Source organism: Pleurodeles waltl, chromosome 9, assembly GCF_031143425.1.
Source record: "Pleurodeles waltl isolate 20211129_DDA chromosome 9, aPleWal1.hap1.20221129, whole genome shotgun sequence".
Lineage (NCBI taxonomy): Eukaryota > Metazoa > Chordata > Amphibia > Caudata > Salamandridae > Pleurodeles > Pleurodeles waltl.
Window position 1 is genome coordinate 362,840,253 of NC_090448.1, and position 144,179 is coordinate 362,984,431.

Below are 144,179 nucleotides of genomic sequence, written 5' to 3' on the forward strand. Positions count from 1 at the left end.
CTAAGGGGCTTTTGTGCATATACATTTACAATATTGCGCCTACCTTGGCTGGTACTCGGTGTGCCGGAGGTGTCGATGTCTGTGACCCCAGTCACAGCTTCAGGGAGGAGTGTGGACTCCATTAGGTCCTCCAATGGTGTTGATGGTGCTTCTGTTGGTGGTCCGCCACCTGTACCCCTGGCCTCCGCAAGTCTCCTTGCCACCCTCTCCTTTGCACGGGAGCGCAGGTCGTACCACCTTTTTTTGATCTCTTCGATGGAGCGCTGTGCCTCTCCAATGGTGCAGATTTTGGACTGTATGTCCAGCCATAATCTCCTCTTTTCACTCTTAGGCACCTGGAGTGAGCTTTTTCCGAACAGGCGGTCATGGCTCCTCACCACCTCCTCAGTTAGAACCTTAAGCTCCTGTTCGCTAAATTTCAGCTTGCACTTCCTTTCAGCCTTCTCCTGTGCTTGGCCTGGGGTGCCCATCCTGGCTCAGGTGTTCTTGCTCCTTCTGAGTGCTGCTCTGTGTGGCTAGGCTGCTGTCTCTCAGGATGCTGGTTTGGGTGTGGCACCTGAAACTGCCTGGGATGACTCATTTCCTGCTGGTGATGTCATCAGGCTCCTCCACGTGTGCATTCTCGAACTTTCTCGCATTTTGCGATTTTTTACCGAATTGCAAAAAAATCGCAATTTGGGATAATGCAAATTGCGATTCGGTAAATGGGCCTCGCAAACCACAAATAGCGATTTTTAAGAAATCGCTATTTCCGATTCGCAATTTTGTTACATGGCCAATTGCGACTCGGAAAAAGCGATTTCTTAAAAATCGCTATTTGCGATTCGCAAGCTCAAGTTTTCATACATATGGCCCTATATTTCACTGTGATGCATAGCAAACCTGTTTCTGTAGTTGCTACAGTTGATATGTTTTTTAAACTAATAAAACAGATGTAAAAATAAAATATGTATATATATATATGTATATTTATATATATATATATATACATACATATACATATATGTGTGTATATATATATATATATATATATATATTTTTTTTTATTAGATGCGGAAAAAGCATTCGATCTAGTGCCCTGGGGCAGTCTCTTTGCCATCCTGTGGGAGTTTGCATTCCCTGAGCGGCTGATTCCGAGCATATCACGTTTGTACTAAGGCGCCACAGCTCGAATTTTTATTAATTCAGTTAATGTTGGGTCCTGTACGTTTTTAAGGGGTACACGACAGAGATGCCCTCTGTCACTAATCCTCTTTGCATTATTCATAGAGCCCTTAGCTATAGCAATACACACTAACAAAGTAATTAAATCCCCAATAAGTGGAATGACCCCAATTAAATTGTACGCAGATGACATAGCACTATTTTTAAAGCCAGAAAAGACAAATTTAGACCAGGTTTTTAAAATATTTCAGGACTTTCAAGAGTGGGTGAGTATAAAATAATTAAGGTGAAAACAGACATTTTGCTACGTAATTGTGCACAAGACTCTTTGCGGACAGAACTCCACCCATTATTAAATAATTGCCCTAAAAGATATTTAGGAATACATGCGTCTGAAAATTGTAATGATTTATTCGCCTTGAACTATGGTTGTCTGATTCTCAAGATAAGAGCTCCGTTTTCCCTAAGGACCAATTTGCCATTCATAATAATGGGTCTGGTAGCATTGATTAAAATGTCAGTTCTTCCATTATGTATTTTTATTTTATTTTCTGCATTTCCATGTGCCCTTCAGATGAAGTCTTTAAAGGAATTCGAAGGTTTACTTTCAACTTTTATATGGGTAAATAAAACACCAAGGCTCGCTATTGAGGTGCTCTACAAAGCCCCAAAATAAAGAGGTGCTGGCTTTGCCAGACCTCAAATTATATTACTTTGCCAATTGTGCACATTGTTCTAGCAGGTATTTTGAGAAAAAAGCTTGCTGTAAGACAAGCGTTGACAACTTTTTTATTAATCAGATCTTTTCAGAGTACAAGATTGTTGATTTTCTGTGTATCACAAAATCTCCCACAAAAGGCAGGTATAAGACCCTAGTATGGCTTCTCAAGTGTAAGGATCAAATGTTCAAGCATTACAACTTTCTGGTCATTAATGGTACAACCCGCCTGGCTGACATCTGGATTAGAAATTGTCCTCTTTTAGATAAGAACATCTTGGCCAGGTTATCCAACTGATATTAGATCTCAGAGTTCTTAAGAGATGGATGTTGGAAAAACTGGCCAGAAATAGACCATTCAATTACACATTTTAGAGTGTTTATGCACAGGATTTCTTTTTTGCTTAAGGCAATTCCCAAGTAAGTCATACATCAGTAAAATATGGGATAGCCTAGAACTAGTTGAATATTGGATAGAGACCACTATTCGAAGATCTATTAGCTCCTGGGTCACCCTTCTGAGGGGCCAGAAGGCTAATATAATGTATTTAAAAGTATGAGATAGATGGCAGTCAATGGAAGGCCTTGTAGTTTCAGATGATACGTGGAATAGGGTAAACATGCTTAATTGTTCTGTGTTAAAAGGTACTAATTTTCGCAGAATGCAGTTTTATGTAAAGTGTTTACTCTCTCTGGCATTCCTGCCTAAAATGAACCCTCAAATTCCTGACAGATGCTATAGATGTCCGGCTGAGTACGGAGCTAATTGGACTCACATTGTATAGGGGTGACCACGTATCATCTCCTTCTGGACAGAAATCCAGCTGCACTGTTCTCGCATTTTAAGCTTCGCTAATGATATAGATAGCTACACTGCTGTCTTGGATATTCTCCAAGTATGAATGTTTCCTTTAGGTTGAAAAAAAGATTGTTTATATATGCTTTGGCAGCCAGATCTTTAACGTTGCAAAACCTGCAATCCGACCTAGTTCCTACATATGCGCAATGGTTGCTTAAAATGCAGAAAATCAAATAATCTGACTACCGATATGCACTTAGATCTGGGCCTTTATGAGGATATGATCACAGGACTGACAGAGGTCGACAATATATATGTGATGATTTGGATACTAGATTGTGCAAATATTTGCTTTGTGATAATTGTTCATGTGTCGTTGTCTACTGAATTGTTTGTACGATGTTATGTGAAGAGGGTGTTAATTTCGCTTTTTTATATTATTGTTTCTTGTACATTATATGAAGTCTCCCAACAAAAAAAGAACAAGAGTAATTAACAGTCAGGTGACATTGAATGCTGAAAGAAAGGCATATTTGGCTTAGACAGGAACATTTCTAATTTTTAAAAGTGGTAATTTAAAAATAGTAATTCCAAATGTGAATTGCCCTTTAGATTGGAATTTAAATTACTATTATTTTGAGTCCTTGAATCATTGTTCTAGCAATTCAACTGGGGTTAGGCATTATAAGGTGTTGTAATGTAACCCAGTCCTACCCTAGGGAAGAGTTAGCCTGGCTAAGGTGAAAAATCTTTTAAGGATTTTCACTTCCACAGCATGAAAAGCTTTCAATACATGTCCCACTTTTTAAAAACCATGCATCCTGCCCAAGTGCCATTTAGCAAAAACAACAGATGATGGACTGAATGAAGAAAAATCAAACATTCACCCCAGTCACCGATCTGGGATTAATCCATCAGTTTTTTTGCTCACCACGCCACCCCAGTTTGGACCCAGTCATATGCAAATCTGTCTTGATACTGCTCCCAATGGGAACAGTCAAGCCCGAACTGCCAGGCCAGATCCTCCCTGGCCTGAAACCAAGCATCCTGGGTCTAGTTTCGGGTTATCACCCCTCATCATCCAGGCCAGGCTAGCTTGAAACCAGCGGCACAGTGAGCACGGGGTCCATGGCTGGGCATACCCTTTCCACATGGGGTGACAAAAGCAAAAACAACAGATGGTGGATAGAATGCAGAACAAATCAAACATTCTCCCCCAGTCACAGATCCAGGTTTAATCCATCAGTTTTTTGCTCACTGCACCGCCCTAGTTTGGACCCAGCCATATCCAAATCAGTCTTGACCATGCTCAAAACTGGTCCCAGGATGCTTGTTTCTGGTCTAGGGAGGACCTGCTCTGGCAGTTCAGGTTGGACTGTTCCCATGAGGAGCACGGTCAAGACTGATTTCCATATGGCTGGGTCCAAACTGGCATGGCAGAACGAGCAAAAAAACTGATGGATTAAACCCAGATCTGTGACTAGAGGTGAATGTTTGATTTGTCCCTTATTCCATCCATCATCTGTTTTTTGCATTAATGACATCTGGGGCCTATTTTAGGGATGACTTATGAGTATTAAAAAACAAGGTTTGGACATGGCAAAAGGTTCACTTTACCACGTCAAAATGGCAGCCTAATTCTGCCCAGTCAAGGTTCAATGGCAGACCCGCAGATGTGTTTTACAGTACTACTTTAGAGGTGGAACAATGAGTGCAGTCCACTAGTTTGCACTTCATTTACAGGCCCTCAGTATGTGATGTACCATATACTAGGGACATACAAGTAAATGAAATGTGCTAATCAGGGATATGCCAATTGTATCATGTTTAAAAGGGAGAACACAAGCATTTTCCCACTGGTTAGCAGGGGTGAAAGCACAGTCATAAGGCAGCCAAAAATGGATTCAGCTACAGAAGGCAAAATTCTGGGGTAGTATTATGCAAACTACGGTCCTCTCCAAACAAAATCATTAAAAGCAAGCCTACAGATCCAGAAGCACAGATCTGCCTGTGTTTTATTAGCTATAACACTGCCGCGAAAGAATCCTCTTCAAATTTGTGGGTGATGGCATTTATCATTGTCAGGATCAGAAAGTCATACATATAACACTATGTAAACTTTACATTGCCCTATATTGATGATATAAACTGTACATGTTTTTATTTTCTTATTTATTTTCTTATTTATGTATTTATTTATTTAACTTGTTCTCCTTCCCACCCCCTTTACAACCAATAACATTGACATTAGGAGCAGTTCAGACATTACCATTGTCTTCATTACATAAAACACAGCACATTTAACATGGCATCCTCTTGTCACTGGTTAGATATCAGTCTTTTCTAGACCGAGGCATGAGGACTTCGTTTTCATGTCTTTTGGTGCGTGTAGCCAGGTCTAATCCAACTGTCTCCAAAGGGCATGAGCAAACAGGCTACATTGGAGAATTCTATAAACTCAGATGCAGGTCCTGCATCTTCCATTCATATCTCAATCCACACATTACTAGTGCCTCGTAGAAAACACCATGGCCTTGTTTTCTGCATCATTGTCACAGGAAGTTGCCACCTAGAAAGAATGTACTTGCTGGTATCCTATTTAAGCTGTTTCATCTTTCTCGTTTTTTCTGTTTTGCACAACACATAATTTACATGAACACTAGGGGTTTCATATACGAGGCGCTAGCTGCACACTGCACCATCAGAGCATCATTTTTTTGATGCTCCGGTGGCCCAGTGTGCCAGCCCATATTTACAAGGCCATGCTTATCCACCTTGTGTGGCTTTGCATGGCCTTGTAAATATGGACCCCTTTCATGTGTGAAAGTGGGGTTCCATGGGTGTTGCTTGGGGTGTTTCCACGCAACACTCATGGAACCCAAAGGAATCTGACGCATTTCCAGTTTTACCTCAGGAGTGGTGTAAAAGTGACACAAAAGGGGAAAGAAAATCTTTATTTCTCCCCGTTTTTCCTCTTTCTATGTGTGGAGCATTCTGCAGCACACATAGAAAGATGAAAACATCTCTTGTGATTGTTTTTGTGCAGGAAGGCATCCTTTCCTGCACAAAAACAATCTTCCTCACAACACAGGCACCCTTCCACCATGGTGAAAGGGTGCCTGCTTGGTGCATGGCAGCAATTTGTGGTCTAGCGCAGGAGGAGAGGACAGAAATGAGCAGTGTCTTGTGAATGCAGCACATTTCTGCCCTTTCCCAGTGGAGCAGGGTGGCACAATAAGGCACTTGCTGTGCCAACTTGCGCGATGGGCATTGTGAATGAGGCCCTAGGGGATGTGAAAGGCACCTGTGAAAAGTGGCATATGAGAAGTGTTGGGAGATGAACTAAGATTGGCATATGTCTGCTCATTGTCCTGTAACATATACCGGGCCTTACCTACAAATGCCAGCTTCTTGCATTACTTATCAGTGAAAACATCTCACAGTGCTTCTTAGTGCTGACTCCTAACTTCCCAACAATGCCAGCTCAATAGCAGTTCCTCACCTTGTACTGGCAACCTTTTGCCCACCAGCGTCAGCATCGCACTGCTTTTAGTGGCTACTTCTCGCTGTTCATCAATAAACATTCCTCACACTGCCAGCCAGCCCCAGCTGCTAACAGAGCCCATTGCCCACTAGTGCCAACTTTTCATTCTGCTATCCAGTCCCATCTTACACTGCACACTAGTGTGTGTTTCTCAGAGTGCCATCTGGTGTCATTCATTCACACATCTCACCATTACCACCATTCTAATCTACTCATCAGCTTTCTTGGCTTACCTGCTAAATAATGCAAAAAACGTCCTACTTAACCTTCACAAGTGGGTGTTGAGAAATTTCTTTATACACAATCCTAAATAAGACAAACGTTATTATATTCCACAGAAAACACAAATCAGACCAGACTTTGATCATAATTTCTTTTATGACCTTCACCACGTTACCTTAATTTGTCGTGGTCTACACTGGCTTCCTGCCTAGACCAGAATTAAACTCAAACCTGCTTGCCTTACATTTAACGTCACCCACAAAACAAAATCCAGCCTACCTATATTCCTCCTTGAAAACTGATGGAGGAATGTTAAGTTTTCTGGAGCAGGAACATTTTCAGAACTGAATCTAAGAAATTCAAAACACATCTTCCTGCAACCCAGTCTTTCTCAGGGTCAGCCACCATCTCTCTGGAACATTTTACAGTAATCCCTTTATAAACATACGGACTATCTTCAGTTCCTATAAAAATTAAAATCACACCACTTTAGCCTCCACCATGATCTGTAAATGCTTTCCTATTTCTTCCTGTGCTTTCCATCTCCATTCCCTCTTTTACACTCTTCCTCTACTGTATTTCAGTTGTCTTTATTGGTTACTTAATAGTACTTAATTCCTCTCACTTTTCTCATTCTTATTGTCCACCATTCCTGCTTGCTTAATTTTCACCTACTCTTACTCACCTTTGAGCTTTTATTTGTTTCCCCATTTCTTGTCTTCTCATCGCATTCATGGACATAATTTAGGTGTCGCCATGTGTTGCAGCATCAACACCTCACTTACCCCTTTCGACCCTCTATCACCCCCTTTGTGACACTGGCCTCAGAGTTGGCAAAATAAGTGTGAGGAACACAATGGCAGCTCGTCCTAATGGAGGGCAGTTGGGACTCCACTTTCCTTGTTTTTGTCAGTATTTCATTACACTAAAAGTAAGTAATATTTTATTATTCACTATTAGTGTAAAAGTTACAATTAGCTGACCCTCCCTCACAACCGAGGCAAGTATCAAATGCTTTTAAATGTATGTTGTTTGTGTGCCTGCAGGTGAGAGTGAGTTTAAAAGAGTGTGAATGTGTGTATGTGCAAGCATGCATGTGTGAGTGAAAGTAAAGGTTAAATGGCATGTGATGTCACTTCTACTACCCCTGGCATTATGGTGAATTGATGTTTATGATCTCTCTTTCACCCATATCAAACTTCTATCTTGCAACTACACCAAATGCCTCTCCTGTGCTTATTCACCTGTCTAATACTTCTCTGCATTACATATCGCATCTACCTCTCTCTTTTCACCCTTTTTTATAAGTGATCTTTCACATGCTTCCTTCCTGGGTTACTAGTGAACGTTAACATTTAGGGGCATATTTCCTAATCTTTCATGCAGGGCAGCAAGTAAAGTTGCTTTACTGTGTTGTGTGAATGGGAGAGAGCAAAAATGTTCCATATTTACAAAGATATGGAGCATTTCTACTCTCACTTGCGCTGGCACACGGTGTGCTGCCTAGTGCCAATGCAGGCACCCTTGCACCGTTGTGAGGGACACCTTCAGGCACAAAAACAATCCTTAGAAGCATTTTCCTCTTTCTATGTGTGTTGCACATACTTCACTGGGAAAGCATTACATTTTAATGCATCCCCAGGTTTACTAGCTTTAGTATATCTGTAAGTGTGCCAAAATCCATCCGTGGTTGCATGGGAATGTCTATGCTCCGCCCATGGAATGACTCCAAGCTTAAAATATAATGTCACGCAGTGCAAGCCGATGCGTTGTGTCACATTTCTTTACAAAGCCACACAAGGGGGCACAAATCGCCCTTTGCATAGCTTTGTAAATATTACTGAAGCATTTGCATTATTCTTGCATTGCCTTGCGCTATGCAAGGACAATGCAAAGGTTTGATCAGTTCGGGCCTTATTGTTCATTGTTTTCTCCAATTTCACTGTAAGGAGACTTCCATTTGTTAATGTTGTTTTACACGTAAAATGCCCTGCGCCCTGTTTGAGCTGGGCTGCCCCATATTAAAATGTGAAATAAATAAATAATTGTAAATGTCAATTCTTGTGATACCAATCAGACCTGGTTGCATAGACTTCACCAGAGTTTGAGTCTCACCTTGCCTACAAGTGCAATCTCTTCAAACTGCCTACTATTAGTGCCTGCCATTAATGCTGACCATATGTATCAACTTCACAAAATTAGTCCCAAGACCTAGATTCTGTTGCTGCACACCAGACAAACTCCTCCCTCTGTCACCAGTGCAAACTCTTCATACTACCTACCATTCATTCTTCGTAAAGTGCTCAACAGTGACTGCTTCACAAACTTCACCAATGCCACCTTCTCACACTGCCAACCGGTGTCCACTCTTCATACTTACTATGAGACATAGCATTTCACACTGGCCTACAAAGTCAACTCACCACTCGCCCTAGCTTTCTAACACTGCATGTCAGTGTCAGGTTTCAATGAGGCCCACCGGTGCCACCTCCTAACTCTGTCCACCAGAGGCATCTTCTAACCGATTACTCATTTACTTATTTTGGGGATATGTAGTGTATGTAATGCCATAAACGACAAGAGAGCACTTTACATAAAAGAAGGCTACTGGTAGTACAAGTAAAATTATACATCAGAAAACGCATAGTAAACATATTTCTGATGTTCAATGATGCTACAGTATACTAATTTATACAATTGACAGAGTGAAGTAAAAGATGGCTATACAAAAAACATAAATACACATGTAAAATAACATGGAAGTTTAAAAGTGTATATGACTGAAACCATTTATATGCATACAATTCTTCCAGCTTGTAATCTAGAAGCCTACAATAATTAGGAATCTGGAGTCAACAATGAGGTAATTGTAGAGTGCTGGGAAGATATGGCCTGAATAGATGCTGGCTTCTCTCCCCTCCCACAAATGCAAATTTATCACAGTGAGGATTGCTGGCAGCTTCTGTCACTGTCGACCAGACCCAGTCCCTTCAGCTCCTCAGCTAATGCCCCTTTGTCAAAGTACCCTTCAGTGCTTAATCTGTGCTGGTTATTTCTAAGAGGTCAGCATGCACTCTTATTTCTTAGCACCCACAAATATTTAGGAACATCTACCACCTGGGGGCGCTGTGAGGTTATTTATATAAGAGCACAGAATAATTCAATATACATTTTAAAAAATGAATAACTCCAGCATTCCAATACCATTCTTATAGCTTTGGATTACCTAATAGAGTCCATAGTTTAACATTTGTAAGAGTTTGATGGTTAGTAGGTGGTGTTGGTGCTGCTATTTGGAAGTGCTAGGGGAACTGTAGTTGATGCAAACCGCAGTGGTCTCAGGAGAAATATCTTGGGCACTGATATTATTTTACAAATTAAGCACTGTGAGACTATATTACTTACTATCGAGACTGACGGACGAGTTTGTACTTCAGGATCAGTCAGCCCTCTGCTTGTTATTTGTGATTTTGTTTATGTTCAAAAGCTTACCAGAATTCCATTTCTTTCTCCTGTTCTTCTTCATGTCTCCTCTTTGTGAAATGATTCTTTGCACTCCCTTTCTACTACTCTCAGTCTGTGTCTCTCTTGCTCTTCAGCTTCCCCTGCTACAACATTTCCACTTCACTCTCTTGCTCATGATTCAATTTGCATTCTCATACTTTTCCCTCTACTCCTCACTCAATACTCCTCAGTCTGGTTCTCTTGTTCTCTCCTGTTTATCTCTTCTCTCCCTTCCTTTTGCTATTCTCTTTACTTGCCTTGACACCCTCCCTCACTTTCGTACCCATGGATCCCTGCTCCACTTCCTCCTTCGCCTAGCTACCACCATCAAACTTGTCAGGATTGCATGCTACCAGTTAGAGCTGCAGCCTGGACGCGGAAAAGTACCTGAACACTAAGGCACAGATTCACTAAAACTTTGTATTGAGGATGTGTCACTTTTTTGGTGGAGCTTTGATGCAAAAATCTATTTTGAGATTTACAAAGCCATACATATCTCGATTTACATGTCTTTGCGTAGCTTTTTAAACAAAACAGTAATGCAATGCAGTGCTGAGCAACGCCTTGACTTACCTTGCATCAGGTAGATGTTACATGGACGGTGCATGACTTTTCTGGTGCATCTGCTCAGTTGTCTTTATTTCTTTATTTCATCTAAAAACCCATAAAAGCATTCATTGCAATAAAACAATAAATACATTCATAAGAATAAACATAATCCAAGATATCACCCAGTAACACTCGTGGGCTAAGAAAAACCCTATTTACAAATTTGGATAAAATGCATTAGATCTAGGAATAAGAAATCCAATAAACACATAAAACAACCTCCCCAAGCGGCAATGATCTCAATAATTAAGTCAATCAATTATCAATTGAACACTGAAACTAGGCACAGTGATAAAAGCCATTTCATAAAGAAAACGTGCTAGCTAATTAAAGCCTAGTACTTTATGATTATTCATATTAAGGTAAGTTTAGGCAAGCACCTAATTAGAGAGCTCCTTCATTCTAAGATTTTATGCTGCAACAGGTAACGAGAGACAACAAACACAATCTGCTCACTCGTGTGACTTATTAAGATCCTAAGGGTCAGATTTACAAGAAAGCGGCACATCAGTACTGATCGGCCACTTTTCTTGCGTCACCCTTGCCCCACCTAACGACACCATGTGTGTGTCGTATTTATAATACGGCTCACCATGGCGGTCGTTAGAACAATAGCGTCAAAATTACTTACGCTATTGTGACGGTTTGCTACACTAGATTCAAAAATGTTGATGCTAGTGTAGCAAAGTGCAAGGTGGCCCATTGATTTAATAGTTGGGTCATTTTAACACCTGCTTGTAGATTTCACTGCATCATTTTTGTGGGCCTCCTAATGCCGGAACACCCTCCTTGCATACATTATGCCTGACTCAGGCATAATGTGTCGCAAGGGGTCACAAAGTGGCGCAATCCATGCATTGTACCACTTTGTAAATATGACGTGGTGAAAATTGTCTCCTTGAGCCACATTAGCATAGAAAACAATGATGCTAATGTGGCCCAAGGAGGCGCTTGGGCCTTGTAAATCTGGCCCTTGGTGACTCCAGGTAACTCCGGACCATGAGTAGCTTGCACAATGCAATAATCCAATTTGAACGGGGCTTCCAGTATTTAGTGCAAAAGAAGAGAAAATGTGCTATGGTCTCAGTATGTAATGGACAATTTGGGCAATCATTGGTTTGCCTACCAACTTTTCCCAGTTTTACTGTAACAGACTTTAAAGGTAGAATACCCAGTCTAAATTTTTACGTACAGATGTTTAGCCTGGGGTGGATAAATTCTTTCCAGTTGCTGCTCGTACTTGGTGTTCTCGAGATAAGGAGAGTAACATTTGCAAACATAAAAATTGGTACAGGGGCTCAAACTAGTTTAGGAGCATCATATTTATATTGTACTAGTGAGTAAACCACACCATTATTTATAGTGGCTGAATAGGTTAGGTACCAACACAAATCACTCTCTGACCCCTCGCTTTATTGAAATCTGGGACATAAGGTCACCTCCCCTGGTTCCACCTCACCCTTGCATACATGTCATTGTGTATAAATCTCAGGATATGGAGATTGTCAGGGAGATCATAAGATTCAAGGACCCTCCACAGTTTTTCGCTCTGGACCAAATCAAGGGCCCCCCTCAGGTCAATTAAGGTGACATAAAGATGGGCCCACCTCAGAGTGATGTATTTCCAACATAGTATTTTTACCTAAAAACTTGATCAGTGGTGCTGACCCCTTCCTTAAACCCCACATGTGAGTCCTCAAGAATATGATGTTCAGAGATTCAGGATTGGAGCCTTACCAGGATTTGCCTACAGCATATCTTGTAACTGATATCTATTAGACCTGGTGAGTCTGTGTTCCCCTTCACTGTGCCACGCCAAGCAGAAGGGATCCCATCCCCCTTCATGACTGCATTACTTAGGGCATTAAGGTATGGAACCCAAACCTCAGGATGCGATGAATACAGGTCCTCGGGGACACCGTCCAAGCCAGGGGCCTTTTCTTTTTTTCAGTAGTTTTATGGCCTGGATGTTTGCTCTAGGATAAAGCTAAAGGGCTTTCATCTATGGTCCCCCTCAACCTTATCTCCAGAAGGAGAAAGAGCATTCACAACCTTATGAGTTCATAGCTGCACCATATCATAGGGCCATTCCTTGCAGAGCTCCTCAAATTTCCTTACCCACATCTCAGGCTGGATTACAGGATCAAAACTACTGTCATTGGTCGGTGTACCATAAGCCACCAAATTCCAAAATAATTTTGTATTTTTCTCCTGCAAAGCTTCGGTTAAATCCAGGATCAGCTTGTGTCGCTTTGTTAGGGCAGGGGGGCGCAGGAGAGGTGTGGGTGAGCGGGGTGCACTGGGGGCGAATTAATTAAAACAAATTTAAAAATCACTTACCTGCTTCCCCACTGCCGCTGCAGCCCCCGTGCCACTCCTCTCCTGCACTGCAGGCACAGGCTCCCAGCCTGCCTGCAGCTAATCCTGACGCTGCACAAAGAAGTGTTTGGATTGGCTGGGAGCACCCAGCCAGGGCACTCCCAGGCAGACTGAAAGCCTGTGCTTGCTCTCACAAGCCCAGCAACTGTGTTGCTGAGCTGGAGCGAGCCTACCGTGCATGTATGTTTGGCCAGCCCAAGAGAGCCGGCCAAACATACATGCGCACTGAGGGGTAGTGCTGTGCACTCCCCTTCGGTCTTCGTCATCCCTAACGCCCTGCACCTTTTAATACAAAAGGATAATAAAGCTAGTTTATTATTGTTTTGTAGTAAAAGTTTTGCAGCTGCTGATGGCGGGGGAGGAGGGTGACGGTCCTCCACCATAGCGGAGGAGCTGCGCCTGGTTAAATGCACCCATTGCTCAGCCTCCCAATCCCTTTTACCTTCCCTTAATGTTACTTTTTAAAGCCCCCTTTCGGCTCCTATTTCAGTGCTATTCCCCAATTTTAGAGCTGCTAAAAGAGATTTTTTGACAATTCATCAGGTTTTTGAATACCATCTAGGGGGTTTATTTATATCCCACCCGCTCTGTCTTACTTCCATAAAATGAGGCCTCATTTGCTCCATCAGTTCACAGTGTAACATGACAAAAGTTTACCTTTAATAGATGACAGCACTTCACCTGGGCCATTCTCTCTAGGAACAAATTGTAGATTTGGGCTTGAACCTTATTGTCATTTGCCACCACTGACCATTTTACATTCCTTTTGTTGTTTGTTACCTCAATATTGTTTGTCCTTACCCTTGGGGCCAAGCTATTACATTTGAACAGGCAGGCATCAAGGTCAGCACTTAGTGCTTGATGATCTCTATCAGCTCTTGAGACCACGGTTATATCTAGAAGAAAAGGCCAAGATGTTTGATCCATAAATATATGATCTAAATGGCTTGTGAAAGTTCCTCTCTTAAACACTGCCAGGGCCAGGGTACTTGGTGTTCCCATTCACTAGTCTTAAACCCAGGGTCACAACCAGCTCCTCTAGTTGAGCTGCCACCTGGGTAGAATTTCCCAACTCCCTGGACAACCCAAGATGAACCCATAGTTTCGGCTCGATGGCAGGTCAACAGTGAGTCTCTCAAATCCTATGAAATATGGGCATTACAGTCCACTGCCATAATTACTTGGGCACCCCTGTTCAAATGAATCAAAGCGTGTGCTATGTGCTCCACTATTGCTGGTTGTGTATTCATAGGAACAGATCTAACATAGATATTCACAATGGCTAAGTACTTGGTCCGCGTGTGACTAGAAATTTTAAGCTCAATGGCCAAAATGTCCCTAGTCTTTTTGGGAATGACCTTAACCACTGGAAATATGTCCTGCTTCAACCAGATTACCCAACCACCAGATGCTCACCCCGCAGGCAAGGGAACTGCGTAAGCATTAAATGCCAAAACCCGGGTCTAAATATTGATTAAATTGTCAACGTTTCTTGAATAAAATAATATGGTGTTGAATATAAAATTACACCATTCTGAGTCACTAAGATTCACCCTGATTCCAGCCACATTCTATTGGAGTAACTTAATGTTATCCGTATCTGGCACTCCACTCCCAGCTACATACTCAGGGTATTATCCTGCTGTCCTACATCTGTTACCGTAATTTCCTGGGAGCTCCCTTGGATGTTACCTCCTTCTTCCCTAGAGGGCAGAGGCGGGGTAAGTTGACTGACTTGTCGGCAATTCAGATCTTAGTGCCCAACCTATTTGCCTTTGGCTCTTTCAGTCAATCAGGTTCCGCTAAAATATCTGGGGATTCATGATTTTGAATAGAGGAGTGATAATGTATTGTATCTTTTTGTATGTTTCCACTCAAATGTTCTGGAAGCGTGAATGGGATGTTTAACTTGAACCTATCTGTATGCTATCCCAGTCTTTAATCTATGCTCAAGGGATATTAGACCCTCCACAAGATCACAATTTGCTAACTTCAGCCTTATACTTTCCTGGTGGGAGTCAGGGCCGCTAATACGAGTGGCATACCTAATGTTTTACCTTATTACAGATCTGATTTTCCTGATCTAGTGTATGGTCTTTTCAATGAGCAAATCTTGTGATTCCCTGGCGCCCTGCCTCAGTTTTGGGACATTTGTTAACTATATGTTGTGCTGTTTAGCCAACAATTTAGTATATTTGCTCCGACCTGCTAGATCACTTTGCCTATGTCTGATGGTTGGGATTTGCACCTCACCATTTTAGAGCTGGTGCTAGGAGTTATCTCATTCCCTGCTTTGTCTATCCCAGTAACAGGCTTTGCTGTCCTAGCATGGATGTAAGCTCCTTGTGGACACCTCTGTTCCCTTCAGTATCTGCTACCTTGATGCGGGGACTCCCCTAAGAAAGCTGGACACTTAATAGTACCCAGTGACACAGTGTTTATATTTGCTTCCAAAATCTAGTTTCTCATTCAAAACTTTACTTAACCTACTCATATAATCACGTAAACTCTTAATTTCACCTCTCCCATGATTTAACTGTGAGCTGGTATAAACTTCTCCATCCTTTGTACCATTGGACGTGGGCCCTTAGTTGCTGGTGTCTTTACACTGCTCATGTTCTGAGGATCCCAGCACTGTGAAGCGATTTGAGCACTCAATGTCAACAACTAGGGAAGGGACAGGACTCGGTTGATTGTTTTGGAGGTCTGTCTTGGGAGCCTCTAATGCATCCTCTGTAGCTGGAGGGTGGTGAATTGTTTTCCCTGGTTACTTTAGTAAGGGACAAATCGTTTTTTTAAAATAAGATTTAATGCTGGTACCCCCATCTCACTGCTTCCACACAAGACCTCCTTGTCTTTTGGGGCAATCAAGCCCTCACCTTCTTTATTCAGTTCATCAATTTGGTCCATAGTTCAATTCTCTCCCTTAGGGCCATATTTATACTTTTTGATGCAAAACTGCGCTAACGCAGTTTTGCGTCAAAAAAATTAGCGCTGGCTAACGCCATTCTGAAGCACCATGCGGGCGCCGTATTTAATCAATGACGTTAGCCGGCGTTAGCCGCCGGCGCTGCCTGGTGTGCGTGTAAAAAAACGACGTACACCAGGCAGCGCCGACATAGGGGGATATGGGGCTTGGGCGTCAAGAAATGGGGCAAGTCAGGTTGAGGCAATTTTTTCGCCTCAACCCGATTTGCGCCATTTTGTTCGACTTCCAACCCCCATAGAAATGACTCCTGTCTTAGCAAAGACAGGAGTCATGCCCCCTTGCCCAATGGCCATGCCCAGGGGACTTTTGTCCCCTGGGCATAGTCATTGGGCATAGTGGCATGTAGGGGGGCACAAATCAGGCCCCCCTATGCCACAAAAAAAAATGGAAAAAAAGACTTACCTGAACTTACCTTAATGTCCCTGGGATGGGTCCCTCCAGCCCTGGGTGTCCTCCTGGGGTGGGCAAGGGTGACAGGGGGTGTCCCTGGGGGCATGGGAGGGCACCTCTGGGCTCCTTCAGAGCCCACAGGTCCCTTAACGCCTGCCTTTTGCAGGCGCAAAAAAATGGCGCAAAAGCGGCCGTACGTCATTTTTTTTGACCCGCCCACTCCCGGGCGTGAATTTTGCCCGGGAGTATAAATCCGATGCACATGCCTCGGAGTCGATTTTTTAGACGTGAACGCCTACCTTGCATCTCATTAACGCAAAGTAGGTGTCCACGCAAAAAAATGACGCAAACTCCATGGACTTTGGCGCTAGACGCGTCTAACGCCAAAGTATAAATATGGAGTTAGTTTTGCGTCGAAATTGCGTAAAAAAAATGACGCAATTCCGGCGCAAACGGAGTATAAATATGCCCCTTAGTGTCTGGGTAATTTCCTGTCACCCAGCCCCGTTGATTTGTCACACGCCTTCGCTTAATCTTCCTCTTAAGAGTCTTGGACTTGTATGTCCTGTTAACAGCTACTTGGACATGCAGCCACCGTTAAAGCAATCCCTAGGTGATTTCTTGATACAAATTAATTGGCCTCAATCAAAGAGTTGAGAGGCTGTTATCCTAACCCTTCAGGCTGCACTGGTACAATCAAGCAGTTACGCAATATCCCCTGTAAATAGAAACACCTCATGGGGAATTAGTCCAAAAACATGAACCTCAAATAAAAACAACCAATAGACACACACAATAAGTCAATGGGTGACGAACCATAAGTCAGTCATAGGGGGTCATTACAACATTTGCGGTATAAGGCGCTTACCGCCGTGCAGAAGACCGCCAGTACACCGCCGCGGCGGCGGTAGACCGCCACAGCTATTATGACACACATCACGGAATCTGCCAAAATTCAGACACCCACACAACCCCGCCACACCAAAGGTCAGCGATAAACATGCGGAAACAAATCCTCCACCTCCACGCCAACAGAAACACGCCCATGCTCTTACGACCCACGAATCCACGCAGCGATCTTTCAACCGCGGTATTCCATTGGCGTACACACCGCCGCGCTCAAAATACACACACATCTCCAAAACACCGCCACATTGGACAATTCAAAATACACACACCTGATACACATACAAACAACACTCCCACACACCCAACACAATATAAAACACACACCCACAAATCCCACAAACCCCTACTACCAGAAAGTCTGAGAGAAGGCCAGAGAGAGAGCACAGCTATTGACAACGCCATCACACACACAACATCCACGCACAAAACACCACATACCACTACACTCACCACACTCATCACCACATACACCACCCCACACCTCACACACACCACCCCATGTCACGCCAAAGACACCCCCGCTTCTCCGAGGGGGAGCTCAGGGTCATGGTGGAGGAAATCGTATGGGTAGAGCCACAGCTATTTGGCTCACAGGTACAGCACACATCAATAGCCAGGAAGATGGAGTTATGGCACAGAATAGTGGACAGGGTGAACGCCGTGGGACAGCACCCAAGAAATAGGGAGGACATCAGGAAGAGGTGGAACGACCTACGGGGGAAGGTGCGTTCCACGGTATCCAGGCACAACATCGCGGTGCAGCGGACTGGCTGCGGACCCCCACCTCCTCCCCCACAACTAACAACATTGGAGGAGCAAGTCTTGACCATCTTGCATCCTGAGGGCCTCGGAGGAGTCGGTGGAGGATGGGACACTGGTAAGTCAAATCTTAACTATCACATCCCCCACCCTACCTGCATGCTATCACACACCCCCACCCTCACACCCTCCCCTATCACCCCAAATCCTCAGTAATGTACCCATAACACAAACCACCCATCCCAACACCAAGCCCTGCATGACACAACTAAGTATGGGCACCCCTCACTAAAGCATGCTCACTGCACATACCCAGAACACCCCTCCAACCATCATGACACAAGCCCCCACACAGGAATGCTTGCACTGGGGTACACAAACACCCACCCATTGCACACCATGAAACACACACATGCAATAATCATGTTCTCATACCCCTGCAGGAACCCGAAGGACCGTCACCACACCAGAGGATCCAGACAACACCACTCCACCCCCAGAAGAGGCCCACAGTGACGACAGCAGCTCTGCCCCACTGGATCTTGATGACCAGCCCGAACCATCATGGGCCTCAGGACAGTCGGTTCCCCTTGCCCAGCCACAGCCCAACACTGAGCTGCCACCCTCTGGTAACACCAGCACAGCACCCACCCAGTGGGCCCAAACCTCCCTACCCAGGACAAGTCAATCAGCGGTGTGTCCACCACTACAGGGCACCCAGGCTAACCCACCACCCCAATAACAACAGGGACCTGGGGACAGTGGTAGTGGGCACACGGTCCAGGGGACGGAGGCACAGGAACACCAGGGAACTGGGAGGGCTGCTGTGCGACAGAGGGAGGACAGGCCAAGGGAACCAACTCTCCACGAGGCCCTCTCCTCCATCATGGGAGCATACCACCACTCCCAGGAGACGATGGCGACGGTCCTGGACAAGTTGCAGGAGACCCTGCGCCTGCAGGAGGAGCAGTATTTGCGGTTCAGGGAGGAGCTCGGGACCATCGGCCCCGCCCTGGGCACCATCGTAGGGATGCTGACGGACATTCAAAAGACCTTGAGGGACACCGTGGCACTCCAAGGGGCCCCTGACACTAGCCAGGACGATGAACTGCCCACCACCTCCGCCGGCGCTAGTGGACAGGACGCCCGCCACAGGACCACCACACCAGCACCCCACCCCCTGCAGACGGACAACCACCACGCAAGCGGTCCCTGAGATCAAGGAACAGGACAGAGCAAGATGGCAAGACCCCCGGCAGGAAATAAGACCACCTTGATTGTCCTCCCACTGTCCCACTTTGTTACCCTGTCCATATTCGAACTACCCCCGCTCCACTTCCTATGCCCAGATGGGCAGTGTACCTGTGAGACTAATAGACTGGACTCTGCCGTGGACATTCCTCCACCATCACCCATCACCATTTTACAACCCCCCTTAATTTTTTGAGCACTTAAATAACCACCCTTGAAACACCAAAAAAGCTGTAGTCAGTCTATGATTGGGTACTTTGTATTATCAATCACAGTGTCATAATGGGTTACCCATTGTAAGGCTAACATACCTATGTCACACATCACAAGCCCTTGAAGGATGCAAGCAGTTGACACGTAGGTTACCACACTTGTGAAACTGAAATGGAAGGGTACAACTCAATTAACAAATAGTGAGTGAAATGTAGGTACAGGATAGAGGTAGACGTGTGAAAGTTAATGTAATGTTAAACCAGAAAATGTTCTCACCTGTGTGTCACTGAAAGTATTGCTGTATGACTGAATCCCTGTTGTCGTTTTCTTCTTCCTCAGCTTCATCCTCATCACTGTCCACAGGCTCCACAGGCTCCACAGCTGCTACAACACCGTCACCTGGATCATCCTCCTGCAGAAAAGGCACCTGGCATTGCAATGCCAAATTATGTAGCATGGAGCAAGCGATGATGTTGCACACCTTCTTCGGTAAGTAGAATAGGGATCCACCTGTCATATGGAGGCACCTGAACCTGGCCTTAAGGAGGCCGAAGGTGCGTTCGATAACCCTCCTTGTCCGCCCATGGGCATCATTGTACTGTTCCTCTGCCCTGGTCCTGGGATTCCTCACTGGGGTCAATAGCCAGGAAAGGTTGGGGTAACCAGAGTCCCCCAATAGCCATACACGGTGCCTCTGGAGTTGACCCATCATATCAGGGATGCTGCTATTGCGCAGGATGTAGGCGTCATGCACTGAGCCAGGGAACATAGCAATTACCTGCGAGATGTACTGGTCTGCCAAACAGACCATCTGGACATTCATAGAATGATAACTCTTCCTGTTCCTGTACACCTGTTCACTCCTGCGGGGGGACCAGAGCTACATGGGTCCCATCAATGGCACCTATGACGTTGGGGATATGTCCAAGGGCATAGAAGTCCCCTTTCACTGTAGGTAAATCCTCCACCTGAGGGAATATGATGTATCTCCTTACGTGTTTCAGCAGGCAGACAACACTCTGGACAAGACGTTGGAAAACATAGGCTGGGACATCCCTAATGCCATGGCCACTGTTGTCTGAAATGACCCACTTGCAGGGAAATGGAGCACTGACAGCACCTGCACGTCAGGGGTGATTCCAGTCGGATGGCAGATCGGTGACATCAGGTCTGGCTCCAACTGGGTACATAGTTCCTGGATAGTGGCACGGTCAAACCTGTAGTTGACGATGACATGTCTTCCTTCCATTGTCAACAGGTCCACCAGCGGTCGGTACACCGGAGGATTCCGCCATCTTCTCATATGTCCCAGCTGACGGTGCCTACGAAGGACAACAGCGAAGAACCAGTCATTAATCCTCCAGGTATGTACCCACTGTTACACACAACACTACACCAGACACAAAACCCTTCCTGTATGTGTGTTGAGTGTAGGCCTAGCTATGTGTGACGCAGTAATAAATGAAGCCATGTGGGCCCCTGAAATGGCGGCTGCCTGACCTCTAAACTGGGACAATGGGATTGTGGGGTAACTGCGCTGGTGTTGCACACCGTCGCGGTAGGCGGTCGTAGACCGCGGCGCAATGCTGCATTGGTTAACATTGGACCCTATGGGTCCCGAGAGCCAATGAACAGGTGCTCTGGCGGTGATGATGCGCACCGCCGCGGACGTCACCGCCATTTTCTATCTGTTCAATCACTAGATACCTGACCTTCGACAGGAGAGGACCTACACTGCTAGTGCTGCTGTGACCTCGGTCTGGAAGTGACGATGGCTGCTGCGTCTGGGGAAAGGGCCCATGCCTTCACTGCACAGGAGTTGGAGAAACTTGTGGATGGGGTCCTCCCCCAGTACACGCTATTCTACGGTCCTCCAGACCAACAGGTTAGTACAGAGGGAGCACGTTGTATGGGCTAGGCCTGGGTGGAGAGGGCTGGGTGGAAGAGGGCAGGGGGCAGAGTACATAGAACAGTTATGCATGGGAATGAATGGGCCACATGGCCAGAGTAGGGAGGGGGCCACTCACATTGACGGTGCAGCTGGTAATGACTGTACCTCTTCCCTTGTGCATGTCATGTAGGTCAGCGCCCACCAGAAGAGGGACATACGTGCCATCGCCAAGGAGGTCCGGACCCTGGAGACATACCAGAGACGGGGCACCCACTGCCGGAAGAGATGGGAGGACATTCGCCGCTGCAGCAAGAAGACGGCGGAGGCTCAGCTGGGGATGGCCTCCCAACGTGGGATGGGTGCCCGTCGCACCATGACCCCCCTGATGTTCCGGATCCTGGCGGTGGCCTACCCAGAGTTGGATGGGCGCTTGAGGACATCACAGCAGACACGAGGGGGTGAGTACAACCTCATTCTGCAGACTTTGCGTGCAGTAGAGGGGTCTAGGTGGGGGAGGTGGGTTGTGGGTGTCCCTAGGCCGGGGCGAATTCGGTAGGCAAGGCCCCTCCGTAATGTAGGCCATGTGGCACTCTACCCCACCTCACCAGAGTGCCAAGTTGAGGTATAGTTGCCCCTGTGGCATCCATGTGCGCAGATGTCCACCATTGCCATGTAGGCCATATCCCAGAAATTGCATGTGCAGAGGGCAGGAGCACGGCGTAATGCAGGGGGCTGCTGCGTCTGTCTTGTCCGCCAACGGTAGCGGAATGCCATGTACTAAAACTCTCTTTCTTCTGTCTCCCCCCCTTTTCCTGCTCTCCCTGTCCTTTTGTACATCAGCATCATCAGGCGGAGGTACAGTGGCACCGGAGCACGAGGGAGCTGCATCCCACATGGCCATGGAGGGCCACACCACAGACTCTGAATGCACCAGTGGGACGGAGGGCGAGGGGAGCTTCTCGTTGGCCACCGGATCATCAACCAGCGACACAGACTCGTTCGCCGATGGGAGCTCCCCTGTGGTGGCAGCACCATCTGTGCGCCCCACTTCTACAGGTACAGCCGCCACCTCCCCTACCAGCACCGCCCTCCCAGCAGCCCCTCAGCGTTCACCCCGTGCCCGCTCACCCAGGAGGGAGGGCATCACCTTCGCCCCAGGCACCTCAGGCCCTACCCCAGTCACCCCTGCTGCCATCATTTCCGGCGGTCCAGACACAACCGCCAGCACCGTCGTCACTGGTCCAGAGACCACCGCCACCGCCGGAGTCACAGCCCAGGAGGGCCCAAGTATCATCACTGGTCAGGAGACCACCGCCGGAGTCACAGCCCAGGAGGGCCCAAGTATCGTCACTGGTCCTGAGACCACCGCCACCGCCGGAGTCACAGCCCAGGAGGGCCCAAGTATCGTCACTGGTCAGGAGACCACCGCCGGAGTCACAGCCCAGGAGGGCCCAAGTATCATCACTGGTCCAGAGACCACCGCCAGAGTCACAGCCCAGGAGGGCACAAGTATCGTCACTGGTCAGGAGACCACCGCCACCGCCGGAGTCACAGCCCAGGAGGGCCCAAGTATCGTCACTGGTCCAGAGACCACCGCCAGAGTCACAGCCCAGGAGGGCACAAGTATCGTTACTGGTCCAGAGACCACCGCCACCGCCAGAGTCACAGCCCAGGAGGGCACAAGTATCGTCACTGGTCAGGAGACCACCGCCACCGCCGGAGTCACAGCCCAGTAGGGCCCAAGTATCGTCACTGGTCCAGAGACCACCGCCAGAGTCACAGCCCAGGAGGGCCCAAGTATCGTCACTGGTCAGGAGACCACCGCCACCGCCGGAGTCACAGCCCAGGAGGGCCCAAGTATCGTCACTGGTCCAGAGACCACCGCCAGAGTCACAGCCCTGGAGGGCACAAGTATCGTCACTGGTCAAGAGACCACCGCCAGAGTCACAGCCCAGGAGGGCCCAAGTATCGTCACTGGTCAGGAGACCACCGCCGGAGTCACAGCCCAGGAGGGCCCAAGTATTGTCACTGGTCAGGAGACCACCACCGGAGTCACAGCCCAGGTGGGCCCAAGTATCGTCACTGGTCCAGAGACCACTGCCAGAGTCACAGCCCAGGAGGGGCCCGGATGCCACAGCCCCGCTGGGCAATGATGGAACGTCATGCCACCCACCAATGCTCATTGTAGAGAACGTCATGGCACCCACCAATGCCCATTGGAGAGAACGTCATGCCACACACCAATGTCCGTATCAGAACCGCCATGGCAAAGCACCGCTGACCAGTCCATAGACTGCCATGGCAAAGCACCGCTGAACAGTCCAGAACCACCATGGCAAAGCACCGCTGAACAGTCCATAGACCGCCATGGCAGAGCACCGCTGAACAATCCAGAACCGCCATGGCAAAGCACCGCTGAACAGGGCAAAGAACGCCATGGCAAAGCACCGCTGAACAGTCCATAGACCGCCATGGCAAAGCACCGCTGAACAGTCCAGAACCGCCATGGCAAAGCACCGCTGAACAGTCCATAGACCGCCATGGCAAAGCAGAGCTGAACAGTCCAGAACCGCCATGGCAAAACACCGCTGAACAGTCCATAGACCGCCATGGCAAAGCACTGCTGAACAGTCCAGAACCGCCATGGCAAAACACCGCTGAACAGTCCATAGACCACCATGGCAAAGCATAGTTGAACAGTCCAGAACCGCCATGGCAAAGCACCGCTGAACAGGGCAAAGATCGCCATGGCAAAGCACCACTGAACAGTCCAGAACCGCCATGGCAAAGCACCGCTGAACAGGGCAAAGACCGCCATGGCAAAGCACCGCTGAACAGTCCATAGACCGCCATGGCAAAGCACCGCTGAACAGGGAAAAGACCGCCATGGCAAAGCACCGCTGAACAGGGCATGCACCGTGTAGGAATGAAAAGGCCGCCACATCAGGCATTCTTCTCCCATGTGCAGCTGGGACAGTGACAGGACATGAACTTTCACGGGGAGACTCATCCAGTCTGGGCACCAGTCCCCCCCAGTACCAGTAGAGAACTGCATCTACTTGAGAGACTGTGGCTTTGCACTCCCCAGGATGGCACAGTGGGCAACCCACCCACTGTAGAGACTTGAGAGACTGTGGCTTTGCACTCCCCAGGATACATCAATGGGCATGGAGCCCCGTCGTGGATCTGGCTTCGCACTCATCTGGCTGAGGTGCCCCACCTTCCCTTCCCCCTGAGGTGCCTGTAGTGTTTCTATTTGATGCCCCGGCAGTGTTCTCTCCGATTTTGGTCAGGTATAGTTTGTGGGCCTCGCCCATGCATTTTTGGACTGTTGGTGCACGGACATTGTTGTGTACATATCTGCACTACTTCTCGGATTGTATGTGTAAAGAAGAGTGATTTTGAGATATATATATCTGTATATTTTTGTATGACATGTATATTGGCACATTACAATGTTTGACCGAATTTCGCATTGTCTTTTCATTCTTCCGGGGGGATTGTGGGTTGTTACTGTGATTTTTGTGAATGCATTGGTGTGTATGTTGTAATATGCGAGGGTGGGGGTGTTTGGTGGGTGTCCCCCTAACTTTTGCCTCCCCCGTGTCGTACATGCAGTACTCACCGGTGTCTTCGGCGCTTACCTAGCTGTTGGTCGTAGAGGAGCAGAAAGACAAAGGCAGGTAGGATTTGTAATTCGGCCTCCATGGTGTCCTCCTTCCTCATGGAGTATGTTGAGGTGAGTGTTTTCCCATAGCAAAAGCTGTTTCCGCCGTGTTTTTATCCACGGTGAATCCGCCCCGGAAAAAGTGGCGGATTGGCGGGTTGTAATAGTGTGGGCGGTACATTGTCTCCCGCCTGTCTGTTGGCGGTGACCGCCGCGTTGCTTGTCTGTACCGCCGTGGCGGGCGGTGTGTTAAAGTGGCTGTCTTTGTTGGTGGTTACCGCCAGGATCATAATTCCCTTTTTTTGTCCGCTGCCCTGTTTGCGGTATTTCCGCAGCTTTAACACCGTCCGCCAGGGTTGTAATGACCACCATAGTTCTTGAAGATGAACCATATTCTACTGTCACAGTTAAGTATACAACCATGATGGTACTGATGTAAACTGCCCAGCAACACGTAGGGTTTGTTTTAAAACAGGTAATTTAACAATCAATGACAGAAACAGGGCTTAACAGTCTTGGAGGCCCAGCAGATTTTAATGCAGGGACCAAGGTGGGTGGCCAGGTCCTGCCTCTTCCCGCCGATGACAGGCGTGGATGGGCCCACCCTTAGCCTGGTCTTCGCCTGGGCACAGCGCATGCACCTCCCACACAGCGGGGTACCTCGAGCTGTTTTATAGCGCAGGACAGCAGTCTCCTCCCCGACAGGTGTGGCAAAGGGATCTCCTCCTGGATTGTTTGTTTCTGGAACCAGGAGTCCCCTTACAATGATGCTGGTGTCAATGCAGGCACCCCGCACAGCATGGTATCTTGTTGCGCTTTGTAGCGCAGGTCAACAGTCCCCTTCCCCAAAAGGTGTGGCAAAGTGAGTGACTCCTGGCACAACGGTTACTGGAACCAGGAGTCCCCTTACAATGATGTTGGCATTAATGCAGTCGTCAGTTATTTTGATGCAAACCCATATTTACAAGTTTTGTAAAGAGGGGTTTGTGCCAAAATTATGCACCTACCCGAGGCTGGAGTAACGAGAAGAAATATCTTAATTTCTCTTATTTTTTTCCTCTTTGCATGTGTGCTGAATTCTGAAGAAAACATGCAAAGATAAAATAGCCTCAAAGGATAGGTTTTGTGCAAGAAGGTATTCCTTCCTGCACAAAAACTATCCTGACCACAGCACAGGCACTACTGTAACATGATGCAAGTGTGCTCTCGTTGGTACTAGGAAGCCACAAGTGTGCCCGAGCCAAGAGAGAGCAGAACTGTGGCATATCTTAGAAAATATGACAAACTTCTGCTCTCTCTCTCTTTCACACAGGAAAACATAGCAACTTCACTTGTTGCCCTGCACTGCAGGAAATGTTATTAAATATTTCCCCTAGTGTAGAAGAGACTCTTTTGGGAAGGAAATAGGCATCACTAGCATGCTTTTCTTTCGTATCTGTTAAGTTTACCCACTTCCTACCTCAAAAATATTTACTGCCTTACTAAGGGAGTAATTCCAACTGCCTGGGTAATCCCAATTTTGGTGCAGAGATTTTTGGCTTCGTGTAAGGAATGAAATTACAACACAGACATGGCAAAATTTGTTAGGGTATGAGGATTTGGGGAAAACATGTGTTTCTGCTTTATCAGTTAACAGTAAAGCTTTGACAAACTGAGAGTTAGTGTCAAAAATCCCCCTTCACGCAATCACCCTGTCACGGTTGCAAAACATCCATTGAAGGGTCCTGGGGGAAGCTAGTCACAGACTAGTCTTCCCACGGGATGTTTTGTGAGGAGGGGAACAATGCAGTACAAGATTGGTGGAGTGGTGAGTGGGGATAAAGGGGATATAAAAGATGCGGGAGAGGAAGTGACATCCTCCCTCATCTCTAACGCAGGCCACCAGGAGGGAGTTTTGCTTTGGTGGCTTATCTGTGTGCCGCAATGTCAGGCTGGTATGATGTAGAAGCAGTGCAGGCTGCTCTTAGCATTCTGGGGGAAGCCAGGCATGCTACCTGTCAGACCAGGAGTGTTGGAGCAGGCCTGGGTGTGTAGAGTGCGCCCAACGTGGACAGCTTTGAGCGGCGTGGAGGCCGCGGTTGCTGCCTGCACCACGCCTGAGGGTAAGGGGAAAGCAAAGGTGGGGGTGAGTAGGGGTAGCAGTATTTCCCTTGACAACAAGGGTAAACTGTCACAATTCGCCTTTCCCTTACCGCCTCTGTCGGATGTAGGTGGTGTATGGCTTCAGATCTTGTACGTCTTGGTCTGGCCAAGATGAGGACAACCCCTTCCAGTAGCCACAGTGCTGCTGGCATGATCAAAGCCCAAGCAGTCCGTGCCCCCCAGATAGAACTCCAAAGAAAAAACCACCAGGGAAAAAAACCTCCGGAAAGGAGCTCCAGAAAATCTGAAAAGGCACAGTAAAACTCAGGACTACAAGAATTAGAACATCAGGAAGATGAAAGGAAAACCAAGCAGACAGCAATCCACAGCAGGGACAAACAGGAGCGAGGACCACCCAACCAGAGTGTTGTAACACAAAGAAAAAAGAGACTCAAGCCCCTTACATACCAGGAAAACAGGAAGTGAACAAGCAGGAAAAGGAAAAATTACATATTAATTTGGGAAAGTATCAGAGGACAAAATAGGAGAAACACCATCTTGAAAAAGTACTAGTAAAAGGAAAGAGCAGTACATGCTAGGATAGACAAGCGTTCTTGGACCAAGAAAGCATGGCCCCCATGAAAAAGAGGGGACAGCCAAAAGCCAAAATAAAAGATAAATATTATATAGGCGTCGCGGGGCCACCTATGACAAAAAGACAGAGCACACTGCGACCACTGAAAGATCCGTGGCCCGTCCTCGGGCCATCCGACCCCGCACAAGAGTTGGACACTGTGGGCGAAGAAACGTCCTCCAGCAATTCTGACATGTCGAAAACTGGACTGCAGGCCTCCCTGCAGGATGAAAATGGAGTGCTGCGGGCAGATTACCGACCCGTGGCGTAACATAAACAGGCAACAGGGAGGCATAAGAGCCTCACTGCCAACATATTGCCGGAGGCTTCAGGCAGGAGCAAGCAGGGCAAGGGCGAGGCAGGTGGGATGGGGTCTAGCAGAGGGCAGGGCAGCAAGATACCTGCCAAAGGGGCTGGGGCCATGGGAACCACTGGGGCTTCAATAGAGGAGACATCTCTTGACACGTCGGTGAGAGCAGCTGGAGGGAGCAAATAAGGGGCTGGGCACGGGTTCACAGTGTAGGCGGAAAAGTAAGCAGACTAAGGATAACAACAGCAGGCACAGGCTGGAGTCAGGGTCAGGTCTTTGCTCTGGGGGGGTCAGGGAAGAGCCAGTGTTGAGGGTGGTGGGAGTGGGCTGAGTGGGGGCTCAGCTCTCTCTGATGATGGGTTGATGGGGGACAGGCAGGTGGTGCTGGGGAGCGGGCAGTATAGGAGGTGCTGGGTCCTGGATTTGGAGGACAAGATTAAGGGAGCAACACAGGATGGTTGAATAGACAGGACCTCTTTGGGAGTGTTGATGCAGAGTCAGGGACCTTGGGGCAGAACAGGAACAGCAGGTAAAGAAGGCTAATGGGGCATCACTTAATGGTGGGGCAAGGGTTGGGGCAAGTGGACAGGGTTTGGGGGGGCCATTGACTGTGGGTCCCTGAGGAGACTGTAGCCGGAAGTCAGGCACATGGAGCTGGTGCAGCTCGCAGGCCTGATGGCAGCAGAGACCTGCGTGGTTGAAGAAGCCTAGCGGTCAGAGAGCTGAGCCAGCATGCAAGGTTGGCAGATGGATGGCGACACCAGAAGGGACTTGACGGCTCCAGGGTGTTGGTCCGAAGAAATAGGGGGTACCAGCGGCCCTCTCTGCAACAAGGGATCGTCCATGCATCCCTCGGGCTCAGATGGGTTCAATCCCCGATGGCGACATGCTTAATTCTCAGGAGGTAAGAATGGTGGAGCAAGCAATGCATGATGTGAGTTCATGTGAGGATGAGTTGGAGTTGGATTACGAAGAAAGGAGTGATAAGTGGGAGAATGAGGAAATGTGGATGACAAGGGGGAAGGTAAAAAAGTAATGGGCGGTTCTGGGAGTGCAACAACGGATGCGAGAGTTGGTGTCTTACAGGAGTCACGTGAGGATGATGAAGACACACAAGGGCAGTGGAAGCAGTCTTGCACTAGAACCAGTCAACCAAGGACAAATGCCGCAAGAAGGATTGGTGGTCTGTATGGGATACACAGACAAGTGGTACAGTGATGAAGTCATGTAAATCCTTAGGCTGGGGCAGGGAGTCATATAAAGACAGGGGATGGGGAGAGTGAGGAGACCAATGAGGAGTGCATTGGACGCAATTACCCTATAGGGGGCTGACCATCCTGAAGGGGTCTCAACTATTGGAACAAATGAGGAAGAGGATATGGAAACAGAGGTGTTCAAACTTCTACACAGGAACATTCAGGCTTAGGAAGGATTCAAGGAGGAAGAGTGAGAGCTAGCAAGGACACCCAGGGTTCCCATTACCATGTCAGCATTATTTATATATGCCGGTATTTACTGTGATAAATACTCTAACAGAGCGATAGCTTTATTCAAGTTCATGGGCATTATTAGGAAAGCACATATGCACTTTGGGGGTTTTGCCTTGCGTAGTTATGATGAGGAGTTCAGAGCCAGGATCAGCGTAAAGCCTGACAAGCCTTGGGGTGATGTAGACTCCGAGTTGCAGATGCAGTGGATGTCTTCTACCCAATTTATGGCTTCCACACATGCGGCGAGGGGCTTGCCTGTTAATTAAAGTCCTTTCAGCCACATCTCACTCAACAAGGAGCGTGTAATGTGTCAAGAAATTTTACCATGGGGGGTACATCAGTGGCATGCTAGAACTCTAACAGGGGATTTTGCACCAGGAACCCATTCAAATTTACACATGAATGCTCCAAATGTGGGAGCCGAAATTCCATCACACTGTGGGTCATTATGACCCTGGCGGTGAGTTTTAATGTGGCGGTAGTCCCACCACCAGGCTGGCGGTACATACCGCCACATTATGAGAATAGCAGGTTGGCTGCAGCCAACCCACCACTTCCCCACTCATACCGCATGAAGGTACAAGCCGCCAGGCCAGAGATGCCAATCTCCAGCCCGGCAGCCGGCACAGTACCAGCGGCGGCATTATGAGCCTGCCTACCGCGATGGTTTTCGTGGCATTAGCAATGCCATGAAAATTGTGGCGGTAGGCCCTACCGGAGACAGGGAATTCCTTCCCTGTCACCGGTAGGTGGCTTCCCCACCCCCCAACACACACAAGATGCCCCCCACCACCCCTCCATCCAAACTCCCCCGCCCCCTCCGATCAACATACACCTACCACCCCCTCTGATCAACACACACACACCCCCTCCGATCAACGCACACACTCCTTCCAATCCACAAACACCCCCCCACACACATACACACACCCACAGACATGCACACACCACACCACTGACCCCACAGCCAAACATGCACACATCAACCCCTCCCCCACCAGTCACAGCGCCCCTCACCCCACACCACCTCCCCTCATACACATACAGACACTCACACACACCACACATGCACCCATTCATTAACACTGCCATACATGCATTCATACTTCCACTGCCATACACGCATTCATACACACACTACATACACGCATTCATACACACACTCCATGCACGCATTCATACATGCATACTTACAGATACTGACAAACATTCTTACACAATCACACTGACCTGGAGACACGCACTCACTTCACCATTCTTACATGCATTCACTCACACGCATACAAACACGCAAACTACACAACACACACAGACGCATTCACACACGCACTCACACACTCAGACACACACACAACACGCCCTTCCCTGTCAGAAACCCAGCCAGCAGCACCCAGCCAGAAGAACACCGCCAGGCTGTATGAATTGTCAGAATACAGCTGGCAGAGTTCAACTGGCATGGCGGTGCTGGTGGTAGCAGCACCTACTTACCATCATCCACCAGCATGATCGCTGCCGGATTTCCGCCCTTCTTGTGGCGGAAGTCTAGCAGTGATCATAATATGGTAGACGGATGGTAGCTGCGATGACAGCATTTTGGCAGTGAGAGCAGATTTGGAAGTCTGGCACTCATTTCTGGACGAATTCAACAGCCTGTCAGTGTCGTTTCAAGAGGACAGACTGGTGTGGCAGGTGCTATTTTATTCTGATGCTGCAGGCGCTCATGGCTTTGGATTATTTTGAGATAGAAGGTAGTGTGCAGGAAGTTGGTAACCACAATGGTTATGGCAGGGGCAAAGCATAGCACTCTTGGAGTTTTTTCCTTTGCTTGTAGCCTTAGCTGTGTGGGGAGATGACAACCAGAACTATGATGTTTCATGTGATGAACATGTTAGTTGTGGAGCTAGTGAACAGACACAGTGCTCAGGATTGGAAAGTTCTGAGATTGCTACGGCAATTCATGTTGCTGTACCTCTGAAAGAATATTGTCTTCAAGGCTAATCATGTGTCGGGATCAAACAATGCTCTAACTGATTTGTTGTCTCTTTCACAGTGGCAATGCTTTCGCAGACTGGCACCCATAGCAGAGGAAGACAAGATGCCGATCCCTACAGAACTCTGGGAATGGGGGCATGAGAGTTCTTATGCTGGTGGAGATGTCTTTAGCGGAATCTACAAAGAAGAGTTATCAGCTCCCATGGAGAGAATTTCAGGCATTTGAAGAGAGATCAGGCAGGCCTTTGAGTCAGGAACTCAGTGACAGCAAAGGAACGGTGCTGCTTTTTGTTTTGGCTTTGATGGATAAGACTTTTTCACCCACGACAACTGAGGCCAAGCTGGCTGCTTTGTCTTTTTATGGCAAGCTTTATTGGAGTTTTGACCTTGCGAGAGCTGAGATGTTGGGTAAGATGCACAAAGAGTGGGGCAAGCAAGCAGGTACAACATGGAAGGGGTTGAGAGATGCCATTACTTTTTACTTGCTTTGCATGAGTTTGGGATGCTTAAATGATTACTGTTATCACAGGTTTGAAGCAGCATTGTTTCTTTTGTGCATGATATGGATGTTTTTCAGGGTGTCCGAAGTATTAGGTTTGGGTGTTGAGGATGGGGTATGGCATGATAAAGTATGAGTGGAAGCGGGGTGTGTGGGTATATTGTTGCAGAAATCCAAAATGAACCAAACAGGGAGAGGGATGTGGATTTGGCTGAACGAAGGTGGGTGTGCAATGGTGTATCCCATGAGTCTGTGGTGGAGGTTTCAACTTTGCCGGGCTGTCGACAGGAGACGGTGTTTTGTCATCAGGATAGTAACAAGGTCACAGCTTTCCAGCTCTTGACAGTCTTGCGCAGGGCTTTGGTGTCTTTAGGGCGTGATCCTGCATGCTCTGGGACTCACTCTTTTTGGATTGGAGCAGTGACGTCGGCTGCACATTTGGGGTGGGGTGCTACTCAGATTCGTAGGATTTGGAGGTGGAAGTCAAAATGCAGTGAAAGGTATGTGCACAAGTAAACGGGGGCGGGGTGTTTTTAGTCAGTTTTGTGGGGATGTGTGTTTGATGGTGATGTTGGCATCTAATCTATTTCTTTTCCCCTAGGCTGTGTAAACGGTCCAGGGGGTCACAGGGTAGTGACCTGTATAGTGCAGCATTCGTTCATTCACTGGGCAGCCAAATATGTTGAGCGGCAGATATATGGATGCATACTTGGGTTGCCTAGCAGCAGGCATAAGTTGCTATGGTGGTGAAAGAGAGGGATGAGATGGGGCAGTTTACTGCAGTTTCTAGTTACCATTGTGCCTAAACATAGTTGTCCAGACATGCTGGTGTCACACTCAGAAGAAACAAGTTGGTTCAGCTGTCGGGTCTGACACTACTGCAACACATACAGACCGACTTGGAAGTATTGAAGCTCAGATTGTCTGCGACATGCTTGGGGTGGACAGAATTTGAGCCTTGTAGGAAATGAAGGGGAGCAGTCAAGCTTGCGGTCAGTGACGAGACCTGAAGAAAGGTCAACAGAACGATGAGGTTTTTGTGCAGGAAAGGACGTTTAAGTTGTGGCATATGGGGGCATAAAGGAAGAGGAAGGGGGAATTTTCCATTCAGACGGGGTACATCTTTCTAATTTGAGCTACGCTCAATACATTTCAAAACATTGGGGGCATTGTGGAATGATAAGGTATGGTCTGGACAGAGTCATTGGTAGTGAATGTGTTGTAGTAGTCAGAATAAAAGGGGGATCTAGGGCAGTAAAACACCATTTGAGGATTTCCTGAATGGTAGTATTTCGGGGGATGGAGAGTCAGATGTGGGCAGATCCACCCCTTGAGAGGAGGATCAAAGAAGTACAGGAGAAGGAAGATCTTTGGGTAGGAAGTCTGGAACAGGAAAATTAGATGTTGCTTTGAAGATGTTTGGGAAACAAAGTGATAAGACATAGGGGATGGGAGGGAGTGAAGGGGTGCAAGTTGCCAAGAATGTGGGAAGTATTATGGTGAGAGAAAGGTGGGGTTGGACAAAGAGGAAACACATTTATTATGTTTAATGATTTTATAAAATGTTGTCTGGGTGACATGTTTAAAATTTTATGCTATCCTGTCCTAATAAATGCCTTTTGCACAAAGCATGGAAATGTGGTGTGTGAATGCCACATTATGGCCTCAACTAAGGCATCATTATGAGTAAACCCCAAAAATATTTCACTATATAAATCCTACAATTATTGACTTTGTCAATGCGTGCCTATCAGCTTTCTAGCATTTTTCTACCATAGGCAAGCCATGTGTTGTTTTTTTTTTTGTTCCACTGTCCAGGTGCGGGTACTTCTTCACTTTGCTGTGCCTCAGTTTCTTGTGCTCTTTATCAGGGTTCTTCTTTCAGTTTTCATTACCCTCTTGCATTGACAGTTTGTTGAGCCCTACTGGTCATCAAATTTGCTTTTGTATAATGTAATATTTACCCATTTTCGCTTTTAGTGTCTGCTATCCTCTGATCACTAAACATGTCAGTATAAAGTTGGAGATTTTGCCTTCTGTCATTTTTATGTTTTTTTTTTTTTTTAAACTTCAAATACCTGACTGCAGAGTTTAAAAAAAAAACTAGCAAGTGAAATATCCAAAGGTATATTGCTTACTTGTGAGTAAAACTGATAGAGTGAATGTTTGCCAAATGAGTTCCCCTGATATATTACTGTAATATAAATTAACAATGATATAATGCAACTTTGTTAATTATAATGCCTATAATGGTTTGGATATCTACATACGTGGAAAGACACTGTTTTGAGGTTGATTATCTGAAAGAGGCAAGAAAGGTTAGCAGTAACTGATTTACACAAGTGATAAATTTAGAAGGAGTTAATTATATATTTCATATTATTTTCACACCAGACAACAGTTGGGAATTGCTAATTAAGAGGAACACGACTGAAATGCTTCAAGACAGAGCTTCACACTTTCAACCTTTAATTGGCTGATTATACTTTGTGGAGTACACGTGGCGGCGGAGTGGGCTTCATATGCGGGGCTGTTCTAGGCTCTTGAGCTAATATGATCATTTTAAAATAATGAAGGTAAAATATTATGTTTGTCACTGAAGAGGTGTGATGTATTGTACCTTTTAAACTAGATGAAACTTGGCAAGTTAGTCAGTGGAACAGATTATGGTATCTGACTGGCATTAGAGAAAACTGTCTGAACTGCGAAAGCTGAGAATGTGTTTATGTCAATGGTGAGACTGATGATAAATAAAATATATACAATCTGCTATGAATTAATCTCTTAAACAACAAATCTAAACAACTATGTTCTGATATAAACAAATGCTCCTGACGTATTTCTCCTAGTGATTGCCAAGATATTCTGAATGAAAATCCATCTTCACCAAGACCATGATCTAAACATCAAAACCATGATCTAAAAACTGTAATAGCACAATCACCAATAAACCAGGTACGTTTAACAAATTCTCATGAAGCACACTTTATTCATACTCAGATTCCTCTATAACATTGACATGCCTACCAGCGATGACATGGTCATTCAAAAACAAGCCCATGCGCCAGGACTTAATGCATCACATCCATCTCTTCCCACACAGGACAAACTACAACCACACACTCATCAACAAAAAGTACTGGTCTGCATGTAATCTCACTGCACAGTCTGAACACTACAATTACATGCTAGTGGTAGTTAAATGCTGTACAAATGCTAGATGACATAATGTATATTGGAAGTAGCGTCAGAGTGAGAAATCATCTCAGTACCTTTAGCATGGCTGTTTTCACATTATAGAGTTTTGAGTTATCCTATCTGGCTGACTAGAAATATTCTACAGTATGGTTGGGGACCACAGCACAAGAAGATGTTTAATGCCTCTCACATTGTGTTTGTGAATCAGAGCTCCATCCACTCTGGAGTGGAGTGGCTCAAGAGGAATATTTATTAACTGGTTTTAGATCCCCAACCTGCTGGGTGGAAGGCCTAAGTGAAACCATTAACAACAAACAAGAATCGAAAAGCTTTATCTGACTTGTTACCAAAATGTTTTGTGCTCATCCCCTACTAAGAGCGTGATTTAGCATTTAGAGTACAGTACTCCGCATTAAGAATCTGCTGGCACAGTGGACATTTCTAATCATTGACAGGATCCACTGTCATGGCAGTTCCTGTAAATTAGTTAAAGGTTTGACAGGTTGTACAGTCAAAATGACTGTAACTCTAAACTTAATTTTTTTTAAATGAATGACCTTAACACCATAGACTTTTTCTTCCATCGTGTGTAAGTCATTTAAAGGTTTTTCTGTCCCTTACTACCAGGTTTTTTTTCATGGCGATAAGGGAGAGTAAAAACTGCCCATTTTGACCAACCACTGTGAATCAGACGGGCAGTCAAATGTACAAAACTTCAATGGCCCTTACTCCATCGGCATATTAGACGAGTAAGTAAGCGACAGGGAAGGCGTAGTCTCTGACGCTGACATACTTAAGGTCTGCTTGGCCATAAATCAGGTGTGTGGAGAGTCATATATCAGGTTTAGTGGAGAGGGTACTCCATTGCTGTTGTAACAGAGTACCCTCTCTGTCAAACACAAAATCAGCCCCTAATTGTGCATAACAAAATTGTTATGGGTAGATGGAACTGAAACCCCAGGATTCTGCATTTTGCCTTTTTAGTCAATATGTTTCATCCAATCTTGCATTTCCTAGAATGTTGTAGACTGCAGTGTAGAAAACTGTGGCAGTGTGAAAAAACGTCCTATAAGACCCCTTAGGGGCTTCCGGTTATAGGGGATAAGATGTTGTCTTGTGTATAAGATGCCAGTTTTGGAACCTTTGGATGGTGGAAGATGTAAATAATCACTTAGCAGATATAGTGGGTCATTACGACCCTGGCGGTCAGCATTAATGTGGCGGTAAGTATCGCCAACAGGCTGGAATTACTTACTGCCATATTATGACATTACCACTCCGACCGCCATGGCGGTAACAGCCGCCAGGCTGGAGATATCCATCTCCAGCCCGGCGGCCACCATTGTTCCGCCTGCGGGATTATGACCCCGCCTACCGCCAACTTTTTTGTGGCATTTGTAACGCCACGAAAACCATGGTGGTAGGCAATATCAGTGACAGGGAATTCCTTCCCTGTCACTGATAGGTGTCTCCCCCCCTTCCTTTCCAGTAGCACCCCCAAACCCTCTACCGTTCCAGACCCCCCCAACATTCACACCCCTTCACACACATGCATACGCACTCCCATTCCCACATGCTTACATGCATGCATACATCCACTGACACACACATCAGCACACACTTTCGAACATACACTCAGACACGCATTCACATAACACAATATACACGCACTCACACCGCCATACATGCACACATGCATTCAACATGCAACACACACCCGCATCCATGCACACACAAACATTCACACACCTCCACACAAACACACAACATCCCCAATCCCCCTATCCTGTTGGAGTCCCGACTTACCTGGATCCAGGGGGTCCTCCGGCAGGGAACCGGACGGGGCGCTGTACCACCAGCAGTGCCAGCCAGAAGAACACTGCCAGGCTGTATTATTGGTCATAATACGGCTGGTGGCGGTCTACTGGCGTTGCGCTGCTGGTGGCAGCAGTGCCACCTTAACGACATCCGCCGGCAGGACCACAGCTGGATTTCCGCCATTCTTGTGGCTGAAATCTGGCTGTGGTCATAATAATGTAGACGGCTGGTAGGCGTGGCGATCTCCAAAAGAACATGAGAGGCTGTTTAATTGGTGCCAAAATCATGATGACCTCTCCCACCTAATAGAAGTACACAAAACCTCCGGAGTGTGAAGATAAGACCTACCTGCTGGTTCCTATGTGATAGGCAAGGTGGATATGTCTGCACTGAAAGTATGGGATAGTCAAGGACATTGCAGGCTCATCGGTTCACTAAAAAAAATATATATATATTCACGGATCTATGGGTGATATATACCCGGCACTAAACTTAAGCAGAGGTCAGAAACCTCCCCTAACAGGTAAGAAGGGTTTTGGGAAGACATCAACAAAGGACAGTTTCCAGGAAGACCACCATCTTGTGCACCAATGCACACGCTGTTCCAAAATGAAAACTACCATTCAGTCATGTTTTTGAAACACACAGCTTGCATATCCTGTACACACACGAAGGTGAACAGGGGGCTCATAGCGGGACCTTTACTTGGCAGCCCATAGTCATCCTAAATACAAGGTTCCAAGTAAAGGGGCCTTTGCATTTGTACTAGCATCCTGCTGCTACTCATGCCAATTTTCTCCTGTCCTAGATTCGGGACAGTAGCCATCCTCACCTATGCAATACTTTTGGTAAGACCTTATAGGCAAGGCTAAGCTAACGAGCAGCACAGCAAAATACACCACACATCCAGTGTACTTGAAGATTGCGAGGTTTTCTCGAAAAGATGCAGCAGGCTTAAATAACTTAACAGGCCAGTGCGGTACAGCTTTTTCAAATAATACAGAAGGCTTTATTCCCAACAAATGCTACCAAGAGAAATTCTCATGGTGGAGATTGAGTCAAGCTTTTCCATCCATCAATGCTTCTGCTGTCAGCATTTAATAGGGACAATCTTTATTTAGTACCTAATGTGTCTCTTTCATAATCAAATCTTAGGATAATTGTTTTAGAGCACGTTTAAAACCTGTGATTACCGGCACTGACTATAAGTTATTGTTGGACATCAACAAATTATTAGCATTCCTTTTAAAAATGGATGATTGTAATTTTTGTAACGTTCCTCGCAAAACGATGTTTTTATTTTCAACATTAATATATGTATGAACTGATCGACTTTGACAAAAAGTTACATCTGTTTATGCAAAAGCTTGTAAATAGGAAGAATGTAGGTGCAAATACATAATATAAACGGTAAGTGTCTCGCCTCATGACTGTGCAACATCTGTAGAACTAGTTTGCAATATTAGTTATGAAATTAGGTGAGGGAAAACGGTGGTCGCAAGTCCTCCTCTAGGGCAAATATGTTAATTCCAAGGGGACCATGTAGAATTTTGGAACCTCTGCAACTAAATGTGGAACAAGCCATGCAGTCTCTCAAGATCTGCCGCACCTCATCATTTATCGGAACTGCGTGAGAATCAGGCCCATGCAAAATGTTCATTACATTAATTTTGCCCATTTATTTTTTACGCAAGAGGCTGGGTTGTGCCAAAAATGTCTTGGCACAGAAGTCCACAAATGGTGATAAGGAGACTTTTTTTGCTCCAACCTGAGGAGTTGTGGGATAGGGCAATAGGCTGGCTCGGAGCTAAGCAAGGACCGTCACCTGGAAGCTTGACCAGCTGTGGTCATAAGGGTAGTGACTAGTGATGACGCAGCAAAAGAGGGTCCAACATATATTCATACATATCGCATAATCAAAACGTATAACGTAGTGTGATGTTAGCAAAGAAAATAATGTACGAGGGAAAATGTGCCCTCGGGGTAGTTCGCCATCATTGTAAATGAGCTTTATTAATCATGAAGTATTGAAAATGTAGTAATCTGTCATAATTGCAAATGTATGCCATGATTTCTTGTTTGAAAACTGTTTTGCTTAGCTTAAATTTAGTACAGGCTTTGGCCTAGTTGCCTGGTCTCAAAATTCTAACTGCGTGGTTTTTCCTTGAACTAATGAAACATATATTCTTGCTTGAAGTTGTATTTTTCCAGTAGAGCTGACTGATACACTTATCTCCAAGGTTTCGTACTAGGCCGGTTTCATCCCCTTTGATACAAGGTCAGTCTGCAGGTGCGGACAATGAAGGTGCAGATAGTAAAATAATTGGCAAACCATGTTACAATTTGTGTTCCAAGGCTCCAAGGACAGTGTATGCATAAATGAGCGCTAGTAAAAGACAATTTTCATTGGACAATTTGAAGCCAACCTATGAACCCTCCAATGGAAGACCCTGCAGAATTTGGAATGTTTCTTACTTAAACCCACTGGACAAAGAGAAGTCAGCCATTTTCCTCGATGCCAGTTTGAAGCCTGATGCCAGACTCCATTTTGGACGACACCCTGATGCCCTTTTCTCTATCCGAGAGAAAGAGACTTTAAGAATTCTCACCCTAGAGACTTTAACTTTGATTTGCCCCGTCTTGCCCATGCAGTAACTTTGCCCCATTCTCCTTGCCGCTGCAAGGAAGCTTGCCCTTAACTTTGCCCCTTTGAAACTTGCCCCATGCTGATCGAACCGGTACCTGAGGGACGAAGACTTTCTTGAATGCTGATTGTATTTGGTAAATATGAAAGGATAAATGTATTATGCATTGTGTTTTCCCTTTTAGGTACCAACTGCTATTTTTACAGAGTCCTAGCTAGAAGTTTTCCAAATTTGTGTTGACTAAATTCGTTTTGCATGAAGTCCCACATGCCAATGCTAATTAGAGGTTAGTCGAGGTATTCATTTGATGCACCATGTTGATTTGAAATCTTGTTATGCTGACCAATGTATGAAATCAGTCAAATACAGTTAGTTATATTAGTGATTTGTATTGCGATAACTGAGTACATTATTATCCAGATTTTGCGTAGATTGCGTTTCTTCCGCCAATGCTGACAGCTAGTAATGTTCATATACATTTATCATTTGGTTTTGAGACTTATATACATCGTGTTAGCTTTGTTAATATAGGGAAATAAACTCACTAACTTTTAATAAACTGGTGTGGTTATTCATGACTGAAAGGTCATGGTGCGCCGAAATACCAACTGTTATTGATTTCTGATGTACTATATTGATCTATTAATTTAGTATTGATTACCGATTACAATAGTTATTGATTATTGATCTGAGTGACTCGACTATTTTAAGATGAGGAGAGCCCGACTCGGTTAAAAGATTCACCGACCTCCAACGTGGCCAGGTACAGGTAATTTATAAGGGCTGGACGCGTTATCAGTAGATGGTAGCAGAGATTGATGGTTTAGCCCTTTGGGACCCCATCCGAACAATAGACAGAGTCAAGTTAGAATTTTCTTTGATAAAACAAGTTGGAGAGATGATGATGCCCTAAGTCCCCAATAACTTTCCCGGAATCTCGGAGCTTGTGAATGAGGAACATGGAGGTATGAGAATGGTCTCAGCGTTTCTAGTGACAGTATGAGTGAAGTTAGGGTTTCGCGCTTGCACAGCTTATCGCCGCAGATTAATTGAGAAGTTTGTGAGGATTCTAAGGGGGGTTAAAAGATATTAGAGGAGTGTTACTCCAAAGGTGTGAGAGTAGGGAAGTCGTCGAACTTCACGTGTGTGTGGAGCACTTTGAGCAGAAAAATTGTCCACGTGGTTGTTGATGTTGAGACGGGCCCTGCGAGGTCAAGAGACTCCGGAGTATGTTGAAAAGTGTATATGACACTTGTTTGATGTTGTGATCTGGTCAGGTTTAATAGGTTGATCGGGCGTGGTCAACAAGTCGGTATGAATGTTGCAGAGTGAAAGAAAACTTCGACTTTGAGATTTGACGAATTCTAAAGTGCACTAGAATAGTTCATTGATCAGTTGAGAGTAAAGTTTGCAGGTCAAATTTTACTTGCGAAAGTGGGAAACCGAGAAAGATGGAATAACTGCCGAGGCTAGTGAAAAATCCCTAAGGTTTCTGAAGCGATTGTATTACCTTTCCTGTAGTAAACCGACAGATCTGTTTTATTCTTTTGGTTAAGTGCTCGCGTTATATTGCAGAAATTAGTTTATGAGTGAAGCCGAGTGAAAAGAGGACAAGCCGCGGGACTTTGTCAGCCGCAGTGTGTGAGTGTGACGTCACTAGGAGCCGCGCTGGGATAGGTCAGTTGGTGAGAAGGGTTTGGAGATCAGATGTATTGCAGGGGATTAAATTGTTTTCAGCGATTACTGATGAAGTGGAGACGGAAGGAAGGAAAGCCACGTATAAGACAAACAGGAGTCAGTCCAGAGAGAGAGAGAGTAATAGAAACTCGAAAAGGGGAGACGAGTCAGATGATGAGGAGTTCATTATACAATTGCTGAATGATCGCCCACCACCATACGTGGAAAGCGAAAAAGGCTCAAGCATTAGTACTGCCCCTCCAGAACCAATACAGGAAATGTAACACCAAATTTGAGAATATCTCAGAGGCCGAGCAGCTCCGATATGCCTTTCTCACCACAAATACCACAGATTCAGAGAATATACCCAGACGTGCCGACATTGAAACCTGCTGATAACTATCAGCCACAGGTTCAAAGGCACTGTTGTGATGAGCATAACAATAGAATGGCTTCTGATTCGATGGCACAGGGAGGACAAAACTATCGGAGACCGACATTGATTCAAGCTGAATCAACACAGTTCTCGATGCCCCAAAAGCAGACACAAGAAGTGCGAGTAATAGAAAGCCAGTTAGGTATGCCAGCAATGATGAACCACAATGTGGGGATTAACATGCCACAGAATTCGGGGAACAGACAGAATCCAGACGCGATATCTCTACCTATCACTGTAGGTCCACCAGTACCACTGTACATACAGGCAAATTCAAGCACAGGCGACCAAGGGTTAATAATACAGAATGGGACAGGGAGGAGATGCATAGAAACCACTCCAGAGACAACTCCGATAGCGGCACTGCCAAATGGATCTGGGTCCTTGTCGGAATTCAGTCCAATTCCAATTTGTGCTCCGTCGACTGTGGTAAGGTCACATCCACCACTATTAGTACCGTTAACCTCAGAAACTGAAACATTACAGAAACCATCGGTAGCAGTTGATGTAACTGCTACACTGATGGGATTGAACGCACAACAGTTAACGCAATGGTTCAACAGCCTGAACTCTCCACAGAGTGCATCTAGCGGGAAGGGAGAAGAATACCTGAATAAAATATGGTTGGGTATGGAGGCAGATGAACTGGTTGAGGGAACAATGGGTTTGAACAGATTAGAATCATACACAGAGGAAGAACTAAGATACATGTGCCCTAGGATTACAAGAGAAGTAAGCAGCATACATAAGAAATTACAAGAAATTGCAGACAGAAACGAGATCGATATAAGTAAGACTAAACACCTGAGCAGAAGTTACAGGTTAGACTTTGAGACAAAAGATTTTGAACACATGAGATCCGCAGGGATGAAAACTCACCTTAAAGAGATACTGCAGAGTGCACAGGTCTGGAGATGTTTAGACAAATGGGAAAGCAGATGGGTTAAGAAAAAGGACAAAAAGAAAGAAAATACTCCAGAGCGGAATGAGAAAAAACAACAGAATGACGATCTGATAACTATGTTACCAATGAGAGAGACAGCAGGGGGAAAACTTGTACATGTACCGTGGCACAGGTGCGATATTCAATCCTTTACGGATGACTTTCCCAAATTGAGGGAGAAGCCGATTGAGTGGTATCAACAAACAGATAGATTCGTGAAACTTGCGAAATGTCTCTGGGAAGACCTGAACACTATTTGAAATTGTGGTTCAGGCGGATTTATGGGAAGATTGTAAAAGGGCTGTAGGTTGGCCGACGAGTGAACCAGAGAGAGATAGGGACACAGGTGCGCCATCGCCCACGGTAATGAGCTTATACCATAAGGTGATCGAGCACTTGAAAACCAAGTTTGCGTCGAAAAATTTGGATTGGCAAAGGATTGACAGAACAGCCCAAGAGGTTAAAGAGTCTATACATGCTTATTATGAGAGGTTGTTGAAAGCGTTTAAAAATTACAGTGGCACGGAAACGATTGAGGCAAAGGACATGCTCCATTTTGTGTTCAGGTTTGTGGAAGGGTTGAGACCCGAAATCAGCCAGATGATTAAAACGCATTTGATTTGTTGGCAGTCGAAGTCGATCGACGAAGTGTTGAATTATGCGAAATACTGCAGTGATGAGATTGAGACCAAACAGAAAAGATTGAAAGGTTTTGTGAATAATGGTCCCGATTTGAATACTGTTGTGATTCCTAATGGTATACAGGCAATGAAGAAGGTGATGCCATGTCACACGTGCGGAATCGTCGGGCATTGGAAACGGGAGTGCCAAATGATCGTGCAGGAAGGTGTAGGTCAGCAAAACAATGATGTCAATGCATTCCAGACTATGAGAGGACCAAAACTGAGAGGTCCAAACCCAAATTTCCAAAACAATATAAACCAGCTGCAGGGTTTACAACCCATGCAACCGCAACAGGTGCAAATGCCCCGTGTGCAAATGGCACAATTGCAGCCAATGCAACAGCAGTTTCCTATGGTACCTAATCAGCAAATGCAAATACCCTTAGCACCAATGAATCAGCAGCAAGCAATGCTTCCTCAACAGGTCACGGGTCAGGGAATGAGTCAAAATGACACAGTACACCAATTCCCACTACACAGCGAGAATGGAATAAACGATGTATGGGAGAGTGAAAGTTCAGATGAGGAGGGAAATTGTGTGCTTGCAGCATCCTTGGAAGTTGATCAAAAGGGTCCGTATGTGGAGGGAAGAGTTATGGGTCATCGCGTTTCATTCTTGGTTGACACAGGAGCTACACGTTCCACTGTTAGGAGCATTGAAGTACCAAATTTGCCACTTTCAGGGAGAACAGTTCAAGTAGTGGGAGTAGCAAACAGGTACCTGACGAACCCAATCACAGATCCAGTACAAATCAGAATTGGTAACTATCAAGGGACACATAATTTTGTGGTATGTGACTCAAGCCCGATATCACTGTTAGGGAGAGACCTATTGTGAAAATTGGGATGTTCGATTATGTGTTCGAACGATGGAATTAGAATTCAGACGAGCAGTGATGGGGAAGAAGAGGACAGTGTAGAAGGGGATGAGATGGAGACTGTCGATGAAGAGTATCCCCTGATTACCCTTTATCCGATGATCACTGAAGCAGATATTCCTGCTGAGTTACAGGAAACAGTCGGAAAAGAAGTGTGGGATATGACAGGGAAAGAGGTGGGATTGGTGAAAGGAGTGGAACCAGTGAAAGTGACCGTAAAACCCAATGTAACCTTTCCCCAGACCCCACAGTACCATATGGCACAAGACACTCTCATGAAAGTCGCCCAACTCATTGATGAGTTTGTAAAGCAGGGGGTAGTGAAAGAAGTGTTAAGCAGTCCATGTATTTCCCCAATCATGGGACTAATAAAGCCAAGTGGAAAGGTCCGAATTGTGCAGAACTTGAGGAAAATAAATGACATAATAATAAAATGTTGCCCTGTAGTGCCAAATCCAGCTGTGATAATGTTTCAAGTTCCCTGTGATGCTGAGTGGTTCTCAGTCATCGACTTGTCGCAAGCATCCTTTTCTGTGCCTCTTCATGAGGACAGCCAATTTCTCTTTTGTTTCAAATTCTTAGACAGAGTTTACAGTTGGTGTCGAATTCCTCAAGGGTTTTCGGAGTCACCATCAATTTTCAATCAGATTCTAAAGAAAGATTTGGAAGCGTTGGAATTGCCATTCGAGTCAACCCTAGTATAGTACATTGACGATTTACTGATTGCATCCAAGACAGAAAGTGACTGCACAGCCGACACCATTGCCCTATTGAACCATTTGGGAAGGAATGGACACAAGGTGTCTCCTTCAAAATTACAATTCTGCCAGAAGAAAGTGAAATATTTGGGTCACCAAATAGAGAAAGGGTCGCGGAGAATAATGAAGGAAAGAATAACAAGTGTACTCCAAATGAGTCCCCCAAAGACGAGGAGGGAGGTGAGGAAGTTTTTGGGAATGGTGAGCTACTGGCGCCAATGGATTCCCAACTTCTCAACTCTAGCAAAACCTTTACTGAAACTGACCCAGAAGGATGCATTGGATGAAATTGAGCTGAAAGGAGATAAGATGGATGCTTTTATTGAGTTGAAAGAATGCATGTGCAGGGCTCCAGCTTTAGGTATGCCTGACTACACAAAGCCTTTCACATTGTTTTGTCATGAACGTGATGCATGTTCCTTGTCTGTCTTGACCCAAGCCCATGGTGGCGTAAACAGACCAGTAGCATATTTTTCAGCTACTTTGGATCCGGTCGCAGCAGCACTTCCAGGGTGCTTGCGGCCCGTAGCCGCAGTTGGTATCAGCCTCACTCAGAGTGAAGGAATAGTGATGGGACACCCTTTAACAGTCATGGTTCCTCACTCAGTCGAGATACTTTTGACACGTTCCCGAACACAGCACATGACTGGTGCTAGACTCACAAGGTATGAAACAATAATTCTGGGATCACCTAACGTGCAGCTGAAAAGGTGCACTACGTTGAACCCAGCAACCTTGTTTCCCAGTGAAAATGCCGAAATTGAGAACGCTGAAGACATCGAGCACGACTGTCTTCAGGTGACTGAATTTTGCACCAAACCAAGACCTGATATCAAAGATACCCGATTGGAAGAAAATGATCAAATTATTTTTGTTGATGGTTCATGTTTAAGAGATGCACTGGGAATATTGAAGGCAGGATATGCTGTATGTACTGTAACAGGTGTTCTGGAAGCATCTTGGCTTCAAGGAGTTTACTCTGCACAGGTAGCAGAATTGGTAGCCCTTACTAGAGCTTGCCAACTCTCTGCATTAATGAAAGTTACCATTTACACTGATAGCCAGTACGGGTTTGGAATAGTGCATGATTTCGGACAATTGTGGTCACAGAGAGGCTTCATGTCCTCTTCAGGATCACCAGTGAAAAATGGTGAAAGAATAAGAGAATTGTTACATGCCATCCAACTACCAGGAGAAGTAGCAGTGGTAAAATGCAGTGCACACTCGAAGGGACAAGACTATGTTTCTCTGGGAAATGGATATGCGGATCAAGTCGCAAGGTTTTGCGCATTGAACTGTATATTGCTTAGGGATGAATGGAATTTGATAAGTGAACCAGAACTCGAATCAAGCGAAATCTTTGCTCTAAAGGTGGTAGATACGATGGACGAATTGAAATCCTTACAGAATGATGTCAGTGAGGATGAGAAACTCTTGTGGACCAAATCACAATGTGTAAAGAGACTAGATGAATTATGGGTTTCAAGTGAAGGGAAATTTGTTCTTCCAATCAGCCTTTTGACACAGATAGCCAGATTTTACCATGGACAAGCTCATCTTGGGAGGGATGCCATGATTAGATTGTTTAAAACTGATTGGTTTAACCCCAAATTCCGTCAAGTTGCTGAAGCAGTTTGCCACCGTTGGAAGGGAACCGTAGTAAATTTGAGCCACATAGGAAGAGCAGGGGGTCCATTCAGCAGGATGCAGGATGCAAATGGACTTCATTGAGATGCCTGTGCATGGAGGTTTGAAGTATGTGTTGGTGGTTGTGTGCATTTTTAGTCACTGGATCGAAGCATACCCTACACGCAGGAATGACAGTCTCACAGTTGCAAAACTACTCTTGAGAGAGCTAATACCACATTTTGGATTCCCGATCTCTTTAGAATCAGATAGGGGAAGTCACTTCAATAACAAAGTAATAAAATTGCTTTGTGCAGCACTGAACATTGAGCAAAAGCTGCATTGTAGCTACCGCCCTGAAGCATCAGGTCTAGTGGAGCAAATGAATGGCACATTGAAATCAAGAATGGCGAAAATATGCGCATCAACAAACTTGAAATGGCCTGACGCATTGCCTTTGGTACTAATGTCAATGAGAAACACCCCTGACAGAAATACTGGACTGTCCCCACACGAGATTCTCATGGGCAGAGCTATGAGACTTCCAGCAGTTCCTGCAAATGCGCTTTTGAATATTTCAGATGATATGGTGTTCGCTCTTTCTCTCACCAGGTGGAGGCAACCACCTTGCCACCGATCCAAGGTCCAGGACACGCCCTGAAAGCAGGTGACTGGGTCGTGATAAAGAAGCACGTGAGGAAGTCGTGTTTGGAACCCCGTTGGAAAGGACCTTTTCAAGTGATTTTGACGACTACCACCGCTGTGAAGTGTGCGGGAGTTCCCAACTGGATTCACGCCAGTCACACAAAGAGGGTATTGTGTCCCACAGACGAGGAAGTTGAAGCGCTGAAGTTACCAGTACCTGATAACAAAGTACCAAGCGCTGAGACAGAGCGAAAAAGAACTAGAAGCGAACAGGCAGAAATAGAGGAGGAAGAAATATTCTCTGAGGACGAAGCAACTGATTCACTTGGGGGAGACCAAGGAGGAGCCTCAGAAAGCGACGAAGCAGCTGAAGGTAACAAAGAGCCTGAAGAAGCTGAAAGTGACAAAGAGCCTGAAGAAAGTAACGGTGACAAAGGGCTCGAAACCGAAGAAGAAGCAGGAGAGTCTGATCAGAGGAGGGCTTTCCCAGAAGCAGACGATACAGGAAAAGAAAAGGAAAACCTGATTGACTCCCCAGAAGGAGGGGACAAGGCAGAACAGAACGAAACTGCTCAAACTCCTTCAGAAGAGATTGCAGGTCCATCAAGTGGACCCAGTGCGAAAAGGAGACCAAGCATATCACCAGTAAAATTAAGAACTAGAGAAACGTTGAACGACAGTGAAGGGCCAAGAGTGAAAGAGAAAAGAAAGGAAGTGTCTGTCGTAATACCATCACCAAGTGACGAAAAGGACTTGGCCAAAGAGGAAAGTACCAGTGAGAAAGAATCAAAGAGAGATGCAAAATTGAAAAGAAAAAGGATACCGAGCAGGAGGTATTCCGGTCCGGAGTGGGCATACGTAGCCAATAACGATTGGTCAGACGAATTCGTATCCCTCAGTCTTGAGAACGAAGAGGCAGAACTTCATTTTGGAAATAAAAACTTTATGGACTCTGTTGATTGAAGACATTGATCATCTGATTGACTTTTCAACCGGCTAAGACATTGCTAACTTGATTGACTTTGAAACCGATTTTGAGACAACGCTGCTAACCGATAAGAGACTAAGCTGCTAAAGAAAACTGTGTGAACATTGAACTCGTTCAGCTTTGTAAATACCTGCAAATACGCTTTGATAAAGTGTCTTCAACTTTCTGATTCTATACAGATCATGACTAGCTTCACTACACAGGGGCGTAAAATGAAGTGTTGTAAATACATGTGTATAGGTTTAATAACCGCATGCGTACTAATCATTGTAGCAATAGTTCTTGGAATGCATGGAAAAAATGAGAGTGAGACGAATGATGCTTCTACTTCTAAACCTATTATTGTTTCTGAACTAACAGCTCTGAAGAGACACGAGAAAGACGAGAGACACTTGCATGATAAGAAGGAACTTTCATCTAACATTTTCTATCGCTTGCTGAGTGAGTATGTTGAGACCATGGATGCGAAAGATTGTTATGTGTGTACACAAATACCTACCTCAGTAGTGGAAGGGGTAACGTATCACAGCATGCCTCTTACGTATGGAATTACATGTAGTATAATAGCTTCCAGATTTTATGGTCAAACGTATATTCATTATTTTTACACTAATTATGATGTTACTTTTGCATATGTCCCCATAATAGGGCACCTGAGTAAAATAGCTAGGGATTGGTATGCCAAATTAATGAGGGAATTCTTTGAACCAATGTCACCTTTTCACACAGCTCACGCACATAGAGAGAACCTTACATGCTTGCTTTCACCAGTAGAAATAAAATTTTTAGACCGCACTGATGATAGGAGAAAAGAAATGAAGGAGGAATTAGAAAGGGAATTACACAAAAGGACATCTGTGGATAATTATGCTTTTGCCGCAATAAAGACACAAGGGAAAATAGCTTTAGATACATTGCACGTAGGTAAATTTTGTATATATAGAGCTGAATCATATTATGACACAGTTTTTGTGGGAACGAGTGAATGCAAACACACGTATACATTTAAACCTAAGTGGACGTTCATGCTGAATGGACAAGACCCAGTTATTCCTGGAATATATTATATTTGTGGACTCAACGCCTATTATCGTCTTCCTAAAGGATGGTATGGGAGATGTTATTTGGGAATAGTGTTCCCAAAGATTTACCAACTAGACGACTTAAAGAAATTTCCAAGGCTGTCTGAATCACATCATGTTCAGAAAAGAGAGACAGCTTCTGGTGTGGTAGGAGATATATTTGGAGCATTGATTCCTTCAGTAGGAGTCATATTGAATTCAATCAAAATACGAAAGTTGTCTACTATTGTGGATAACATGCTGACAAAGTTTTCAGGAGCTATAATCCTGATGGATGCTGAACTTGCTGCAGAAAGAGCTATGACTCTTCAAAATCGGCTTGCCTTAGACATTCTTTTAGCAAAGGATGGCGGCGTTTGCAAAATGCTTGGTACACGTCACTGTTGTACATATATACCAGACAGCAGTGGAAAAATTAGAACGATGCTTACAAATTTAACTAAAGAAAGTGTAGATTTAAAGGAATTGAAAGAACCCGGAGTTTGGGAGAAAGTTGGAAAAGGATTTGCTTCTGTGGGAAATTGGCTCAGCAACGTTTGGAACGGATTGTTACTAAAAATAGTAAAGGGAAATTAATAATATTAATTTGTCTATTAGGTTCTTGGGGAACATGGAAAGCTATTAAAATATTAAAAGCAAGGAACAAAAGGAAGAGAGAAGAGAAAATAGAGAACAAAATGGTGGAAATATATAGAGAAAAATCAAAAGGGACTAAAAGAAAAAGGGAATTGACTGAAGTGCCAAATTACTATACAGAATTTTAATGGAATAAAATTTGTGGGTAGATTTGATGTGATGACATAATTAGTCATCAGAGGAGGGATTGATGACTCAGAAAAAGAGGGTCCAACATATATTCATACATATCGCATAATCAAAACGTATAACGTAGTGTGATGTTAGCAAAGAAAATAATGTACGAGGGAAAATGTGCCCTCGGGGTAGTTCGCCATCATTGTAAATAAGCTTTATTAATCATGAAGTATTGAAAATGTAGTAATCTGTCATAATTGCAAATGTATGCCATGATTTCTTGTTGGAAAACTGTTTTGCTTAGCTTAAATTTAGTACAGGCTTTGGCCTAGTTGCCTGGTCTCAAAATTCTAACTGCGTGGTTTTTCCTTGAACTAATGAAACATATATTCTTGCTTGAAGTTGTATTTTTCCAGTAGAGCTGATTGATACACTTATCTCCAAGGTTTCGTACTAGGCCAGTTTCATCCCCTTTGATACAAGGTCAGTCTGCAGGTGCGGACAATGAAGGTACAGATAGTAAAATAATTGGCAAACCATGTTACAATTTGTGTTCCAAGGCTCCAAGGACAGTGTATGCATAAATGAGCGCTAGTAAAAGACAATTTTCATTGGACAATTTGAAGCCAACCTATGAACCCTCCAATGGAAGACCCTGCAGAATTTGGAATGTTTCTTACTTAAACCCACTGGACAAAGAGAAGTCAGCCATTTTCCTCGATGCCAGTTTGAAGCCTGATGCCAGACTCCATTTTGGACGACACCCTGATGCCCTTTTCTCTATCCGAGAGAAAGAGACTTTAAGAATTCTCACCCTAGAGACTTTAACTTTGATTTGCCCCGTCTTGCCCATGCAGTAACTTTGCCCCATTCTCCTTGCCGCTGCAAGGAAGCTTGCCCTTAACTTTGCCCTTTTGAAACTTGCCCCATGCTGATCGAACCGGTACCTGAGGGACGAAGACTTTCTTGAATGCTGATTGTATTTGGTAAATATGAAAGGATAAATGTATTATGCATTGTGTTTTCCCTTTTAGGTACCAACTGCTATTTTTACAGAGTCCTAGCTAGAAGTTTTCCAAATGTGTGTTGACTAAATTCGTTTTGCATGAAGTCCCACATGCCAATGCTAATTAGAGGTTAGTCGAGGTATTCATTTGATGCACCATGTTGATTTGAAATCTTGTTATGCTGACCAATGTATGAAATCAGTCAAATACAGTTAGTTATATTAGTGATTTGTATTGCGATAACTGAGTACATTATTATCCAGATTTTGCGTAGATTGCGTTTCTTCCGCCAATACGGACAGCTAGTAATGTTCATATACATATATCATTTGGTTTTGAGACTTAAATACATCGTGTTAGCTTTGTTAATATAGGGAAATAAATTCACTAACTTTTAATAAACTGGTGTGGTTATTCATGACTGAAAGGTCATGGTGCGCCGAAATACCAACTGTTATTGATTTCTGATGTGCTATATTGATCTATTAATTGGGTATTGATTACCAATTACAATAGTTATTGATTATTGATCTGAGTGACTCGACTATTTTAAGATGAGGAGAGCCCGACTTGGTTAAAAGATTCACCGACCTCCAACGTGTCCAGGTACAGGTAATTTATAAGGGCTGGACGCGTTATCACTAGAAGTAGGTGGTTTAAAACCCCTCCGTTGCAAGCCTATCCCTCTTTTCTGGGATGTGTTTCCATGTACCTTTATCTGTAGCACCTCTGCAGCCTGTTACCCCTTGTCCCTAAAGCACACCTACCCTCCCGAACCCCAGTAGGCCAGCAAGAGGGTCAAAGGGAGGAAAATAAACTAACTAGGACAATATATTCACACATTCTTTATATCACTATTTGGTAGTCTCCGTGAGAGAGTTTTAGCACTGGACTCACTAGATGAGGACAACTGACCTGATCGTGGTCCAGAAGCTCTAGCTGAGGTACTGCACGGGACTGGTTGCAGAGGAAACTGTTCTGTAGCAGTTCCCTGTGTTTCTTTTGATGTACGCTACGCTGAAATTAGTGCACTCCACACCATTTTGTGGTGGTAATATATGTGAGATTTCGAGGTGTAATGTTTACTCAATTTGTGGGCTGCAGTGCCACCCCTCCCCCTCTCACTCCAAGTGGGATACAATTTGTTACTTTGCTGCTATATAAAAATGTCCTTGGTGTACAGGAGTGGATTGCTGACAAGATGTCTCTATGAAAAGTCTTGTGTTTTATTTATACTTGTTGTTAACTGTCAGTTGTGAACTACGACAGAAAATAAGTAAATTAGTAGAAGGGAGTTATGTCCCGAGGGAAACACTGATACTTTTCTGGCTGTACTCTTGGGATGACAAATGGTGTTCTTGGTTTCTAGCTGAAGGCCGCAGCCATTTTCTCTTCAAGCTACTCCCTTGCTTTTATGTCTGAGATTTTTGGGATGCAAAGTACGCCCTTGTCTTCTGCTTGCGTGTGAGTTCATGTACAATTTCATTCACCAAAATTGTTACATAAGTCTTGCAATTTGCACAAAACTGTACAAGGGCTCAGGAATAAAATTTCAGAATTTCACACAGAGCTATTTGGACACTTGGTGACTCACAACACTGTTAATTCATGATCTATTCCAACAGCACAAGAAGTGCATCCACTGCTCACTGCGCACAACACTAAAACACTTCTCACCTAGGCTCCAATCATGTCCCACACCCTTGGAGCCAGACACATATAGAATTATATATGGGTAACAGTGAATTACAGGGTTGTTTTTCACTGAGTGGTTCTAAGTGACATCAAAATGGACAATGAGAGCAAAAGTGAAAAACATCCCCGTAATTCACTTTTCACCTATCTATAATTGAATTTTATGTATGACCCCCAAAATATCTGCCCATGCTTTCAGCTGCTGGACAAGGGAAGAGGAGTAATGGGGGAGCAATGCATAACCTGGCTTCCCCTCCCCGACACAAACATGAAAAACATACCTTACCTGCCATCCCTGACCAATCCTAGTATCCTTTTCTGCTTCGCCTTCCCCCTCCTGCAGCTGTGCTTTCTGCTTTCAGTCAAAGCAGACAAGCAGCACTGCGATGACAGGCTCAGTCAGCCTGGCCTGGAAGGCTGGGACGGCCTAGCATTAGTGGGTTACATGTTTTGATATCAACTGCTGGTAGTCATAGAAGTGAGTTACCAGATTCAGAAACTGATGTAATCAATATAGGCTTTCTATGAAAGCCGCACATAACAATAATACAAAGCACAGACCTTCTACCCCTCAACCCTATTCTCTCCACTACATTTAAGTACAGAGACCAATGACAGAGTAAGAGAACTCCTGTTCACAATAACAAATCACTTGTAGCTTTAAGTAAATTCAACTGCAATTCATACAATCTGTTAAATCACACAGATTGGGTTGTGGAAGTTTAAAGATATTGACATTTTCCAAGAGGGCAAATATACTGAAAATGGATTACTGTAGTGCTTAATTTCACCATACTTGCCCTGAAATGTGATTGCTTACAATAATCCCATAATAAGTAGGCCATAGGATTGCTTCTTCCTGTTGACATTTTTTCAAATACATTTAAGCTATACGTGGCAGGGGTTAAATGCCCACAATGAGCAGGGTATGTGTACATTTCATACATGATGGATTATGAGTAGCAATGAAACTAAATCATTTCACAGGCCATGCTGAATTGAGGCAGAACAGTTATGGAAATTAACTAAAGTCAGTCTTTTTGTTATCAATCGAAGATGAGAAGCTGCGAGAATGGAATGGCTATGCAATTAAAGTCACATTTTCAATGTCCGTGGCTCTCGTTAATGTGTTAGGTACATATTGTGAGGCAGCATGCACTGCATGAAGTGTTTTTAAAGCAGGGCGGACATTTTGAATAGAAAATAGAATAAGCACCTGGCATTAGCATTTAAATTACATATGTTATACAGCGCATTGATGACATTAAATAATGGAACAGTGCACGGGACCTTGCACTCGCTGAGGAGGTTTTCTGTCATTTTCATTATTTCATTTTAGTGTGGGCCTCATAAAAAATAATTTAAAATCGGAGCTCCGTCATTTGAATTACTTAGTTGTCACCCACCGGGGAGCTATTTTGAACTTTTTTGCTGTTTAACATATGCAAAGATTAATGAAACAATTGCTTGAGTAATGACACTCATCATAACTCATATCTTTTATTTTGAAATGATCAGGCTTAAAATGCATGTGAATATTGTCTCACTGCTTTTGACTTGGAGCTAAGAACAATTCATAGATTACTATATTACTCCTCGATGCTCCCGATTACACAGCGCCTTACTCTTCCTAGTCACCCTCCTTACTAATAACATGCCTACCTAGGAAGTATGGGCGATACACAATGAGTGAGCACCTATCCGAGCATGCCAAATACAGACCGCACTAAGGGCCAACCAGAAGATGATGGATGGTCAACGATCAAGGACTGTGACTAGGAAGGCTAGGGATAGGTGTAGTGTAGGCTGATTTAAATTGGTCTTTACTGGCCTTTTGAAAAAATTACGCAACAGTGAAATAAGGCGGTAGTGCTCGGGTGACAGCTCACATGGTGTAACAATATATTTTTGTAGCCATATATGAAATAAACAAAATGAATAACTTTAACTTGTTATTAGTCCCAGTTTTTTTTAAAAAAAAGCTAACCTGTGGGGGAGACACGTTTGCCTCCCCTCCATCCTTGTCCTCTTCCTGTTCCCAGGCTCCCAGCCAATCACGATGCTGCTGTCACCAACAACAGCAGCGTTGTGATTTGTCTGAGCGGCCTGCTTCGCTGCTCAGACTAGGAATAGGAGCCTAGGCATTTTCTCCACTCGGCTGTGCTATACAGACGGGTAGAGAACATGCAAAGTGCGATTGTCTTTTTGGCCGGCCCAACACAGGCTTTGTGTGCACATAGCCCTCCTCGGGCCCCTCCCTCCAGACCAGCCCCACCCTGCCCCTTCTCCCAGGAAGAATAAAATGATAATAATGTGATGTTATTATCATTTTATTTTTTCTTCCCCCACAATTCAGTAGGGCAATGCTCCTTCGCCTTAGCGGAGGAGGCGCCCCTGGTAGAAGCTCTCCACTGCATATCAATTTAATGTTTGGCTAGGACCATCGCTAGGTCCAGCAACCGTGCAGTGGATCTGTTAGTCTTTATTCTCCTCATGAGCATGAACGCCAATTTACCAAAATGCATGGCGTAGCAGAAGTCACATCACACACTCTTTGACCTTCAATTTCATTCACACACACATGCTTGCACATAGACACATTTTCACTTACACACACTCTCTCTCACGTAAAGACACACTCACCCTCAAGCACGCAAACAACAAGCATTTAAAAGCATTTTTACTTACTTACATCAGCTGCCAGGGAGGGCCATAGTCTAGCTAATTGTAACTTATGTTGTATTACACTGAGAGAGAATACTTAAACATTATTTACTATTAGTGTAATAAAAAAAAATTGGAGAAAACAACTTGAAAGGAGCTCCAACAGACGTCCATAAGGACGTACTGCCACTTTGTTCCTGGCACTGATTTTGCCACTTCTGAAGCCAAGGGTCACAAAGACAGTGCCAGGAGTCGCAAGAGGCAACTCAAGAGTCTCAGCTGCGACCCCTGACGATCCCTAAATGACGTCCATGCTCAAGAGGCCCAGAGGACATTTCTTGGTTGGACCAGGTCCGTGGTCCCCATCTATACCCCCAGTCAATGGAGGTTAACAATAACTAATATATGTATTACCACCACACATCTCTTACTTACCAATCTCCTGTCAATGAGGTATTCAAAAGCAGAATTACCGGCACTTTGTTCAAGACACACCTAAGTGACCAGGAAAGAAAGCATTAGAGGGGGCAAGAGTGTTGCACACCTCGTGACAATATTATTTCTCTGTAACCATTAGAAGGGATTATTTAAAAACTGAATACATCATCCTAATATAAATACTTCTCTCATCAATATCTAAAATATGTAACCAATAGGAATGAATTAATGCAGTGCTTAAGTTCTAAAAGAATAAGTGCCAGATTCCAAAGGTTTTCTCAGAAGCTCAGTGCCAGCACTGCCAAACATTGGGTTTACCAAATACCAAGGTCACCTGGTTTGATTCCACCTTATCTCTTTTATTCAATACCCTATACTCCCTGTCCAATAATCTCACTCTTGCAGGTTCTCTATCATCCGTGCGTTTCCCTTGCCACTGTTTTCCCATCTTTCTCTTTCTTCTTCTTTCCCCCATTCTGCCTTTCTCTCTCGTTCTGGGCCACAATTTGGTGAAAAATAAGTCCTGGTTCCTAAAAATGGTTCGCATTGAGCTCCACCTGCAACAACAGGCTCAGGTTAAACACTTAGGCCCTGATTTATACTTTTTTTGTGCCGCATTACCGTCATTTATTGATGCAAAAGCATCGCAAACTTACAAAATACAATTGTATTTTGTAAGTTTGTGCCGCTTTTGTGTAAAAAAATGACGGTAATGCGGTGCAAAAAAGTATAAATCAGGGCCTTAATGCATGTAGGTGAACGCCCAAGTTGTGATACCACAGACCACTGCCATCGGCATGCCAACTGAATGCCACCCAAGTAAAACACTGCTAATAGATAAAGAAAAGGCCTGGCTTACAACATTACCCCATACAAATGGAACTTCCCAAGATGAATTTGAATCCCACCTACAACTGTTGAGCGAATGCTACAGCTTTTCCTCTTCCAAGACCGTGGCAGAAAATAAATGGGAGGGCAACAATATTCTGTTACGTGGGAAGGACAATTTTAGAAGGAAAGCTGAATCAGACCTCAACACCAGAATCTCCATTTAGGTGGACATGCAAGGAAGTCTACGCAAAAGTGTCACAATTTCCTTACTGTTCTTCTTGATGCAATTGCAACATGAAAGTGTATATTTATCATGAGAGTTTTCAGGTCTGTGGCCTCAGTAGTTTAACAAAATGCTACTGACGGGCTATAAGTGTGCTAGGAAGATCCTAGGGCAAGAGCTCCTCATTCTGATACCAATTTTGAATAAAACTACCAAAACTACCCGTGCAACCCTTTGGCTAGAACCAGCATCTGCAGGACCAAAACGAAAACCACAAGTATCACTTTCAATGTACCCTCCCTTGCCCCATTCAGCAGGCATGACATTTATTGGTAATGGAAGGGCAGCACTGAAAGAACTTTAGGCCACAGAACAAACACAACATCCACTCCACAGGTTTTCAGGTTCAGAAAGGAGAATCAAAATATGGGAACTGCACATTGTTTCATGAGGGAAAAAGGTCCCCATAGGTTATACCAAAGCAGTGACATAGATGTTGGAACGTTCTAGCAAAGTGACATTTACAGGTAGCATAGAAACACATGACTGTGTCTGTATTGCTTCATATTGTTCTTCACCCATATATAGAAGTAGGGCATGTTAAACAAGTTGCTTTCTACCTGAGACCCCCTCCAAAATGGCAGACTGGCCAAAGTCTTGGACCAGGTCCGAACTTTTGATGTAGGTAACGTCACCACGTTTTTCAAGTAGGTGAGCATTCCTATATGTTGGATGTATAAAAGGGTCTCTGGTCCCTGAAACATAAACCAACTGACTCAGGTTTGAAGACGTTTAACGCTCTTCCCTTTACCACCTCTTTTTAACAGTTCTGGACAACAAAGTACTTCCCAACTTCACTAACTAACTGTGGTAATGACCTTCAGTAAAGTGCTCTCTGAGAGGCAGGTTATTGCAGAAGATTGGGATATCTATCTATTGAAGGTTGCGTTACATATTGTCTCATACGTGAATCAGTAGTTTAAAGTCCTCATTGACTCGGGACAATTCTGCATGAAAATGATTCAGCTGCAGACATTTGTGGAGCCCTACAGTGGACGCCTCAAACGCTTATATCACCATGTGCCCAGAGCTCTTGATTAGAATATGCTTACTATTTTCCTAATAGAGTCGAGAACTGTTAATCTTCTGACTTCTAGATTGCAAGGGTGTCAAAACTTAAGCCCCAATAAATACTTTACCTTGCAAACCACACAATTTACATCACAGTTAAGGTAGAAATACAGAACATCTGAACACGTCTCAAAAGAGTGAGTAGGTGCACAACTTGAGCATTACCAACTGCCAAAGATGCTGCTGCTGAAGCAGAAGTACAGTGAGATTTAATCATTAGGCTCTCAAAAAGTCTACTAATTTCAACAATGATACTTGTAGTTTGATTGCGATTGATTTATGAATACATATAACGGATCCCAAAGACTATTAAATTACAATAATGCCCCTGAAGTTCAAACACAGGAACCCTGTGGTTTGTTAAACAACATCACCAGTCACCCTTCAAAGCTCCAGAGGCTTCCAACACTGCAACTCCCACTTCAAGTCACTCCCAACGTGTTGGTGCAAAAAGGTGCTCCCCAACTGAGGCAATATGCGAGGGAAGATCATGATCAGGTTCTAAACAAAGCGGAGCACTGAATAAATTGAGGGATACAGGGACAGCGCTTTTGCATTATCAGGTTAATCTTATTCGGAGAGTTAGTTGAGTGGGCCACTCGTTAAAACTAGATGCTGATGACTGCAGCCATTGACTTTAAAGAAAAGGCAGTCACAAAATATATTTTGACTAGGATCCATTTCTCCGGCTGACCACCCTTGCCAATCAAAGCACTGCCATTAGATTTTGTTTATAGACCTCAGAGGCAAAAGCTGACAGCCCCTGCACTCTCCTCTTACCTGGGGCCCGCTTCAAATAGTTGTTCGCTTCTTACGCAACTGGACAATTTGTATTGACTCCGTGAACGAACTTCCTTCTCTAGTTAACCCCCCTCTGCAGACTGTGGCGTCACAACAGAAACATCGTTCCCTGATCCAGCTGAAGAGAATGGAGGGACAATTATCACATCTTGGAATATTGCTGGCCATGCCAATAATACCGATACTGAGTTTTGCGTAAAATATGTTAAAACTGCACACATTGTAAGCATACCAGAATCTTGGGCGACCAATCCAATAGATTTAGATGGGTTTGCATCATTTAATTCTGCTGCTATCCCATCTAATATTGGCAGGGCCAAGGGGGGTTTCGTTACGTTTGTTTCCACTTGACTCTCCTCACAAGTTAAGAAAAGTTTTTAAACTTCCCCTCTTTACCAATTTATCTTGTTTACTTTAGGAAATAGTTTAGACATAATTATTATAAATGTTGACAACAATATTTTTTGATCTGACAAGGGCGGATGTGGTCAAAACCCTCGAAACCGATTTGGAACATTATATTGACCAGTCTAGCAAGGAATATTATGTAACCTTGGCACGTGATTTTAATATTACGGTATGTTCTATTATGTCCAAATTGATTTGTGGGTACAGCAATGTTGATGGTAATACTCTTGCCCATATTAAACAAAGTTTATATGGTTTCACACTCAATGGCCCTATAATGAAAAATAATTTCAAACTAATTGAACATTGTAGTTTTAGTAGCCGCCACCAGCTGCCCGCTTTCATAGGAAACCCCCGTAGTAGTAATAGCGACCATTTTCTTACTTCAGATAATGACAGAGTTACTATTTGGGATTTACAAATGGGAACTAACTGCATAAGTGATCATAATCTAGTGATCCTAAAATTAAAGCTCAATTTACCTAACATTCCTGATACAGGGAAAACTGACATCACTCCCACTGGCTTGAATGGCATAAAAATAAAGTGGGCAGTTGTTGATCCCACCAGTTTCTTAAAAGATTTATTAGATAGGAACCTGTACCTATTTATGATAGTTATAGTCCCAGATATTAATTATGGGGAGACGCAGGCTGCCCATATCCAACTAGCAAATTCCATCAACCAATTACTGACGGCGAGGCCTAAGGGTCAATGAAATGACACAAGGGACTGGTGTTATATCCATGTGTCTATCTTGGAATGTTAGTACGTGGTGTAAGAATGTTAGTGGGTGGATTGTTGTGGGGATTCCAGGAGAATGTGTGACTGAGAGGACGGTTGCAGTAAGAGACGGAGGTTGGGATGCTTTTCCACTCATGAAACGTATTTATTCTTCAATAAAAGTAGAGTCTTGGACTACAACATCTGTTCTCGGCGTGCATTTGGATATCCTGCATTGCGCATGTAACACTGGCGACGAGGGGCTTTCCTACGCGACAAGGAGCAGCATCCTGACTTCACTCGGTGTTGTCACTGGAGTGCCATACTTGTGTTGGATTCTCACGTCGTGAGTTTTCCTTGCCACCTTAATTTTTCTTTTAGTGGTTTTTTTTGGGAGCACTCTTGAACTCTATGTTTTGGTGGTTTTATTTTCACAGCCGTTGCCGTTTCTTCGGCTCGAGCGCCATTTCATAAGCTCGAGCGTCCTGTTTCCATGGTAACTAACTTATCCGGCTTGAGCGCACGTCACCAGCACTCTCTTCCTATCGTCAGCGCCAGTTTCCAGGCAACGCTCATGCGTCTTTATTCCGGATGAGCAACCAGTGTTTCCACATCATCGTTGCTTGGCAAAACTCCTGTAGCTTCAGAAACCACTAGAGCGCTAATTTCTGTGCGCTTCAATCAATCAATCAATCAATCAAACATTTTTATAGAGCGCGCTACTCACCTGTGAGGGTCTCAAGGTGCTGGGGGGGTTTTGAGGGGTCACTGTTCAAACAACCATGTCTTGAGGTTCTTTCTGAAGAGCAGGAGGTCTTTGGTTCTGCGAAGGTTGGTGGGGAGGGAGTTCCAGGTTTTGGGGGCGACGTAGGAGAAGGACCTGCCTCCTGTGGTGGTGCGTTGGATGCAGGGGACTGTGGCTAGTGTGAGGTCGGCAGATTGGAAGTTGCGGGGGGTGGAAGTTCATTCTTTCGTTGAGGTAGGTTGGGCCGGTGTTGTGGAAGGATTTGTATGCGTGGATGATGATCTTCTAAGTGATCCTCCTGTCTATGGGGAGCCAGTGAAGGGATTTAAGGTGTGGTGAGATGTGTTCGTGGCGGGGGAGGTCCAGGATGAGGCGTGCAGCTGTGTTCTGGATTCTCTGGAGTTTGCGTTTGAGTTTGAGTGTGGTGCCGGCGTAGAGGGCGTTACAGTAGTCTAGCCTGCTGCTGATGAATGCATGGGTGAGGGTCTTCCTGGTCTCTGTGTGAATCCATTTGAAGGTTTTTTTCAGTGTGCGGAGTGTGTGGAAACAGGAGAAGGTGACTGCATTGATTTGCTGGGTCATGGAGAGGGAGGGGTCCAGGATGGTGCCGAGGTTGCGTGCGTGGTTTGCGGGGGTTGGTGCGGGGCCTAGGGCAGTGGGTCACCAGGAGTCGTCCCATTTGGTTTTGTTGGGGCCGAAGATTATGATTTCGGTTTTGTTGGAGTTGAGCTTGAGGTGATTTCTTGTCATCTAGGTGGCGGTGTCAAGGAGTGCAACGTGGAGGTTGGTTTTGGAGGTGGTGGGGTTGCGGGTGAGGGAGATGATGAGTTGGGTGTCATCTGCGTAGGAGAGGATGGTGATTCTGTGTGGTCGGAGGATGTTGGCGAGAGGGGTCATGTAAATGTTGAAGAGGGTGGGGCTTAGGGAAGACCCTTGGGGAACTCCACAGATGATTTTGGTAGCAGTGGAGTGGAAGGGTGGGAGGCATACTTTTTGGGTTCTATTGGTGAGGAAGGAGATGAGCCAGTAAAGGGCTTTGTGTCGGATTCCTGTGTTGTGGAGGCGTGTGTGGAGTGTGTGGTGGCAGACAGTGTCAAAGGCCGCGGAGAGGTCTAGGATGATGAGTACGACGGTCTCGCCCTTGTCGACTCTGGTTCTGATGTCGTCATTACATGCGATGAGGGCAGTTTCCGTGCTGTGGTTCTTGCGGAACCCGGATTGGGAGGGGTCAAGTGTGTTGTTTTCCTCAAGAGAGTGGGATAGGCGGGTGTTAGCTAGTTTCTCAGCAACCTTGGCGGGGAAAGGGTGGAGGGAGATGGGGCGGTAGTTGGAGAGGTCTTCCGGGTCAGCTTTGGGCTTTGTTAGAAGTGCAGTGATTTCTGCGTGCTTCCAGGGGTCTGAGAAGGTGACGGTGTTGAATGAGGAGTTGATTATGTCACGGAGTATGGGGGCGATGGTTGGGCTGGCTTTGTTGTAGATGCGATGGGGGCAGGGGTCGGAGGGGGATCCAGAGTGGATGGAATCCTTGTTTTTTTCAGTTTCTTCGTCGGTGGTTGGGGCCCAGGTGGTAAGTAGGTTGGGGGGGCGTAAGTGGGGTCTGTGTTGGGCGGGTAAGGGGTGTGTGTGGTGGGAGTGTGTGGTATGCAGCTGTTGTGAATGTCTGGGATTTTGTGGTGGAAGTGATTGGAGAGGGCGTCGCAGAGGGGCTGTGTTGGTGTGGGGTCTATTTTGCTGGCTTTGGGTTTGGATAGCTCTTTAATGATGGTGAAGAGTTCTTTGCTGTTTTGGGAGTTGTTGTTAATGCGTTCCTTGTAGTGTGCTCTTTTGGTGGTGCGTATGAGTTGGTGGTGGGTGCGGATGGAGGTTTTGAGGGTGGAGAAGTTGGTTGTTGCGGGTTCTTGCTGCCAGGCTTTCTCCGCTTGGCAGGCATTTGCGCTTGGAGTTTTGGAGTTCAGTGGTGAACCAAGGGGTGTTTTTGATGTTGCAGGCGGTGATGTTTTTTCGGAGGGGGGCTAGTGTGTCTGCGCAGGTAGTGATCCATTTTGAGAGGTTGGGGGCCACGGTGTTGGGGTTGTTGGTGTGGGGGGGGTTCTGTGCCAGTTGGGAGTTCAGGCGTTCTGTGGGGTTCTTGTCCCACATGCGGTATGGCGTGGCGTGTTGGCAGTGGTGTGTGGGGGGTTTGGCGAAGGAGAAGTGGACGCAGTGGTGGTCAGTCCAGTGGAGTTCGGTGGTGTGGGTGTAGGTTATGTGTTGGCTTGAGGTGAAGATTGTGTCAAGCTTATGTCCTGCTTAGTGGGTGGGTGCTGTGACCAGTTGTTTGAGTCTGAGGTTGGAGAGGTTGTCTATTAGGGAGGAGGAGTTGTGGTCTAGGAGGTTCTCCAAGTGAAAGTTGAAATCACCGAGGACAATTTAGTCTGTGGAGGTGAGGGCAGCAATGCTGATGGTGTCGGCGATGGTGTTGCAGAAGGCGGGGCGTGATCCTGGGGGTCTGTAAATTAGTGTACCTCTGAGGGTGGAGTTGTTGTTTATGTGGATTAGGAAGTGCATGTGTTCTGCGCTGTCGAGGGTGTCTTGGGAGTTTGTGGTGACTTTAATGGTGTCTTTGTGAAGGATGGTGATGCCACCTCCTGGCTTGTTAAGGCGGTCTTTGCGTTGGAGTTTGTATCCCATGGGGGTGGCTATGGTGGGCTCTGAAGAGTGGTTTGTCCAGGTTTCCGTGAGGAAGACGATGTCAGGTGAGTGTGATGTGGTGAGATCCCAGAGTTCAATGGCATGTTTGTGTAGGGAGCGGGTGTTGAGGAGCAGGCAGTTGAGATGGTTGTGGTGGGTGTTGTTGTTGTGTTGTACGATGTTGTTGTTGTGGGGTGTGTTCAGGTTGTGAGGCGTTATGTGGTGGGGTCAGTTGGTGGGTGTGAGGGCAGTGCGGGTGTATATTGCGTTGAGGTTTTTGTGTTTGGCGGGGGCGCTGGGGTTGGTGTGGGATGTTTGGGATGTGGAGCAGGAGAAATGACAGGTGTAGCAGGTGCAGGGGCCTGTGTGTGTGTGTGGGGCTGGATTGGGTGCAGGTGGGGCGGGGGCCTGGGTTGAGGGAGTGGAGGGGGAGAGGGGAGTAGGGTTGTCTAAGGGGACCAGGGGGACTGGCGTTTTGGCTGGGGGGACCAGGTGGACTGGTGCTGGGTGCGGTCCAGGCACGGACGGGTGCAGGCGGGCTTGCCTCTGGTGCGCGAGTGGCGCAGCCGCACATCGGCCGCCATTAAGAAGGTGGGGTGGGAGGGTGGAGCAGCTGGGAGGAGGGAGGGGGCCAATGGGTGTGCGCGGGGGCGGGCCTTAGGGGAGGCAGTGGCAGGGAGCCGGAGGACTGGAAAAAACAGGCAGGAGGAGAGGAACAGCGAGGCGAGAGATGAACGCAGGGGGTCAGAGAGCACAGAGAAAGGAGCGCTCAGAGCAGAGGGGTAGAGAAATTAAAACAGGCTAATAACAACAGGCTAACAACAACAGGCCAATAACAGCGAATAATACAAAATATACAATGGCATAGACACGTGAGGAGGCATAGACGGAATACTATAGAGCATGAAAAGGCATTAAACGGAAAGCAGAAAATACCAGAAATAGGCACAAGGATCACTTACACAGTTGTCGGAGATCGGAGAAGCCTACCACTAGGCAACAGGGATGAGGCGCAGGCGGGTGCCTGGGGGTGGAGAAGGGCCTTGAACTGCTGTCCAGGTGGCAGTTGGGGGGTCAGGAGCACGGGGCAGGCTGGTAGAGACATGTGGACTCCTGGCCAGAGCCAGGTCAGGGAGTCACACGAGACTCCGCGCAGTGGCCGCCATTAAGAGGGTGGGGTGGGAGGGTGGAGCAGCTGGGAGGAGGAAGGGGGCCAATGGGTGTGCGCAGGGGGTGGGCCGCAGGAGAGGCAGTGGCAGGGAGCCGGAGGACTGGAGAAACCGGGCGGGAGGAGAGGGAGAGCGAGGCGAGAGGTGAACGCGGGGGGGGCAGGAGGTCAGAGAGCGCGGAGAGAGGAGCGCTCAGAGCAGAGGGGCAGAGAAAGTAAAACAGGCTAACAACAACAGGCTAACAACAACAGGCTAACAACAACAGGCCAATAACATCGAATATTACAAAATGTACAATGGCATAGACATGTAAGGAGGCATAGACGGAATACTATAAAGCATGCAAAGGCATAAAACGGAAAGCAGAAAATACCAGAAATAGGCACAAGGATCACTTACACGGTCGTCGGAGATCAGAGAAGCCTACAACCAGGCACCAGGGATGAGGCACAGGCGGGAGCCTGGGGGTGGAGGAGGGCCTCGAACTGCTGTCCAGGCGGCAGTTGGGGGGTCAGAAGCACGGGGGCAGGCTGGTGGAGCCAAGTGTACTCCTGGCCAGAACCAGGTCAGGGAGTCACACGAGACTCCGCGCTGCGGCCACCATTAAGAGGGTGAGGTGGGAGGGTGGAGCATCTGGGAGGAGGGATGGGGCCGATGGCTGTGTGCGGGGCCACAGGGGAGGCAGTGGCAGGGAGCTGGTGGACTGGAAAAAACGGGCGGGAGGAGAGGGAGAGCGAGGCAAGAGATGAACGCGGGGGCAGGGGGTCAGAGAGCAAGGAGAGAGGAGCGCTCTGAGCAGAGGGGCAGAGAAAGTAAAACAGGCTAACAACAACAGGCTAACAACAGGCCAATAACAGCGAATACTACAAAATATACAATGACATAGACATGTAAGGAGGCATAGACGGAATACTATAGAGCATGAAAAGGCATAAAACGGAAAGCAGAAAATACCAGAAATAGGCACAAGGATCACTTACACGGTTGTCGGAGATTGGAGAAGCCTACCACTAGGCACCAGGGATGAGGTGCAGGCGGGAGCCTGCGGGTGGAGGAGGGCCTTGAACTGCTGTCCAGGCGGCAGTTGGGGGGTCAGGAGCACGGGGGCAGACTGGTGAAGCCAAGTGGACTCCTGGCCAGAACCAGGTCCTCTACTCCGAATTTCACTTCAGCATTTCACCGCTGTACCTGCAGGACCTTATTTTTGTGGGTTTACGACAATTTTTGACCTGTTTGGATTTCTGTTCTTTTCTCAATAACCAGGATTATATTGCGCTGTGTCTATTTGCGCATTATCTTGACTTTATGAAGTTTTCTTAGTTTTATTACTTCAACGGTGGCTACCTGTTTCTTCACTTTCCTCAGCCTGTTGTAGTTTACCTTACTGCAACAGGTACGCATTCATATTTCATTATTGGTGCTCTACCTTACTGGTGCACGTCCTCACGTTTAAACAAGGACTTGAGACATTTCATTGTTTTTTATTCTATTTCTTTTGGTTGTGTTTTTTGTTCTTGTGTGTCATTCTCCTCTTTTGGTAAATTCTGATAATGCAGAATGTAGCTGCTCCTCCTTTCCTTTCTCTCCACCCCTGGGGAACCTCCCATCAGATGGGGTAAATGGAAGAAAGTTTTTGAGAGGTATGCCGGAGTTTGTGGGACCTCACTAAGTACTGAAAGAAGAACTGCGTTATTACTGCACTGTTTAGGTACAGAAGGCCAAGAGGTTTTTGATCATCTACCTGACATCCCTGACAGTGAAGCAATCAATCTATATGAGTATGAAATTTGCATTAGGAAATTAGATTTGCATTATTTACCAAAGGTTAGCACCATATTGGAAAGATATTATTTCGGTAAAAGATTACATTAGAAGAGGGGGAGAGGGCACTAACTGCAAGTCCAAAGGGGAAGACTCCTGGTCTCGGTGGACACCTACAAGACAGAACCAGACATTTTTGACTAAGGTCCTTAACGCGGCAGGAAATGAATATCTACCTCCATCTTGGTCTAACTCACTCATTATAACCATCTTCAAGTAGGAATCAAGGAATGACCTTAATTGTTATCATCCTACTCAACTCTTCCGCCAAATTGTTGGGGACAGTCTTGTTAGAGAGATTAGAACTATGGGCAGAAGAAAATGAAATTCTAACAAATGTCCAATGTGGGTTCAGGAAAAGCCTGGGACAGTTGAGCAGTCACTAAACCTGAATATTGTGATGGGGAAGTACATCTTGTCCAAAGAAGGGTCAATATGTATATGTTTTATTGACCTAAGATGCGTATTCAACTTGGCCAATCACAACAGAGTCTGGTAATGCATGGACAAATTTAGGGCGCCAAAGGAGATAATCTCGCTTCTCGCCCACATGTAACACAATTTAATAACATCTGCTATGGAACAAAGGGCAAATTAAATCCATCTTTTAATATCGGAAAAGGGGCTCAGAAGGGGGGGTGGCGGTGCCCTTCCTCTTCTCCCTCTATATAAATGGAGTGGATGAAATACTGCAGGCAGATACCCCTAGGATTGGGAGGCGGCAATTACAAATACTTTTGTACACCGATAATGCATCTCTTCTGATGCTAACCCCAAATAGCCTGTAGGATTTGATCAACTCCTTCTCAGACTTTATGGGAGAGAGGGATGTGAAAATTAATACAACAAAAACGTATACTGTGAGCTGTGGTTGAGTAAGGGGGAACCAACTTTCTTCCATATTAAGGGGTGAAAATGACAAAGCACCAATACCTTTGATTATTTAGGGATTCAGATTTCCTCTAAATTGGATTGGAAGTGTCATAAGGAAACCTCCATCCAACATGATGAGAAACAATGAAGGCCTGCTTGAGTTTGCTTCTAAGTTAGGCATTAAACCAACTGGAGAGCTGTGAACTCTATATAACACGAAAACTATTTCTGCAGTGATATACGATGCAGGAATTTGAGGTATGAGGGATAATGGCATCATACAAAAGTAAGAAAATAGGGGCCAGATGTAGCAAACGTTTTGCGACTCGCAAACGGCAAAATTTGCCGTTTGCGAGTCGCAAAACGCGTATCCCAATGCAGAAATGCATTTTGCGAGTCGTTACCGACTCGCAAAATGCATTTCAGACTCGCAAATAGGAAGGGGTGTTCCCTTCCTATTTGCGAGTTGCATTGGGATGCAATACCATTTGCGACCGCGTACGCGGTCGCAAATGGCATCGCAGTTACCATCCACTTCAAGTGGATGGTAACCCACTCGCAAATTGGAAGGGGTCCCCATGGGACCCCTTCCAGTTTGTGACTGGACCCAAAAATATTTTTTCATGGCAGGGAGTGGTCCAAGGGACCACTCCCTGCCCTGAAAAAATACCGAAACTAAAGGTTTCGGTTTTTTTTTAAGTGCAGCTCGTTTTCCTGTAAGGAAAACGGGCTACACTTAAAAAAAAAAAAAACTGCTTTATTTAAAAGCAGTCACGAACATGGAGGTCTGCTGACGACAGCAGGCCTCCAAGTTTGCGATTGCCTATACTCGCTATGGGGCCGCAATTTGCGACCCACCTCATGAATATTCATGAGGTGGGTCATTGCGACCCCATAGCGAGTCGCAGTCGGTGTCGGAGACACCGTACTGCATACCAAATTGCGAGTTGCAATTTGCGAGTCGGATGGACTCGCAAATTGCAACTCGCAATTTGGTTTGTTGCTACATCTGGCCCCTGGTTCCTTAGGAGACTGTTAGCTGTACCGTACTCGTAGCCAGACTCTGTTATCCATTGGGAATTGGGAGTTGGATTTTTAACAGATATTTTTGAAAGTAAACCACTTTTATTATGATGATCTGTATGGACCAAAACAGAGACCCATTTTACTAGATCAATCATTAAAGATTGTAGGTGTCTAGACTAGGCTAACCAAATTCCTTGCCTAGAGCAGATGAAACAATCACAGAGGGGCCTATTGCAGACAGAGAGGAGCGTTTGGACTTACCCAGAGAATATCATCGGCTATTCTAAAAGGGATCTTAGGGAGCATGTATTCAAGGTCTACCAAGAGAAAGGGGCTCAGTCAGATCTTCACAAGATGTCAGTGGGTTGTTACACCGCTCTCAATGATCAGTTGGGTTGCAAATCTATCTTACGCAAACCAACATTACTTATCATAGGTACCTTTTAACAAATTTTCATCTTCTTACTTTTCATTGTACAATCTCATTACCAAGTAAAGAATGCTGGGGAGCAATTACCCAGAAATGCTCCTGTAACCATAGATCGGAGCAGTCAACTCAACAAATAGCACTTTTTTGGAGATTCTACTTAACACCTAGGAAAATTCTATCTCAAACCTCTCTTCTAAAAAGAAAGAATTATCCACCATCACAAGGTTTTTAAGTATTTGTATGACCTAAATGATGTGACAGTATTTTACAGGGTGGCTATGTTTCTTTCTAAGTTGTCCGTACTAAAGTAGTTTAAGTGCCCATGAGTTTATATGTAATTTGGAGTTATCTAGCCTCACGGTATTATGATCTGCATTGTATTAAGTAAAATAGTTGTTTTCATACACATATTTTAACAGTTTTATATTGAACTTGCACTGATCTTAGAACTACAAATGGAAGGGCGACCACCACTTCAGAGGGCCAAGTGAGTCAATGGAAAAGACTGTCTCTGACCCTGATGGACAGAATAGCAATTGTGAAAAAAGTAGTTTTACCAAAGTTTCCACACCTGTTTGCCAATATGCCAATTGTATCACCAAAATATTTTGTTAGGAGGCTACAGACAAATCTGTTGACATTGGTGTGTGCAGGGAAAACACCTGGAGTAAGCTAGGACATTCTAACACTACTATATGCATATGGGGGATTTAATGCACCTGATTTTAACCTCTACTATTTATGTGCGAAGGCCCATTTTGTCCCCTACTGGTATACACCTCAGGATTACATCTCCATGTGGAGTGGAGCATGATGACGCCCATCCCATTTCGCTCAAAGTGTTACTACCACACAAGAGAGTGGGACGGCTGTGTACAGAGTTTAATTCAGTACATGCCATGATAACAGCTTGGTGAGAACTAGGGGATAGACCAAGGAAGGGACCTCTTTATGCACCGGCACTGCCTCTGTGGCATCACCCAGCAATTTCGGTGACCAGGGAAGACACTGCGCTGCTGATACTCGGCGGTGCAGGCATCATGACATTGGGGGAAGCATTCACAAATGGGTCATTTGTAGCCCTGGGGAAGTCACAAGTATGCAGCAGCACACTCCTCTGGTAATGTTTACTTATTATCGGCTTGGAGCGGCCCTGCAAGACTATTACCCACAATTTTCTAAAGAACCACAGACTCTGGATGCATTGAAGGTCATAGTCACAAATGACACACACAGACCCTTAATATACAATGCAGCACTAATAGATAGGTCACAAACCACTAACAGCTCAATGGAGAGCTGGAACTCTCTTCTTGATACACCACTGGAGTCCGCAGATTGGAAGCTGTGTTGTACACCTATGCACACCCTCACATCCAATTGCAATTTGCATATTATACATTACAAACACCTACATCAGGTGTATTACAGGTCGATTTAGCTTCATAAATTTGGGGTAAGGGCAGATGTATGTGCTGTGGGATAGCAGATGTAGGCTTTCTGCACTTAGCATGACTGTGTGACCATGTTTGACGATATTGGGCTGAAATTGCAGATACTTACTAGCATGATAAATGAACAAGTGGAGTGTACCCCTAAAATCTGTCTGTTGAGATGGGTTAAGGACCTACAGTCAATAAACTGGAAATGTGTGTCAGTAGCCCTATTGGTGGTCAAACAAAGAGTAGCACTTCATTGAGGTGCTCAAACAATTCTCACTAAGAAACTGTGGCTGCGGGACGTCACATACTGTCAATCTCAGTTGGAACTGTATGCTGAAGAAATTCCGGAGCCCTCGACACCCAAGAACTTTCTACTATCTATGCAGGATGAAACATACGTTTTGTATGCCAGAGGTGTTTATTCAAATGTAGCTACCATGTTTTATATTGTTCTAATGAATATGGAAATATGACTGTGAGCGTTGCTACTACTTGCTAGATGGATAGCGCTTCCCCTTTCTTTGGCAGGGAGTATAGTCCTTTTAAAGATGCTGGTACTCCCCAGGCTGAAGTACCTCTGTATTAACATACCGATCCCTATGGGTACGTGGCTGTTAGCCAGACTTCGCACACTATTCACTAGACTCATACAGGTTGGTAAAGCCCAGAGGTTACACTGAGAGAGGCTGATAAGATCCTATTAACAAAGTGAGTTTATAGTAGCAGATCCAGAAAGTTACTATGTAGCTGCACAAACACTTTACGCAATATACTGGATAAATCTGCAGTGTGCAGCACCACAACTCCCAGTTGAAAAGGATCAACTCAGTGCTGGGTCCCTCAAAACAACAGTGGCCATTAGAGTCCATAAACCATGTAAATACATTGAGGCAGTCCTCTGTACACAATGGGCTTTATGGCCATAGCCAAGAGTGTTGGCCTCTCATATGTCTATTCAGCTGCAATGCCCATTGCTAATAACCCAGCTCTGTTCTCTACTGTGAACACACCACTGCAGGTGACACTGACACAGTTAGCCTTCAGCAGATTAGGCCAGTAGTTCCCAGAAGGAAGATTTGTCACACTGGAACAATTTAGCTCCTTTGTCAAACTGACCACTCCAGATCTCTTTGCTGATTGCAGGCTGTGATAGCCAGCTTTCCAGTGGGATAGATTCCCTCATGAATGTTTCTCCCACTAACACAGATATATTTACCAGCTAAAACTAGAGGCTGGGTCTCATACACTATCTGTACGAAATAATGGATGGGATAACCCTCCTAACTTCTGACTCTACTATGGCTCGATGGGATATGGATTTAGGAATACAACTCTAATAAAACATGGGCTGCAGCTATGAGTAACCAAGGAGATAGTCTATAAATCAAAAACATAGACTCATTCATTTTATTTTTTAATACATTATACTACACCCCTGAAAGATGCTAATGAATAGATCCCACACATCCCTTCAGTTGTGCTTGACGCTCCACAGAGACGCAGCATATTTTTTACATCTGGGTTGTATTGCCCTCCAGTACACGCTTTTGGCTACAAGTTACCCTACTACTAATGAGATAGCAGCTACCCACTTGGCTTGCACGCCACTTCAACTATTGCTATGCTATGGGGCTCTCAACTGTTATTAGTACTCACCCAGCAGCAGGTGGTGCGAGCTTTGCTGAGGTGTCCAGACTCCATGCATGGCTTTGTGATGTGTTCTGCAATGGGAGAGCTGAAAGCTATGTTTCCTTACAGATATCTAAGGCAAGGCCTAAAGACAGTTGAGGTCCATTTAGTGAGTACGTGACCCATGTACAGGTGATCAACAAAGAACCATCTCCTGATAGGACAGACATGTCTGTGTTTGTGGTGAAGAGGTTTGTGCAATGGACTGTGATTTCTCTGTTTCGTCTGCAGAGATTGCTTTGAAAGGGGCATTGCATTACTCTGCTATTAATGCACAATGGATGTGCTTTGATGAGAGCATAGAGAGCTTATTAATGCCAACATCACCTACATGAAAATATTTTTGGCAGTGAGTCAACCCGTTACAATGTTTTGCTAAATTTCAGTGCTTTAATTATTACTTGGAAAATGTCAATAAAAAGATTTTAAATTAAATGAAGGTCTGCCAGTCCTAGCAAGCATTTCTTTCCGTGGTGTTGAGGAGCACAAGGCGACATGCCCCCACCCCTGAACAATATAAACGACTCCCAGAACCACAATCTTACCAGGAATCTCTCCTGTGACCATAGTGAGCAGAGAGCTTACATGACCAAACACAACGAAGGGATGCCCAAGATCCCAAGCTAAGCAGGCATTGTTCCCATGGGGTGGTAAGCAGAGTTTCATCATGTTCCCTTAAACAACATGATGGCCCATCAACACTCCAAACCTGGTAAGCATTGCTTCCAGGGGTGTGGTAAGAGTAGTGCAACACACCCTCATTCTCTATTCACGAAGTTCTGCTGGAGATCCAAGTACAGCAGACATCTAACCCAGGGATATTAGTAACACAGGCAAAATGACCACCCTCCCTAAAAGAACCGAATGCATGAGAGACCCCATAACTGGTAGGCATTGATCCCTTAGGGTGGAGAGCAGAGCAGCATCATGCTACTAAACCCAAATGACATGAAGAACTCAATGCAAAGCCCAGTAGCCATTGCTCCCAAAAAATGGGAAGCAGAGTCGTATTCTGCCCTGTTACACTAAACACTATGAAAAAGCCCTGCAACATCACTACCATGGTGGTGAGGAGCAATGCTAAAAAAAGGGAGAGAGAGGGCCCCCATGTAACCTATCCACCACAATCTTATATTCTCCTAACACATTATTTCATGTCTGTATCCATAAAGACTAATACAAGCATCTAGATCTAATAGTAATCATCAAGTCATATCCACATCCAGAGAGTGTTCCTTACTTCTCTAATGTCCAAAAGCAGGTCTCTTCCTTTGTTCCGTTATATCCTCAATTTGATAGGAGTATTAAAAATGGGTACTTAGCTGCTGATTTGGCTCTTAGTCTCACATCGTTTCAATGGAGTAACGTTCCTGTCCTTCCCTTCTATAACAATCAATCAAGCCATGAGCAATGCAGCCATGTGCTCCTACCTCAAGAAACAATAAGAAAGCCTCCTTGGACCCAAAGCCCAGTAGGAATTACCTCCATGAGGATGTTGAGCACAGGGGTAACAAGGTCGCTAAACAATATGAAAGTCAGTGGGGTTCAGAAGCCCAGAAGGCATTAATACCACTGGTTTGGGAGCTTCATATCAACATGTCCTCACCCCTGAATAAGATGACCCCAAGACCAGAAGGCATTACAGAATAGTCTGGAGCAGTTGCTAAACGGGGCAATGGAGTGTGTACAAAAGGAAAGACTCAGGTGCTATGCGACTAGGAAAGTGGCATTAATACTCGGCAAAGTCCTGTCCTGTAAAGGTAGCTGCCTAAAAGAGGGTTAGTCTGAGACTCACTGATCTCGCACACCTGGGAATCTTTTTCCCGTTGCTGTTACAGATATGCCCAAAAATGCCACTAGTAACAGAGATCAATGAGACAGAGTTGTCAGCGATTCTGCCTAACAACCCCTTCTGATGTCTGGTCTCTACAGCTGTCTAGTGGCACATTTTGGGTGCTTTTAGGTTTTACCTTGCATAACAGATACAGTGCACATGTTTTCACCCTTAATTAAACAGATACAATTTCAAATGTTGTAAATCATCCTAAGTATTAAAAAGTACTTCATGTTAACCTTACCACTTTGACATAGATGAGTATGAATTACTATCATTAATTGGTTTGATTATGTGTTGTTTATTTGGGTTTCACTCTCAGGTGCTGTTATTTATTGGTTTATTGTGCTGTTATGACCTTTGCATTTGGTATGCAAGTTATGGTTTGGATGGCTGTAGTGCGAGTTATGAATTCTGATCTAAACCATAATCTGCATAGTTCAGTTGTTCTTTGGTTTTAATTTTGGAACCATAAATGCACTTCCTCTGTGTTTTAGTGAATTCTTTTATTGACATATATTAAGGTTTTATAACAAAGACAACATAACCTCACTTTAATTTTTAGGTTTTTTCAGTGAATTTCTGGGTTTTTTTCATATTTCTTGTCCAAGAATTCCCAACACCTAACCTACCACAGGCAGCCAGTCACCACTGTGTGCATCTTTCATCTCCAACCCTCTGTGGGTGCCAACACCCACAGTGCACGGTCTGAGCAATGGGGGTTAGTTGCAGGGTCTGGCATATGCTCTTCTACTCTATTTTTTAATGTATTTTTGGATCAGAGAATCCTTGAGTCTGGGAGGAATTTGCAAATCCACAGGGGAGGACCATGCTGGAGTCCCACAAAAAAACTATTTTTGAGACTACCTAATGCCCACAAGGGACTCAGTTTCAGGGTGTGCTCTTTGTGTCCCTTTATGTGCCCTTTCAAATTTACAGGACACAGAGACTTAATCTATAAACTTTTCTAAAATGTAAACTCTTCATTCCCAGCCCTGGTTCCTCTTTACACACTAAGTAAGGCCCACATTTATACTTTTTTAGCACCGCATTTGCGCCGCTTTCTGACGCAAAAAAAAGCGCTAACTTATAAAATACAATTGTATTTTGCAAGTTTGTGCCGCTTTTGGGTCAGAAAATGAGGAAAATGCAGCACTAAAAAAGTATAGATATAGGCCTAAATTCTTGAAAACTACTGAATGGATTTGCACCAAACCAAAAAAATGTTTAATCCCTGAGTAAAGTTCTAATTTCATGCCAAATTTTGTGTAATTGTATTCAGTTGTTTTTTCTTTATTGAAGAGCAAATATTCCTATGGTAAAAAAAAAGGGACATTGCATTTTTGCCCCACCCCTTTTTTTCTTCCACATTCCAAATGTTTAAAATTATTGCAGACGTCACAGCCCAGTCCACCCACCATTGGTTGAAAAAGGGGATGGGAGTCCTAGCATACTTCTCTTGCTTTCCTTGTCTCTGTAGACACTGGTGGCTGGGCTAGGTTGTGACATCGCATTAATTTTAAAGGTCTGGTTTTATGTCTCAGAGTTTATAGACAGTAAACTTCCATTTCAATTCTGTACTTAGGGATTGAGTTTAGTGCATTAGATGCATGTAAGTAGTCTTTTATTTGTATAACCTAAAATATATTGCTTTGTATGTACTGTTATTTTTTGTTTGAGCCTAAATGTATCTATGGATAAATCAGAGGACCCCGTTTATATAATCCAACGAGTTGGTAATTTTAAAATAATTTTTAAAGAATATGTTAAATTATATTTTTAACAGCTTTCAAGTTTATGTAATGTTTGATTTTAGGCAAACTAGGCAAAACAATCATTATCTCTCATTTATATGGGATTTATGACGCCAGTCTGCTTTATTTTCATAGTCTTTCTTCGCATAAAACGTGGTAATTGTCTGATGACGCATATTTCTTGCGTGCATTTGGAGTTTTGAGGGTTGGGAATAAGACATTGGGGTTGTCAATTTTCAGAAACGTGTTAATTTCAGTTATGAGCTTTAAACGACTAATTGGAGGAACCGTGGCATGGATTCATGACTTTCAAATATAGCATTATTCTTTGGATGGTAATTAATTTACAAATAATTCCAGTCGTATCCAGAGCAGCACAGGTCATTGTTTAAGGAGAACTTTCTTAGTTGAATTTCCAGACGTGCTGTGCTCAGACGTGTTTCCAGTAGGAAATGAATCGCGTCGGCCGTTTGTGAAAGTGACACTGCATGAAATGAAAGGTTTACAGATCTGAATGTCGGGTGCAAAAAGCAAATTAGTTTGTGATAACCTTCAGCTGTGCCGAGCAGGCAGCACATGGAGTAATCCGGCTGCTTACGAAGTCATCTTTCTTCTGCTGAAGCGTGGATTGTTGAATCAGCCTGCAACAGGACCGTGAGGTTTAAGTTATCACTGAACGGAAGTACTAATGTTCGTGTCCTGGTGAAATGTTGACTCCGGTGTAAATATCGGCGGCTGTAAACTGCTGCTGATACATCAGGCCGTTGTGCCAGCCAGTTACTGCGTGAAAAACATGAGCACGTTCATGAATGGAGGAAAAAAGATGAAAGAGGGCGAGAAAGACAGGAGGACGCTTTGACCTGGATTCAAAATGTGCCGTACCCTCTACTTGATTAGAAGAGAAAGGCCAATGATGGGGAAATAAAATCTCTTGCTTGTTTTGTATTGTATTGTAATAGTATTTATATAGCGCTTACTACCCTTGACGAGGCATCGAAGCGCTTTTCTTGGAGCCTTCGAGTTCTCACCCGCTGTTACTATGGCAGAAATGGCGGGGCTGCTCAGGGGGAGGTGTTCGGGTACATGTGCCGGCTTTAAGGCGGTGCGAGCGGTGCGGTCGCACCTGGTGCTGACCTTGACTGGGGGCTCTGTGTTTAGTAACGACTTATGAAACTTGTGATTTAAAAGCTCCTGCTGGAAAGTTCCTTGTGCGTCCAGCCTATAAGAAACAATTAAAATGCCAAGATAACTCTTGTGCATAATGTTCCTGCTGGGAAGAGAGATGGGAGGTGTTTCTAGCCAGCTTTGACTCTCCATTAAGTAGCACAAAGAGTTAATGTGCCTGCTGCAAAGAACAGATCTGTATTTTATATGGATAGCTGAGTGGATTAGTAAAGCCAGCTTTTACAAGCACTTTAAAAGAAATGAAATGTATGTGAAAGGGGGCTATGGAGAGATGAGGGGCACATTTCGCAGGTGGTAGTGAGTGAATCCGAAAAAGTGGTCATGGGGTGGGGGATGCAAAAAAAGACTGTCCCACTGTGGGCGCCACTAGCGCTAAAGCCAGTCCTGCATGTAGACAATTTCCTCAAGTGGGTTCTTCTTCACCCACAGTTGCCAGACGGCTTGGCCATGGGTTTTCCATCTTTCTCTTTTTCCTTAATTCTCCCTTTTGTGTTTTCCCCTCTTAAGCTCTTGCTTAAAGTCCACTGAGGAAAAATAAGTAATGGCCCCCAAAAATGAGTGCCGGGTGGCCCCACCTCTAACCACCGGCCCAAATTAATCCAGCACAAGACCATATCAGGTGATGCACAAAATTAGGGCTTTGACTATGCAGCATGTGCTCTTTCCTTCCATCCCAAACAGGAGGTGATTCAGCAAAGGATAGTGGAGCCTTCTGGTCAGTTATAAACTGCGCTTAATACAGATAGCTCTGCAGATGTAACGATGAGTGCTCCAAATATGTGGATACGTGCCCACTGGTTGTGTGCTACCCATCCCAAAAGGGGACATTCCTTGGTCAAGTCAGGAGATGGAGCAATAGGAATGGGATGCTGAAAAAGGGATTATATACCACTTACACTGAGTGTAAAGAAATGCAATTTTGTTTATGACCCAGACAGGTGGCTTACTTGATAAAAACAAGGTTTTAAATGGAGACTTCTGATGCCATACAGAGGGTCCAAAGAAAGATGATGAATTGAAATTCCAGTCATTTATGGATCATGGAGACATAGTACAGACAAAAGTTGACAAAGAGAAATGAATAAAAGAAAAATGGTGTGCACTTTTGTGTGGTCTAAATGGTAGTTCAAATCATTTGTCCACTCTGAATTGTTCCCACAAGGAAGGAGGATGGAAGCTTACAGGATATTCCACTTTTGTAATGTACTTATCTAGTATTTTCTTGTACCTTGTTTTTATGACTCTCTATTTTATATTGCCTGTTGGTTTTGGGGTACAGGCCAAGTCAGCACATTGTGACATCAAGTCCATGTATTGGCTATTGGTGGTACACCCACCTGGCTTTTATATTTACGAATATAGTATAAGGAAAATTGCAGCTTTAATAATGAAGAAGATGTGCATTTGAATTTGGGGCAGGGAGGTTACACCAAGGAAGGTATTGTGCTTGTGGTTGACCTTATTACTGAGGGTGAAAAATGCCCAGGGAGATCAAGGTACCTGTAAGGGTTAAATTGAGAAATGTGCACATCGCAAATGGTGTTAGATGAATGAGATAAAGGGACAATGTGGCAAGATTGCATGTAGAGATTTTTTCTGGTTCAGTGGGCACATGAGAGAGGTCTTGCACTGTCAAGGAACATTAAGTGGTCTGAGGAGGTGTGGTCCGAGTTATGTATGGCAAGGAACCACAGCATAAGATTTCAAGATTTCTTCCCAGCTATATTTGCTTTTAGAGTAGGGAACGGGTCAACCAAAAGGTGACAATGATAGTGTACACTGAGGTCATGATTAGGTTTTATCAACAACATGACAGGTACTGATCATTGGGTGATTGCATTACATAATTTTACAATGTTACAAATAGAATGTAATAATGGACAATAATGGAATGTATTGTTTAGAACTAATATCTGACCTAGATGACAGCATTACTGTTCATTGTATTTAAGATTCCATTGGTTGGCAACAGAATCAGAGAGGTGTGTGAAACAGATGTCAGTAGACATTTGGATGATTGGAGGCACTCACAGACAATCCAAAGTCGTCTGAAGGTGTCTGGGCAAAGTAGCAACTTATCTCAGATTTATTAAAGACACTAATTCCTGGCTCTAATGAATTCACGTTTTGCTTGCACACATTGCTAAAGTAGGAGCAGGAAAAAAGAGGCAGAATTAGTATCCATCTTGGCATAAATAGATCTATGGCTGAAGAAAGTATTTCCTAATTTAATCAAGTGACAAAAGGGTTGACGCACAAGATGAACTTCTTTAACATAATGAGTGTTCTTAATCAAAACATTGTTACACAACATACCCTTGCCAGGGATTTCAATGCCGTCTTTAATAGGATCAGTGATGTCTTAGTGGGCAGGCGTCATGTAACATCTTCATGTGGTGTTTCCTCAAACCATCTACTACATCGGTGTTAACTCCCTTTAGACCCAGGCCTCAGAGGAGGAAAATGTTGGTAAAACTATTGTACAGCGTAATGTTATTATCATTCAGGTTTAATCTGGTATGTCATCATTTCATCTTTTCACACACCCATTTAGAGAGGCAGATGTGCTGTTCTACGAGGGAGACCCTCTTAATCACCCGGGCCTCGAAGTTGCAAGTTAAATTCATATTTATTTTCCATGCATATACTTTCAATGTTTTTTTAAAATAATGTTTGATAAGAAATCTATGATTTTGAATATGTAAACATATTTATTAAGGTAGGCAAATAAATAAAACAATTATTTTTAAATTGTTGTGTGTTATGTCAATATTAATTGAATACCTGTATTTTGTAAGAAGATGGACCAACTCCTTTGACTAAGGATGAAATAGCAAGCTTCTGAGATTCATGAAGTCTTTATACATTTATGCAACACATGCACATATTCATATAATGTCTTTTGTGCTTTATTTTTTGTTTGTATATTCCTAAATAAAGAGTTGTAGCTTCTGATCCATAGCCGCAAACCCTGGTGTCTTGTTAAATGCATGTAAAATAATTGTTATAGCTAAAGACAATGATCACTATGTATGAACATTTAAATCAGAATGTTTAATTCAAAGCATTGATAGTAGTGATTACCAGACCTATACCATAACTTTCCTTAGTCTGCTTCAAGTGGTGCATTCCATAGGTGGCACATGCACATATTCATTAAACCACTTATGTAATTATGCAAGACTCACTTTCTTTACAAATAATGATAGGTTTAATTTCAATAACCCTTGGCATCCTCAAGGCTGACAAAATATAAAAGAAATGTTTAATATATACAAATTCTTTAAATAAATATGCGTGCTGCTTTCTACTAGCCACACAAAAAGTTTGCTATATCTTAATATACATTTTAATTTGTTGAGGGCTCAGCCTCCAGATCAAATACCATGCTTAAAGTGTGCCTAGGTTGACACATGGCATCCTGACATGCTCCAGCACTGGAATAAACAAGCATATAACAATATTTATATGATGCATTTAAGACTTCCACTTTGACACAATGCTGCAATGAAACTTCATATTGTGGGTCTGCTTTGTACACAAACATGATACTACTGACAACACAGCACCATTTCTGGCACCTAATACATTAACCTGAAAATCCTTCCTACTATAACATCAGTGTAACCACCTGTAGTGTCTTGTGAGTTAGTGATGACTGGATCCTTTTAGTTCCTGATGTACTCATAAAACTGTGACGTAAGTGGTAAGGTGTTGTGAATAGATTTCATGTTTGAATTTTGAGTTCGCACTTGCATGCAGAAGCATAAAGATTTGTAAGATCGTGCTCTGTGTGGCATGTTCATTTACGAGGATCCAGGTTGGGGAGGATGCTACAATTGGTTACGAGATAGGGAACACATAACCCAACAAACCAACATTACTCTCCCAGAGAGTTTAGCATGGTCCAGCAAACTGCATGTGTGTGGCACACTTGCCTCAGTCAAAGTGAAGATCGACGTTTGGCATATGTCAAGTCAAAGAGCCACTCCAGCCACTGACAACCTTTCGAAGAAGACAAAGACTCTACAGAGAAATGTGTGTATCATTGGCCAGGCACCTGCTGGTGAGAGGTAAAGTGCCACAGCGCAACACTGAGCTATAAAATATACAGAATGATAACGCTCAAGGCAGTTATCACCAAGTACAGAGAAGTGCTACAGACGGGGATTATTAAGTGCAAAGAAATGTTAAAGGCAGCACCAATCAGATACAGAAAACATGATGAACAGTGACAGACATGTGCAAGAGAATGCTGGGAATGGAAGTAGATAAGTGCCGAGAAACATTAGAGGTGGTGATAATCAGATATATAGAGAATACGATCCGGCTTATCAGAACTAGAGAAAGCAGAGCTATCCGACCTCCACACCAGGCACTGCAAACCAAGAGAAAGCACAGGGGTTGTGCTTGCTGAGCGGTTAATCCTTCAAGAGGCACACCAATGAAGTTGCTGAGTGGAGTTCAGTACAACTCAAAAAGTATTCAAAAAGTTGAAGGGTACTAATGGCTCAAATATAGAGTCCACAAGACTTCAAATCGTCTATGATGCCCATGATGCCAGCACGTCGCAGGGCTTTCGACGTGTGAATGAAATAGGTCCCAGTGGACAGCAGACAGAGCTGTAGAGAACCTCGCTTTTAACATCAGGAAGTTCCAAAAATGGTTATAATGTTGCTTCGTCCTTAAAATCACTATTTCCATTTGATACCACCAAAATAGAAATTTTGGTGACAGATGGACTGCCTAGATAGAAAATTTTGATGATTTCATCGATTCACTGGAAGTAACAGATAACAACATGATTGTCAATTACCTCAATAATCTTGCCTGTGAGGGAGAAAAATAATTAATTAAGAAAATATCACATGCTGATGAAGCATCATAACGTCAAATTAAAGAAGCACAAAATCTCAAGTTCAATCCAACGCCGAGAGTTGATTATGAAAGATATATTTTCACTCAGGAAAGACAAAGAGCTAGTAAAACAATCGACAAATTTGTTGAGAGACTTGATACGCTCTTCAAACATTGTAAGTTCAATGAATTCAATGATGAAGAAGCCATTTGTCTCAGAGTTATAGATGGTTGTTTGTCAGATTCATTTAGAAGACGAAGGCTGAGACAAACACTTACTTGTGGCTGCCAGAGCTGAGAATATGCAAATCATCAAACTGCTGAAATGGTGGCCAGAGGTGCCCACAGTGAGTCAGTCATAAACATGAAAAGTAAGCAAAAACACAAAGCAGAAGGACACAAGATGATGTCTCCAAGGAAAAATAAGCTGTGCTTCAGATGCAGATATTTATTTCCATGTGAAAGTAAATGTCCTGCCATTGGACAAATATGCAAGGGTTGTCCGAAAGAGAACCATTTTGTAATGGATTGCAAGGCAAAGGAAAAACTAAGGACCTCATTTGAAGTTCCCTTGTGCCACCTGTGTGTCACTTTTTTTTAAGTAGCTGCGGCGCTAGAAGTGCACTACACTGCTCCACATTTACAAACTGACGCATTGTGCCCAATGCATCAATTTTTAAAGCCGTGGGTCACATTATACCAGTGTCAGGTATAATGTATGCAGAGTAGGTGTTTCCCCCAAAAAATCCATGTAGAACACATTTTTCACTGTATCACTCTACAACTTCACTGCATCGAAATTTCACTGCCTGCTCAGACCAAACATAAAACTGACACAGTGCTTTTTCCAATGGGACTTTTCTTGCATTGCTGGCTTTGGGTCAGTTTAACCGCACAACTTCAGCAATGCGTCACTTTAGTGCCAACAGATGCATCAGAATTTCTGACACATCTGTGAAAACGTGTGACATGGAGCTCTGTATTGTAAATACAGTGCATCTATGGTGCCATGAAGCGGTGTGCAGCAGGTGCACGAAATCTGATGCATTGATGAAGATGCGTCAGTTTCTTGTAAATGAGTTCTTAAGCCGAGAACACAAAATAGACACCATAACGTTACAAAAGAAACATCACAAAAGGCATTCAAACATTGTCTGAAAATGTACAATAAAGATAAACTGCTGCTCCATACCTTTTATTATTGACAATGGTATGTCGATAAACTTTACACCTCAGGATAAATACAATGAGCTATCTCCATTTCTCAGTTTCACACCATTGAAGACCAAAGTGTATACATGGGCTACATCAGTGCCATTAAAGAGTCAAGGTTCATTTGTAGCCACCGTGAAACACAAAAAGACAAAGGTACACGTATCCATTCATGTACTTCAAAGTACTGTGCAAAGTGCACATTTAATCAGTTCTGATTCTACTGTTGAAATGGGACTGAATCCTATGAACTGCAAAATGAATACTTACCATGAAATAGTAAGACATTCCCTTCATTGTTTTGTGGATTGGGAAAGCTTAAGACCATAAAAGTGAAACTCCCTATCAATTAGGAAATTCATCCTGTTGCTCAAAGACATAGACAATTTGCATTTCATTTGTAAGAATCTGTTGAGAAAGTGCTTGAAATATTACTAAATCACAATAGAATTGAGTGATCTACTGGTCAAACCCTATGGGTTTCACCCAGAGTGTCAGTATCCAAAGAGGACAGTGAAGGAGCTGTGCGCATCTGTGTTGATATGCGTCAAGCTAACAGGGAGATTGAAAGAGAACGACATCCTGGTCTGCACATTGCCAACATGATCACACACTTAAATGGTGCCAAAGTCTTCTCTCACCTTGATCTGAACAAAGGTCATCAATTGAAACATGAAGAAAATTGCAGGTACATTAGTACCTTTTCCACTAAAAGATTAAAGGGCTGATTTAGAATTTGGTGGACGAGTTACTCTGTCGCAGTGGTGACAGATATCCTGTGTGGCAGATTCTAAACCCCATAGAACTGAATGGGATATAGACTTCAGTTGAGGGATATAGACTTTTACAACTTAAAAGTACATGTCCTACCTTTTAGTTACACAGCACCCTGCCCTGTGGGCTACCTAAGGCCTACCTTAGGGTTGACACATATGAATTAAAAGGGGAGTTTAAGGCTTGACAATGGGTTTCAAATGCCAAGTCGACATTACAGTGGGGAACTGTTTTCAGGCTGCAATGACAGGCCTGGGACATGATTTAAATTTCTACTTAAGTGGTTGGCACAATAAGTGCTGTGGGGCCGCTGGTAGCATTTAATTTATAGGTCCTGGGTATATGACATACCACTTTACAAGGAAATTGAATATGCCAATCAGGTATATGCTAATCAGATCATGTTTTAAATAGAGAACACAAGCACTTTAGCACAGTTAGCAGTGGTAAAGTGCACAGAGTCCTAAGGCCAACGAGCAAAAATCCAGAAAGAAGTAGGAGGAGGAAGGCAAAAGGTTTGGGAGTGAACCTGTTGAGGGGGTTATTTCTAACAAATAAAATGTATAATACCCACCACATTTGGAAAATGTGCAATTTCGACAAAAGCCTTATTTCACCTGTATGTATTTCATACCTGACCAGGAAACACAAATGTTGGGGAATAATGTGAAAAATGACATACAGTATATTGGGTAAGAAGAAAGAGAAGGCACTCTAGAAATGCCAGCCACGCTGGAACAAGAAAGATTTAGAGTCAATCAGATATAGTACTGCCAAGAGCTCCACATGTAGTTGTGTGGCACGTGAGTGTGCAGTGTTGGACTTGAAAGCAGTGACAATTTTCTCTAGTAGAGTCATAATGCTTTCTTTATTAAGTCTATAAATTTGGATGACATCCTCCTCCTTTGGTCAGTCAGTGTGACCCTCTGCCAAATGACCCTCTCCTTCCCATTTCTGCCTTGTAGATTACGTTGTTGCAGATGGCACTTGTGGTGCAGAATTAACATGGCAGAGGATGAATGTAGGATACACTGTCATACTGCTATACATTATGGTGTATTTGGTCCGTTTTTACCACCTATACTGAAGGTTTTCATGCAATTTGACATTTCCTAAAACTGATGGAAATTGTCAACTGAGGTACTTTGTAAATAGTACTTATGCAATTGTTTGAGTTATGTGATTTACGTACAACCCAAAAGCTAAGTAAATCTGGACCTCAAATCATAACAAAATACTGTTTAAAGCACACTATGGTTTTTTTCAGGTTTTTATACAATTGTACAAAAAAGTCAACACTTTGACAACAGGGCCATGCATAACTCGTGTCCTTCATGCATAATTACTGAAGATTCATGGCAGAAGGGGAATTGCCCTTTATTTTTACTGTGTACAGGGCAATACCTCCATCTGCCTCACACGACCTCCCCCTTCTCACTTTTATCTTCCAAACAAAACATTTTTGATCCATCTTATTCTGAAGTTTAAGGAAGCACTTGTCTTACTCAAGCTATCCACCACATTTGACTTCAACTCAGCAAATAGTTTGGCAAACTAAATTTCGCCCTCTAAATCTTCCTAAGCTGACACATTTTGCAAAGTTTGAAAATGTTATAACTTATCTGAACATTGCCTATATTTTTCAATAAAATTAATTGTGGGAATCATTTCCAGCAAACCATTATTTGAAAAAATAATTCTCACATAGGATGGAGTTTAAGTGGATTTTTTTGGGGCCAAAGCATACTTTTGTGGGCTTTTCCCCTGTCAACTTTTCTTCTTTGGCCTTAGGGACCGGATCTGAGGTTCCCTATTGGCTTGGTACTCAGGTGGGTAGAGTGAGCTGTTTGTAATTATTGAAGGAGATAGGACTAGTGTATTAGAAAGCTAATAAACGGCTCGCTTTAGATAGCGTCATTAGTTGGCTTTCGTCGCAGCCCAGTTTGGACTAGCCTATAGGGCAATCAGTCAGTGTCTGACTGGCTACTCTGATAGGTCAGTGTGCAGGAATTTTTTGGCTGTCTGTGGGCCTGTTTTATTGTCTGGTTAACCAGTTTGTACTGTTGGTTTTCCTGATAGTAACACAGACCTTGCATGCAATTAATACAGTACTCCATACCTTTCAAAACAGGTATATAGCGTGTCTCCGCCACTTCAAAATTATCCCAATTTGCAAACATGGGCAGATTTTTTCCTAATTCACTGATGGGGGCACTGTTATTTCGGTGCCTGGGCCTATTTTCGGTCCCAGTCTGACCTAGGTGTCAGTTTAGAGTTTAATTGTCCTAGGCAGGCTGCCTCCAATGAAATCTGGCATTACAGCATTACAGCACCATAAGAAAAAGGTTGCATTTTCTTGTTGGTGAAAGTAAAAAAAAACTGTTTTCTTTTCTTTTTGAAAATCGTGTTCGTTCTCCTTTTTTCCTCTTCTTCTAAGTGTTGAGAATTATTAGAAACAAGCAGCTAAGTGACTAAACAGATAAGAAAGAGACTGTTGGGGCATGCAGTAGCCCCGGGTGCACGTGGGATATAGTTGTCTTCAAAGATGCCAAATTCAAAAGTTGTTGTCAACCATGAAATATCACAGAGCTATTATGATTTGATTGTATATGTATCCAAATGATAAAGTGTTGAAAATGAAAAAGAAACACTGAGATTGTTTTTGTGTTGGACTTGTTTGTCTAATAGCTTTATCTCAGCAGAGAAAGCAAAGTATTGGGATTTTAAAAGATTTTAATTTGGTACTGTGCGCAGAGCTCATAATTCACAGGAAGGGCAGGCAAAAGAGAGCAACCAAGAAGGCTATTTTTGCACGTTACTCAGGGACAGAATGGTTCTGTAAGACAGGAACACTTCGCTTGCCTTAAAGCCATTGGCAGTGCGTCATTCTGATGGCTGCTTGTAGCACTGTAGCCTGAAACGAGAATTAGTTGCACAGCAGATTGTCATCGCAATGGCATCCTTGGCTGTGTGTTGCGAGTGGCTTATTTTTCTTTCTGATTTAGGAGGGTGAAGCAGACAGTTTTTCAGAGGAGGCCGCCCGCAGCTATCACACCTGTATGATTTGAATTATCTGTTGAATATATCTCAGGCTATACTACTAAAGCGGCTGGTGAACCAAAAGTACCGTCTCCATAGCATGTTGTAACGAACTCATTTATAACTCGTTCAGATGAGAGTAGAGCTCAGTAAAACGGAGCGGCACTTCGCCTGCCTCCTCGTATTCATGTACAGTCGTGCCCATCCCAATGGAGAAGGCACGGCCTACACACATTGGAGCCTTCACGTCTCAGTCCAGGGGCTCTGGTATAGGGCGCCCTAATTCAGATAAAGGCAGCAGGGTTCCTTTTGCTATAGCAGCATCTGGAGAGGGTCGTCCCATGCCTGACAATGAAAGTAGACGCTGGAATTCAGCATCTGTATTGTGTTGCACTAGAGTTGGGGCTTCTGCAGTCAAGTGGCAGGGGAAGCTCCATTTTGTGGCAGGGTTGACTATATTATATAGCAAGAAAAGGAAAATTATGCAACGTATTGAAGTCACTTTTCGTAGTATTTCTTCTTTTACCATTTGTATATGTTAACAGTGCCTGGGCAATGTTTTCACCTGAGGAGTACTCAGTGCTTAATTTGTGAAAGAATGAGTACCGGTCATGGCCGGCTTTAGTGCTGGTGGTGTCCTGTGAAACAGTCTTTTTTTGGTGCCCTCCATCCCATGCCCACCTCCTCGGATTCACTCACTACCACCCCGCAAATGTGCCCCACATCTCTCCATAGCCCCTCTTTCACATACAATCATTTGTTTTAAAGCACTTGTAAAGGCTGGCTTTATAATCCACTCAGCTATCCACATAAAATATGGTTCTGTTCTTTGAAGCAGGCATATTAACCTTCTGTGCTACTTTATATCGAGACAAAGCTGCTGCTAGACCAAGCTCCCATCTCTCTCTCTAGCAAGAACATTAATCACAAAAGTTATCTTGACATTTTAATTGTTTCCTGAAGGTTGGAGGCACAAGGAACTTTTCAGCAGGTGCTTTTAAATGGCAAGTTTCTAAGTTGTTGCTAAACACAGCGCCCCCCTGAGGTCAGCTCCCCCCAATTCAGGTCAGCACCTGGTGCGACCGCACCTCTTGCATTGCACTAAAGCTGGTGCTGGTGCTGGTACCGGTGCCCACTGCTCTGCTCAGCAGCCTGCAGCTGACCCTATAAAATGTCAGGGTGCTGAAAACCAAGGCTGAGTAGTCTTAAATTCACCTCATTCCTCTTTAGTCAACTACCGGACACTCCTGTCCCTTTATCTCACTCTTGCAGAAACCTGCTTTCTCCCTTTGTAATGGATTTTCCTTTTTTCACTTCCTCCTTCTTTTCCCTTTGTGTTGTTTCACTCTGTTGCAATCAGAAATGTCTGGTGAGAAAAAAATAAGTGCCGTTCCCAAAAATGAGTGCCGGTGGGCTCCATCGGTAACTATCAGCTCAAATTAACCTCTGCTAGTACCACCCAAATGCAGCTATAAGCGACTTAAATGTGACGAGTAAACCGTTGCCAAGGGTCTTCTACTGGGCTGCAACATGTGGGCAAGTTTTTTTAAACATTTTGATTTATTTGACATAGAAACTTTTTTTTTTGCTTAAATCTGCTTATCATTTAGCAGTAGACTATGTAGCACAGTGGCTTCTAACCTGTGGTCTGGGGACCGCTGGGGGACTGTGACTGCTTAGAAAATTATATAGTATTAACAAACTAATAAAGTGAATATAAATAAAGTGCCTAAATCCGGAATTGAACTAAATAACCTCTATAGACTGTAATTCCCCAGCCAGTAGTTACTAATTCAAAGATGCTTGTAGCCGCCCCTCAACCTGCAGGTTCTATGGTTTTCTCCCCTGATCCACCCACAAATGCAATTGTAACTCTTGCCTTCATATTATGAGGGACAAGAAATCTCTGATGAGAAAGAAGTTTTCCCCACTCAACAATCTCCATCCAGCAACCTTCAATGTAATGGAAAACCAGCTAGCATTGTTTGACAGTCAACATGGGTGGACTGGCAAGGGCAAATCTAGCTCGTTGGGAGGATCAGATATCCTGCACAATCTTCTGTGTGTGTGGAGGGGGGTGGTATTGTCAAATGGGGTAGACCCTGAACACTGTTCTAACTCATCAGGAAGAGGTACTTAGGTTGACAGAGAGACAGACCCATATCTTAAAAGAGATTAAATCATCTCCCAAGACTTAGCAAAGTTGCGTTAGAAACATTTTAATTTCTTGAGGGTGGCCGTTGAAAGGTGACATGCCTCAATAATACATAGGATGCAGGTGTCAACCTGCAGGGCCAGGGCATACACCTCAGAAAAAAGGGAAACAACCCTTAAGGCTTCCCTGTAAGGCCCATACCTCTCACAAACCCTACCAGCAAGTCCAAAAATACTTTAAAGTCAATCCCCCAACCCAAAAGAAAAGGCAGATGTGGTTTCCTGTGGCAAGCAGTTACATTAATGTTAGTCTTCCTCTTCTTCTTCAGAGACACAAACCACATGAGCCTCCCCTAAAGGATCAGGCACTTGGGGTTGCAGGACAGGACCAGATACCATCTGAGAATCTGTACACCCTAGAGCAGGGTTCAAGACAGAGGGAAAAAGACTGGGGCACACAATAGCAAGTGTAGGGGAGGGTTGGAAGAGCGAATGTGTGGTAATGGCTGCATTCTAAGAGTAAAGGAGGCAGCAGAGCTCTTTGCACTGGTCAGCATGCACCAATCTGTGGGCCTCATTTACGAGGCCCTAGCGGCACACTACGCCACTCAAGCATCATTTTGTTTGATGCTCTGGTGGCGCAGTGTGCCAGTCCATATTTACAAGGCCAGGCAAAGCCACCTTGCATAGCTTTTCACGGCCTTGTAAATATGAACCCCTTTGAAGCATAAAACTCTGTGAAGTGGGTGTTCCATGGGTGTTGCTTGGGGTGTTCTCATGCAACACCGATGGAACAGGGTGGAATCAGATGCACTCCCAGATTTGCAAGTCTGGGAATGCGTCAGATTCCTATGTCACCTCAGGGATGGCGTAAGAATGACGCAACAGGGAGAAATATCTTTATTTCTCCCCGTTTTTTTCCTCTTTCTATGTGTGCTGCACTTTGCAGCACACATAGAGGAAAACACCTCTTGTGATTAATTTTGTGCAGGTATGTCATTTGCACCAGGAGCAGAGGAAGCAAAGGATGCAGATGGAGGCCCTATGTTTGTATGTGCCTCGTGAGTGATAACAAAGGGGACATGCTTCAGGGACACCTCAGATGTTAGTTCTTGTTGACCACAATGGAGCCACTATCATCTTCCTACTCCTGCCTACTTATGTCTAGAATGACAACCCCAATGACTGTCTGTAGACTATTGGCCTGTGACTGAGTGACTCTCAAGGTTGGTGCACCCTTCCCATTTTGGTCAGGGCTGGACTGTGTAACCAAAAGCAGCCCTGGAACAATGTTCATCTCCTCAAGCAATCTCTCTCTCCATCCACTCTCTCTTTCTACATCTCTCCTCTCTCTCTTCGTTCTCTCTGATCACTTTCTTTCCACCTTCCCCCCCTCTGCCTCTCTGTCTTTTGAGGCCTCCCTTGTGCCTTCTGCATTTAACCTCAGAATGGTGGGAAAAGTATAGAAGGCAACAGGACTGAACCTAGGCTTTCAAAACCAGACTCCGAATGCCCCGTTGAACAAAATGTTGTGTTTTGTTGGTGGGTGCTTCCTATTCCTCTGTGGTGGTGCTGCTACTTTACTCCTGGAGACACAAACTGGTTGAGACCCTCCTCCTTTGCCTCAAGTCTTGCTGTTCACCAGGTTCGCCTTGTCTGCCCGCTGAAAAAGAAAGGCTAAAAACAAAAAAAGGCATGAGTCCACTGCTTCATTTAGCTAAAAAACAACTTTCTGAGTCACAGTATTGAATGTGACAAAGAATGAAGATGTTACTTAACCCATTCCAATCCTTTCCACCAAGCAAGCTTCAAAAGTCAAGCTACCACTTTTAATACTGGGTGTCAATGAATCCAAAAAGTACAAAACAACTACATAATTTTTTCACACTTCTTTAAAAACAATGTAATTTATGATATGTAAACAGTTTTTACTTAAGCATGTGTAATTCAAATAAATACTAAAACACTATCAGCCTATCATTCGCATATGACTGCAAAAAAGAACAGAGGTGTGTTTAGTAGATCAAAGATGCTTAATAATTGGAATACCATGCAGGCGTCTTATTTTGACATTCTATTGACATGTGATGGCTGTTCCTTGTAAGAGTACATTTTATGCATATTACATCAAGATGTGTGTCTGACTTCAAACACATATCCTACACTATAAGTGTTATGTGCATTTGACATATGAAAGACAACCATTGAAAACAATTAAGGCATACGGAACTCTGATGTATATTATTAAATTGTATCAAAAAATTGAAAAAATCATTTGTGCCCAGATTTCACAACTCTGATGTATATTATTAAATTGTATCAAAAAAGTTAAAAAAATCATTTTTGTCCACATTATATACTATAAATTATATAACATTAAAAATATTTTAGACTAGAATATACATCAGTAACTTTAATTCAGCTATATCTTACTTGTCAACATAAAATACTAGCAACATGGGTATAAATCAAATAAACATGAGACAAGACTAGAAGGTTTACCACTGTTCTGATACTCCTGGACCCCCAGCTGAACAAAGCGTGTCGGCCATGCTGTTTTGAATGACCTACCCTCCGCTGCAGTGGATAGAGTTGGGGGTGCTGCTTGAGGTGCTGCGAGGCTACAGCCAGCAATCTTCTGCTTTTAGTCTTGCCCACAGCTGGATATCCTCCAAGTCCTTGCAGCAGTCCTGGCTTTTCTGTATGAACACCTACTGCGCTCTAATATTTGGTGTTGGCCTGACAGATCTTAGTCTGGCCTGCATGGCTCAACTGGGTTTCAGGTTCCCGTAGAACTGAGTGTACTTCTGGAGTATTTCTTTCCCAATTATCTTTAATTCATTATGGGAGGAACTCGGGGATTTTTTCTCGGTCCCAGGTCATTTGGGGATTTATTGGTTTAAAAGAGCAGGAGGATGAACGTAGATTTTTTAGGTGGTCTTTGGATGGCTCAAAATGGCTTACTTCCTCTTCTTGTACTATATCCTGTTTGTCATGGTAGGAGGAGAATAACACCATGACTGTGAATTTCTCCACCTATGCTATGGCATTCTCCACATACACAGCGGACGTGGAGAAATCTACAACGTAGGTAGATTAAATAGATATGAGAGTAAAGAAAGAGAAACACATGCCTCTGGTTTTGAAAGTTTACCTAGTGCTGTATGAAATGTAAAATATGTTGTATATGCATTTATAAATACATATACATGTTATAGAGATGTGTATATGTAATCCTACATTACTCATAACTTTTAGCCAAGTCACAACATGTGGGGTGTTGGACGATTTTGAGTTTAAATTGTTGGTGTATATGAATGAAGAGTTTTCTTGTGTTCCTTTCTAGAGGGTCCTCAAGTGGCAGTTTGAATGGACTTTTCCCAAAAGGAGCAGGGTCACTACTGATTTGCATCAGTCAGGATGTTGCTAACCCCCAAGTAGTTGCCAGTGGTTGCAGTATTTGCGAGCATTCTTCCCATAATGCTTTGTGTGATTAACAATAAATGTAATAATAATCAACTATTTATCATTAACTTGACACTGTCCACACACTATGATAAAGCAACCAGAACAGCAGCTCCGCAAAAAAATGAGGGCACTGTTTGGTCAGGCACCTGCAGACCCTGACCTTTGTTCTGAGTCCCATCCCGGGAAACTCAATTTTGCTGCATTTCAGGGGTAAGGTCTACATATAAGCCCTGTCATATGGTGATGTAGTACAACAAGCAACAGGATCCAATAATATTGTATACTTCTTTTGGGTAATACTGGAACATTCCACCTGTATGGTCAAGACATCTCAAGCACAAATTGAGAATGCTAAAGTGTACTTAATGTTGGCTCAGTACTTATGTGTCCTATTGTACCTCTGTTACGGCTCTGTGGTTGGACATTTAAAAAGGTTGAGAAGATGGAGGAAAATGGCATACCCAGACTCACTTGCAACAAAAATGTGTAATATTTGTATATTTTGGTACCCTATTGAACGCAACACACAACTTACTATATATATATATATATATATATATATATATATATATATATATATATATATATATGTATGAAATATGTGTGTGGAATTCACTGACAAAACCAGAGGTTTCAGGGACGTTATAGAAGTTAAACATACAAAACCATAGAAATTCACCAGTTATAGTCAGAGTTATCTCAAGTAACTAAAACTCATGCCCCGCCATGCACAGTTTTTTGTAAAAAACTTTCCTGCAAATATTACATTAATATTAGCAGTGGTGTTATCAAAGATGTCTTGAGTGCTGTAATTTGTGGGGTACTTAACAGTGCACGGCAAGGGTGCAACTATAGTTACTTTAGAGGACAAGTTATAGGTACTTGAGATAACTCTAACTATAACAGGTGAATTTCTATGGTTTTGTACGTTCAAAAAAGCCTAACTATAATATCCACATAACCTTTGGTTTATCAGGGAATATACATATGGGTAAGGTCATTTTTTGGATTTAGGGTGGGTATGGGCTTTTATGTGGTGTTTTTTTAGGTTTTAGGGTAAGTATAGGTTTTAGGGTGGCAAGTGTAATTTTAGGGTTTAGGGTAACAAGGGATTGTTTAAGGTTTAGAGTGGGTATCTGTTTTGTGATGGCAAGGGAATTTTAGAGTTTAGAGTGGGTATGGGTTTTTGGGTGGCAAGTGGATTTTTAGGGTTTAGGGTGGGTATGGGTTTTTTGGGTGGCAAGAGCATTTTTAGGTCACAGGGACGTTACAGTTAAACTCACACTTTAAACGTACAAAACCACAGAAATGCAGCTTTTATGGTTGTTTCAAGTAACTTTAACTCGTTACAAAAAGGGCCACTTGAATTATGTGATTGTGCAGCCGCAGTGATTTTTGCATAATTATTGATTTGCCGCACCTGTCACATAATCCATCATCTGCCGCATAATCTGCAGATTTTAACCAAACAAATAGTTTCTACTTCAAACGGTTGAAAAGTTACTAAAAATGCAGTGACGTGTTGTTGCGTGGTGGAAGGCCCTTCGCAAAGCTGGACTGGTTACCTTTCTGTTGCTAATTGTCCTATTTGGGCATTGAATTGGTACTAATGAGGCATAACCAAGGCCTAGACAGTATTACCAAGTTTTAAAATGACCAGATAATGAAGAAGTACTATACCAAAATGTGCTGCATTATGCAGCATGATTTGCCTTTTCTTGCCTCATTATTTACTCAACTGTGCCGCATAATTTGGCTCTCTTCCGCCACATAGTTCCAGTGGCCCTGTCTGTAATTCACGCCATCGCTGTGCAGTACTAATTACCCCAGATATTACAGCACTCATTACATCTTTTAGAACACCATTGATAATGTTAGTGTAACATTTGTTTTAAAATTATTTATGAGATATATTTATGTGCATGGCGGTGGCGCAGTTATAGTTACCTTAAGATACGAGTTATAGTTAATTGAATTCACTTTAACTATAATAGCAGCATTTTTGTATGGTTTTGTATGTTTGAGATGTGAGCCTAACTATAACGTCCCTATAATATATATATACATTTTCACTTAAAAAAACAGAGGTTACGGGGACATTATAGTTAGGCTCACATTGCAAACGTACAAAACCATAGCAATTCACCTATTATAGTTAGAGTTAAGTCAAGGTATTCATATATATATATATATATATATATATATATATATATATATATATATATATATTACTTATTGCAGTTGCCACTAGGTAGCTATAGTTAAGATCAAGTTTCTATTGAAAGAGCATTTTTTGTTTTGCTAAGAACTTTGGCGCTGCTTGATGATCTTCACAAAATGTATATGACGCTCACTTCAGCTGCTGTCTGGAAAGTTTTGGGGTGATCTGTCTGAGGGGAGCTGAGAAAAATGGGGGTCCAAAACTGTTTTTCCCCATTCATTTATCCATAGGGATTTTGAACAGTGATAGCGCCAAAACTACTGGACGGAATTACACCAAATTTGGCAGAACGGTCGCTCTTGGGCCAGAAAGCAACCTTTTTTGTTTTAGTGTAAATTTGTTCTGTGGTTTTTGAGAAAATAACTGGAAAATAAATTGGTATATCTAGGGACACGGATATGTCGTGACTCCTATGCAGAGTGCGGCAAATCCACAAGCCACGTGGAACAATGTGATTGGCTGGCTGCAAGCTTTTCAGAAATTTGTGGCTGCCATTTTATCGACATTCAATGTTCCTGAGAGTTGTATTTCTCATCAAAAATGAATACATCGGCCAGAGTAGAGGTACACTGACCCCAAGGGGGGAATGAATATGTTGATGAAGGATCATTTATAAATTTAAAAAGGTAAAAAAGCCTTATTTATGACGATTGTGGAATCGCAAATCTGTTGTGTTGCTCATCTCGACCGCCCATGTAACATTGTATTGAAGTCTCGAACCCTGACGATAAAAGAAAAAAAATATGTATATACACAAACTCATTGTTACACACACTGTGACAGCCATTCAGACACTCACTCATCTAGCCACAGACACACTCTGACCATGATGCACTCACTCACAGACCCACTCAGACCCTCAAGGGCCCGCTCACAGACCCACTGACACTTATAGACACACTCTCATACCCACTCAGACACTACACACCCACTCAGACACTAACACACCCACTTGCAGACACAGTGAGACACTCACACAGACTTAATCAGACAATATCACACCCACTCACAGACCCAGACACTCACACACCAACTCTCATTCTCAATCAGTCATAACACCCCCTCACAGACCTACTGTGACATGTACGTAACCACTCACAGTCTCACTCAGACACTCACACGCCCAGTCACAGACCCGCTAAGATACCCACTCACAGACCCAGTCACACACTCATGCACCCAGTCAAAGTGACACTTATACATCCACTCAGAGACCCACTGAGACCCTCATGCACCCACTTACAGACCCACTCACCCTTTTGCACCCACTCACAGACCCACTCAGACCCTCAATCACCCACTCACAGACCCACTCACACTCATGCACCCCCTCACAAACCCACTCACACTTATACAGCCACTCAGAGATTCATTGAGACCCTCATGCAGCCACTAACAGACACACTCAGACCCTAAGGCACTCACTCACAGACCCAATCAGACCCTCAAGCACCTACTCACAGACCCAGTGACACTCGACCCAGTGACAGATCCACTCAGACACTCATGCACCCACTCACCGACCCACTCTGACCATAATGCACTCACTCACAGACAGACTCAGACACTCGCACACCCATCCACAGACCCAGACAGACACTCACACATCCACTCACAGACCCAATCAAACACTTGCTCATCGACTCACAGACACTCTCAGTATGTCACACAGTGTATAGGAAGTTAAAATACTATACGTTAAAAAAACATAGAAATTTACTGAAAAACTAAAGGTTACAGGGACTTTATAGTTAGGAAATAGAAAGAAAATAGAAATTCATTAAAAAAAACAAAGGTTACAGGGATGTTATAGCTAGGGTCACATGATAAACATATAAAACCATTGCAATTCACCAGTTATAGTTAGATTTATCTCAAATAATGATAACTCATGTCCTAAGGTAACTATAACTCGTGTCCTCACCATGCACTTGTAATTACTCCAAAAATTACTGCACTCATGCATCTTTGATAACATCATTGATAATATCAATGTAATATCTGCAGTAAAAAAAAAAAAAATGCGGGGCGCAAGTTATGGTTACTTTAGGGCATCAGTTATAGTTACTTGAGATAACTCTAACTATAACTGGTGAATTTCTGTGGCTTCGTACATTTAAAGTGTGAGCCTAACTATAACATCCCTGTAACCTTTGATTTTTTAAGTGAATTTCTATGTTTTTGTTTAATTCTTTTTCTTAACTATAACCTCCCTGTAACCTTTGGTTTTTCCTTGGTGGAGTTGCTAATCCCCATAAACCCTTACTGATGCCTCTCCTCTGGGGAAATTGTTTGCTGTTGCCAATCCTCAAAAAACGAAAAACACATATTTTTTTCTAATACCGCAAAAACTCAAAAAAGGAAAAACACATATTTTTTTCTAATACTGCAAAAACTCAACCCATTGCTATTGGAGCGCTTAACATTAGCCCAAGTTACATTGCACCAGGTCACTTACATTTTTTAGGCACAGGGAGATTGCGGGGCATATTTATACTATGTTTGGACTGAATTAGCGTCATTTTTGTTTTTACTCTAATTCGGTGCAAAACTAACTCCATATTTATACTTTGGTGCTAGACCCGTCTAGCGCCAAATTTATGGAGTTAAAGTCATTTTTTGGAAGTGGAGACCTACCTTGCCGTAATGAGATGCAAGGTAGATGTTCCTGTGCAAAAAATGACTCCATGTCCTTAACACCATATTTAGGGGCATATTTATACTCTGGGGCATATTTATACTCTGTTTGCACCGAATTAGCATAATTTATTTTACTCTAATTCGGTGCAAAACTAACTCCATATTTATACTTTGATGCTAGACTTGTCTAGCATCAAGGCCCTGATTTATACTTTTTGTGTGCCGCATTAACGTAATTTTTTGATGCAAAAGTGGTGCAAACGTACAAAATATTGGCCCTTATTTATACTTTTTGCTGCAAAAATGCACTAACTCAGTTTTGCACCAAAAGGTTTAGCACCGGCTTGCACCATTTCTGTGCCCCAGCCGGGCACCATGTTTATGGAATGGTGCAAGCCGGTGCAAAGGGTAGGCTAAAGTAAAAAAAAATGACTTTAGTCGGGTGGGACTGGCGGTATAGAAAAAGAGGGTTTAGCACCAAAATATGACTTTAGGCAGGTTAGAGTAAAAAAAAATGGCTCTAACCAGATTAGTGTCATTTTATGGTGCTAAACCTACCATGTCACATTATCCTGCCTTAGAAAAGGCAGGAGTCATGCCCACCACCCCAATGGTCAGCACAGAGGACAAGGGTCCCCAGGGCATGGCCATTGCACCCTGTGCCATGTATGGGGGCCCATTTCAGGGCCCTCGAATGGCACTTTCAAAAATATAATGCAATCTTACCTATACTTATATGAGATGGGGTCCCCCATCCTCTGCAGCCCCTCTGGTGTGGGTGGGGTTGCCCCTTGGGCCTGGGGAGGGCACCTGTGGGCTTATTCAATGGTGTTCCACCATGGAAATAGGCCAACAGGTCCCCTAACGCCTGCCCTGACCCAGGCTTTAAAAAATGGGGCAAAGCAAGCTTTGCATAATTTTTTGAACCCTCATCCCCGCTAATTCAGTGCAGAGTCTAAATACGCCCCTTGGCGTAAAAAAAATGACGCTAATCTGGTTAGAGTCATTTATTTTGACTCTAACCTGCCTAACGTCATTTTTTTTTTACACTAGCTTACTCTTTGCACCGGCTTGCACCATTCCATAAATATGGTGCCCAGCTGGTGCTAACAAATGGTGCAAGCCGGTCCAAAACTTTTTGGTGCACAACTGGGTTAGTGCAATTTTGCACCAAAAAGTATAAATAAGGCCCTAATTGATTTGTACAGAATCACACGATGTTCAGCCAACGCTGAGACTCAAAAACGTACAAATTTGGCAGCTCTGACTGTACTGTAAAACCGCATCCTCTGCACACTCAAACACACACACACACATACATGCACACACACACAGCACAGACACATAAATGTTGCTTAATTTGTAAATAAAAATGTGCCATAGCCCAAAACTCTCCTCTGAAACACGCAGCTGATGCAATTAACTGTGTGAGCATGGAATACTGAGGCAGCATAATCCTGAAGCCATCTCCGGACTCTTTAATCCATTTACAACCACTCCCTGCCCCTTCAGCTCACTCTTGCAGCATTCTTCTTTCTCCCTTTGTGACTTTTTTTGTTTTTCTTTTCCTCCATCTTTCCCTTTGTGTCTTTCACTTGCAGTAAATGCTTAAGGCAGAAAAATATGTTCTGGTCCTCAAAAATAAGTGCTGGTGCCTTGCATCAGAAACCACTGGCTCAAATTAAGCACATAAACACACTCAGGGCCAAGTGGGCGAATTACACCTTATGTAGTGCCACTGTGCTAATAAATTCACATTGACATATTTATTACTACAGTGCAAATGTTAGATTGCAGCTTATTTACACAATAGAATGATATTGACAATTAGAAAACATTGTTTACAGCCTCACAGATGACATATTTCAATTATGTAACATATTGAAACATTTCTCCTAGGGCCTGATTACGATCTTGGCAGATATGATACTCCATCACAAACGTGATGGAAATCCCCTCTGCCGTATTATGGAACTTGTAATACGACGGACGGATATCCATCATGTTTGTGACAGAGTATCCTATCTGCCACGATGGTAATCAGGCCCTAAATCCTTTTCAATATGATTTGATCTTATTGCACAATTGTAACCGCTTGCATCCTGGGTTTGGTTTCACCTGTTTTGTTGTTTTAAAACAAGCATGGAAAAATGCCTTTTGATACATGCAAGTGTGTATGTACTATGCTATATATTACCTTTTTTGAGGGAGACGAGATCATGAAGCCCCAGTGAAACTTTACGTGAGACTGGACCTGCTTCACAATCAACAAGCATATCATGCTGTGTACATCAGCATATACTGTATATAAGCATTAGGACAAAACTCACTTTTTTCACTATATCTCCCTGCATTGTCTAAGGGGTATTTCCCGCCTCTATTGATGTCAACGGGAATGGTTGGCACCCATTATTAGCCATGTGTGATATTTGGTTTACTCCAAGGCTTGGCTGAAGTAGGTTTGAGCCTGTTTTGTCAATTGCACTACTGGAATAGATGTAAGTGTAAGTTTGGTGAATAGCCGTTGTCTTAGTGTGTGGGTGAGTTTTATTATTTGCATGTGCCTCCCCAATCCTTACTTGGTTTTTCCTTAACTCCACCCATTTCATGTAGCTAATCCCTAGTTTCCTACCATTCCTTCTTGCCCCTACTACATTTAGTACTAAAATGGAGACCTCTGAATGCATAGTTCTCTTCGTTCATGATAGAGAACTCTGCACACAAGAGATAAGTTAGGCAAAGGTGTAGATCTCCAGTAATAGATGTGTCAACTGCATTTGAGAGTATGCAAACTACTATTACTGGAATACTATTTATGTACTCCAAATTGCTTTCTTTGATAAATCTAGGAATTTCCAGTTCTTGAATATGCTTATCCAGTGGACTTTGGCTCCGCACAGTCATGAATTACTCTCTTTATCATTCTACTTGTAATGGAATACTTACATTACAATGTATGATGCATTATTTTACCTTTGAAAATACATTTAACAATCCCATAGTTAGTTCTTCATTTCACATATCCGTTACATACAGAAATCAGTCCCTTTTTGTATTTTTTTGTTATTACAGAACACTTTTTAAAACGTTTTCACTGGACTTGAACATGAGTAATTAGCCTCACCACTATTACTACAATGACAAAAAGACTTGTGCCAGAAGGAAAAGTGGACTTTTAGAGCCCGAATTGGCACATGCAAAGGGCCACCTTCAAATTTCTGGTTTGAACCTTCTCTAATTGCAGCCCCGGGCCTAGGATATACTCCTCAGATTGTGTTTATTATCAGTTGGCACAGTTGCCACAACAATGCACTTGGCTAGGGCGAATTTAGGGCTTATCCCCTCACAAGAGATTGTATATCCCAAATAACTTTCAAAGGTCACGCTAAATTTGCACTTGTATTTCTTTAAGGCAGTCATGACCATTTCAAACTCTCTAACACGCTTTTAATACTTTATTGTGATCCTCCCCGCCTCATCCCAAAACATATATTTTGTCCTGAATAAATATGTTTTCAGTTTTCCCCTCTGTTGGACCTGGCCCTCTCTGCAAACCATTGTTAAAGTGCTTGAGCTCACTCCCCTAAACATAGTTTGATTGGCATATACCCAATTGGCATATTTAATTTACTTGTAACTCCCTTTTGGAGTGGTATACCATCTACCCAGGGCCTATAAATTAAATGCTACCAGTGGGTCTGCAGCACTTATTGTGTCACTACCCACGTAGCATTTTAAAACTTGTCCCAGTCCTGCCATTGCAGTCTTAATGCAGTGTCCCACTGCCAAATAGATGTGGCATTTAAACTCCTTTGAAAAATCTTAACCTCCCCTTTTATTACATGTCATCCCTAGGGTAGGCCTGAGTTAGCCCATAGGACAAGGTACTTAGTAATTAAAAGGTTGGACATGCACTTCAAAGTTTTACACATCCTGGTAGTGAAAAACTCCCAAATTCTTCCCTCCTATAGGATAACATTGGAAATTCCTTGTTATATTTAATACGCTGTAATTCCTAACTGAGAGGAGGTAGATATTTCATATTTGGTACCTATGGAATTGTAATGATAAACCCTCTAAAATGGTAAAGTTGGATTTATCATTTAAATTTTGAAAATGCCATTTTAAGAAAGTTGCCATTTTCCTGTCCTTATCCCTTTGTGCCTGTCTTGGATCACATGATGGTGAGGCTGACACATTTTCTGAATTCCTCCTATACAGTCACAAAATAGAGCCACCAACTTGCAGGTTAGGAGGGTTGAGCTAAGCACAGCCCTACTTGAATGTGAATAGGCTGTGGCCTGTGTCCACATAATAGGCCTAACAACCCTGTATTGTCACTGCTGCCAGCATTGGGCCAGGGGAGTCAGGAAATTCCATGCACTTCAAAGAACCTTTCCAAAAGCTTCTCCCACCTTCCTGGAGAAGGACAACAGGGTACAAAAATAGGATCTTGAGACCCACTCTTGAGTTCACTTCGGGACCTGCAGAAGGACTTTCAGAGGACTACCTGCTGCTGTGACCTCCTGTGCACTCTGCCAGACCGCTGCACATCTGAAGGGCTGCTTTGTGACCTGAAGCCTTCCTTGAACCACCTGAGATCAGCCCTGCTGTTGAGCCTTGCATCTACAACTGCACCCGGGACTACCAGACGTGGCTCAAAGGGCTAGTTTGCTGGCTTCCTGTTTAGGGCCACAGGGACAGAACAGTGTCTTACCATCTTGATCCTACACCTTGACCCAGCCTGAGTGAGTCCTGAACCCTCAAGAGGTCCACATCAACTCCTAGACCCTTTGCGGTGGTGCCAAAGGTGTCCAGATGGCTATTTTCCAAAACTGAGGACTTGGCTAACATTTGGCCAAAGCATGCTCTCAGAACCAGAAGGAGATTGGGACCAACATGCTCACCTATCAGACCAAAGTGCACCGCCGGTCAGATTGACTGTGTGGCTTCTTCCACTATGTTACTCTCCACAGCTGCAAATCCATTGGCATAGTTCTTAGCCAAAGGGGTATCTGACGTCGAGAAAGTATATTTGGCCACAGTCCTCTGCTTCATCCTGCTGAAGTTTTCCAGCTTCCATTTTGGCCACTAAGTCCCAAGGTAAAAATCTTCACTTCAGCTTTGCTCGATGGCCATCCAGCGACAATGCTCCCTCTTTATACACCCCTGCAGCCTTGCCCAGCCAAATATCTACCTTCTCAGGCATTTAAAAAAAAAAGAATTCTAAGTATGAAAGTAAGCACTCGCCAGGCCCAATCCACTTCTTGTAGTCGAACTGCACTTCATTGCGGTTGGAGTTAACTTTTCACTTTGAACAGACTCGTGCGAACAGACATCGGCAGTTGGCGCTTTGATCTTTTAGGCACTATTTTGAACCATAAACTTAAAAAATTCATAACTCCGGTTATACTGATTGGATTTTGTTGTTTGGTATCAAATGATTTGTTAAAGTTTACACTACACTTCTAAAGTGGTTTGGGATTTTTCTTTTGTTGTGTTTTCACTTCTTTACTGTTTGTGTGCTGCATAAGTACTTTATAGAGTTAAGCCTGGCTGCTTTTTGTGCCTAGCTGCCCCGGATTAAGCACTAGTTAATTTAGTGACTTTTGTGGTATATTGTGTAACAGATTGTCGTGATTCCAGGACCAGGGCTCACATCCCAGTAAACCAACAGCCCGTTTTATCACACCCTCCAACACCTTCTTCTTTCACCTATGAAAATATGTAGGGGCAGATGCCAACCTAAAAGGCATTTATAGAAATGTATATGCTCTAGAAGAGTGATAAACAGAATGTAAAAACTACTGATAGTATGCTGATGTTAACTCCAAGGGACTGAAAAATTTGGCACCTTTGGATGCTGCTAACGTTTATGAAATAATGTGAAACAGCTGTCTATCTACCCAGATATTTTATTAACATCTCTAAGGTTCACACATACATTCACACTCTTCCACCATCCTTAGGTACTAAGACTATGGCAGCCAGCCACTCCAATGACTCAATCTTCTCTACGGCCCCTTAACTCAGGTGTTTCAGTAGCTCTTCATCCAGGTCATCTACCATCAAACTTGGCATCTTCCTGACATTGTGGCCACATGTTAAAATCCTCTTATTGAACTATGGGGCAGATTTAAGAGCCCCTTGCGCCATCTAACAACACATAGCCTCGTTTTTTTTAAATGTGGAGTTAGCTGGTCAAAGACGCTGTGGCAGATTTACAAAGTGGAGCAATGCCATAGTGCCACTTTGTAACCTTTTGTGCTACATCATGCATGCCTGCTCTATGCATAATGTATGCAAATGGGGCATTCCCCCCTGTTTTTGCACTTTTAACGCCTGCTTAGAGCAGCCGTTAAAAGGAGGCACACCATTATTCATAATGGGCCTCAATGGGCTTTGCAGGATTAGCGTCCAAACTTTTTTAAGCTAATCCTGCAAAGCTCCAAACTAGCATCAAAAATGTTGACACTAGTTCCCTAACTACCTCCATGGTGCACTGTATCTTAGATATGGCACACACATGGTGGCGTTACTTCTTTACTTTTAGACACCATCAAGAAAAGTTCTAACATGTTAGGCTTAAGAGTAATACCCATAACTCCCTGGTGCCTCAATCCCAGTAGGTTGTCACCTCGTTTGGCAACATAGACCTCTTCAACAATTTCTCTGTCTTTCAATTGAATCCTGACGACAGTATACCCCAAAATGTGAAGCCTTGCTACACCATAACTTACTGAATTGATGTCTGATGGCAATAACTGCAATTTGTCCATTCCAAATCCTTCATAATGCTTCTGGTCTTCCACCCATATGGAGTCCATCATGAACATCAGTTTCATCCTCCCACCTATTCTTATTTCACATACTGGCATAACTAATGGAGTACTATCCACACAGCCATCCTCCTTTACTGTTAAAATGACTGTTTTTCCCTCCAGATACATTCTCAACACTCTGCAGTTTTCACTCCTACAAACTCAACCATGGTTGCCCCTTTTCCAGCAGTTCTTACATGACACATTTCTCGCTGGGCAGGCTAGGCTTTTGGATAAAAAGCCTCCATTTCCCACATCTGTAATATTTGTACCTAGTCTCTTACATCATTGCTTGGTACAGGATTCTTGTTCTCATGTCTTATCTTTCTCACACCATCGTCCATAAACTCCCTCAATGGGACTTCATTCATAACATCAGTCGTGCCCCAGCTTCACCACTCTGACTTCCACAAAACTCTTTCACCCACACTCACATGTTCCCAGTTCTTTTTACAATTTCCACTGCTTCTTTTAAGATCTGGGTCTCGTGCTAAAAGGTTTTCTTGCACCCTTTGACTGTTCAGGCACCTTACTAATTGGCCTCTAATGAGAGACTGTTCGTGTGTCAAGGTCAGAAGTCCTTGCTAGGGCCTTCAAAGAAGCTACAAAGTTCCCCACTTTCTCTGTTTTGCCCTGAACTCTTTCAGAACATTTATGGTGTTCTAACAAATGCTTAACCACAAACAAAGTGCTTTTCTAACTTTTGCACAGACATTTCGAAAATGTCGGGTTGTTCACTCTCAGCAACACTAATAGCAAATGTATCCAAACTTTCAAATACTTTTCTTCCCTCTAGCCCTGGAGATGCAAACGTACAGCTTGTCTCCTAAAAGGTGATTTTTTTCACCCACCATGGTGACCGAGTAATAATCGAATCTTTTTCTACATTGCCGCCATTCTAAAAAGGGTCTATTTTGTCAGATATAAATGTTGATGTTTGGGATATACTTTTCCTGCAGCTGATATGAATGAGAAAAAGTATAGTTCTAGTATCACTGCACTGAAAAATGTTATTGATTCCTTGTACTTGGCAACAATCTGAACTTTAAGCAAGTAGTCCAGTTATAGAATAAAGTCAACCCCAAAAAGGTAGCTTGCACAGGATATGTGTATATGTAACAGTGCATATATTTCTATTAGTACTGTCTGCTGCCCTGTCGAAATAGTGCTAGAGTTTAATTCAGATGGGTGCTGTTAAAAAAAGAATCTCCACCTTCCCATTGTGAGCAAATAATTGAGAACCTTCTTGTGCATCGATATGCATTGTCCAATGATTCGCCTCACCCATTGTAGAAAAAATGCTGACTGGACTGTGATCATGTACTGCATGATTCTTTTGAAATTGTTTAACACTAGTGGAACTGGTGCTGAATCTGATATAATTTTGCAATTAAATGTGGCCACCATCCAAGTGACACCACGCTGCATGTGTTGAGCATGATGATGTGACGTGATCAAAGAAACTCTGCTCAAATCAAAATCACTGCCTTGTTATGTAGGTGTCAGCTTTGCGGGTGAGATGGTTTTCTTTAGGGGTCTCAAAACTTTTCTGTAGTGAGAGCTACTTCTGATCAGTGAAAATCATTGTGAGCTACTAAAGGCTAAGCAACTTGTGCATTGTTACCGGACAGCTCCATGTCCATAGAGCCAGATACTGTGGTTTGAACAAAGTACTTTACTAGGGGCACTATGACAGGGCTGCTATGTGCGCCAATGAGAGCATGGACCTTGGGGATATACGAACATGTGTGCTTGTGAATGGGAAATATGTGTGCAGGCAATTGAGGGACTGTTGTATGTACTTGTAGTACAGGAAATACCTTTCTGCATATGTGGCACTGTTACATGTATAGCACAAACATACAGCCATTTTTTTTATATGAGAGAAATTTACAGTACAGACAAATGTTCTGCAAAAATGTTTAGGATTTGGAATTTCTGCACTTTAAATTTCTCCCACTTAAAATAATGTCTGTATTTTTTTTATTTATGAATATGCACTGTGTTGAAAAATTAAACTGAAGCGTTAACTTTGTTTATATGGATTCTATAAAACTCATCATTTAAATTTTCACCCATTTCCAGGTGTCACATTTACAAACACCAAGCAACTTGCTGCCAGTGGGCTGTAGACATGGTCCATATTTATAACAGAAAAATACATTTGTTTAAATGGGAGGAGTATTAAGTGAAGAAACATGCTTCATAAAACATTCAGACATAATTAGCTTAACTAAAATTGAAGAAAGACATTAAGAATTAATGTTTAATAGAAAAAGTTTTCTTCACTTTAAATTTCTCCCATTTAAAAAAATTACACTTTTTCAATCATAAATACAGCACACTGTCTACTGGCACTGAGAGCAAAATGCTTGCTGCTTGTGAATGTGTCACTTTGAAATGGGAAAAAAGTTAAATGAAGAGTTAATATTTAAGGTAACACTTATTTTGATTTTCTCCTGTTGAAAAGCATTCAGAAACATCATTTTGTTCTCACACTTCAATACCGAGTGGAAAAGGACTTGTATCTAAGAGTTAAACACTTGCGATTTTCACCTCTGTGTCACAACCTGGCCCATAACTATGACCGAGCACAACTCATTATCAGACTCTGCTATCAGCAGCCCAATGATAATACTGTAAAGTAAACACAGAAAAATGTGACTCTGTGCTTTGCATGTTTAAAAATGAACTCAAGGCCAGTTATTCTGAAGGTGTCTAGGTGCTACTGATAGCTTGTTATTGACTGGTTAGAGGCACCTGGTCTACTTTCATCCAAACATTGGAATCCAGTGGGCTGTGCATTCACTTACCCCAAATTGTTCAACTCCACAGGTTATAAAAGGGATGCAATTCCTCTACTCCAGATCCACCCTTCAGATCCATGCGCAAAGTTGGTGTTACAGCAGGTGTCTTCAAGTTAGCGGCAAGTCATACCGTGGACTCCTATGATGGTATGGTTGGTGAATAACAGTATCTCCTTCAAGAAGGAAACACCACACCTCTTGAATCAATGCTGTGAAAATTATTTTTGATTCAAAGCATGATATAAATACTAATGCCACAACCAGGCATCTTTCCTACAGCTGCCAAACACCTAACACAAACAGGAGTATGAGTCTAATGACATAAAATGATTCAATATAAATAACCTTTACAGTTCTGCTCCTTTATAGTTCCACCATAGCAGGTTCTTGTTTTTTGAGAAGCAAAAAATATGTTAAACATTTGGTGGCCAGCCAGCAAATTTGACAGTGTCCTTCAACCAAAACTTTTTTACCTTAAAGGAAACTCATATGGCAGCGGTGTGCTTTAAAGTACAGTGATGATCACTGGGCTAGCAGTCATCTTTGAATCTGAGAGACTGCGATCAGTGACGAAGGCAGAGGTAATGTCTTCCACCACCCTGATGTACAGAGTACCCTTCACCAAATTCTAAATCAGAACTTTGTGTTTTTAAACCTCTTAACAGTCTTCATATTTTTGCAGTACTACATTTATAATTAACATGTTTCACTTTTTTTGTCACCATTTTTTCAACTACTAAATGAACTGCTACTTTTCCATCTTTTATCCTTTGTTTTACTTTTTGCCTCAACTGGTGCCTGTTTCCCTGTTTTGTATCTGTATCTTCCTAACCTCCACCCCTGTTTTGAGTGCCTCCTTTGCCACATGCATCCATGCCTGAGATAACTTTTTTAGTTCATACTTTAAAAAAAAAAAAAAAGTATGTTCATTAATGTTTGGTGAAAATACAGTAAGCATGACCATAACATTAAAATTACTTCTTAGAAATGCTATAACAGTTCTAGTCTGATATAGACCATCACAATTATTTTACCAATAACTTGTCCCTTCAGCACATTCATTATTTTATTTCAGTTCTGTTCTCCCCTCAGCCTGTAGCATTTAATATCCAGATTAACTTTTAACCCCTTCGCTGCCAGGCCTTTTACCCCTCAGGTGGCAAGCCTTTTTTGGGCTATTTGGGGCAGTTTGCGCTTAGGCCCTCATAACTTTTTGTCCACATATGCTACCCATGCCAAATTTGCGTCCTTTTTTTCCAACATCCTAGGGATTCTAGAGGTACCCAGACTTTGTGGGTTCCCCAGAAGGAGGCCAAGAAATTAGCCAAAATACAGTGAAAATTTCGTTTTTTCCTGAAAATGCCATCAACAAAGGGTTTACGGTGCTAAAATCACCAGCTTCCCAGCTTTCAGGAACAGGCAGACTTAAATCAGATAACCCAATTTTTCTACACAATTTTGACATTTTACTGGGACATACCCCATTTTTACGAATTTTTGTGCTTTCAGCCTCCTTCCAGTCAGTGACAGAAATGGGTGTGAAATCAATGCTGGATCCCAGAAACCAAAACATTTCTGAAAAGTTGACAAAATTCTGAACTCAGCAAGGGGTAATTTGTGTAGATCCTACAAGGGTTTCCTACAGAAAATAACAACTGGAAAAAAAATAATTTGAAATTGAGGTGAAAAAAACTGAAATTTTTCTCTACGTTTTACCCTGTAACTTTTTCCTGCAATGTCAGATTTTTGAAAGCAATATACCGTTACGTCTGCTGGACTCTTCTGGTTACGGGGATATATAGGGCTTGTAGGTTCATCAAGAACTCTAGGTACCCAGAGCCAATAAATGACCTGCACCCTGCAATGGGTTTTCATTCTATATCGGGTATACAGCAATTCATTTGCTGAAATATAAAGAGTAAAAAATAGCTATCAAGAAAACCTTTGTATTTCCAAATGAGCACAAGATAAGGTGTTGAGGAGCAGTGGTTATTTGCACATCTCTGAATTCCGGGGTGCCCATACTAGCATGTGAATTACAGAGCATTTCTCAAATAGACGTCTTTTTTACACACTCTCTTATATTTGGAAGGGAAAAATGTAGAGAAAGACAAGGGGCAATAACACTTGTTTTGATATTCTATGTTCCCCCAAGTCTCCCGATAAAAATGATACCTCACTTGTGTGGGTAGGCCTAGCGCCCACGACAGGAAATGCCCCAAAACACAACGTGGACACATCCCATTTTTTGACAGAAAACATAGGTGTTTTTTGCAAAGTGCCTACCTGTAGATTTTGGCCTTTAGCCTAGCCGGCACCTAGGGAAACCTACAAAACCTCTGCATTTGTGAAAACTAGAGACCTAGGGGAATCCAAGATGGGGTGACTTGTGGGGCTCTGACCAGGTTCTGTTGCCCAGAATCCTTTGCAAATCTCATAATTTGGCTAAAAAACACATTTTCCTCACATTTCGGTGACAGAAAGTTCTGGAATCTGGGAGGAGCCACAAATTTCCTCCCACCCAGTGTTCCCCCAAGTCTCCTGATAAAAATGGTACCTCACTTGTGTGGGTAGGCCTAGCGCCCACGAAAAGAAATGGCCCAAAACACAACGTGGACACATCACATTTTTTCACAGAAAACAGTGCCTAACTGTGGATTTTGGCCTCTAGCTTACCCGGCACCTGGGGAAACCTAGCAAACCAGCACATTTATGAAAACTAGACACCTAGGGGAATCTAAGATGGGGTGACTTGTGGGTCTCTGACCAGGTTCTGTTACCCAGAATCCTTTGCAAACCTCAATATTTGGCCAAAAAACACTTTTTCCTCTCATTTCGGTGACAGAAAGTTCTGGAATCTGAGAGGAGCCACAAATGTCCTTCCACCCAGCATTCCCCCAAGTCTCCCGATAAAAATGGTACCTCACTTGTGTGGGTGGGCCTAGCGCTCACGAAAGGAAATGGCCCAAAACACAACGTGGACACATCACATTTTTTCACAGAAAACAGAGGTGTTTTTTTGTCAAAGTGCCTACCTGTGGATTTTGGCCTCTAGCTCAGCCGGCCCCAGGGGCCTACAAGGTCGCTCCCCTTGCGTGATGGTCTAAATACAATTTGCCCCTCCAGGGGAGCGACATTTCCTAAGGGGTCGCTCCCCATCTCTAAAAAAAGAAACAAACAAACAAAAAAAAAACACTAAAAAAAAAAATTGCCCTGGTGCCTAGAGGAGGTTTCTGCCCCCCCGGGGGCAGATCGCCTAATAACAATAGGCCGATCGACCCCTGGAGGACCAGAAATGGCCTAAAATAAATGTGCCCCCCCCGGGGAGCGACCCTTGCCTACGGGGTCGCTCCCCTTGCGTGACGGCACAAAAAAAAAAGATCCCTGGTGCCTAGTGGTTTCTGCCCCCCTTGGGGGCAGATTGACCTAAAATCGGCCGATCTGCCCCCAAAGCGGGCAGAAATGGCCTAAATACAATTTGCCCCTCCAGGGGAGCGACCCTTGCCTAAGGGGTCGCTCCAGATCTCTAAAAAAACAAATAAAAAAGAAAAAAAAAATTGCCCTGGCGCCTAGAGGTTTCTGCCCCGGCCTAATAACAATAGGCCGATCTGGGGGGTCAGAAATGGCCTAAAATAATTTTGCCCCCCACCCCCCTGGGGAGCGACCCTGGCCTACAAGGTCGCTCCCCTTGCGTGACGGCGCAAAACAAAAGATCCATGGTGCCTAGTGGTTTCTGCCCCCATTGGGGGCAGATTGACCTAAAATGGGCTGATCTGCCCCCAAAGCGGGTAGAAATGGCCTAAATACAATTTGCCCCTCCAAGGGAGCAACCCTTGCCTAAGGGGTCGCTCCCCATCTCTAAAAAAACAAACAAACAAAAAAAAAAAAAACACAAAAAAAAATTTGCCCTGGCGCCTATAGGTTTCTTCCCCCCGGGGGCAGATCGGCCTAATAACAATAGGCTGATCTGCCCCCGGGGGGGCAGAAATGGCCTAAAATAAATGTAACCCCCCCCCCGGGAGCGACCCTTGCGTGATGGCGCAAAAAAAAATATCACTGGTGCCTAGTGGTTTCTGCCCAGCCTACATAAAATAGGCTGATCTGCCCCCCTGGGGGGCATAAATACCCTAAAATAAATTTGCCCCACAGGGGAACGACCCTTGCCTAAGGGGTTGGTCCCCTTACGTGAAATTCACGAACAAAAACAAAAAAACTCCCTGGTGTCTAGTGGTTTCTGTTCCCCTTGGGGGCAGATTGGCCTCATAAAAATAGGCCAATCTGCCCCCAAGGGGGGAAGAAATTGCCTAAATATAATTTGCCCCCTATGGGAGCGACCCTTGCCTTGCCCTTGCTCCCCACCTCTAAAACCAAAAACTAAACAAAACAAAAAAAAACAAATTATCCCTGGTGCCTAGAGGTTACTGCTCCCAGGGGGGGCAGAAAAGGCCTTAAAAAAAAATGCCCCCCCCCTGGGAACCTTTCAAGTTTTACATGTCCTGGTAGTGAAAACCTACTGTGAGGCCTACGTCTCCCACAGTATACCATTAGGTTGCCTCATTGCATTTACTAGCTGCTAATATTTGATTGGTAGCAGGTAGGAAATTCATATTTTGTACCTATGGAATTGTAATTTAAAATCCTCTTTAATGGTAAAGTCAGATTTCAAGTTACAATTTTGAAAATGCCAACTTTAGAAAGTTGACATTTTCTTTGTCTAGCTATTTTGTGCTTGCAGCCTTTTTGTGGGCAACAGGACTGGGTGTAGTTGGCAGAAAAAGATATTCACACTGCAGCCACACAATAATGGTAGTAAGTGCCCCTGGATGGTCCCCCACTGGTAGGATGGGTGGGGGAGCTGGGCACTGCCCAATTTGCACTTCAAAAGGTTGTGCCCTACCTGTGCACAAAGGACTTTACACTTCATTTTTCATGCAGTCAGACTGGAGCCAGGACAGGGGAGGCAGGAAACTCTGAGTACTTCAAATGGAATTCTCTAGAAACTTATGCTACTTCAAAGAAGGAAGCAGGTATAAAAATAGTATGCTCAGACTCACTCTTCTATTCACTTTCTGGACAGGCGGAAGGACTCTCAGAAGACTGCCTCCTGCAGTGGATGCCTGTGTACTGCACAAAACTGCTTTGCTGCACTTGGAAGGAGTGTTCTACTTCTGAAGCCTGCCTTGAACCTTTAAAGACCTGCACTGCTGTTTTAGCTCTGTTCGACATCTTGAACTCAGGACTATCAGAGTGACTCCAAGGACTAGTTGGCTGACTTCCTGATCAGAGTCTCAGGGGCAGGAAAGGCTCCAACCACTTTGAACCCACACCTGGACCCAGCCTGAGTGAGTCTTGGCCCCCCAATTGGTGCCTCTCCAATCATGGAGCCTTGGAAGTTATTCTAAAGATGTCCAGATAGCCAAAATCGAAAACTTGGGATATTTTTGGCTAAAAACTGCTCTGGGAGGAAAGCGGGACCTACCTGCTCGTCGGTCTGTTGAAGGTGCATCACCAGTCAGTCTGACTTTGTGGCAACTCCTGCTACATTCTTCTTCACAGCAAAAAATCATGTTTAGCTGTCCTTCGCAGAAGGGGTATGTCGACTAGAGGAGCCCTTGTCAGCTACAGCCTTCAGCTTTGTCCTGGTGGAGATTTCCGACTTCCAAAAAAGAGGCTAAGTCTGAGCAAGGAAATCTTCACCGCAACTTCATCCACCAGCTTCTGGCCCCACTGAAACTTTACCTTCTTAGACAACTTTTCTTGAAATTTCTTCTATGTCCGAAGATAAGTGCTGATTGTGCCCTATACACTTCTTGTTTCCAACCTGCGCTCAATCGCTGCCTTTCATAATTTTCTACATTGACCCGGTCTTGCACTACTAGATGTCTGCTGTTGGCACTTTGATATCTTAGGTGTTGGTTTTAACCTTACATTTTAAAATTCATAATTCCAGTTTTATTGATTAGATATTTTCCATTCTTGTGCCACATATTTAAGTGTAATGTGCTCTGCTTTCCCAATTGGTGTGGAAGTTCTCCTGTGTTGTCATTTTATTACTATTTGTTGTGTGCTGCATAATTACTTTACAAATTGCCTCTAAGTTAAGCCTGACTGCTTTTGTGCCATGCTACCAAACGGTTAAGCACTGGTTAATTTTGTGGGTTTGTAGTTCACCCTGTCAGTTATTGTGGCTATAGCTTGAGAAGGGTTAACACTCCACTCAATAAATAACCCATTTTCTCAAAAGAACAAATTTAGACGTGGTTCAGATGGGTATATCTAAAGATAAGAGAGTTTTTTTATTGGTGTCTGAGTCCCAGTGTTTGACTCTCACTGGGTCTACCCACATTTCTGTGTTTTAGTGCCCCTGGCACGTCATAGTGCCTCCTTTCCTGTATGTCACTTCAAACATGCATGTCTTGCACTATTCCTGCCGAAGGATCTCACTACCTATTGGCCATGTCTACCTATGATAGTGCCTCTATCGATGTCGGTCCAGTTATCGGATTTCAGTTTCACAGAAATTGTTCAGTTGATCCAAACTTTGTGAGATTGAAAATTTCATTCACAAACTCATTTTGGAGGTACAGAATATTCCTGTCTACACACCTGTGTTCCCACTGCCCCTGAATGTGTGTTCTTCGGCACCTTGTATGCCTCCTTGTCCAGGTCCATCTTTTTTCTGTACTTGCAATTGCAGCACATCTCTCTTTACTGACCCCCCCCCCAGCACTTCCTGTTTATGAACTGTTTTAACAATAACTTATCAAACTTTTTATCTGTAAAATATTGAACTTAATGTTTTTAACTTCAAATGTTCTTTTAGCTTGAAACATTTTTAAGTTACACTTTTTTACCATAAAATGTTTTCTTTATTTTGTTTCTCTATAGAGGGAAAAAAATCAAGAGTTGGATGTGCAGCCTAGATCGCTGGCAGGCAGCCCAGAAGACAATGTAGAATCAACACAACAAACCCCTCAAATAATTACACAGGTGTGAGCTTGCTTCCTGACAGCCATCTGTCGCAGACAATGATGGTGAAAATAATCTTGAAACCAACCACTGGGTTCTGCTGTATCATCAGATATGCCACTCCGCCACATGAAACACCACGCCTGACCTCACAGTGTCACCATCTGCACCTGGATGAAGAAGCAGTGCCAGCAGCAAGAGCAAATGTTACACGCCAGGTAAATAGAGCTGTAACAGCTGCGCGCCTTGCGCCAAATGCTGCAAGGAATCAGGATGCAGCTCCACTGAGAAGATGTTTGAAAGAAGAATTAACCAGGGCTTCCGAAGAAAGGACGTAGTTATTGTTCTTATTTAATTTGTAATAGTTTGTGTTTTGTTTTGTTATGCTTAGTTTTACACTTCCTGTTTATTATTTTTGTTTTGCTGTGAAATAACCATATTTCTGTAGATCACTCCTAAAATGAATATATTTAATTACTAAACCAATTCCATGTTGTGTTTTTCTTTTTTCTTCAAGGATAATCCAAGTGTCATGTCGGGTCACTTATCACGTGAAGGTCTCTGTGAGCTGCTCACATCCCATTTGCTGCTGGTAATTAACTCCTGCTTAGGTCGTAAGTAGCATGGGGCATTTTTTAGAAGGTGGAACTTGAGTTATTTGGTCCTCCCTTCTTTTCTTCAGGGACACCTGATCCCATGGGTCCGCTGTAATTTGTTTTCTCTTCGTTTATTTTAATTTTTGGAGCTTGATTAGTCTTTTCATAACACCAAGAAGGTTGCCAAGTAACAGTAATGAGAGGAGGCGACCAAGCTCATCTACAGTGGACATTGAAGGACCAAAGATGCTCGTTGTGAAGGGAGATAGCAATGGAGACAGAGATAAAGATTGATAGAGGCAGAGACAGAGTTGGAGATGCTAGAGCTAGAGATATAGACATAGAAAGTTGATAGAAAGAGAGACTTTTGTTTAACTCTTGAATTACCAAGATGCTTTATTCGGCTGGAAACTCTGTCTCCACTGAGAGGATCTGTCTGCGTAGGTGTGGGAAAACCCCTCACTTGTCACCACCAAAAACAGAAGGCCCTACAGTGAATCAGTTGTAAGTTGACTTGTTATGCATATAAACCTCATACTACTGCCATTCTTATGGCTGTGTACGTTAACGTATGAGTTGTTTCCAAAATGATGGGATGTATTTTTTCTTGTTTTACTTCTATGCACACTTTAGATTGCATGAGGTTCATTGCTGCCCTGACTCACTCTCTTCCCTTAAAATGGGTCTGACATCTTCTGTTTTCTTCCCAATATATGTATGTTGATGTTGCACTTAGATTTCCTGTCTAGATTTCCAGAGAGCTTTTGTCATTTAAACTTGTTTTGTATTCCGTTTTTTTAACTCAACTTCAAATTTCAACTTAAAAATAGAAATGTATTACTTTTAACATGTGTACTTTCCTTATGCCAACTCTTTTCCTTAGTGTTTTATAACTTTTTAAAGTACATATACATTTTAACTTTATTAAAAGGGAAACCAGTTGAAATACATCAACAGCAATCCTTTGTAAACATTAAGGTCCTCATTTATATAATCGCATCCGGACCGTTTCTCCATCAGGGAGACCGTTTAAGTTACTCTATCGTCCTGGCGGAGATGCTCCCAGCCAAATTTAGAAATGACCGCCAAACTGGCGATTATTTCAAAAGCATTGGTAGGAACCCGTTACGGCGGTTCCTGTCAATGATGTTTACAGTTTGGTGCAGGGCTCCATCAGCGAGAGGGAGTTCTGCACCAAACTGTTATCTTTTCAAAAAGAAAATCCTGAGGCAGGATTTTCTTTTTGAAAATAAAAAAGAAAGCTCTCCCTTCGTCTTGGGAATCCTCTCCTGTTGCAAGGGGAGCATTTAGCAGTTTTCCCTGCCCTTTATGGCCAGGGTATTTCTGCCAGTGAAGGACAGTGAAAACTTAAATCTAATTCTGCCCATCCAAGTTACATGGAATTAGAAGTCAACCTCCGACGGCCCTTACTCTGTCAGGCTGTTGAAGGGATTTAATCACGGTGAAGACAGAGTAGTCTCTACCTTGATTAAACCTAAGGTCCGCTATTGTCATGGCGGTATATATAGTTGGTTTCCATTGTGACAGAGTGTACATACCACCAAGATACAAATCAGGCCCTATGTTTGTGTCTTTAGTATCTTCTTAGATTCCTTCTTTTCCTTTGTTGTTCATGTTTGTTATGCTATGAGGAAATAGCATTTTGACCTTCCACCGCAAAACAATAAATAATCTTTTATTACATATACAATAATTCCATACATTGAAATATTTTATGATATCTTTCCAAAGCAGTTGTATTTCACATGCCAACGACTGTGTGATATGTTAATGGTGGAAATAAAATCCAAAGTACAATAAAAAAAAAAACTCTCAATTAGCTGGGAAGAGGGCAGGCCAAAGTGAATTGAGTGGAATTTCAAAGAAGGTTGCCCCCCCATACGTTTAATATCTAAGTAGAAGAAAGCACGTTCATGATGTCGGTGTATTATGTACATCTGCCAATGTCATTGCAAGAAAACACACAATCGTACCTAAACTTAAAACTGTGTATGCAACTTGCAAAACATAACCGTAATGTTTTATATTTTACAATTCCAGCCTAAACGCATACCAGTTCGTGGACTTAACTAACTTAAAAAAATACAGACTTTTAGGTATGTATTATAATGCCTTTTGAGGTTTTGTCAGCTTTTGGAAACAAATCTATTTAGCAGGCAATTGGTCTACATTTCATATGTCTGGGGTACATTTTGCTTTGGTCACAAAAGGGCTTATGGGAATCAAATAACTGGAACTGAACGGGCCAATTTGCAGAAACTAGTTTTCCAAAACACCAAATAATTTATGTAAGTCGCTAGCAGAGAGCCCTCACTTTAACAACAGCTCGTTTCCCTTACCTCCAAAACATCTGTACAGAGCTGAAGTAATGCAGCAGTATGCTGTGCTAGAGCTTTAACGCATAAGGATGTGTCATTTAAAGCAAAGGGAGCTTTATAGGAGATACATAGTTTGTTGAAATCACAAAAGAAAAGCCATATTTGCAATATTCCTACATCAGCTGTTGCAGTAGCTGATTGTTTTCCTCAGGTATTCTATTTTGTACATGTATGTATATAATGTACATATGACGACTTTTTGAAAATATAAAAAAATGTTTGGTCTCTTTTTGACTATAGAACTCAAGTGGGTGCTTTTGAGATGTGGGGGTTTCCATGGCATATGCTACACCATGTACTTTTGTAAGTCTAACAGTGCAAAGTAATTTTAAATGACTTATGGCCTGTTTAGACATTGTAGTACTAGTTACTCTGTCACAATGTGTCACATATCCGTCGAAATCTAAATTCCGTTATATCCTATTGGGATTTATATTTTGGCGGACAGGATATCATCACCGCTGGGACAAGGTAACTCATTTGCCAATATCTAAATCAGGCCTTTAGTTGCTTTCCAGATGTGGTACTGCTTTATGCACCCAACACATCTATAAAGTTGCCATTCATCTCATAACAAATGGCTTCAGCCAATACGGTTCCTATTCGTTATCAACGAAAGGACTGGAGACTTTTTCTTGATTTATCAGAAAAAGATATTCACATTACAACTAAGTTCTGAAAGTGGCACTGCAGCCAGACTGTGAGAAAACAGGGCTGATTGCAGAGGCCCCATAACTTTTTGCCCCCATTTTCCTCTTTTTCCTGGTGTTTTCCTGACTTTGATGGTGCCCTGGGTACTGCTAACCAGTCCCAGGGCCTGTGCTCTGTGTAAAATGGATATGCAAATTAGGCTAATTATAATTGGCTAAGTTAACCTACCTATAAGTCCCTAGTATATGGTAGGGCATGTAGGTTTAGGGACCACAGCATAGGTGGTGCACACCTAGGTGCACTGCTGAGGTGCCCAGTGTCATTTTAAAGGCAGGCCTGCTTTGCTGGCTGCTTTTAAATTAAAGTTATATGCAAATTCGACTTTGGAATTAAAGGTACTTCCAAAGTCTTAAACTACCTTATTTTTACATATAAGTCACCCCTAAGGTGTGCCCTATGTGCCCCTAGGGCTGGGTGCCATGTAACTATAAGCAGGGACTTTATAAAAATAGATTTATAAGCCCTGGTGAGGTAAAAACAGCCAAATTTGTTTTTCCCTCATTGAAGTAAATGGCCTTCATAGGCTAGAATGGGCAGACTTTATTTTAAAATGTTAAAGTCTCCTTAAATGTTACATACCAAGAATTTGGTATCAAATTGATTGTTGTAATAAATCCCACAACTTCCAGTTGTTGGATTTAATATAACTTGTCCAGGTAAAAAGTTTAGACGTTACCTAAAAAGTTGCCAATTTCAGCTCTGCATTGTTTTTGCTGCTGTGCTCTGATTGGCCAGCCTGCAGCAGCTTCTGCCAGGCTGCCTTGATTAGGTGTGAAGTGGCCTGGCTTCACACAAAGGAATGTGCTTGGGGGAGAGAATCTCCCCTCAGCAGATGGTGAGGCAGGAAGGGGGAGGGCGGCCAAACTGGTCTTCAAAGGCAGAGAAGGACATTTGGAGCACCCAGCAACACCCCCACATCCTGCAACCCCAGACAATTAGGTGCCCCCTTGATTAGATTAGGAGAGGGCAGTAGAGGGGTGTGTTTATGATTTTTAGCCACACCAGTGGGTGGGCTCAGCCAGATGTAACCTCCAAAAATCAGATTCATCCATGTTGGATTTTTAGAGACTGTTGCCTTCTGGGATGGATTTTTGCCACACTTCCCAGGAAGTGGTCATCACAGGGGGACGACCCTGTCCCTGATTGGAGAACCAGGGCCCCCCTGCTTTTCACCCAGGAGCAAGGATAAAACTGGCAGACCTGCACCCACACCTCAGATCCCCTCCAGAATTCAACAAGAAAGGAACTAAAGAAGAAGAAGGACTGCCCTGCTGGACCCCTGGCCTGCACCTGGCCTGCACCTGGAACCTGCACTCAGAAGGACTGCACCAGCTGCACACTTGGGCTTCACCACAAGAAGGACTTTGCCTGGCTTCAACTGGTTCAAGGAGGGACTCCCTGTTTGCTACAGGTGAAAAATTGCTAACCAGAGTCCCCTGCACCAACTCCTGAAGAAAGCGACCAGCTGACCACTGTCCAGTGGCCAAAAAGGAGTTTGCGCCAGGTGCATTCTGGGAGTTGAAGTCCGCACCCCCCAAGGACCATCACAGAACTTCTGGACCCTCGGGGTGAGCTGTGGACCCCAAAAGAACCTTAAAAGAACATCTGGGTGAAGCCCCAGAAGTTTGGAAAAGATTTGAGAATTTTTGGAAAAAAGCGCCAGAGAGGGACCGACCCGCGGTGGAAATTCTAGCCGGCTTGCCTCAACCGCGACCCGGCCTGACTTCGTGGTTCGTCCCGGTAAAGAAAAACATCCAAAAAAGAGACGAAGTCCGAACGTAAAAAGTTGACCGGGACCTCCCAGCCATCGTATCCGAGAAGGGCTCCATGGACGTCGGATCAAGATCTAGGTTTACCCCGGTCGAAGGATTTTCATCTCGAAAAAATGACTAAGTCCGAAGGTAAAAGTCTCCACCGAGGAAACCCACATCGCGTATCCGGACAAAGGCTCCAGGAGGTCAGATTCAACTGGCAGGTTCGTCCCGGTGAAGAAAAACTTCAAAATAAAGACTAAGTCAGAAGGTAACTTTTTAACCGAGGCCTCCCGCGACCTGTAGCCGAGCAGGGCTCCATCGCGGTCGGCCTGAAAGTTTGACTTTGCCCCGGTCGAGGTGCAACCAGATGACCCGATTGGCGCTTTTTGTTTCTAAGCGCTAGAAAAGTAATAATTCTTTAAAAATTCATATCTCCGGTTCCCCTGAGCCGATTTTAATCGTTTTCATGTCATTTTAAAGATAAAAATATAAACTATTTTCATAAATTGGTTTTGGATTTTTAAACTGTTTCCTGTGTTTTATTTAATTACTGTTTTGTGATATTTGAATGCTTTACACTTTGTCTCCTAAGTTAAGCCTTGACGCTTGTTGCCAAGCTACCAAGGGTTGAGCTGGGATTAATTTACTGAGACCTAACTGTACCTATGTGGAGGTTAGTGGCTTGTTGCTAGGTGTAGGTACCTACCTGCCCTACCAATAACCCATTTTCCAACATAATTGGAAGCAGCGACGGGATCCTGTACTTGTGTTCAATATCACGTTACAGTTTTGGGTAAAACAAATTAAAAATCCTTTAAATTGTCCTAGTGCAAAAATTGTTTTTAATTTTTAATTTGGATTAATTTCAATTATTGAATTTTTGTAATTTTTCTAAATTCTTGTTTCCAATTTTTGCAAAAAGTTTTTGTTGACACAAAACTAGGGAACCATGGAGCTTGATCTGGCTAGCCTACCCACACTGACAGTAGTCCAGCTTAGGGGGTTGTGTACTGAAAGAGGGTTGCCTGCAACCACTGATCTCAGGAAGCAAATCCTGATCACATCCCTGACAGCATGGGCTGAGGCCCAAGAGGTAGAGTCAGAAGAAGCTCCAGAGGAGGGAGAAAGAAGGGAGGATGCAAGCTCTAACCACTCAGGGGAGGGAAGGCATCTGAGCCTAAGTGAGGATGAGGAAGAACGGTCCTCAGTAAATACAGTCACTAGGGGCAGATCCAAAGCTAGTGGTGGGAAGGGGGTCCTTTCAGGAGGAGAGAACCCATCCATCAGAGAAAGAGAGCTGGAGGCCCAGCTAGCATACATAGCTTTGGAAGCAGAGAAGCTGGCCCTAGAAAAGAAAAAGTGGGCATACAAAGAGAAAAGAGATGGAAGCAGCGATAAAGAAGCTGAGGTGTCCATGGTGGGGGAGTTTGCCCCAGATTACCCAAAGGGGTGGTTCCTGCTTATGTAGAGGGGGATGACATAGATAAGTGGCTGGGGGCCTTTGAGAGGGCACTCCAAATGAGAAGGGTTAGGCCTCAATACTGGGGTTCCCTTTTGTGGGAGTTGGTCCCCAACTCAGGGAGAGATAGGCTTCTGACCTTAAGGGGGGAGGAGGCAGATTCATACCCTAGTATGAAGAGGTGCTTAGCCAAGAAGTTTGGTCTGACCCCAGAGCAATATAGAATGAAGTTCAGGGACACCCAGAAGGTCAGTACCCAGTCTTGGGTTGACTTTGTGGACATTTCACTAAAGGCACTAGAGGGCTGGATTATTGGTAACAAAGTAGATACTTATGAGGGGTTATACAATCTGATCATGAGAGAGCACATCTTGACCAATTGTATCCAAGAAAGGTTACGCCAGCATCTAGTGGACTCTAAGCAGACCAACCCTAGAGAGCTAGGGGAGGCAGCTGATGAGTGGTTGAGAACCAGGGTGGTTGTCAAGTCCCAGGGGGGAGACTCCAAGAAGGGGGGGACAGGTCCCCAAAAACCTAAGGAGGGAGGTGGTAAGCCCACCACAGAGACTCCCTCTGTACCCCAGAACCCTAAGAAGGAGGAGAGTAAATCCCACTCCCACTCTGACCAGCAGAGACAGTTAGACCCAGGGTTAAAAAAGCTCTTGGACAGTAGGGCTTGCTTTGACTGTCAGCAGACAGGTCACTTCAGAGGAGATGCAGCCTGTCCAAAGAAGGTGGTTAGCACTGGGCTGTCCAGTGTAGCCATAGAGGAGGATTCCTCAGATGATGAAGTCCTCCTAGCATTGAGCTGGGAGACAGGACCAGATGGTAAGCTGGTGATCCCTGAGGGTGGGAGTAGGCACTTCCACCACATTCAAGTGAATGGGATCCCTACCACTGGCCTGAGAGACACCTGTGCCAGTCACACTATAGTGAGTGACCGGTTAGTGACCCCAGACAAGTATGTCCCAGGAAAGACAAAGAAAGTCAGGATAGCCACAGGGGAGGTCACCTCCAAACTTGTAGCCATAGTGCCCCTAGAGAGGGAGGGTATCCTTGACTGGATTAGGGTGGTAGTCAGTGCTGACCTTCCCCTAGATTGTATCCTGGGCAATGACCTCCCAGAGGTGAGTCTGGTCACAGATGGGGTGGTCGCCCAGGGCGCCCCCCCAACCCAAAGTCCTGGGGAGTCAGTCCCTACAGTTAGGAGACAGGGGTCCCCAAGAAAAGGAAAGAAGAAAAGGAAGGGTAGGCCACTCTTAAAGAGAGTTCCAGGGAGCCAAGGGCCTTCTGCCCCAGTAAGGGGGGAGCCCAGAGTTGGCACTGGTGAGGCCTCACCTGACCCCAAGGAAGTCCTGAGTAGTCAGGCAGCTGTCCAGATGCAAGGTGTTGCCCCTGCACTGACAGAAGAAAGAGTGGAAGGAGGGTGTCTGCCACAGGAGGTGGTAGCCCCCCAATCTAGACAGCAAGAGGGGTGCTAGGACCCCAAAGATGCCCCTAAAGCAGCTCAGCCACCTGTCAGTGGAGAGCTTAGGGTGTGGTTCTGGGTACTGACAGCTGTCAGTAGCCTCTGCTGGGTGCTAGCCTTCCTGGCAGCACTGTACTTGGCCTGGGAGGCAGACCCCAGGGCCAATAGCAAAGTAGGCCCCCTGACCCTATTGGTCATGGTGGGGTTGCTCAAGTGTTGGGTAACCTCTTTGGGTAAGCTAGGTGTTGCCCTAGCAAAGTTTGGAGTAGGGGAGGTGGGCACCTCACTACCCAAGTTGGCAGAGAGAAAGGAGGAAGACCCCCCTAGAGGAAAGTTTCAGTTTGAGTTGGGTCCTTTTACTGTTGGGATGGCTTCACTACCCATAGGGAGTGACCCTGACAGGAGGATATAAGGCAGAGTAGGCCCTGCAAAGGGACAGCCAGTTTTCTTCACTGTCTTCCTCGCCTAACAAGCCAGGAAGACTCTCCCAGGGTTGGGCTGAGTCTCCTGGGCGTGTGGGCTGGGGGGGGGGTTGTGTGAGAAAACAGGGCTGATTGCAGAGGCCCCATAACTTTTTGCCCCCATTTTCCTCTTTTTGCTGGTGTTTTCCTGACTTTGATGGTGCCCTGGGTACTGCTAACCAGTCCCAGGGCCTGTGCTCTGTGTAAAATGGATATGCAAATTAGGCTAATTATAATTGGCTAAGTTAACCTACCTATAAGTCCCTAGTATATGGTAGGGCATGTAGGTTTAGGGACCACAGCATAGGTGGTGCACACCTAGGTGCACTGCTGAGGTGCCCAGTGTCATTTTAAAGGCAGGCCTTCTTTGCTGGCTGCTTTTAAATTAAAGTTATATGCAAATTCGACTTTGGAATTAAAGGTACTTCCAAAGTCTTAAACTACCTTATTTTTACATATAAGTCACCCCTAAGGTGTGCCCTATGTGCCCCTAGGGCTGGGTGCCATGTAACTATAAGCAGGGACTTTATAAAAATAGATTTATAAGCCCTGGTGAGGTAAAAACAGCCAAATTCGTTTTTCCCTCATTGAAGTAAATGGCCTTCATAGGCTAGAATGGGCAGACTTTATTTTAAAATTTTAAAGTCTCCTTAAATGTTACATACCAAGAATTTGGTATCAAATTGATTGTTGTAATAAATCCCACAACTTCCAGTTGTTGGATTTAATATAACTTGTCCAGGTAAAAAGTTTAGACTTTACCTAAAAAGTTGCCAATTTCAGCTCTGCATTGTTTTTGCTGCTGTGCTCTGATTGGCCAGCCTGCAGCAGCTTCTGCCAGGCTGCCTTGATTAGGTGTGAAGTGGCCTGGCTTCACACAAAGGAATGTGCTTGGGGGAGAGAATCTCCCCTCAGCAGATGGTGAGGCAGGAAGGGGGAGGGCGGCCAAACTGGTCTTCAAAGGCAGAGAAGGACATTTGGAGCACCCAGCAACACCCCCACATCCTGCAACCCCAGACAATTAGGTGCCCCCTTGATTAGATTAGGAGAGGGCAGTAGAGGGGTGTGTTTATGATTTTTAGCCACACCAGTGGGTGGGCTCAGCCAGATGTAACCTCCAAAAATCAGATTCATCCATGTTGGATTTTTAGAGACTGTTGCCTTCTGGGATGGATTTTTGCCACACTTCCCAGGAAGTGGTCATCACAGGGGGACGACCCTGTCCCTGATTGGAGAACCAGGGCCCCCCTGCTTTTCACCCAGGAGCAAGGATAAAACTGGCAGACCTGCACCCACACCTCAGATCCCCTCCAGAATTCAACAAGAAAGGAACTAAAGAAGAAGAAGGACTGCCCTGCTGGACCCCCTGGAACCTGCACTCAGAAGGACTGCACCAGCTGCACACTTGGGCTTCACCACAAGAAGGACTTTGCCTGGCTTTAACTGGTTCAAGGAGGGACTCCCTGTTTGCTACAGGTGAAAAATTGCTAACCAGAGTCCCCTGCACCAACTCCTGAAGAAAGCGACCAGCTGACCACTGTCCAGTGGCCAAAAAGGAGTTTGCGCCAGGTGCATTCTAGGAGTTGAAGTCCGCACCCCCCAAGGACCATCACAGAACTTCTGGACCCTTGGGGTGAGCTGTGGACCCCAAAAGAACCTTAAAAGAACATCTGGGTGAAGCCCCAGAAGTTTGGAAAAGATTTGAGAATTTTTGGAAAAAAGCTCCAGAGAGGGACCGACCCGCCGCAGAAATTCTAGCCGGCTTGCCTCAACCGCGACCCGGCCTGACTTCGTGGTTCGTCCCGGTAAAGAAAAACATCCAAAAAAGAGACTAAGTCCGAACGTAAAAAGTTGACCGGGACCTCCCAGCCATCGTATCCGAGAAGGGCTCCATGGACGTCGGATCAAGATCCAGGTTTACCCCGGTCGAAGGATTTTCATCTCGAAAAAACGACTAAGTCCGAAGGTAAAAGTCTCCACCGAGGAAACCCACATCGCGTATCCGGACAAGGGCTCCAGGAGGTCGGATTCAACTGGCAGGTTCGTCCCGGTGAAGAAAAACTTCAAAATAAAGACTAAGTCAGAAGGTAACTTTTTAACCGAGGCCTCCCGCGACCTGTAGCCGAGCAGGGCTCCATCGCGGTCGGCCTGAAAGTTTGACTTTGCCCCGGTCGAGGTGCAACCATATGACCCGATTGGCGCTTTTTGTTTCTAAGCGCTAGAAAAGTAATAATTCTTTAAAAATTCATATCTCTGGTTCCCCTGAACCGATTTTAATCGTTTTTGTGTCATTTTAAAGATAAAAATATAAACTATTTTTATAAATTGGTTTTGGATTTTTAAACTGTTTCCTGTGTTTTATTTAATTACTGTTTTGTGATATTTGAATGCTTTACACTTTGTCTCCTAAGTTAAGCCTTGACGCTCGTTGCCAAGCTACCAAGGGTTGAGCTGGGATTAATTTACTGAGACCTAACTGTACCTATGTGGAGGTTAGTGGCTTGTTGCTAGGTGTAGGTACCTACCTGCCCTACCAATAACCCATTTTCCAACACAGACACACTGTTATTCTGTCTTCCAAATGGTGTTGCTGCCTACCTCACTATTTTCAATTTTAAGTTCATTGTGGCAAGGTTCTTGCCTTCAGTGCACTTTGTTTCCAAATCACAGCATACTGTCTCATTGGTTTACACACGTCTAAAGCATGACATCATTTTTGTAGTAAATGGTGGTGGGCAATTTGTTCACTTTATGAATGATGAAGGGTGGCCAAGATGGCGGCCGGAGCGGACGCTTGAGTGAAGAGCTCCGCACTCGGCCCACCATAATCAGTAATAATCCTGACCCCAGCGCGGCCCAACTATTAAAAATCTGCAGCACGGAGCCTCCACTTGAGATAGCGGGGCTCCGAAACCCAAAAGAAGCTCAGAACAAGACACACGCGGCTCCGGCGGATCTCCGCGGAAGTCACCATAAAATTGTACAAATTGGCCCGGCCGGTGCCACAGCGACGGAGACAGGGTGCTGACCGAAGCCGCTGCTGAGCCTAACCCATAGATAGCCCTTGCTTGAAGGACGAGCCGGCCCTGATACTAACGAGACGGCGGCGCATCCCAGAGAATAGACGGGTTGTGATCCCAGCGGCAGGACGCTTGTGGGGCCGAAGCGGAGCAGGGGACGCGCCGTCCAACATGATCGAGTATTGCTCCCGGCGGTGCAGCAAGCGTACTGCAACAAGAAGGACGAAGTGGGCCTCCAGCGCAGCTTCACGATCGTAGGAGACAGCCCCCGCAGGGTAGCTGAATCGACCTGGGGATTGGGGCGGACCGCCCCGGCCTGCGACCCGGCGCCGGGATCAAGGTGAGCGCTGGGGCCGCTATCGGGAGTGGGCTGCCGCGAGTCCCGGCCTGGGCAGGGCTCCGGCGCTGCTGCTGACTGCAACGGGAGTGCAGGTCCAAGAGCACTCGGGATCAGGCCCCGGCGGAGCGGGGCCCGAGGAGAAAGGAGCGGGCCCGACGCTGCGCTGGGCCCTGAAAACGGGAGCGGATCCCAGGTGCGCAACACACGCATAAAAAACACAGAGACCCCCGGGGGACCCCAAAAAACAGCGGGATTAAGGTCAGGGGCTCCTGACGGAAGGTGAGACGATACGGGGTCCAGTAAAGAGAAACAAAAAAAGAGGGGGGGAGGAAAAAAGGAAAAGAAAAGTGTTACCCTCTACGGCAGGACTATACCAGGTCACTTGAAATACTACCCACGGACAATACCACAGAGATAATAAAGTAACCCACAAGCAGTTGTCCCTTACCTGCTTGCATATTCAAGGTGACCCATGCCGGGTGGCCTACTGGCGGACCTCTCGCTGGACACACAAGCTGTGGAATGGCATTATAATACTACAAGACAACTGTAAACGTGCAAAAAAGAAGGGGGAAAAAAAAATTACCGGCGACACCGGATGCTGGAGACTCAAATAACATCCATGCAAACACAAGAACCAAGCTCATGTAGAACTGCGACAGTGCACGCAGGACAAGCGGGGCCGGTGCCACTGATTGGGCACACGCAGAGCGGCAACAGACTCGACCCCCTGGAGCCCGAATAGACGTTCCAATCGAAGAAGTACATAAATGAACCCTTAGGACCAGCAACCAAAAGATCATCTGAACAAAATAAACACAGTTCCATCGATGCGCGCCGTAACTTCAGGCAAAACAGGCAAAACACAAAACCTGCGGATAGTCTAATAGAGCTTACCACCTCAGGAAACAATGGTCAAACCAAAGCAGCCTAAAACTGCTTCCATGGACCGTGGAACCCCACCCGCAGCGAACAACTCAGACACACAGATCACAACAATATCTCAAGTGAATGAGACGCTGCACACACACTCGTTACAATTTGAGAAACTTCTGCAAGCAGTAATGGAAACTAAGACTTCCCTTGAATGTAAAATTGACTCTGCGGTCATGGAAATCACTATACTCCGTGCGGATCATGGCAAACTAGCAGACAGGGTCGTCAATGCAGAAATGACATTGGAAACTGTCCAACCAGAGGTAACAGACATGAAAACTAAAATACAACAACTAGAAGCGGAAATCACGCAACTACAGCGAAGAGCCGAAGATGCAGAGGGCCGCTCCAGGCGTAATAACATCAGATTCCTGGGCATCCCAGAAAGAACAGAATCAACCAAGGCTGAAGAGTTCCTGGAGACCAGGCTCAAAGACATAATGAATATACAGGACATCACAAAAGTGCCAGTCATAGAAAGAGCACATAGAATTCCAGGCAGACCCCCTCGCCCGGGAGCTCCGCCTCGACCACTGATAGCATGATTTCTAAATTGTAGACACAGGGACCTAGTCTTGCAACATTTCAGAACCTCAGGAACAGTCAGCATGGAGAAACGCACTGTCACTGCCTACCCGGACTACACGACAGAAGTGCAAAACAAGAGAGCATCGTATGTCAAAATCAAGCAAGGACTACGCGAACACAAAATCACGTATTCACTCATGTTCCCAGCTCGCCTCTGAATAATCGTAGATGAAAGAACACTCATATTCCCAACGCCGGAAGACGCATGGACGTGGGCACATGCTAAGGGCCTGGTTGGCTCATCAAAAGACGACGCGGCGAAGGAAGAATGGATAATGCCCTACCCCCGAAGGAAAAAAAAGAAAAATAATTCGACACGACCAACAAAATCACAGATGGCGAACGATCAGGCGCAAGCCTTAAAAGAGATCAGCACACTCGCGCGCCCGCAACTGAACACCAGAAACAAAGCAGATCTCAATGACAGCAGCTCACTGCGCAGCGGATCCAGCATCTCTCCCTCTCTCCATTGGCCGGGTGCCCGGACCTCACTCCTCGAATGGCTGACGTAATATGAGGACCCCCAGAAAACGTCCTAAAGTAGCGGCACCTGATGCTATCTGCCCTTAAATGATCGGGGACACTGGGCGCGAGAATAGACGAATTAACACTACACCTGACATGGACCGGCTCGACGCGTATACTTGAAGCAGCAGAAACTTCAGCATCGGCCCACATGGCTACACACATGACTGCTTGGGGTATAAAGATTATAGTGGTGGGCCACGGACTTGCGCTCGGCCTCTACTAACCCACGCCTCCTACTACCTGAACTGTATCTGAATGGAACAGACCCTCACTGACTACAAATTAGGCACCGGTTGTGCCACAGCGTTTAAAGTTGGGCCTTGCCCAGTATTTCCTTTTTCTTATATTATGTTGTTTTCTTCTTTCCACCTCAGCTTTGGAGGAACCTACCCCACTCTTTCGGGGCTACCACTATCCTACACAAATGGTCGGGTTGGACCGGGGGGGGTTGGCGTGTCACAGCAGGCTTGCGCTGTGCGGCGGGTGGGGGTGATCCTGCCCCTGATGCGGGATCCACGGGCGAAAGATGCTATAATGTAAAATGACGCACAGGGACACCATATATAACATATTAACTTGGAATGTTAAGGGCGTGGCAAGCACGACTAAGCAAAATAGGATATATGCAAAATTAAAACGCCATCATATACATATTGCTATATTACAAGAAACACACATCACACCAGTAGACATCAAAACAATAGAAAAGAGATGGGCGGGACTGGTATACGGTGCTGGGACATTGTCTTTTGCAACGGGTGTCCTGATTTGGATAGCAACGGGGGTCCCCTACACAGTGAAGCACAACATAACAGATAAGGAAGGCAGATTTATCCAATTGGTAGGCTCGCTCGATGGCGAACCGCTGGTGATCACTGGGCTATAAACCCCCAATGTTAAACAGGGTGAATTCCTACAAAACACCATTACTCGCTTGTCAAATGCCCTAACCATGCCCAGCATATGGGGTGGGGACAGCAACTGCATCCCACAAATAGACATGGATAGATCACACCCCCGCTAGTAGCTGCCCCAGTAAAGAAAAACTCACAAATACTGCAATCCTGGATGACGGAGCGTCGCCTAATCGATGTATGGAGACACCTACATCCGCTGGACAGAGAATACTCCTAGCACTCACCTGTACACCTCCTACACACCCGCATAGACTTAATACTCAGCTCACAAGACTTGATACACAAATTCACAAACGCAGAATACACTGCAAGGGTAATCTCAGATCAGTGTCCACTCATAGCACATAACAAATGGGGTAGACCACGAAGCCGTATCCCAACATGGCGCCTCCAACCAAGACTATTACAGGACCCCCCTTTTAGAAAAGAAATAGCCACTCAAATCACTTCATACTTTGCACTAAATAGTGGAACAACGAATTCTAGAGCAAATGAATGGGATGCACACAAGGTGGTAATAAGGGGCACATGCATGACAATGACTAGGGGAGTACGGCAAACATTAACACACGAGATCCGCAAGCACAAACAAAACGTATGCACTGCAGAACGCAAATTCGCAGAGGGTACAATAGAAAACGCAGACCTCGCTAGATTAAGAACACAGTAGAATGAAGCAGACCACCGCCTGAGGCAATACGACTATCGCTATCACTTGACCCGCACACATGCACAGGGGGATAGACCAGGAAGACTCCTAGCATGGCTCCTGAAGAGCGAGCAGCATAGTGCCCCTATCAGGGCCAGCCGCCTAGACACAGGGATAATAATAAACACCCAAGCCGAAATAAATCACGCCTTCAAAGAATATTATGGTACACTGTTTGAGCCGAAAGCAGATACAAAGATGCATAGACCTGGTGCTGGTCCTGTACCGACGGATAATAGCTATGCACTGGAAGGCACCTAATGTACCGGGGACGCAACAATGGCAAGTAGAGCTCCTACGATGGGCAAAAGCAGAATCATACTGTTGGACCTGGCTTTTTGGCAGGGTCATCCCCAAACTTTTTGCCTTTCTCCTTCTCTTTTTCTGACCTCATTTTTGCTGTCTTTTAGACTCTGCGCACTTTACCACTGCTAAAGTGCATATGCTCTCTCCCTTTAAACATGGTAACCTTGGATCCTACCTGATTAGACTATTTATTTACCTATAAGTCCCTAGTAATGTGCACTATAGGTGCCTAGGGCATGTAGATTAAATACTACTAGTGGGCTGCAGCACTGGTTGTGCCACCCACTTAAGTAGCCCCTTTACCTTACCTCAGGCCTGCCATTGCAAGGCCTGTGTATGCAGTTTCACTGTCACCTCGACTTGGCATTTAAAAGTACTTGCCAAGCCTAGAACTCCCCTTTTTCTACATATAAGTCACCCCTAATGTGTGCCCTAGGTAACCCCTAGAGCAGGGTGCTGTGTGGGTAAAAGGCAGGACATGTACCTGTGTAGTTATATGTCCTGGTAGTGTAAAACTCCTAAATTTGTTTTTGCACTACTGTGAGGCCTGCTCCCTTCATAGGCTAACATTGGGGCTGCCCTCATACATTGTTGAAGTGGCAGCTGCTGATCTGAAAAGAGCAGGAAGGTCATATTTAGTATGGCCAGAATGGTAATACAAAATCCTGCTGACTGGTGAAGTCGGATTTAATATTACTATTCTAGAAATGCCACTTTTAGAAAGTGAGCATTTCTTTGCACTTAAATCTTTCTGTGCCTTACAATCCACATCTGGCTGGGCTTAGTTGACAGCTCCTTGTGCATTCACTCAGACACACCCCAAACACAGGGTACTCAGCCTCACTTGCATACATCTGCATTTTGAATGGGTCTTCCTGGGCTGGGAGGGTGGAGTGCCTGCTCTCACACAAAGGACTGCCACACCCCCTACTGTGACGCTGGCAGACAGGATTGAACTGAAAGGGGACCTTGTGCACTTCTTAGCCACTCTTTGAAGTCCCCCCACTTCAAAGGCACATTTGGGTATAAAACAGGGCCTCTGCCCTACCTCATCAGACACTCGCTGGAGAAGAAACCTGAACCAGAAACTACATCCTGCCAAGAAGAACTGCCTGGCTGCTCAAAGGACTCACCTGTTTGATATTCTACAAAGGACTGCTGCCTTGCTGTTGGCCTGCTGCCTTGCTGAGCTCTTGTCTGGCTGTAAAAGTGCTCTCCAAGGGCTTGGATAGAGCTTGCCTCCTGTTCCCTGAAGTCTCAGGACCAAAAAGAGTTCTCTTTTTCACTTGGACGCTTCGTGCGCCGAAATTTTCGACACAAAGCTTGTTCCGCGGCGAGAAAAACGCCGCACACCAACGCTGATCGACGCAATGCCTTCGGGACAACCGGAACTTTGACGCAGGACCTTGCAAGGACAACGCCGCCCGACTCCCAGAGAAGAAATCAACGCAACGCCTGTCGTGAGATCGAAACTTCGTTGCACAGCCCAGCGGAACGATGCGCAACCGGAAAACAAGCAGGAGATTCCACGCACAGACCCGGGGCATCTGGTAATCCCCGCGACCCATAGAAAGAGACTGTCTGTGCGCCGGAAAACGATGCACGACTTCCCCGCGTGAAAAATAACGACGCATGTCCGTGTGTGCTGGGGAGAAATCGACGCACACACTATTTTTCCATGTATCTCTTCTTCTGCGGCCCTTTGCGGAGATTTTCCACTCCAAACCAGGTACTTTGTGCTTGAAAGAGACTTTGTTTGCTTTTTAAAGACTTAAGACACTTTATATCACTTTTCAGTGATATCTTTACAAATTCATATTGCATCTTTGATTGTTTTGACCTGCAAATACCCAGATAAATATCATATATTTTTCTAAACACTGTGTGGTTTATTTTTGTGGTGTTATATTATGGTACTGTATGATTTATTGCACAAATGCTTTACACATTGCCTTCTAAGTTAAGCCTGACTGCTCATGCCAAGCTACCAGAGGGTGCGCACAGGCTAATTTTGGATTGTGTGTGACTTACCCTGACTAGAGTGAGGGTTCTTGCTTGGACAGAGGGAAACCTGACTGCCAACCAAAAACCCAATTTCTAACATTGGTGATCAGCGGTGAGGATAGGACTTGTATTTGTGCAGTGACATACAGTAGCTAAGTATTTCACTATCTACCCACAGTTGAAGGTCAACTTGATTTTTATCTCTTTTTTGCAAATTCGTTTTTTCCTGAAAATTTTCAAAAACTAAATCCTATCTCAACATGACTTTGACCTAGTCCTCTTGGATACATGTACGGTCAAACAGCTAAGAGGGTTCCAGGGTAGAAACCTGGAACTCCTTTGATATAATCCTGGAAAGTTAAGATGATAAACGACCCCCCTGAGCAAATAGGTTAGACAAAAAACAACAGGTGGCGCACAGATTATACATGTACCTCTGACCTGCTTTTGGTCTAGAGCTCGCCCCCCACGTCCGCAGCAGCACCTTGCTGTCTCGTGCCCCTGACCCCTGCCCATGCTGCTGCTATCGTGTTCGAGGCCCTCCTCCACCCGCAGGCATCCTCCTGCGCCTCATCCCTGGCGTCTAGTGGGCTCTGGTAAGCTTCGCTAGACCCGTGTGCTCTCTGCCGCTTTTCGCCGTATCTGTAAGTGTTTTTCTACTTTTCAGCGCCTTGCCTCCTTGCGCTCTTGCCCCCATTTGTGCCCCTTCTGATTGCTGTATTCCGATTGTATTTTGTGCCATTTATCGTATTTTGTGACTGTTTCTAACTTGTGCCTTACTTTTGTCATTTTGTGCCTTGTTTATCCTGGTTTTCACCCCTTGTGCGCTCCCCCTTGCCGTTTTCTCCCTGCCGCTGCCTCCCTGCGGCCCCGCCCCCCTTGCACCCACATTCTCCGCTCCCTCCCGCCTCCCAGCTGCTCCTCCCTTCTTAATGGCTGGTGCTGCGCGTCGCGAGTGAGCGACCTCTTACCTGCTTTTGGTCTAGAGCTCGCCCCCCACGTCCGCAGCACAACCTTGCTGTCTCGTGCCCCTGAGCCCCACCCACGCTGCTGCTAGCGTGTTCGAGGCCCTCCTCCACCCACAGGCATCCTCCTGCGCCTCATCCCTGGTGTCTAGTGGGCTCTGGTAAGCTTCGCTAGACCCGTGTGCTCTCTGCTGCTTTTCGCCGTATCTGTAAGTGTTTTTCTACTTTTCAGCGCCTTGCCTCCTTGCGCTCTTGTCCCCATTTGTGCCCCTTCTGATTGCTGTATTCCGATTGTTTTTTTTTTTGCCACTTATCGTATTTTGTGACTGTTTCTAACTTGTGCCTTACTTTTGTCATTTTGTGCCTTGTTTATCCTGGTTTTTGCCCCTTGTGCGCTCCCCCTTGCCGTTTTCTCCATGCCGCTGCCTCCCTGTGGCCCACCCCCTCGCGCCCCCATTCGCCGCTCCCTCCCGCCTCCCAGCTGCTCCTCCCTCCCCCCTCCCTTATTAATGGCTGGCACTGCGCGTCGCGAGTGAGCGACCTCTGACCTGCTTTTGGTCTAGAGCTCGCCCCCCACGTCCGCATCACCACCTTGTTGTCTCGTGCCCCTGACCCCCGCCCACGCTGCTGCTAGCGTGTTCGAGGCCCTCCTCCACCCGCAGGCATCCTCCTGCGCCTCATCCCTGGTGTCTAGTGGGCTCTGGTAAGCTTCGCTAGACCTGTGTGCACTCTGCCGCTTTTCGCCGTATCTGTAAGTGTTTTTCTACTTTTCAGCGCCTTGCCTCCTTGCGCTCTTGCCCCCATTTGTGCCCCTTCTGATTGCTGTATTCCGATTGTATTTTGTGCCATTTATCGTATTTTGTGACTGTTTCTAACTTGTGCCTTACTTTTGTCATTTTGTGCCTTGTTTATCCTGGTTTTCACCCCTTGTGCGCTCCCCCTTGCCGTTTTCTCCCTGCCGCTGCCTCCCTGCGGCCCGCCCCCCTTGCACCCCCATTCTCCGCTCCCTCCCGCCTCCCAGCTGCTCCTCCCATCTTAATGGCTGGTGCTGCGCGTCGCGAGTGAGCGACCTCTTACCTGCTTTTGGTCTAGAGCTCGCCCCCCACGTCCGCAGCACAACCTTGCTGTCTCGTGCCCCTGAGCCCCGCCCACGCTGCTGCTAGCGTGTTCGAGGCCCTCCTCCACCCACAGGCATCCTCCTGCGCCTCATCCCTGGTGTCTAGTGGGCTCTGGTAAGCTTCGCTAGACCCGTGTGCTCTCTGCTGCTTTTCGCCGTATCTGTAAGTGTTTTTCTACTTTTCAGCGCCTTGCCTCCTTGCGCTCTTGTCCCCATTTGTGCCCCTTCTGATTGCTGTATTCCGATTGTTTTTTTTTTTGCCACTTATCGTATTTTGTGACTGTTTCTAACTTGTGCCTTACTTTTGTCATTTTGTGCCTTGTTTATCCTGGTTTTTGCCCCTTGTGCGCTCCCCCTTGCCGTTTTCTCCATGCCGCTGCCTCCCTGTGGCCCACCCCCTCGCGCCCCCATTCGCCGCTCCCTCCCGCCTCCCAGCTGCTCCTCCCTCCCCCCTCCCTTATTAATGGCTGGCACTGCGCGTCGCGAGTGAGCGACCTCTGACCTGCTTTTGGTCTAGAGCTCGCCCCCCACGTCCGCATCACCACCTTGTTGTCTCGTGCCCCTGACCCCCGCCCACGCTGCTGCTAGCGTGTTCGAGGCCCTCCTCCACCCGCAGGCATCCTCCTGCGCCTCATCCCTGGTGTCTAGTGGGCTCTGGTAAGCTTCGCTAGACCTGTGTGCACTCTGCCGCTTTTCGCCGTATCTGTAAGTGTTTTTCTACTTTTCAGCGCCTTGCCTCCTTGCGCTCTTGCCCCCATTTGTGCCCCTTCTGATTGCTGTATTCCGATTGTATTTTGTGCCATTTATCGTATTTTGTGACTGTTTCTAACTTGTGCCTTACTTTTGTCATTTTGTGCCTTGTTTATCCTGGTTTTCACCCCTTGTGCGCTCCCCCTTGCCGTTTTCTCCCTGCCGCTGCCTCCCTGCGGCCCGCCCCCCTTGCACCCCCATTCTCCGCTCCCTCCCGCCTCCCAGCTGCTCCTCCCATCTTAATGGCTGGTGCTGCGCGTCGCGAGTGAGCGACCTCTGACCTGCTTTTGGTCTAGAGCTCGCCCCCCACGTCCGCAACACCACCTTGCTGTCTCGTACCCCTGACCCCCACCCACGCTGCTGCTAGCGTGTTCGAGGCCCTCCTCCTCCCGCAGGCATCCTCCTGCACCTCATCCCTGGTGTCTAGTGGGCTCTGGTAAGCTTCGCTAGACCCGTGTGCTCTCTGCCGCTTTTCGCCGTATCTGTAAGTGTTTCTCTACTTTTCAGCGCCTTGCCTCCTTGCGCTCTTGCCCCCATTTGTGCCCCTTCTGATTGCTGTATTCCGATTGTATTTTGTGCCATTTATCGTATTTTGTGACTGTTTTTGACTTGTGCCTTACTTTTGTCATTTTGTGCCTTGTTTATCCTGGTTTTCGCCCCTTGTGCGCTCCCCCTTGCCGTTTTCTCCGTGCCGCTGCCTCCCTGCAGCCAGCCCCCCTCACGCCCCCATTCGCCCCTCCCTCCCGCCTCCCAGCTGCTCCTCCCTCCCCCTCCCTTCTTAATGGCTGGCGCTGCGCGTCGCGATTGAGCGACCTCTGACCTGCTTTTGGTCTAGAGCTCGCGCCCCATGTCTGCAGCACCACCTTGCTGTCTCGTTCCTCTGACCCCCGCCCATGCTGCTGCTAGCGTGTTCGAGGCCCTCCTCCACCCGCAGGCATCCTCCTGCGCCTCATCCCTGGTGTCTAGTGGGCTCTGGTAAGCTTCCCTAGACCCGTGTGCTCTCTGCCGCTTTTTGCCGTATATGTAATTGTTTTTCTACTTTTCAGCGCCTTAACTCCTTGCGCTCTTGCCCCCATTTGTGCCCCTTCTGATTGCTGTATTCCGATTGTATTTTGTGCTATTTATCGTATTTTGTGACTGTTTTTGACTTGTGCCTTACTTTTGTCATTTTGTGCCTTGTTTATCCTGGTTTTCGCCCCTTGTGCGCTCCCCCTTGCCGTTTTCTCCCTGCCGCTACCTCCCTGCAGCCCCACCCCCCTCACACCCCCATTCGCCGCTCCCTCCCGCCTCCCGCCTCCCAGCTGCTCCTCCCTCCCCCCTCCCTTCTTAATGGCTGGCGCTGCACATCGCGAGTGAGAGACCTCTGACCTGCTTTTGGTCTAGAGCTCGCCCCCCACATCCGCAGCACCACCTTGCTGTCTCGTGCCCCTGACCCCCGCCCATGCTGCTGCTAGCGTGTTCGAGGCCCTCCTCCACCCGCAGGCATCCTCCTGCGCCTCATCCCTGGTGTCTAGTGGGCTCTGGTAAGCTTCGCTAGACCCGTGTACTCTCTGCCGCTTTTCGCCGTATCTGTAAGTGTGTTTCTACTTTACAGCGCCTTGCCTCCTTGCGCTCTTGCCCCCATTTGTGCCCCTTCTGATTGCTGTATTCCGATTGTATTTTGTGCCATTTTTCGTATTTTGTGACTGTTTCTAACTTGTGCCTTACTTTTGACTTTTTGTGCCTTGTTTATCCTGGTTTTCGCCCCTTGTGCGCTCCCCCTTGCCGTTTTCTCCCTGCCGCTGCCTCCCTGTGGCCCCGCCCCCCTCGCGCCCCCATTCGCCACTCCCTCCCGCCTCCCATCTGCTCCTCCCTCCCCCCTCCCTTATTAATGGCTTTCGCTGCGCGTCGCGAGTGAGCGACCTCTGACCTGCTTTTGGTCTAGAGCTCGCCCCCCACGTCCGCAGCACCACCTTGATGTCTCGTGCCCCTGACCCCACCCACGCTGCTGCTAGCGTGTTCGAGGCCCTCCTCCACCCGCAGGCATCCTCCTGCGCCTCATCCCTGGTGTCTAGTGGGCTCTGGTAAGCTTCGCTAGACCCGTGTGCTCTCTGCCGCTTTTCGCCGTATCTGTAAGTGTTTTTCTACTTTTCAGCGCCTTGCCTCCTTGCGCTCTTGCCCCCATTTGTGCCCCTTCTGATTGCTGTATTCCGATTGTATTTTGTGCCAGTTATTGTATTTTGTGACTGTTTTTGACTTGTGCCTTACTTTTGTCATTTTGTGCCTTGTTTATCCTGGTTTTCGCCCCTTGTGCGCTCCCCCTTGCCGTTTTCTCCCTGCCGCTGCCTCCCTGCGGCCCGACCCCCTCGCGCCCCCATTCACCGCTCCCTCCCGCCTCCCGCCTCCCAGCTGCTCCTCCCTCCCCCCTCACTTCTTAATGGCTGGCGCTGCACGTCGCGAGTGAGCGACCTCTGACCTGCTTTTGGTCTAGAGCTCGCCCCCCACGTCCGCAGCACCACCTTGCTGTCTCGTGCCCCTAACCCCCGCCCACGCTGCTGCTAGCGTGTTGGAGGCCCTCCTCCACCCGCAGGCATCCTCCTGCTCCTCATCCCTGGTGTCTAGTGGGCTCTGGTAAGCTTCGCTAGACCTGTGTGCTCTCTGCCGATTTTCGCCGTATCTGTAAGTGTTTTTCTACTTTTCAGCGCCTTGCCTCCTTGCGCTCTTGCCCCCATTTATGCCCCTTCTGATTGCTGTATTCCGATTGTATTTTGTGCCATTTATTGTATTTTGTGACTGTTTCTAACTTGTGCCTTACTTTTGTCATTTTGTGCCATGTTTATCCTGGTTTTCACCCCTTGTGCGCTCCCCCTTGCCGTTTTCTCCCTGCCGCTGCCTCCCTACGGCCCCGCCACCCTTGCGCCCCCATTCGCCGTTCCCTTCCGCCTCCCAGCTGCTCCTCCCTTCTTAATGGCTGGTGCTGCGCGTCGCGAGTGAGCGACCTCTTACCTGCTTTTGGTCTAGAGCTCGCCCCCCACGTCCGCAGCACCACCTTGCTGTCTCGTGCCCCTGACCCCCGCCCACGCTGCTGCTAGCGTGTTCGAGGCCCTCCTCCACCCGCTGGCATCCTCCTGCGCCTCATCCCTGGTGTCTAGTGGGTTCTGGTAAGCTTCGCTAGACCCGTGTGCTCTCTGCCGCTTTTTGCCGTATCTGTAATTGTTTTTCTACTTTTCAGCGCCTTAACTCCTTGCGCTCTTGCCCCCATTTGTGCCCCTTCCGATTGCTGTATTCCGATAGTATTTTGTGCTATTTATCGTATTTTGTGACCGTTTTTGACTTGTGCCTTACTTTTGTCATTTTGTGCCTTGTTTATCCTGGTTTTCGCCACTTGTGCGCTCCCCCTTGCCGTTTTCTCCCTGCCGCTACCTCCCTGCAGCCCCACCCCCCTCGCACCCCCATTCGCCGCTCCCTCCCGCCTCCCGCCTCCCAGCTGCTCCTCCCTCCCCCCTCCCTTCTTAATGGCTGGCGCTGCACGTCGCGAGTGAGCGACCCCTGACCTGCTTTTGGTCTAGAGCTCGCCCCCCACATCCGCAGCACCACCTTGCTGTCTCGTGCCCCTGACCCCCGCCCATGCTGCTGCTAGCGTGTTCGAGGCCCTCCTCCACCCGCAGGCATCCTCCTGCGCCTCATCCCTGGTGTCTAGTGGGCTCTGGTAAGTTTCGCTAGACCTGTGTGCTCTCTGCCGCTTTTCGCCGTATCTGTAAGTGTTTTTCTACTTTTCAGCGCCTTGCCTCCTTGCGCTCTTGCCCCCATTTGTGCCCCTTCTGATTGCTGTATTCCGATTGTATTTTGTGCCATTTTTTGTATTTTGTGACTGTTTCTAACTTGTGCCTTACTTTTGACTTTTTGTGCCTTGTTTATCCTGGTTTTCGCCCCTTGTGCGCTCCCCCTTGCCGTTTTCTCCCTGCCGCTGCCTCCCTGTGGCCCTGCCCCCCTCGCGCCCCCATTCGCCACTCCCTCCCGCCTCCCAGCTGCTCCTCCCTCCCACCCCCTTATTAATGGCTTTCGCTGCGCGTCGCGAGTGAGCGACCTCTGACCTGCTTTTGGTCTAGAGCTCGCCCCCCACGTCCGCAGCACCACCTTGATGTCTCGTGCCCCTGACCCCACCCACGCTGCTGCTAGCGTGTTCGAGGCCCTCCTCCACCCGCAGGCATCCTCCTGCGCCTCATCCCTGGTGTCTAGTGGGCTCTGGTAAGCTTCGCTAGACCCGTGTGCTCTCTGCCACTTTTCGCCGTATCTGTAAGTGTTTTTCTACTTTTCAGCGCCTTGCCTCCTTGCGCTCTTGCCCCCATTTGTGCCCCTTCTGATTGCTGTATTCCGATTGTATTTTGTGCCATTTATCGTATTTTGTGACTGTTTCTAACTTGTGCCTTACTTTTGTCATTTTGTGCCTTGTTTATCCTGGTTTTCGCCCCTTGTGCGCTCCCCCTTGCCGTTTTCTCCCTGCCGCTACCTCCCTGCAGCCCTGCCCCCCTCGCGCCCCCATTCGCCGCTCCCTCCTGCCTCCCGCCTCCCAGCTGCTCCTCCCTCCCCCCTCCCTTCTTAATGGCTGGCGCTGCACGTCGCGAGTGAGCGACCTCTGACCTGCTTTTGGTCTAGAGCTCGCCCCCCATGTCCGCAGCACCACCTTGCTGTCTCGTGCCCCTGACCCCCACCCATGCTGCTGCTAGCGTGTTCGAGGCCCTCCTCCACCCGCAGGCATCCTCCTGCACCTCATCCCTGGTGTCTAGTGGGCTCTGGTAAGCTTCGCTAGACCCGTGTGCTCTCTGCCGCTTTTCGCCTTATCTGTAAGTGTTTTTCTACTTTTCAGCGCCTTGCCTCCTTGCGCTCTTGCCCCCATTTGTGCCCCTTCTGATTGCTGTATTCCGATTGTATTTTGTGCCATTTATCGTATTTTGTGACTGTTTCTAACTTGTGCCTTACTTTTGTCATTTTGTGCCTTGTTTATCCTGGTTTTCGCCCCTTGTGCGCTCCCCCTTGCCGTTTTCTCCCTGCCGCTGCCTCCCTGCGGCCCGACCCCTCGTGCCCCCATTTGCCGCTCCCTCCCGCCTCCCGCCTCCCAGCTGCTCCTCCCTCCCTTCTTAATGGCTGGCGCTGCGCGGAGGCTCGCCAGAGGCAAGCCCGTCTGCGCCCGTCCGTGCCTGGACCGTGCCCAGCGCCACCCCCCCTGGTCTGCACGCCCCCGCACCACCAGCCTTCGCTACTCGGCCAGCGAACACCGCGCCCTTAACCCTGGCTCCTCCACAGCCTGCTTCCAGGCCACCCCGAAGCACACCAAAGGACCCTTCTCCTGCCGCACCTGCAACTTCACCTCAAACAGAACAAGGAAGCCTGCAACAACCAACACCAACCACCTCCACTGCATTGTCCTCAACACACACTCGGCACGAAAGCACGCCATCGAGCTCTGGGACCTGCTCCACACCACCGCCCCAAACGTAGCCTTCCTGACCGAAACCTGGTGGAATGACTCCTCGGCCCCAGACATCGCCATCGCCATCCCTGACGGCTACAAGATCACCAGAAGAGATCGCACTAATGGAATCAGTGGAGGAATAGCCATCGCCCACAAATCCACCCTCAAGATCCACACCCACACGGACGACACCCTCAAGACAGCTGAACACCTTCACTTCCAGATCCACACGGACCCCAACAACACCCTCAGAGGAACTCTCATATACCGACCTCCAGGACCAAGAGCCCCTTTCAGTGACACCATTTCTGACCTCGCAAGCACCCACGCACTCGCCTCAACGGACTACATCCTCCTTGGAGACCTCAACTTCCACCTGGAGAACAACAACGACGCCAACACCGCCTCACTGGCCACCAACCTCTCCAACCTCGGACTCAGACAACTGGTCAACACACCCACCCACATCGCCGGTCACACTCTAAACTCTCTCTTCACTGCAAGCAACCACATCTCCTTCAGCCACACCACCGAACTCCACTGGACCGACCACCACTGCGTCCACTTCACATTCAAGAAACACACCGAACACCACTGCACCCCACTACCACCGCACCGCCGCTGGGGCAAAGTCACCGAGGACCAACTAACCAGCACCCTCGCCAAGAACCCGTCGACCAACCCTACCGACCCGGACTCCGCAGCCATCAACCTCCAACAGTGGATCCTCAACTGCGCCAACATCCTCGCTCCACTCAAGAGTCCCACCGTCAACCAAGAAAAGAGAAAAGCAGCCTGGTTCATAGACGAACTGATCACCTCCAAACGCACCTGCCAGAAACTTAAGAAAAAATGGCTACTCGAGCGCACACCCGACAGCCTGGCAACCCACAAGGAAGCCACCCGCAAGCACCACCAACTGATCCGACTCGCCAAATGCTCCCACTTCACAGAACGCCTAAACAACAACGCACACGACAGCAAGGAGCTCTTCTGCATCGTGAAGGAGCTCTCCAATCCCAGCGCCAACGTCAACGACGTCCCACCATCCCAGAAACTCTGCAACGCACTCTCCACCTACTTTTACCAGAAAATCGCCGCCATCCACAACAGCCTCAACACCACACCTCCGCCAGACCCCACCCCCGACAACTCCTCCGACCGCCTCACCACCTGGACCCACGTAGACTCCACCATCGCCCCCCATCTTCGCAAGATCATCAATCTATCCTTCGATACTGCGACCTTCCCGGACAGCTGGAAGCACGCCGACATCCAAGCCCTCCTCAAGAAACCCAAGGCTGACCTCAACGACCTCAAAAACTTCCGCCCGATCTCCCTCCTCCCCTTCCCAGCGAAGGTCATCGAGAAGATCGTCAACGCCCAGCTCACCCACTACCTCGAAGACAACTCCATTCTAGACCCCTCCCAATCCAGATTAAGACGAAATCACAGCACCGAAACTGCGCTCCTCGCCGCCACAGATGACATCAGACAGCAAATGGACAACGGCGAGACTTCAGCCCTCATCCTTCTAGACCTCTCCGCTGCCTTCGATACGGTCTGCCATCGCACCCTACTAACTCGTCTTCACGAAGCCGGAATACAAGACAAAGCCCTCAACTGGATCTCCTCATTCCTCTCCGGCAGAACCCAGAGACTCACCCTTCCACTCCGAAGCTACCAACCTCATCTGCGGCATCCACCAAGGCTCCTCGCTAAGCACAACGCTGTTCAACGTCTACATGGCACCCCTCGCACAACTGTCCCGTCAGCACAACCTCAGCATCCTCTCCTACGCCGACGACACCCAGCTCATCCTCTCCCTCACCAACGACCCACACACCGCCAAAGCCAGCCACCATGAGGGATTGAAATCTATCGCCGAATGGATGAGAAACAGCCGCCTAAAATTAAACTCCCACAAGACGGAAGTCCTCATCCTCTGACGCACCCCCTCGGCCTGGGACGACTCCTGGTGGCCCACCGCGCTGGGACCCCCCCTACTCCAGCCAACCACACACGCAACCTTGGCGTCATCCTAGACTGCGCCCTCACCATGTCCAAACAGGTCAACGCAGTCTCCTCCTCCTGCTTCAACACCCCTTGCATGCTCCATAGAATCTACAAGTGGATCCCGACGGAAACCAGAAAAACGGTGACCCAGGCCCTCGTCAGTAGCAGACTGGACTACGGCAACGCACTTTACACAGGCATCCCAGCAAAAGACATCCAACGACTCCAACGCATCCAGAACGCATCCGCCCGCCTGATCCTCGACATATCCCGCCGATGCCACATCTCCCACCACCTGAAGGACCTCCACTGGCTCCCCGTGGACAAAAGGATCACCTTTAAACTACTCACCCACGCGCACAAAGCACTACACAACGCCGGACCCGCCTACCTGAACAACAGAATCAACTTCTACGTCCACTCCCGCCAACTCCGCTCTGCCAACCTCTCCCTCGCCATTGTTTCCCGATTCCAACGCAAGACCTCCGGCGGCAGATCCTTCTCCTACCTCGTCGCCAAGACCTGGAACTCCCTCCCGACCCCCCCGCGCCAGACCCAGGACCTCCTCACCTTCAGGAGACTCCTCAAGACCTGGCTCTTCGACCAATAGCAGCTGCTCCCCCCCCCCCTCAGCGCCTTGAAACCTTAACGGGTACATAGAGCGCTTTCTAAATGTTATGATTGATTGATTGATTGATTGATTGTAATCAACGCCAAGACACATACCCCTGAACACTCGCCAACAAAAGTAATCAATTGGAAATCGCTGAGATGTTATGGAACCAAGGGCAATAGAATGCAACGTACAACACGAAGCAGACACACTACACTGCGGCGAACCGGGATGCGCCTAGGGGAGGAGGGCGTGCCGATCGGGTTATGGTGGTCGGGTCTTTGGCATACCCCCTTCTTAACTCTGAGAACCGGCGAGCTCCAAGCGTGTGCATCGCGTTTGAGCCAATAAGTGGATGCGCATCGAGCGGCTCCTGATCCAGTCCCAGGGCCTCAACAGCGTGGCAGTCTGTCCCCCTCCCGCCCCCCCGGCATCCTCAACCCCCCAGCGAACGGCTCCTCGTTCATGTTTCCTCCCCTAACTTTCTCTCTATAACTCTTTTTATTTTTCTCACACTATATTCCTCACATGCTCACAATGACTTCAAACAACTCCAGCTGAATGCACCTATGTAATAATACTGATAAGATAGCTAAAGACAAGTATGAGAAACCAGTACTGGTGCATGGAAAATAACTGTGTAACGCTACATGTTTTAGAGTATGATTGGATCTTCCTTCTTTGTGTGAAACAATAAATAAAAAAAGATTTTAAAAAAATGAATGATGAAGACGTTGGAAAGCATGTGCTTGCCTGGAGGATAATAAAGAAGAAAAAGCTTAGGTGAATGAGTCCTCCATTCTCAGTGGAGTTGTCAATATTAACCACTATGTGCTTAGCTCTTCTAAACACTGTGGAATTTCTTCTATGACAGTATAAACCTGGCTTATACCATGCCTGCATAGAACTTACATCATTTTGCAATGTCAGATTAGTTCTTCTGCACTGAACACTCATTCAGAGGACATCCTGCTGGAACTAAAGGACAAAGAGCTGGTCGACAGTTTGATCAGTTCTGACCACTGCTCTATTTTCTCTAGCCAGAAACGCAATTTCTATCACTCAAGATCCATCAATTCACCCTTTCTTCTTCAATCATCAACCCATTACAAGGAAAAACTCTAACACCCCCTCTTCACATTACCAATGCCTCCACGAACCACGAAAAAGTCACAGATGGCCTTAAAACAAGTAAGATTCTTCTTCTGATACAGAAACAATCACAGGACACAGTTGACCTCAACAGATTCATCCCCAATGCCTACCATCCAGTTAAAGGGAAATACAGTAAGAAGCTAGTGTCCTCTCAGATACAGGAGCATATCAGCAAGGAAAGTCTTCTTTAGTACTACCAATCAGGCTTCAAACCATGTGGCAACACTAAGATAGCCACACTTCACCTAG